The sequence below is a fragment of the Muscardinus avellanarius genome (assembly GCF_963383645.1).
Source record: "Muscardinus avellanarius genome assembly, chromosome: X".
Classification (NCBI taxonomy): domain Eukaryota; kingdom Metazoa; phylum Chordata; class Mammalia; order Rodentia; family Gliridae; genus Muscardinus; species Muscardinus avellanarius.
Genome location: NC_137792.1, coordinates 66,837,879 through 66,982,057, shown reverse-complemented (window position 1 = coordinate 66,982,057; position 144,179 = coordinate 66,837,879). Strand labels below are relative to the sequence as shown.

The window sequence follows — 144,179 nt, the reverse complement described above, 5'->3', positions numbered from 1 at the left end:
GAAAGAAATTGATGAAGACCTTGGAAGATGGAAAGTTCTCCCTTGCTCATGGATAGGCAGACTAAATATCATCAAAATGGCCATTCTGTCAAAACTGATCTATAGATTCAATGCAATTGCTATAAAAATACCAATGATATTCTTCATAGAACTAGAAAATTCAGTCATTAATTTTACATGGAAAAAGAAAAGACCAAGAATAGCCAAAGCAATCCTCAGCAATAAAAACTAGGCAGGAGGCATCACAATTCCAGACTTCAAATTGCACTATAGAACAATAGTAGTAAAGACACCATGGTATTGGCACAACAACAGGCAGACTGGCCAATGGAATAGAATAGAAGGTACAGAAACAAATCCACACACCTATCATCAATTGATCTTTGACAAAATGGACAAATTTGTACGTTGGAGAAAAGACAGCCTTTTCAACAAATGGTGCTGGGAGAACTGGCTATTCATTTGTAGAAAGATGGAACTAAATCCTTACCTCTCACCATGTACAGGAATCAACTTGAGATGGATCAAAGACTTAGAAATTAGACCAGAGACTGTGAAGTTATTAGAGGAGAGAATAGGCTCAACATATAGGCACAGGCAGTAACTTTCTCAACAAGACCTCCAAAGCACAGGAAATTAAAGCAAGAATTAACAAGTGGGATGGCATCAAACTAAAAAGTTTCTTCTCATCAAAGGAAATCATCAAGAACCTAAAGAAGAAGCCTACAGAATGGGAGAAGATCTTTACTAACACCACTCAGATAGAGGACTAATATCCAGAATATACAAAGAGCTCAAAAGACTCTACACTAGTAAAACAAATAACCCAATCAAGAAATGGACCACTGAACTGAATAGACACTTCACAAAAGAAGAAACACAAATGGTCAATAGATACATGAAAAGATGTTCAACATCACTAGCCATCAGGGAGATGCAAATCAAAACTACACTGAGATTCCGTCTAACCCCAATCAGAGTGGCAAGCATAAAGAAATAAAACAACAATAAATGCTGGCTAGGATGTGGGTGAAGAGGAACTCTTTTACACTGTTGATGGAAGTGTAAACTACTTCAGCCGCTATGGAGATCAGTTTGGAGATTCCTTAGAAAACTGGGAATGGATCCACCATATGATCCAGCTTTACCACTCCTTGGTATCTTTCCAAAGGGGTTGAAACCAGAGAACTACAGTAATATATGCATACCCATGTTCATATCAGCACAATTCATAATAGCCAAAATATGGAACCAACCTAGGTCTCTATCAACAGATGAATAGTTTGCAAAATTATGGGAAACACACGCAATGGAATTCTACTCAGCTATAAAAAAAAACAAAGTCATGTCATTTGCAAGAAGATGGAAAGACTTGGAGAACATTATGTTAACTGAGATCAGCCAAGCACAGAAAGAGAAGGGACTTATGTTTTCTATAATATGTTCAAACTAGGGAGTATGAGGGATACCAGAGGGACTCTAGACAATGGAAGAGAAAGCTCATCAAAGATAGAATGGAAGGATAGGGGAGGAAGAAGGCTGAGCTTGATTAATGAAGGAGTTAAATCTGAATTTGTGTAAAAATATAAATATAGCATGGTTAACCTGGTCACTCATTGTTGGGAGGGGGGAAGGGGAAGGTGAGGAGGGTGCCAAGCACAGTTCGAATGTATCCCATTTTCAATATGTTCCACATAAAAAAATAAATTAAATATATATATATATATATATATATATATATATATATATATATAATTTTTAAAAGAATATTTACTGCCTTCTCATCAGAAAAGGGAATTGGGGAAGGGCTAAATGAATGATGTGTACATGTATGTCTCTACCATCTTGTACTCCATTAAGATGTATGACTACAATGCACCTATAAAAATAAATTTAAAAAAGAAATTACCCATGCCAGAAGAAAATGGTATAATAGTTCACAAGCTGAGAAAATGTATCACAGAATCTATACTATCAAAATTGTTAATGGGCTGGGCATGGTGGTACACTCATGTAATCCCTATATTTGGGAGGCTAAGACAGAAGGATCACAGGTTCTAGGCCAGCCTCAGCTAATTCATGATGCCCTCTGCAACTTACTGAGTCCCTGTTTAAATTTTTTAAAAATAGGGCTGGAGGTTGTTGAGGTAAATGAGAGCAAAGGAAACATGACCTGATAGCAAAGAATGTGTTTTATTTAGGAATAAAACCTGGAAGGAGGCATTGGACCAATGAGAGAGGCCATGAGAGTCAGAATGGAATGTCTGCCTCTTTACAAGCTAGGAGCTTTTTATGGAGCAAGGAGGGGGAGTACAGGATTAGTCATGTAAGCCACTGGTTGGTGTGCCAGTGACAGTTTTCAAGGGTGATTTTCTTTTCCTTTTGTTCTTGGTTCTCCTCTGGCATGACTTCATGGCCATAACTCACAGTCAGACCTCAGGGGTGTAGCTTGGACGTAGAATGCCCCTGGGTTCCAACCTCAGTTAAAAAAAATTGTTACTGGAATTACTTCAGTGATGAAAATACTATAAGAGATTGAAACTTGGATAATATAAAAAGAAAATTAATATCAGAATAGTAAATGTGTGTCTAAATATAGATGTTTCCTCATCTTAAAATTTCTTTGAAAAATTAATGATTAAAGCAAAAGTAATAACAATATAATATAGAATTTATAACATGTGGAAGTAAAATATATCAAAATATTTTCACAAAGAATAGTAGATAAATAAATGGGAGTATACACTATGGGTTTTTGATAATATATGTATAGTGGTATAACATCATATATTATTATTTATACTATACATACACTATATGTTATATTATTATTATTTTGTGTGTGGTGCTAGGGATGGAACCCAGGGGCCTTCTACCTCCAAGCCACACCTCCAGACCTATTTTATATTTTATTTGGAAATAGGGTCTAAGTTGCTGAAAGCCTCACTAAGCTGCTGAGGCTGACTGACAGCCTGCAATCCTCCTGTCTCTGCCTCCCAAGTACTCGGATTACAAGTGTGTGCCACCATACCCAGCTCCACCATATATTATATATCATATATTGCATATTGCATATTATATGTTATATAGTATATGTTATACATTATACCACATGATATTCTGAAATTTACTTATATATAGTATATGTATGTATATGAATGTTTATATATATGGATATGTGCACTCATGTACATAATACCTATGTACACACAGATGTATATTTTATATATATATATATATATATATATATATATATATATGCATACATATGTTCTGAGACAGGGTCCATATGTTTTTCGATATAGGTACATTGCACAACAAAGTTTATAAACTCCTAATTATGAGGAAGAGCATGAAGGATCCATCAGGTAGCTCAGAGTATATAGGCTTTTTTAAAGTATATGATTTTGTTTTTTCATCTTTTTACCTTCAAACTGTATATCACTGCTATCTAACAAATATTGAATGGGTCACACTGATAAATTTTACTCCCATGACAAACATAGTCATTACACCTGTCCCCATTCTGACATCATGTCCTTTCCTGGTTCACCTCAATTCAACCACAGTGACAGAAGCCATGAAATCAGAGGCAAATGTTAATGATGACCAACATCCATTCTCTTTACTTGACCCAAGAGGCCACTGGAAAAAGCCCAAAGACACACTGAGGGAAATGAACATTATTTCCCAGAAGTAAATACAGCTCAGCTTGTACTTTGGAACAATCGATCAACCTTGTACTTGCACAATCCCCTATCAAAGGTTAAGCAGTGCCTGAACACAATCATGGCAGATTCACCGGGTTTCATTGCTGTCTGTCTTTTTGGATATCTACTCAGTGCTGAAAGTACAGGTTTGTTTCCTTTTAAAAATACATTGGGTATGCTTGTATTTTGGATATAGAAATGTCGGGTGCTGTTTTCTTCAGTAAATAATGATGACATGATTTGACAGAAATATTTAACAGTCTAGTAGCCAGTGTATGTGTTCTTAAGTAATGGCACTCTGGAACCTGGGTATTTTTCATGTTTAAATATAAATAGATTTACAATGGTTATAGTGTACTTTTACCTAATGGACACTATTGAGCTAATGATTCAACAAGGAAATTGCTTTCAGAAAACACATATCTCCATATATCTTTCATGATTTATGAAAAATTGAAAGTAAGAAAAATGTTTAAACAAGAAAACATCAAAATATACAAAAAATTGGTTGGTTTTGGTTTTTGAGTGTCACCACTTTAAAATCAAAACAAACAATGGTCTTATTGACAAAAACATTTTTTTCCTGCAGTACTGGGGATTGAACCCAGGTGTATTTTACCTGTGAGCTACACCCCCAGCCCTATTTTTTTTTTATTCTTGATTTTGAAACAGGGTCTTACTAAGTTGTGGAGGGCCTCACTAAGTAGCTGAGACTGGCCATGAACTGTGATTCTTCTGTCTCAGGCTCCCAAATACTGGGATTAACAAGCATTAGCCAACACACCTGGCTCAATATAAACTCATTTAAAGAGGCAATGTGTGTTTCAAAATTTTTGATTTATGTAATGAAGAATGTCACTATCTTTTGAAATTATATACCTTCAACTTAAAGTTTTAGTAAATACAGAATGATTAACTTTTCATTAGCAAACTGTTATTTATCATCAAAGTTTTGTTAATAGACTGGGAATAAACTATTTTGTCTGGTTCCACGATGTCTCAGAGTTGATATTTGGGGAAAGTCAATACTCCATTGAGCTCACTAGGGAACAAAAACAAATCAGTGTAAAGAGTAAGAATCTAGTTAATACAATGTATATCACTTTATTTTTTCACAACTATAGTGACTTTATATATTTCCCAGAGGAAGTCACACAGGGAAGAATGTATTCCATTTAGATAAATAGCATGTTCTCGCAGAAAGCATTTATCATGCTTACTTTTCAACCTACTAAAATCCACACCAGTAGCTGACAGTACCAGGATCAGGGGTTCCAACCCTAAGCATCCCCAGAAAGCAAACTGGTCCTGTGGCTCCCACTCCAGACATGATGTCAGCCATGGAATCAGAGTGCAGTACTGAAATAATGATGTAAGAATGCAAAGGTTAAAATAAACTAGCCAAGTGAGTATAGTTGAATCAAGAAATATGTTGGAAAACTCACAAAGCAGGACATAAAGCCAGGTCATTAGATATATCTTCTCAATGTGACATATAGACAGACAAAGGATCTAAACCCTTTTTTTGAAATAAGTGGTGAGATGGTGGCAGTTTTAAGAGGGCTTCTGTCACCTGCCCCCCAGACCTCAGATGTTAGAAAGAAAGTAGAAATTAGAAGCAGACTTTCAGAGAAGGGGAAATAGTGACGAGATAATCCTGAAAAGAGCTTACACATAAGATCCACAGATAATACTGAAGAGAAAGGTAGTGGAATTCTGGAGCCACTGTAGTCAGAGATAATAGATCACTAAGGAGAGGTCTAGGTGAATTTTAATATATGATGACATCATGTGGAATTTAGTGATCCAGATTCCCAAGTGCTCAGTTGTCTCAAAAGAGAAACAAGAAAGACAGTGGCTGTGCCTTCCTAGGGCTTGGGATTGCAAAGGTAGTGTGGCACTGACAAGGGGTGAAGGGAATTAAGAAAGTTGGTAAGTGAAGAGTGGAGGAGAAAAACCAAGGTAAAATCAGAAAGAGTGAGCCCAAAGGGATTGGCAGAATAAGTATATCAAGACACTAGGGTGTTCCATAAAGTGAATAACACCAAAGAAAACAAAGTAGCAAAGTTCCTTCCTTCCTTCTTTCCTTTTCTCCTTTCTCCTTTTTTTCAATCTTGAATTAATGAGATAGTAGCCCCAAATGCCCTGAAAAGTTCAATGTATAAGTTAGTGCTGTTCAAATGGTATCAGATATATGGCAATTCTCTTAATGAAAGGAACAACTCCAGGCAATTTCTTGATCTACTATCATTAATTACACACACACACACACACACACACACACACACACACACACACACACGAGAGAGAGAGAGAGAGAGAGAGAGAGAGAGAGAGTTAAAAAAACACAGAGATGGAGAGATGGGCGAGGGAGGGAAACAGGGAGAGAATTCATATAGAGACCTCAACCCTCAAGAGTTCAAACCAGGCTAAAATAAACTACATTCTGGAATTTTTATGATGGCATGTGTTATAAATTTTTATAACAGCATGTGTCTATTTAAGCCAAGTGTGGTGGTGCATGCTTGCAATCCTAGTTACAAATTAACTGAAGGAGTTGTGAATCTCAAGATTAAAAATTATGCAGTGGTTTAATTTAGCATCTATTAAAAGGCACTGGGGTCACTTTTGCAGCTGGGCCACAATTAGGCGTCTGCTCCTCAAGATACATTTGTTGCAAAGTCATTGGGTCACTATATCCTGAAAATACAGCCCAACCAGTGTGATGGATCACCTTGCAAGGATCTGTAATAAGATAGTTTTAAGCAATGACAAAATGAAGTCAACTGCTTATTTGAAAAACTTTCTTTTATATCCTGAATAAATTCAAATATGAATGTAAATTTGATCTTTAATTATTGGAGCTCTCCTAACTAAATGTAAAATTGATTTAATCCTCAATTCTCCATGTTTACATAGTACTGTGGGAGCATCACAGATTTTGACTCCATGCCTCAAAGATAAACTGGCTTTGGGATTGCATGGATTAAAAACAAAGCCTTTCTTAAGAGATGTATTCAACTTTCATGGTGTTTTCTCTTTTTTTTAAAGCTAAAAGATAGTTCTTTTATATTTCAGTTTTTCTTGATCACAAAAATGCTACCAAAATTCTGAGCCGATCAAAGAGGTATAATTCAGGGAAATTGGAAGAATTTGTTCGAGGGAACCTTGAGAGAGAATGTATTGAAGAAAGGTGTAGTTTTGAAGAAGCACGAGAAGTTTTTGAAAACACTGAAAGAACTGTGAGTATTTCTTCTTATCCTTTAGAAGCAGAGGAAAGGATAAAAAATGATACTTTGAAAGGACAAAAAATATTTTGGCAAATTAAAAATTGCTCTCTCTCTCTCCTGTGTGTGTGTGTGTGTGTGTGCGTGTGTGTGTGCGCGCACGCGTGCGAGAGAGAGAGAGAGAGAGAGAGAGAGAGAGAGAGAGACGCCTCTTTTACAATATTTGTTACAAATGTTATAAAAGAGAGGTAATCAATGTCAACATATTTTTAGTACTACCCTTAGGTATGGTGGTGGATGCCTGTAATACCAGGACTTGGAAGGCTGAGACAGATAGAATTATCACAGGTACAATACTAGTCTCAGAAATTTAGCAAGGCCCACAGCAACTTAGCAGGACCCTATTTAAAATAAAAAATCAGATAGGGCTGGGGTATAGGTTGGAAGTAGAGTACCCTTGGGTTCAATCCTCCAAAAAATTATTAATAATGTGACATCTTTTTGTAATTTATAGACTGAATTTTGGAAGCAGTATGTTGGTAAGTAATTAATTTTATCTTCAATTAAATTATGTACTTGTTATTTCTATATGAATATATTTTATATAATTATATATAAATATATAATTGCATGCATATATATATATATATATATATATATATATATATATATATATAGTTTTTGTAGTACTGGGGATTGAACCCAGGGGTATTCTACCTCAAGCTACACCCCTAGCCATATATTTTATTCTTTTTATTTTGAAATACAGTGTCACTAAATTGCAGAGGGCCTCACTAAGTAGCTAAGGCTGGCTGCAAACATGGATGCTCCTGTCTCAGCCTCCCAAGTACTGGGATTACAAGTATGTACCACAACACCCAGCATATATTATCTATTTAAGGCAGATGTGGTGGTGCACGCTTATAATCCTAGTACTTGGGAGGCTGAGACAGGAGGATCGGTTCACAGCTACTTAGTGAGACCCTCCGCAACTTAGTGAAACCCTGTTTCAAGATAAAGAATAAAAAATAGGACTGGGAGTGTAGCTCAGAGGTATAATGCCCATGATACAATACCTAGTACAGCAAAATAAATAAATACGTTAGATACATTAAAATTTGTCAAAAACAGAAAAATCATTCCAACTCTTTGACCAAGATCAAATAGTGATATCATACAGGTCTATGCCAGCCTGGAAGGTACCATCTGGCAGATGAGTTAACTCTGCTAGAAGACTTTAAAGAAACATCTTTCATCGAGTGTGATGAGAATCACAGGTTTTCAGCCAGCCTCAGCAACTTAGGCCCTCCACAACTTAGTGAGACTCTCTTTCAAAATAAAGAAGAAAATAGGGCTAGGAGTATAGCTCAGAGGTAAAATGCCCCTGGGTTGAATCCCCAGTACCTCAGGGGAAAAAAAATCCTTCCACCACAAAAAGCCATAAGGAAGAAACCCAAATTATTGTAATTGAGACTAAACAAGAATTTGCAATCCTCAGTAGAGAGTCAGAGGATGCTGACTGACTACTGTTTTTGCTTAAAAATCATCCTAGTTGTGATGGCCTACAGATCCCTCCATGGTCATGCTTTCTTCTCTGGTTGCTTTCTTCCTTATACAAAGGGCTCCTTGCACACTCTTGGAATGTGACACATTAAAGGCATTATCTAGCTATTTTAGCTGGCTTTGCCCAGTTACCCCAGGCTCACTTCCTAACCTCTTTAAAGTTTTTGTCTAAATGTCACCATCTCACTGAGGCCTACCTTGATTATCTATTAATTCTTCAACCTTCCTTCCAGTAACCCCCCAATGAAAATGCCCATATCCAGCTTTCTATTTTGTACTAAAGGTTGAATAACCCTTATTAGAAGTGCCTGTTTCAGATTTGGGGGATTTTTTCAAGATTTTGGAGCATATATGTAATGAAATATCGTGGGGATGGGACCTAAATCTAAAGTACAGGATTTGCTTATGTTTCATGTATACCTTATTCACATAGCTTAAAGGTAATTTCATATAGCCTTTTTAATAATTTTGTGTGAAACAAAGTTGTGTGGTGTATAATTTTCCACTTGTGGGATCATATTAATGCCCAAAACGTTTTGGATTTAGGATCAATTTGGATTTGGGACATTCAGATTAGGGATATTTAATCAGTAGCACTTTTTACCATCTAATGTATCATAGAATTTTCCTGTTTACACTATCTAGTCTTGATTTTCTTCCCACCCTACAAGAATGCAAGCTTCTGCTTGGCAGAGAATTAATTATTTTGTTTATTGATAGATTTCTAATGCCTATAACAATATCCAAAACAGAGGCACTCCGTATATATTTGTCCAATGCATTGACCAAAGGGGAAAATATCACATTTTAATGACAACTTCTTTTAAAACTAAAAGATTTTGGTAAATGTTTGAGGGAAGAGAAATTTTTACAGGTTGACTTCCCTAAGACCAGTTGCATGGATGGATAGAAACAAATTAACCTGGACACCAAATTCACTGAGTTCCATCAATTTGAGTTTCAATTCTATTAGCCACAGTTCCTGGCCATAGTTTTTATATCCTCAGAACTCATAATCTCTCCACATCCATTTGTAAGTCATGAGAGAAAAGAGGTTTACTCTATTATATTTACCTTTTACCTTTTTTATTGTATTGTATTGTATTGTATTTACCTTTCTTTGTTCTTAATGATGAGGGCTACCATGTCCATTTCTACTGAGTTATTCCCATTATAGTTCAACCAATTAAGTCTTCTTTTTAATTCCCTTTCTACTAAATTTAAAATTTTGAATTTTATGATATATTTTTAAAACAAATTAATACCTACTTTTCCAAAAACAGTCATGCCTATATTTAAATTCCCATGCTCCTTTCATTGCCCACTCCCACACATTCCAGGCCACCACAACTCCAGTAATGTGTGTTTGCAGCTGGGTCCCTGTATTCTAGATAGCATAAGTGTATTGTTTGCTATACCTCAGGTATAGGTAGATACCTGACAAACATCAAGAATGTACTTCTCTCACTAATTATTTGTCTAAGAAAATAAGAAAAAATAAACAAACTCCATGCATGTTCTCACTTTACAGATCCCAAATCACCACAAAAGTAGCATATCCTACTTCTGGTATATAACAGATACTCAGGCTTCTCCTGTTGTCCTATTCTCTGCCATTAACTTGACAAACAAAGAGCCTGGTTGAAGAGAAATCACACCTGACCATAGTAACTAACATCTGGTGGGCACTTCACAGAATCAGTGTACAGAAGCATTTCATAGAATCCCTGTCTCATTTAACCATCACACCATCCTTGAAAACAAAGTATTATAAATTCCATTTGGCAGAGAGGCTTAGAAAGGTTAAAGATTTGCCAGAGGTCATCCAGCTTGAAGTCCAGAAGAGAATTTAAGTTCTCTACTGCTCAACCCCTTGCTCTAATATCATATCTCATGGCCTTCAGATCTAAACATGTTTATTCATAAACAGGAACCCAGTAGTCTTAAACAGGAATATTACACTTGGCAAGGTCATGTCTCTTGTCTTGATTCCTACTGACCAAGGCTTTGTCTGGGCCCAAAGTACACACAAACAAGAACCCAAAGGAAGACTGAATGCAGGATAAAATGGCACTTGTTTTAAAGGTATGCCTCAGCAAATGAGTGTGTAGCTGGATTCAAGGCCAGATCCTCTCAGTGAAACATCCTAAATAATTCAGATTTGTTGGTCTATAATATAAAGTACAATGTAACTCATTTTAGAGCAGTTTTGAACATCAATAATAATAAACCAGAGGTAAAATATTTTGTTTTCATAGAGTTGGAACAAACTGAAGTTTCTGTGCAAAGCACACTGGATCAAGGGGCAAAGGGGACAAGGTCTAATTTTTGTAGCAAACAAATTTTCCAGAGTGACTATTTCTAATAAAGAGACACTAGTCCCTTAGTTAATGGAACCTGGATACATGTCAAAAACAAGGAGAATGGCAAGAATCTATACATTTGATGTCAGAAAATTCTGCGTTGAAGTAAGACTAATATTTAGACATCTTTTTTTATTTTCACCTTTTATTCTTTCATCGACTCTTAATGTCATCTTAATCTCTTATCCTTTTCTTACTCATATATCATTTTACTGATCTACCTCCTGTTTTTCTTCAGGGCTATTTTTCTTAACTTTAAGTGAGAATCACTCTCCCTTCTGGTTGTATTAATTCTTTTTGAAGTATGAATTGAAGCAGATCTCTAAGAAACCAGACTTAGGATTTCCTTCTCATTCTGACCTTCCCTTTTTGTCCATTCCTTCCTCACACTTTCAGACTAAAATAATCTTCAAATGATTTCAAAACATCTGCAAATGTAGAAACTTCAGAAAAGGTAGAATGAAAATAGCCAATCTATGCAGAAATATAGTGCACTGCATATTTTTTTTTAAAAAATATGAAGCTAGCCTAGATGGCCATTAACAGAAGTTAACAATTTCTTATGGTACATTGAACTCTGTTTCTCACTTTACCTAGATGATTTGGAACCTAACTTATAAACAGTAAATAATATTTAAGCAGTATCAGATGCTTTGGCATATTTTCCATTGTCTTGAATCCTCACTGTTCATGATGCTTAAAAATCAAATAACATTACATGAGAATAGATGCATTTGCTTCATGCATAGGCTTCCAGTTCCTTCAACTGAAGCAACATTTATTATCTAGCTCAGCTTGCTCAGCAAGACCTGTAATAAATCAGGCCTCATATGATATATAGGTAGTATTTGGGGAAATTATTTGATTTGATTTGATTTGATTTAGAATTAACTCCCATGTAATTCTATAAGGAATGTTTTTAAATCCTTCTCACCTTATGCTTATATCACCTATTTTTATACAAAGACATTCTTCCCCTTCTTTCTTTGGATTGTGTAAGCTATGTACATGCCTTACTTGAGGCAATTTCCTAAGATGATGTTAGCCTGGAAACCTTTGCTAGGCTGGAATTATAAACTCAGGAAGACAGGAGATCACTGGCCTGTAGGCAGCTGGCTTCCAGGTCAGTAGTTCTTATTGGAATCTAAAATTGAACTCTAATACCATAAGTCTATGCAGGGGAAGACTGGGGATTCTAAATAATTTATCTAATTATTCCATTTCTTTTTTTTTTTTTTTTTGCGGGTCTGGGGATGGAACCTAGGGGCATTCGATCTCCGAGCTACACTCCCTGACCTATATTTTATTCTTTATTTTTTTAAACAGGGTCTCACTAAGTTGCAGAGGGCCTCATTAAGTAGCTCAAGCTGTCCACAAACCACAATCCTCTGGTCTCAGCCTCCCAAATGCAAGGATTACAAGCGTGCACCACCACATGTGGTTTAATCAATCCATTTCTTAACCTGTCTTAAAGATGGAGATCAGTGTGAGTCTAATCCATGTTTAAACGGTGGCAGTTGCAAAGACGACATTAATTCCTATGAATGCTGGTGTCGATATGGATTTGAGGGAAAGAACTGTGAATTAGGTAAGTAACTATCTTTTTGTCATTCATGATTCAAAAGCTTCCTTTTGAAATCAAACAAAAGCAGAATATACAATATTAATGAGTCATAAGCTTCTTTTAAAATACACATTCAAAGCTTATAGTCACTTCTGCAGCAGTTACAGTTTTCTTTCTGGGGGTGATTAGACACAGAGGCATTCTACCTCCAAGTTATACCCACCATACCAATTTTATTTCTTATTTGGAAACAGGTTCTCACTAAGTTGCCAAGGCTGTCTTTATACCTATGATCCTCCTGTATCAGTCTCCCAAGTTCTAGGATTACAAGCATGTACCAACATGCCTGGCTGTAGTTAAAATATAGATAAACATTCTGCCGGGCATAGTGGCACACTTGTAATCCCCGCACTTGGGAGGCAGAGACAGGAGGATCACGCAGGTTCAAAGCCAGCTGCGTTGGCTTAAGAGACCCTGTTTCCAAATAAAAATATAAAAAATAGGTGTCTGGGAGTGTAGCCTGGAGGTAGAAGGGTTTCCAGGAACCCCAGTACTGCAAAAAAATTTGTAGATGTACATTCAAGAAACTATATTAAAGAACAGCAACGATATTTGATAGCTGACATGAGGTAGTAATGTTATTCCACTCATTTTACTTATTAATCCTTAAAGCAACCATATGTGGTCAGTACCATTATCATTCCCATTGTATGCACAAGGCAAAGTACAGCTCCAATAACTCAATATCAAAGAGGAATAAAAAGTTGAGCCAGGACTTGAACTTCAGTTAGACTAAAACCCACGCTTTTAAGGACTACATTTAAAACTCAGGAAAAAAAAAAACCCTGAACATATGCAATTGATGAACTCATGACTGAATTGCTATCAACCTAGAGAATGGAAGTCAGTTACATATAGAAGCAGGATATGAAGGACCAGTTAACCCATGTAATAGAAACTGCTCCACACATACTAACCACTTCACATGTCAGTTTTTTTTAATGGAAGCAAGTCTTTGTTAAGTAACTTTTAATAGCAGAAAAATAAAACTTATAATTCTCTTTACAGCAAATATATAATGTCAGTACTTGGGCCATCTTAAGTTAAAGGCCTTTTACCATAAAATATGTTATTTGGTTTTTGGTTTTTTGGGGAGTTTTTTTTTTTTGCAGGTCTGGGGATGGAACCCAGGGGCATTTGACCTCCGAGCCACACCACCTGCCCTATTATTTTTTTTTTAGTCTTTATTTTGAAACAGGGCCTCACTGAGTTGCAAAGGGCCTCACTAAGTAGCTGAGGCTGTCCTCAAACCGTGATCCTCCAGTATCTATCCATCACCTGAATGCTGGGATTACAAGCATGCATCACCACGCCTGGCAAAAATATATGCTTTTAAACTTTACTCAAATTGAATTTAAACTTCCCTATATATATAACAAAAGAGTGTAGTAAAATTAGCAAATACTAAACTATGCTGATAATTTGTCATTCTTAGTTTGTAGTTTTTAGAAACAGTACATGCACCTAATATATGTTGACTCCTTGGCTTATTAGTTGCAGTGTACACTGCAACAAAATACAAAATACATGCTTGATGAACATTTATTCATACCTATAAGACAGCAACTAGAAATTAGGTTTCAATATTGATAATAATCAGAGGTCATTCCTGATTTTGACTATATTGGTTACAAAAAGAAGTAATATAACAAATGTAGGATTTTTGTATACTTACACCTTATAGCCTAGGAAGTTTTTGGGGTTTGGTCATTGTAGCACTAAATGCCATAGTCCTTCACCTATTTGATTGCTAACTCTAAATTCAATACTAATGACATTATGCCTGTGAAGAGAACACAGTGCTAAGAAGGGATATTTCTACTCTGAAAGTTTCTAAGAACAGAGATGCAGTCCTGCAGAAAGAATTTGACATCACAGGCTATATGACTAGAATAAATAGTAGAAAATTAACAGGACACTATTAAGGTATTATAGCCTTCCACCTGACAAATGAAAAAGGAACAAAATGAAATATAGCAGCTACACTTGTCTTACTGAGAAAAGAAAAAAGTCACCAGTAATGTTGTTCAAAAATCCTTTAAATACTAAGAAAAATTCATTGATCATCTTCCTTTGAGATCTAAAAGATATAAGAAGAAAAGAAAAATATGACAGGGAAAATGCATGTAAAAGAATAGAAAAAAGAAATAAGTGAATATAGGTGAGTGAACTTGTATACATGGGTGGGACTCCCATTCACTTAGATTTCCCAGTGTGGGGCTAAACCAATATTTGGGTTATCTTTCCTGTGGGTATATTAATTGGTTTAGCATAACTAAAGTGCTATTTTGTTTGAAAGGTTATAATTTGGAGCCAGGCATGGTGGTGCATGCTTATAATCCCAGCATTCGGGAGGCTGAGACTGGAGGATAGCGGTTCGCAGACAGCCTCAGCTACTTAGTGAGGCCCTCTGCAACTTAATGAGACCCTGTTTAAAATTAAACTAGGGCAGGGGGTGCATCTCGGAGGTCAAATGCCCCTGGTTTCCATCCCCAGACCCGCAGAGAAAAAAATGCTAAGTCTACAACTCACACCAACTCAACACTCAAGTTGAAGTAGCAATAAGGACTATGAGCTAATCCTTAAATTAGCCCATGCTAGCATATATGGAACAGAGTTTTAAATTTTAGATTTGTTACTAAAAAGTTCATGATATCCTTCAAAAGTTCATAGTCAATTGCCTAGCCTAGCTTGAATTCCCCCATAAAAAGATCCTGCTGATGAAAACTTATTTATTAGGGTATATAGTTATAAAAGGCAAGAATAAGAGATAGAAGAGTATGGAAATGAGAAAAAACTGATAAGAGAATCCTTTCTCCAACTACTTGCCTGTTACTGCACTGATTACTTGAACTTCTAGTACTCTCTCCAAAAAGCCAGATAATTTATCTCAGGATCGTTTACCTGAGAAACAAAAAGAGGTGAATAAATTGGTCTATCAGCATCTGCCTGCAATTGGTGAAAAGTTAAGCCTATGGGGCATTCACACTCCACTATTTCCCAGTTGGGTATGTTTGGGCATCTAGAGAGTTCTGAAGCATCAGGTGCCTGAACATCAACAGACAAACCCCAAGACAAGAAGAAAAGGGTACAAAATACATATAAAGACCAAGGCAATTGGGCTTCACTTGAGTGTGAGGTCAGTTGAAGTTCATAGAGAACTGGTCACTACAGGACCAGCAAAAGATACAGGTGAGCTGGGAACACCTATAATCCCAATAATTAGTAAGCTGAAACGAGAGTATTGGAGGTTCCAGAACAGTTTCTGCAACTTAGTGAAACTTTCAGCAACCTAGTGAGACCCTGTTTCAAAAACAAAACAAAAAAAAGTAGGCCTGAGGGTATAGTTTGGAGGTAGAATGCCCAATACCTCCATATGGGTTCAATCCCCAATATCACACACAAAAAAGACATAAGTGAGGCTGAGCAGAAGGAAGGTGGTGCATAGGGGGTTATTTAATACACTCATTTTCAAACCATCCATATTATAACTACACTAACAAGTGAGAATTTTCATTGAAATGTTCAATGTAATTGAACATGTAAATAAGTAAATGAGAAGTGTTAGAAGGGTGTAGTGGCACACACTTTTAATCCCAGCATTTGGGAGTTTGAGACAAGAGGATTGCAGTTTGAGTACAGGCTCGTCTACTTAATGAGGCCTTCTGCAACTTACTGAGACCTTGTTTCAAAATAAAGAATAAAAAAAATTAGGGCTGGGGGTATAGCTCGGAGGTAGAATGCCCCTGGGTTCCATCCCCAGTACTACAAAAAAGAAAGTGTCCCACATTCATTGTGTTTCTGTGCTAAGTGTTCCAGTGGCCTCTTTTCTTACTCTCTCATACTCTCTCTATAGACCTAAATAGGCACAAGGGCAGAGCCTATTTCTCTTAAACTGACAGGTCTCAGCCAACAAGCCCAGAACCACGCTATTTCCTGTTATTGGGATTGCATAGGGAAAACAAAGAGGAAGCATGTTAATAAAATGGCAAGAATAAGCCAACTACACCACAAATCACAATTAATATGAGTTGGGGTTAAACTAATCTATTAATGACAACTTTCAGTTTGGAGTTAACATCTAATTGCATCTTTTAACAAAAGAGACTTAAAATGACACTAGGAGGCTAAACGAAAGAGATATAAAAAGCAGTATCAGGTAAATGCTAACAGAAGGAAACCAGCAAAATGATCTCTGCATCAGACAAAATAGAATTCAAGACAAAAAACTTTACAAGAGACAAAAAAGATATTTTATATTAATAAGAGAAACTTAAGAGAGAGTAAGAAAACAGGCCACTGGAACACTTAGCACTACGAAAAATAATGTTTTCAGCATTTGGCAATTAAAGGACCCCATCTCTTTCTCCTCTTTTGACACATATCTACCTCTTTCAGTTTCAAGTTGTTTTATACCATTATGAACTCCCCATGTCTGTAATTCCCAGGAATTTCCAGATTCTACTTCTAGAAGTAACTTCTTGATCTCTCTAGCTCTGGAAGGCAAAGAACTTGTAGAATAAATAAATAACAGGGAATACACTTCAGGGCAGAGATATAGCATCTACTTGAAATTATCTATTGCTTTTCTTATTGTATGAAAGAAATAAGTAAAAGTGTAATTTTCAAAAAAAACATGTATAGAAAACACAAAGTGCCTAAACAACTAAAATAAATAAATATATAAATTCTACTAGGTACAGTCAAAAAACAAATATCAAAGTATGTATCTATATGGCAACAACAAGTAGAAAATAAATTTTATAGCAAAACAAAATAATTAATGCTTAGGAATAAAAGTAAGAAATATGTGAAGAACTCTACCCAAAATTTTATGAAACATTATTGAGAAAAATATCAGAGTCCTAAATAATGAATACATAGGCTATGTTCACTGATTAATAAATACAGAATTGTAAACATATCAATTTGCTTATACTGGATTCAATGTGATGCCAATCAAAAACCCCACAGGCTTTTTTGGGGGAGAGTAATATTGACAAGATAATTTTAAAATGTACATACATGGCAATGCAAAGGGCCAAGGATAGGCAAGACAATTTTTGAGGAAAAATAAAATTGGAATACTTACACTATTCAATTTCAAGAATTACAAAGATATATTAATTAAGATAATATGGTATTGAAACAAGGATAAATAAACAGACCAATGGAACAGAGAGAGTCAAGAAACATACTTGCACATGTATGAAAACTTGATATATGACAGAGGTGCCAGTAGGAAATAATTGGAATTTACAATAAGTATCAATGGATCAATTATATATTCACATGAGGGAAAATTCACCTGTATCTCCACCTCACACTATGTACCATAATCAACTCCAAAGTGGACTAATCCAAATGGAAGTGGACTAGATCTAAATATGAAATATAAAACAATAAAGTTTTATATTCATGAACTTATGGTAGGAAAATTTCTCTTAAATATAACATAAAATGTACTTACCACAAAGGAAAATTTTATAAAAGGGCTGCATTAAAACTAAAATTGTATGTATGTATGTATTTCACTATTACTCTTAACTACATTATGATGTAAAACTATAATGCATCAACAAAAGTATTTTTTAAAAAGAAAGAAAAATAGATAAATAAAAAATAAAACTAAGAGCTTCTATCAAATAACGTTATGTTCATACAAGAATTTCACTACCCATCTCACTAGAATGTATGGAGAAGGAGGAAAGGGGAGTGTGGGAGGGGGCATATGAAGGGAAATACAACAAACGATGTAAGCATTGTATGTTTGCACCACTTTGAATTTCACTATGATATATAATTACATTGCACCAATAAAGTAATATATAAATAAAGAAAAGAAAAAACTCAAAACTTCTGTTCAAGCCAGGCATGGTGGTGTGCACTTGTAATCCCTGCACTTGGGAGGCGGAGACAGGAGGATTGTGCAGGTTCGAAGCCAGCCTTGCTGGCTTAAGAGACCCTGTTTCCAAATAAAAATAGGTCTGAGAGTGTAGCCTGGAGGCAGAAGGATTCCATCTCCAGTAGCACCAAAAAAAAAAAAAAAAAAAGAACTTCTGTTCAGCCAGCAAAAACACTATTTAGAGAAAAGCCAAGTCACTGAATGGAAGAAGAAATCTGTAATGCATATATCTAATAACTGGAACTTGTATATATTGATAGTGGGAATTAAATTTATACTATCATTTCAGAAAATTGTTTATCATGATCTACTGGATGATCGAATAATTCAATCCACAGGTATAAATTTTGTAAAAATGCATGCTTATGTTACCAAATAGATACACAGGATGTTTGTTAAAGCATTATACATACAAGTCAAAAACTCAAAAGGTCAGATTATTTACCCTTATATATGAAACCTAGGGAGAACCTGGAATACAAAAGAGACTCTAGTCAAAGGAAGAGAAGCCCTAGTAGAATGATGAAGGGGGCCTAATGGAGGGATCTGGGTGAGGGGAGGGAGACTCAATGAAGGAAACACTTCAATGGACATGATGTACATATACAAAATTACTGTCATTCTCAGTGCATGGGTAGGGTAAACGGATGCAGTAAGAATTTGGATTTGGCTCATCGAATGCTTTGTGCATGTATGTCTCTATCACTCTGAATTTCATCATGTGTATGATTACAATGCACAAATTTAAAAAAATGAGCCTGGCATGGTGGTGCACACGTCTAATCTTAGTACTTGGGAGGCTAAAACAGGAGTATTGCAGGTTCAAAGCCAGCCTTAGCTACTTAGTGAGTCACTCTGCAACTTGTTTCAAAATAAAGAATAAAATGTAAGGCTGGGGATGTAGCTCAGAAGTAGAATGACCCTGGGTTCAATTCCCCGCACCACAAAAAAAGAAGAAAAAAAATGGAAACAGTTCAAATATATAGTAATAGTAACATAGCTGAATAAAAATTGGGATACTGATACAATATCACAGCAATACTACACAGCAATGTAAATGAACTACAGCTATACAAAGCCACATATAAATAAATCACAGATAAAATATTAAATGGGCCAGGCATGGTAGCACATGCTTGTAATTTCAGTACTTGGAAGGCAGAGACAGGAAGATCACAGGTTCATGTCAATCCTCACCTACTTAGTGAGGCCCTCTACAACCTAGTGAGACCCTGTTTCAAAATAAAAAATAATGTTCATCATCATTAGCCATCAGGGAGATGCAAATCAAAACTACACTGAGATTCCATCTAACCCCAGTCAGAGTGGCAAGCATAAAGAAATCAAACAATAATAAATGCTGGCGAGGATGTGGGGAAAGAGGAACTCTTTTACATTGTTGGTGGGAGTGCAAACTAGTTCAGCCACTATGGAGATCTGTGTGGAGATTCCTTAGAAAACTGGGAATATATCCATCATACGATCCAGCTTTACCACGCCTGGGTATTTTTCCAAAGGTGTTGAAAACAGAGAACTACAGCAACATATGCATACCTATGTTCATAGCAGCACAATTTGTAATAGCCAAAATTTGGAAACAACCTAGGCCCCCATCAACAGCTGAATGGTTTACAAAGTTATGGGAAATACACACAATGGAATTCTATTCAGCTATAAAGAAGAACAAAATCACGTCATTCGTAAGAAGATGGAAAGGGCTGGAAAGCATTATGTTAAGTGAGATCAGCCAAACACAGAAGGGAAATATATTTCCTCTAATATATTAGAGAAGGGACATATGTTTCCTCTAATATGCCCAAACGAGTGAGCATTGGGGATACCAGAGGAACTCCAGATAATGGAAGGGAAATCTCAGCAAAGTTTGAATGGAAAACTAAGAGAGGAAGGAGGCTGAATTTGATTGATGAGTGACTATTTCCAAATAGGTGTAAAATATAGCAAGGTTAGCCTGGGTATTAAGTATCGGGAGGGGGAAGGGAAACAAGGGGGGGGAGAGGGCACCAAATACAGATTAAATGTATAACATTTACTTTCAATTTAAAAAAAAGGCTGGGGGTATACCTCAGAGGGAAAATGCCCCGGGGTTCAGTCCCCAGTACTCCCCCTTCCCACACACATACAGCCCACATCCAGAAGAAAGGAACTAATAAACCATTCCCAGAGCAAGCAAGAATGACTATGTCCTGCTAAGAGCCTTAGATTTAACAAAGCAGGGAAGGGTCTGTGTGCAATAAGGATGCACAGAGATACTGGGAAGAGCCCCAGGGAAGCAGCCGACAGACATTCCAAGCCGAGGTGCAGGATACATAGAGGCAGAAACACACGCAATGGCCCTAACTACCAACAGCTGAGTGCACAGAAGAAGGTCCAGGAAGAAGGCAGGGGAAAAAAATAAAATAAAAAAATAAGGCTTGGGTGTAGCTGAGAGGTAGAATGTCCCTGGAGTCAATCCCTAGTACCACAAAAAATACAAAACAAAAAAATAAAAAAATGTTAAATGAGAGCTACACATGATGGTGCATGCCTGTAATCCCAGCACTTGGGAGGCTGAGACAGGAGGATCACAGGTTTGAGGTCACTTTCAACAACTTAAAAATGCCTTCAACAACTTCCCAAAACCCTTCTTCAAAATCAAAAGAGGGCTGAGGCATATAGCTCAGAAGTAGAATGCCCAAGTTCACTCCCTACTTCCAAAAATAAATGAAAGACACAGAAAAGTACATATTGCAAGCTTAAACTTGTATGAAGCTCATAAGCTTGCTAGCAAAACTGTTCACTGTTTTAGAAATGCAGGTTATGGTAACTTGAAAAGAAGTAAGGGTAGAATGATCAAGAGGCAGCATTAGGAAACCTTCTGGGGTTTTGATACTGTACTATGTATTGATCTGTGAGGTGTTTAAGTGCATTTGCTTTGTAAAAATGTACAAAAGTTTCATATGCTTTTTCATTTCTATTATACTCCAACAGGTTTTTATTGCAATGCATGATTTATTGAAAGTAGAATATGCAATCCTTTAGTTTAACAAGAAGTCAAAATCTTGCTGCCACAATTTTATTCTTATTTGTGCGTGTGCGTGTGCGTGTGTGTGTGTGTGTGTGTGGTACTGGGGGTGGAACCCGGGGGCATTCTACACCCCCAGCTCAATTTTTTTGTTGGTACTGGGGTTCCTGGAAGCCCTTCTACCTCCGGGCTACACTCCCAGACCTATTTTTACATTTTTATTTGGAAACAGGCTCTCCTAAGCCAGCGCGCACGGCTGGCTTCGAACCTGCGCGATCCTCCTGTCTCTGCCTCCCAAGCACGGGGATTACAAGCGTGCGCCACCACACCCGGCTCCAGCCCAATTTTTTATTCTTTTTTTTATTTTATTGGTACACTGTATTAATACATCATAGTGGGACTTAAAATAAACTTGTGTAGACATACACGCACACATCATCCAGTCAGCCTCCATCTAATCCCCACCTCTTTCCCTCCCCAACCCTCCCTCCCATGCGTGAAATGGGTCAAAAGAGGAGCTCCAGGTAAAAAAGGAGATCCTATAGAAGAGCAAATAAGGCAACCTAACTGAGGGGATGGTGGGGGAGAGAGCTCTCTAAGGCACATGATGTATTTAGACAAAAGTATGGATAGCAATCATTATTCTTTATTTTGAAACAAGGTCTCACTAAGTTGCAAAAGGCCTCACTAAGTAGCTGAGGTTGGCCGAAAACCCAGGATCCTCCTGTCTCAGCTTCCCAAGAACTAGGATTACAAGCATGCACCACCACACCTGGCTTGTTTTATGCTTTACTGAGAATTTTATTTTACTTTTCTTTCCACTGTTAGTTCAAAACTTTCAAGTTTCTCACCGTGAATTTCCTCAGCTTATATTTGACCTATGACTGAATCAGTAGTTGCATGCACTTTTTGGAAATAGATGTTAAATATTACAATTCCTATTGATTTTGCTCTATTTCAGATGCAACATGCAACATCAAGAATGGCAGGTGCAAGCAGTTTTGTAAAAAGAGTGCTGATAACAAGGTGGTTTGCTCCTGTACTGAAGGATACCGCCTTGCAGAAAACCAGAAGTCCTGTGAACCAGCAGGTCAAAATCTAAATCTTTTCAATCAAACCTATATTTGAACCATTATAATTTTAACTGCTAATTTTAATCCTTCCTTGCATCTGCTTCCTTTTGGCATCAAAAAATCAGTACCATGAAACTGATAAATTAATTTTCCAAATCATTTAAAATATAAATTCTATAATTACTTACAGCTTGAATTATTTCTATGTCCAGCATTTTCTTCTGGCATTTGAATCATAATATAATTGATTGGTGTGATTTATGTATACAAATAGCTGTGATTCATCAAGTCAAATTAAAGTGGTAATACAGTATTGTACCATAAAAAGACAAATAATTGACTGAGTGATAGGCTGCTAGTACAAGGATGGTGTATTTTAAGCACAAGTCTGTCAGGACCAGTCTAGTTTACTCTTAGAAAGTTATTTCCTGACTTTTGGCCTCAAGCTGTTTGCATGCTTGGTGTCAAAATGGTTCCAGCAAGTAACAGTTTTGAGTTCTGCTAGGATGAGCATCACAATATATACCAAAAAAAAACAAAGCAATGTTCCCTAATCGTGTTGACCATGCCACCGTGTTGATAATTGATTGGTGTATTCAGAACATCTCCACTCCATACTTATATTGCTCTTCTCTGAAGACAAAAGCAGTAGAAATTCTGCTTCTTCAGAATATTAGGCTCTGAAAGATCAATTGTACTTGATAAATGAGAGACATTTTTAAGCAAACTAGATATAAGTTCTTATGCATTTCCAAAGTCTAATATTTTATTAAATTTGTATATTAAACCATGCCCCATTCCTCTGTAACTTGTTCAATACCTATCTCAACAATGCACCAGTGAAGAAATTAAAGAAAGGAACAAAATCAAGAAATATGCATACCCCAACTAAACGGAAAATTATCTAATACTTCAGAGCTTTGTCCATCTATCTTTCTGCCTGGCTCTTCACATACACAGCCTTAAAGCTAGCCTACCTTAGGAGTAGTGCCTTTGTGTGCATATATGTGTGTATTTAACTTTAAAAAGCTGAATTCCAAAGCCAAGTATGGTAATGCATGCCTGTAACACTAGCATTTGGGAGACTGAGATGAGGATCGCAGGTTCGCAGCCAGCCTCAACAACTTAGCCAGACCTCCAACAATTTAGCAAGACACTATTTCAAAAGAAAATATCTATGAGTGTAGCTTAGAGGTAGAATGCCCACAAGTTCAGCCCCCAGTAAAAGGGAAGAAAGTTAACTTACAGTGTAGAGAGCATAGTAACTGAACCCTTTTAAGCTCCTCTATGTTGTAAGAGACAAATAGAATTTAGAACCGCCTCCAACTATTAAGCTATATTTGAATATAGCCTTAACTTTAGCACAATAAGTAGGCCAAACCTAAAATAAGCTTTTGTGCCTTTTCGAAGATAATGGTCCCTTTTCTTTAGCCACCATTGATCATGTATATTTATACATAAGTATTTTGGACTAATTTCCTGTTTTCTCAATTGCACACTGTCTTCATGATACTTTGCCATAGCTGGTTGCTATAGAAATGTCTGTTATAAGGAACTGTGGCTAGGAGAAAAATGAGAAATGAAAATGAAGTATGAAAATGAAGGTGATTTTGTTTGACTAAAATTTTCTATTTTAATGTTCCCCAATATATTCCATAGATGATATTTTTTAATGAAATTGACCAACTCAAGAATAAAAGGTGCTCAGATCTTGTGGAAATATAGCTGTGATAGCACATTAGTAAGCTATTTTTGTTCATATATGAAATCCAGGTAATTGAATCATAATGATCTCTCCTTAACAAATACCTAAAATCCACCTTAGAATCTAGAGGACATGCTAGTTGACAAAAATCTTGTTAATAATAAACAAAAGGCTTCCATTCAAGGACTGCTCTTGGAAATAAGACTTTAGTAAAGAGATAAACAGAAAGTCATTAAACTCTATAAAATTCTTAACAAAACTGATTCCGAAAACCAATCCCATTTTTGCAGAGATGATGGATCCCTGAGCCAAATACTCTTTCCATGAAGGCTTCGAAATTTTTCCATGAAAATAATGCAATCAACCTTTTATTTTGAGATGATATTCATTGATTATTGTTTTTTGTGGGGACTGGGCATTCTACCTCCAAGCCACACTGCCAGCCTTTTTTTTTATTTTTATTTTAAAACTAAATTGCTGTGGCTCTGGCTAAATTGCAAAGTCTGGCCTTGTACCTGTGATCCTTCTGTCTCAGCCTCCTAAATACTGGGATTATAGATGTGTACCAACCATTCCTATCTGATTAGTTTTTTTTTATTTTTTATTGGTGCATTGTAGTCATACATCTTAATGGAATAAAAAACTTGTGGAGACATACACGCACAAATCACCCAATTAGCCCTTATTCAATTCCCTCCTCCTCCCTCCCATGCTTGGCTTAGTGATTGACTTTGATATGTTTGTTCAAGTACATCATGTGTTTTATTTTGAAAATGTTGATGGGCATCTGGGCCTGGTTCTTGGCCTGCCTCAACAACTTAGCAAGCCCCCCCACCAGCAACTTATGGAGACTATGTTCAAAAATAAAAAATAAATAGAACAGGGGTACAGCTTAGGAACAGAATGTTCCTTTGTTTAATCCCTAGCACCACAAAAAATGCTGATGGGCTTACTTCTCAGAAGTGACAGGGATGGGCCTTGTTCTCAATCTTCATAATACCCGTTCCCATAAGAAATATCGGAATACTATTTGTTTTCTATTTCTCTAGTGCCATTTCCATGTGGAAGAGTTTCTGTTTCATACACTTCTGAGAAGCTCACCCGTGCTGAAACAATCTTTTCTAATATGGACTATGAAAATTCTACTGAAGCTGAAACCATTTGGGAAAATATGACTCAAAGTACCCAACCAATTAATGACTTCACTCGGGTTGTTGGTGGAGAAAATGCCAAACCAGGTCAATTCCCTTGGCAGGTACTCTATACTGTTACTGTGTCAAAAGAGAAGCTGATAGAAGACAGACCAAGTGTAAGATAGAAGCTAGAACCGTGAAGATCTATTGGGGTGAGGGATGCATTTAAGTAAATGCAGCACTATTCAATATGAGAAACCCACATAGGGGAGCTTCTGGTCAAAGGGAAGTCCAGGGACAGATGCTATACAATGTCAAGAAGAATTTGGTATTGAGGAAAGAACACAGCAGGATTGGAGATGAGCAATAGAGAGGTCTGGGAGTGAGGTCACAATGGAGTTCAGGTCTCCCTTCACTTCATCTTCAGTCCCTAGGAAGATTGGTGAGAGTCAGAAAGTCTCTTGGCCCAGAGAAACTGGATTATCTTGAAGGTAGTAAAAAAAAAAAAAAAAAAAAAAAAAAAACTCATGTAGGAAAGATTAAGGCAAGAAAAGAACTAGGTTCCTGGAAGCAAGTCATGAGCTAGCAAAAACCAACTAATTACAGAAGCCAGCATTCAAAACACTAAATGATGCTTTGGATGCTACCCAGTACTTCTAGCATGTTCTGTAAACAACCTACATATACATAATTGCCTAAACACATTTTATGTAACTACCAAGAGCTATATTTGTAGTAAAACCTGGGTTGTGACTGAATCTTAGGTGCTTCCAAGAGTGAGAAGGAATAGGCCACCTCATTCCCACCTGTTCCTTGTGCAAAGTTGTTCTGTCTAAAAGGTAACTACTAGCCGGGCATGGGGGCGCACGCTTGTAATCCCAGCATTCAGGAGACTGAGACCTGGAGGATCGCAGTTCGCGGACAGCCTCAGCTACTTAGTGAGGCCCTCTGCAACTCAGTGAAACCCTGTTTCAAAAAAAAGAATAAAAAATAGGGCAGGGGCTGTAGCTTGTAGGTCAAATGCCCCTGGGTTCCATCCCCAGACCCACACACAAAATAAAATAAAATAAAATAAAAGGTAACTACTAGCCACATGTGGTTACTTAAGTTAATTGCAAGTAAATAAAACTTTAAATTCAACCCCTTAAGCATGCCTACTACATTTCCAGTGCATAATAGTGACATGTGGTTAATGGCTACTATACTGGACAGGGCAGTTGTAAATAGAACACTTTCATCACTGCAGAAATGTCTATTGGATATTATATATATAATAATTTATTCTAATTCAAAACTCCCTTTCAGTCACAATTGTATCTGTAGTTAGTTCAAGGATGCTTCACTCCAAAACATTTTCTCTACATAAATCTGAATTTCTACCATCAGAAACATTCAAGACTTTGCAGTCAGTAACTGAGTAACAATTTAAGCAAAGATCAGGTAAATGTCTCTGGGTTTAACACCATTGGAATATTCTAAGATTGGTTATGTGTCTGTCCAGTATTCTTCAGAATGTGTTCCACTTTTACATTTTCCACTATAATGGATGTAAGATACTGAATATATATCTGGAGATTAAGGGAGATTCACAGAGACAATGTGGAGCACTGAACTGAAGTAAGGCAGGACATCAAAACCAAGACTTCATAGTCTTTTTTCTTTTATCTTTGCTTTTATTTTAATATTTGTTGGACCTGATCTTTTAGCCAACAAACACACTGTGTGTCTTTTTCACACCCTCTGTCCCTCATTAAACATACCCTCTCGGGGCTGCTTCCTTCATCTGCCATTCCCCTTCCTTCACTCATCTATATCTTTGCCAATCTTCACTTTTCCTAAGAATGACCTTCTCCATTTACCTTTCTTTGAATGGTCTCTCAATTATATTCTATGCTTTCATGTTATTCGACTTCCATGTATCTAATTCTAATTTTGTTATTTGTGTTCTCAAGCACTTCCATTCATTATATATAGGACTTCCATGGATAAGATAATTGGAACAAAATATCTTATTTTATTACAATTATCCTCTTTGGGCTTGTGGGACATAAAGCAGTATCATGGTGGAGTTTCCAGGAAGATGCAGGTATATTATTAGCTAAAAATATCACTTCCCTTTTTAGAAACTCCAAGAATTAAAAAAGTCCCAAAATGCATACAGTATGCATTTAATATTGCCTTTTGTCTTTCCAGAAATGAAATGGCAAATACAGTTAAATGAGAAACTAAAACAGGAGGAGGAGTGGATAAAGTCTCAATTTAATTACAATATGATTTCCACCCAACCCATTTTAAGCCATATGCTTGGCAGTGTGAGCAATGTATGCTTTTCCTGAAAGAAATGTTAGTAATTCTGGCAGATATTTTGTTTTCTTTTCTAACAGAAGAGACAATTAGATGGTGATTGCACTTCTGTGAGGAAGGAAATAAGTGATATGCATGATTTCAAATATTTTTATGTCCTTCTTCCCGCACACTTATTATTGGGCCTGTGGTCTTTTTCTTTTCAAGCCTAGCTAAGATCATTTGGAAGGGTCCACATTACTCACAAATATATGTACAAATACACATTTACTCCTTATTCATTCATATGTATTAGAATGATTGACTATAAAGATACAAAGCACTAGATTTTTCTCTTTTCCAAAGGTGAGGTGCTTAGCAACTTTCTAGTGTACTTTTTTGTGTGTATAGTACTGGGAATTTGAATCCAGGGGCATTTTATCTCTGAACTATACCCCAGTCTTATTTTGTATGTGTGTGTGTGTGTGGTATTGAGGATGGAACCCAGGGGCATTCTACCTCAGAGCTACACACTCAGCCCTATTTTTTTTATTATTTATGTTAAGACAGGGTCTCACTTAGTTGCAAAGGGCCTCACTAAGTAGCTGAAGCTGTCCATGAACCATGATCCTCCTGTCTCAGCCTCCCAGTTACTGGCCAGTGTTATTTATTTTATTTTATTTTTTCCGGGTCTGGGGGTGGAACCCAGGGGCATTCGACCTCTGAGCTACACCTCCTGCCCTATTTTTTTTTTATTCTTTATTTTGAAACCGGGTCTCACTGAGTTGCAGAGGGCCTCACTAAGTAGCTGAGGCTGTCCACGAACCATGATCCTCCGGTCTCAGACCCCCGAATGCTGGGATTACAAGCGTGCGCCATCACGCCCGGCTCAGTGTTATTTTTTTAAAATAGGTTCTGAATAAATTGCTGTGGCTCTTGCTAAGTTGATAAAGCTGACCTCAAACCTGCTGTCTCAGTCTCTCAAATACTGAGCTTACAGATGTGTGCCGCCACATCTGGTTCTACTTTCTAGTATACTTGAGAAAGCTCCTATATTATTTCCTTCCTTTCCAGAGAATGGTCTTCCCATACCTGCCTCTACTTAGTTCCTCAGTAAAGGTCACTGGTTTTCAAATTTTGGAGATATGCTGAGTGTACAAAAGGTACTTTTTTGCAGAACTGGGGATGGAACCCAGGGGCATTCTACCTCTGAGTGACATGCTCAGCCCTATTTTTTATTCTTAATTTTTAGACAGGGTCTCACTGAGTTGCAGAGGGTCTCACTAAGTAGCTGAGGCTGTCCACAAACCACAATCCTCCTGTCTCAGGCTCCAAAATGCTGGGATTACAAGCATGCGCCACCACCCTGGCTCAAAAGTTACTTTTAGACAAAGAAGAAACAGGAAATTAATTAAACCAGACTACCTCTTCATTTGTGGAAAAGTCAGCTCTACTGCATCATGGCTAATTGGTAGGGTGGAAATATTAGTTTTCATTGCAAACAAGATGGCAGCCAGCCTGCTGCAGCCTCAAGAGAAAGCAAGCAACTTCTGAGGTTTCAGTAGCTCTGAAATAGGAAATACTATTTAGAAATGTCACCTAGAAAAGAGCATTTCAAAATGTCGCTGCTGCATAAAAGTCTTTCTATTCAGAAGTGATTCTTTTATCTTTCCTGTGGTGGGAGCAAGGGATAAAGTGTTCACTCAGGTAAAGAAATCCTACATAGAATTCACTTTCGTCTAGAGTAATGAACAGTTTGAGTGAACTGGAGTTTATTTTAGTCTCTTAAAGAAAAGGTGTAGGTGAGATGTCTGTGACAGTCACAAGGAAAGGGGGAGGACTATTGTTTTCTTTGTGGTCTTACAGGTAAAACTTGAAGGCAGGCTGGTACATTCTGGCCTCAGTTAAGAAACCCCTTTTTTGCTGTTATGGTGGCACACACCTGAGGCTAAGACCGGAGAATAGCAGATTCGAGGCCAGCACCTGCTAATTAAGCAAGATCCTGTTTCAAATTAGAAAATGAATAGGGCTGAGGATGTAGTTTAGAAGTACAACCCTCCTACCCCTACCAAACACACACACACACACACACACACACACACACACACACACACACGTTGCAATCCCTAGTACCACTAAAAAATAAAAAAAATAAAAGCAGAAACCCCTTTCTAACCACTGGGTTGGTTACTCTGCTGGGCATCCTTGGGAGAAATGCTGAATGAATATTTCAAATATTCCTTTATCAGGTGAGAAATTAGGACAGGCCTGGGGACCAGAGGGATTCTGCCTGGCTTTGAATCCTTCAACATAGCCCATCCATGGTCACACTCATTTTTTTTCCTTATTCCAGGGCATCCATTTTGGCCTGCGGTGCTGGAGGCAAGGCCAACACAGCCTCGCCTGGCTTTTGACATTCACTTCCCAGGAGCCCCCTACGGTTCCAGAGCAGCACAGCCCACCCAATAGGTGATCAGCTGTACATGGGCAAAAGTGCAAGCATGCCTGTCCTGCCTCTAACCTCTCAGGGGTTATTAAGCCCAGCTGGGCCAATCAGAGGAGCAGTTTTTTCCTATTTCCCTTCAGAAGCCCATCAGTGGGCTCAGAACTGCTTGGGAACACAGGAAAAGTATTCAAGGACTCTGAAGGGACACTTCAAGAGAAAAGACAGGAATTTAGAAAGTGAACTATAAGGAAACAGAAAGGATATTTTCTTAGAGTTATTGTATCTGGTGGAGTGGAAAACTAAAACGAGAACCAAATTTCATATACTAGATAGGAAAGAAAATAAAATGTTAAAGATTAAAGAAAATAGGGAAATTATAACACTTATATTACCAGATCACTTTCATCAACAGCTCAAAAGTGAGAGGTTTGATGCAGTTCAGTAGTGAAGTGCTTGCATAGCATGTAGTATGGGTTCCATCCCCAGCACCACAAGAAAAAAAGAAAGCGAGAGGTTTGAGGAAGAAACACTGAGTTTCAGCTGTCTGAGGTTTTAATTTGATGCCAGCTCATTATTGTGCCAGACTCATTATTGTGCCAGCTGACAATTCTGTGCATGCATAAACAACTCAAGAATTCACCTTTTCTGCTTTGGGTTAAGATTTGTCTATCTCTGTATGTAAAGTATCTAATTGTTCTATTTTCCCTTTGACCATGGGCCTCATTTCTGTATAAGGCATATCTATTCCACATTTAATAATCTGAAGAGCATTCTTTCAGACTGAAATAAGGAAGACAATGGAAGCCTTCCTCATCCTTACATTAGATTGTAGCATATGCATTTGCAAATATCTAACCATTTTAGCTTACATAAAATGTCATGAGAAGCAATTTGTCCATTCCCTATTCTATTCTTGGCCTAAATCTTTAAAGTTTCATAATATTTTCCTCAATCTCAGCTTCCCTCAGCTTTGGTTCAAAGCTATCTTTAAATGTACCTGAGCTCTTTCCCTGCCTGCACTGCTAACTACACAGACCCAGTCCTTTTAATAAGATTAGGACACAGCCAGTGACAGGCAGCCTGCTAAATTAACCACATGTATTAATCAGAGTCCTCTTTGATGGGGGAAGTCTGTTAAATGAAGATCTTAAGACTATAGAAACATCTTCACTCAAAAAAGTTAACACTCCATTATTTCTATCCTAAATGATAAAATTTCAATTAAGAGAGATAAGAGCATGACATATATAATCTCACCTGGCCACACAAAGCTAATTTGGATGGAACATTTAAGCTATTATCATTTCAAATTTGTCAGTGAAATATATGTCAACGATTATGTCAAGAGCAAAACTGAGTACCTCCTCTATGCTCATCTAAATCACCTGGGGCGATGGGCAGGGTGAACCACACCAGGTGGCCACAGCAAGCTATTTGCCATGAAGAAATGGCTTTACTATATAGAAGAGGGCAAAAACACACCGAAAAAGTGACATGGAAAGCTGGAGTGGGAAATGGAGGGACAGTAAGTGTTTTACTAAAATCACAGGGAAAGGCTAAGAAGGAGTTAATGGCTAGAAAGAATGACAGGGCAATAGCTATTACTCTGGGCTGACAAAACTATGAAGAAAATAAATACAGATGTGTGTGATCATTTATTTTGTAGATGCATGTAGGTATAGGTGATGTGTATATATGTATATGTATATATATATATATATACATAGATACATACATACACACACATATATATACATATATGTGTATGTGTATGTGTGTGTGTCCAAAAGAGGTAAAACATGTTTCTATCAGGCTGTGGCAATTGTGAAAGTATTTAACAGATCAGAACTCAGATGCCTTGTTTACGATATATTTTCTCATTTCCTCCATCATTCTCTGAATTGATGTCTTACAAGAACTTTTCCTTAGCCAAGCAGATGGCTCATCTCCCAACTGCTAATATTTAGATAGCTGTGATCCTGGGGTGGCCAAAGAAACATTCCCAAACCATGCCATTTATAATATATTTCAGTGCAAATATTTTGGGGGCTTTTTTCTTGGCAACCATATTTGCTAAAATTTATAATACCAATCAGGGATTGCCAAAGAATAGTCTTTGAGTTTAAAAGAACACAACCATAATTTTTCAGCCATCCACTAAAAGCAGTAGAAGCTCCAGGCAGCAAGTCTTTGGCAGGAGTCAGACAAACTGCAGTCTACTCTTTGTGTCCAGGGGCTGTGAATATAATTCAGTCTGGCCTAACTAGCCCACTAAGCTGAGACATGTTCAATCCTCCTAAATAGTGGATAGAGGAGGTACAACTTGGTATCATTGCATGTGAATGTTTAATTCTACCTATTAAACAGATGCAATCATCATCCAGTAGAGACTCATGTGGCCCAGATTTGCTTAATGATAAAAATCACTTGAGGTCAGGGTTATCCACTTGATCTTGTGACCAGTACCCTTGAGCAGGGCTCTGTACTGAGAAAGGTCCCATGTCTGGAGTTCAATGTTTTGCATTTGTGTTCTGTAACTTGAGCCTGATGAGGCAACAGAGCATGTGCCAAGCACTTGGAATATTGGATTACTGCAATCCCATCTCTCACCACCTCCCTGGATGGTTTCTTGACCTCCCACTCCCTACGCCTGGTACCTCAGCAGCCCTGCCTCTCCCTCCCACACCTCCCCAGTACCTACTGATGCCTCCATCCCATGGGACCCAGGTAACCCCCCCTTGTTTTTCCTACCCAGCTATCTTTGCAACCCTCCTCCTAGCAGGGGCCTGGTTTGGAAAAGCACAAGGAAAACTGAGGTCAGGTGCACATGGTCTATACTATTTGAGGAAGGGGCATGATCATGTGGCATTTTTGGACCAGGAATGGACTACTATACAAATGGAAGGTAAACAGTGGGGATGATCCTCTTGTCAACCTCCCTTCCTGGTACTGAGCACATCCTGACGTGTAAGTTGCAATCTCAGGGGAATTTCTACCTTGATTGCTGCTATACTTGGGCCAGTAGGATGGTAGAAAGTGGATATGGACTTACCCTTCCCTGTTGGGGATCAGTGACTTGTGGCTGTCTGGCAGGCAAGGGATCCAAACAGTGGACATGCACCAGGTATGGAGATACATACCCTATAATCCCAGTAGTTGAGAGATTGAGACATGAATATTGCAGGTTTAAAGTCAGCCTCAACAATTTAGTGAGGCCCTCAACAACTTAATGAAACCCTGTTTCAAAATAAAAAATAAAATAAGGGGTATAGATCATAGATATAATGCCCCTGATTTCAATCCTCAATACTACAAAACAAAATATAAAAATAAAAGAGTGAGAATGCTGAGCTGCAGAGTTCTTTGCAGTTTATCTCTTTGAGTATTTTCTCTAGTGCTGGTTTGGAAGACATAAATTCCTTCAGCTTCTGTTTGTCATGGAAGATTTTTATTTCCCTGTGTAATTTGAGAGGTAGTTTTGATGGGTAGGAAATTTTTGTCTGCAGGTTGTTTTCATTCAGAGTTTGGAATTTGTTATTCCAGGCCCTCATAGTTTTCATTACTTGGTTAGGGAAGTCTGAAGTGATTTTAATTGGTTTCTCTCTGACTGTCACTTGGTCCTTTGTTTTTGTTGCCTTTAAGATTTCCCCCTTGGCTTCAACATTTGTCAGTTTGACTATTATATGGTGAGGTGAAGATTTTCTCTGATCTTTTCTAAAGGGGGTTCTATAAATTTCCTGTACCTGTGTATCAACCTCTTGTTCTATGTTTGAAAAATTTTCTGATATTACTTCTTTGGAAAGATTGTTGATACCTTTGTTTTCACCTTCATTCTCTCTTCTATGACAGTTATTCTTAGGTTAGTTCTTTTAAAATGGGTCCATATTTCTTCAATGTCCAATTCATGCTGTTGAATTATATTTTCTAAGCTATGTATTTCATTCATTTTTGGAGTGATCATTTATAGGAGCAAATTCTATTCTCCATGTGGTCTAGTTGACTGTTAATAGTTTGAATTGACACCTTCACTTCAATTATTGCATTCTTTATTTCTTTCAGATTCTCTTTAAATTATTTTTGAAAGTCCTGTATTATTTTTATAGTTACATTCCTGATTTGACCTTCTGGAGATCTCTACAATTCTATGTTGTCAGGATCCATTATTGTGATGTTGTTGGAACTCATTGCTTCCTTGTTATTACTCCTCATAATTTCAGAGATTTGTATCTGTTGCTTTTGGTAGATTTCTCCCAGTCTCTAGCTGTCAGCTGGTATATCCAAGAGTATATTGTGTTGTATTCAACAGTGAAATTTGAGTGAGAAGGGAAGTGAAGTCATAAATGCAAGAATAGAGGAAAACCACAGATAGGATCAAATAGAATGAGAGTATGAGTTTGGTAAGGTAGTATACAGTAGACATTAGAGATGATTTATATTTAGTAGTATTCTAGTAACCAGTGTAGAATTTTAGTATATTAATATAAAATGGATTTAATACAAGAAAAGAAAGAGAAAAGAAGATAGAAAAAAGAAAGAAAATAGAAGAGAATAAGTATGTACAAGGAAAGAAGCTTGGGAGAGGGGTTGGGAATAGAGCAATCAAACAAGCATACACACACATAGAAACAAACAAAACAAAAACAAAATAATGCAACCCTACAAATACATGAATATTCATCAGACTGGGCCTCTGTAGTCTCTCTCTGTGCAGAGACTGAGTGCTACTGGCACCTTTCCTACTACAAGCCTGGTTCTCTCATTCTTTCTCAGTTTATGCAGATGGCTGGTATCAGTGGGGCTGAATATAGTGAGTTTGGATGCCACCACTGCAAGTTGTAGCCAGTGTTTGCACATGAGGAATTGATGGCTTACAATTCTGATGATCTGCAGCCACTTACTTCAGGTCCTTGATTGTTTTCCTGTTCCTCTCTGGAGTCAGGTGCAGTGGGGCAAGATGGCACTGCTGTGGCACCCATGGCCACAAGATGGGTGGGTTTCTTTTCTGGTGTTGTTGAGTGCTGCTCTGCATCTCTGGAAGTCATGGTGAGTTCAGCCACTACCGATGCAAATTGTAGCTGGTGTTTGCACAGGGGAGACTGATAACTTACAATTTCAATGATCTGCAGCCATGTACGTCAGGTCCTTGGTTGTTTTCCTGTTTCTTTCTGGAGTCAGGTGTAGTGAGGCAAGATGGTGTCACTGTGGCAGGTGGGTTTCTTTTCTGCTCTCTGATTGGTCTTCTAGCCTTTCTTTTTAAAGTTGTGGTGTTAGCCGGGCTTGTAATCACCGCGCTTGGGAGGCATAGACAGTAGGATAGTGCAGGTTTGAAGCCAGCCTCACTGGCTTAAGAGACCCTGTTTCCAAATAAAACATAAAAATTGGGTGTCTGGGAGTGTATCCTGGAGGTAGAAGGGTTTCCAGGAACCCAGTACCACAAAAAAAACCCAAACAAAATAAAGTTGTGGTATTTATGGCTTTTGTAAGAATGCTGTTTTTTAACCCAATGGAGATCAGGTGTCAGCAGGACTGGTATGTACTGCTTCCCTCAGTTGCCATCTTCCTGGAAGTTGTTCATTATATTAATATGTGACTTTTCCCACACTTTTTTGACATTTAAAAATAAAAATCAATCATTGGAAAGAGATAGAGAGCCAAAGTTTGGAAAAGGTTAAAGTTCTATAATGAGATACCCCTAAAAATCTTGAAGGAGGCTAGTGCTTCAGTAAGTTAAATTCAAGACCAGAAGAACTTTCAAAAAACATTCCCAAAAATAATCGCTGGCCGACACTTAAAGGGACTGACCACTACTTCCCCTCTTTATGGCTTTGAGTGCCTTAATGAACATGTCAGAAAGATCTAGTGGGCTCCTGAAGCCTTTACTGAATGTTGAGTGTGCCCTCTAGTGTTCACGTCTAAGCTTTCTTCTAAAACTTCAGATCAAGGAAGAGGCTCTGCTTCCATTAGAGCAGAAATTCACTAAATTGATCTAGACATTAAGGTAATGAAAATACTCATTATTCTCCACAATTTTGCAATGAATATCCAGATGAATTAATAGATGTGCCTCTAAGCAGACTCAACACACCACTGAAATACCTTTGTCCACTTTACCTGAAAATCAAGTACAACTACATAGAACTTTTAAGATGAAGGCACCTTACACGTTCAGACAGAGGAAGTGAAATATGGTTAGGGAAGAATAGGAGAAACATTTAAGTCCTGCTATAAGTCACTCCCGGGGGCTCTATGCAGGCCTTAAGTCTTGTTTCATAATACTCCAGTTTGGAAAGGGACTGAAATGATACCTGGAAAAACACATCGTTTTTCTTTCTCAAATGATCATTAGCAAAGAGACCTCTTCATGCAGGGACAGAAAACTCAATAATAATAATTCATCTCAAAAAGTTGAGTCAGTGTGTTTCCTAAAATAGCTGCTATATGTCCAGTGAGTAATCTGTGCCAACTAAAGGTCTGACTCACCTGGGAAAGGAAACTAAGGGCCCTAAATCACCAAAATAAACCATTCCTCATATTTGCCTCAGCTAGAGTACCTCTGTCCCACAGTGTGCATTATCTTCAAGATAGTTATAGAAATGTTTTTTGTGCTCCAGAAATACTAATTCATCTGCAAAGTGGACACTTTCCAGAAATCCTCCATTTCTGCCAGCATTTGGAAGGCAACTTTCTATCCACTCCTATAAATAGTACATGCAATTCTTTTGTTTTTGGATCAACTATATTATGCAGTAAGATTCCTAATTTGTTTCCACAGGTCCTTCTGAATGGTAAAGTGGATGCATTTTGTGGAGGTTCAATCGTTAATGAAAAATGGGTTGTAACTGCTGCCCACTGTATTGAGCCTGGTGTTGAAATTGAGGTTGTTGCAGGTAAATGAACATGAAATATAAAAATTTGCACCATCACTAGGTCTTCTATGATATCCATATCATACTTTACTAGAGTCCAATAGGATTGTTAATAAACAAGTTGGGCTAGTTGTAGAGGGGCCATAATTCAAATCTCTCTCTCTCTCTCTCTCTCTCTCTCTCTCTCTCTCTCTCTCTCAATTTTTTTTTGGAACTGGGCATGGTGGTACATGCCTGTAATTCCAGTGCTAGAGGAGCAGAGACAGGAAGATTGCAGGTTCTCAGCCAGCCTCAGCAACTTAGTAAGCTCATTCACAACTTATACGAACCTGTTTCAAAATAAAAAGTAAAACAGGCCTGGGGGGTTAGCTTGAAGGTATAATGCCCCAGGTTCCAATCCCCCATACTACAAAGTACTATGCCACTACACCCAGCTAAAACATAACTTCCCTATCCTTCAAAGCCATAATTCTTTTGGTGACTCCATAAAGCACTCATCTCAATGGAATACAGTTATGTATTAATTTTTCCACCAGACAAGATTATGATCTTTAGAGACTTGGCTGTCAGTTGTCACTGATATCAAGTAGCAATATGGACAATCTATTTATGTGAAATACTGACTGAAAATGAAATTTATTCTTAATAGGTGAATATGATATTCAAAAAAAAGAAGATACAGAGCAAAAGCGAAAAGTGATTCGAATAATTCCTCACCACAACTACAATGCAACTATTAATAAGTACAACCATGACATTGCCCTTCTGGAACTGGATAAACCCTTGACGCTAAACAGCTATGTAACGCCTATTTGCATTGCCAACAGGGAATACACAAACATCTTCCTCAAATTTGGATCTGGTTATGTGAGTGGCTGGGGAAGGGTCTTCAACAGAGGGCCATCCGCTTTGGTTCTCCAGTACCTTAAAGTTCCACTTGTTGACCGAGCTACATGTCTTCGGTCCACAAAGTTTACCATCTATAATAACATGTTCTGTGCTGGATACCATGAGGGAGGTAGAGATTCGTGTCAAGGAGATAGTGGTGGGCCTCATGTTACTGAAGTGGAAGGGACCAGTTTCTTAACTGGAATTATTAGCTGGGGAGAAGAGTGTGCAATGAAAGGCAAATATGGAATATATACCAAGGTTTCCCGATATGTCAACTGGATTAAGGAAAAAACAAAGCTCACTTAATATTTTTCCAAGGTTCATTCATTGGAATTGAAACTGGATCAATTCCTTTAACTAGTCACTTTGCCATTTCTTGTTAAATTTGAAGAGATATGCTCTATAAATACTGCCTTCTTTCAGGAGAAAACTCCATCTAGACTGTGTATTATATAGAGATAGTAGATTAGAAAATGTCATCAGTTGAGAAATATAATTTGGTAGGAAACCATGATCATTTGTATGGGCCAAACCCTGGACAAAATTGTGAAGTGATCCCTGTCCATCAGGTGCTATGGTTATCCACTGTGGTAACTCACCTGATTCTTCCTCCTTAGCAATATAGTCCATGTTCCAAATCCTTCTTGCTCTCTTACTAAAACATGGATTAGGGGCTCTATCTAAGATCTTTAGTCTAATCCATCTCAAGGTCAGCATCATACTCATAGAAAAAGAAAACAGGAGCAGTTGACAAATTAAAATTCATTAGAAGCACTACTTCCTTTCCTTTATCCTTATTCCTGAATCCTTTATCTCTTTCAACTCCCAATTACTAAATCAGTTTTTCTCTTTCTCACTCTCTGTCTCCCTCTTTCCTTCCATAGTCATTAACTGAGGGAAGGGGAATATTCTATTGTTTTGCCACTGTACACCATGCTTATCCCATATAGGATTGATGTGTGTAACACATCAAGCCTAGATTCAAGCCCCTTAGGATTATATATCCTAAAAGCTTAAAACTCAGTGATTATGAAGGTTTCTCTAGGAATGGTTCCATGAAGCCAAGGCAGGCATGTCATCAAAATAAGGAGGCTGACATCAACAAAGGTATATTGTTCCCCATTTGAAAAAAATACTAACAGAAATAACACCAGTTTGAAACCCAGGACTATCAGAGTCTTCCAGGAAGAATTTCACCGTGTGTCTCCAGCATCATCCAGGGCCAAGCAAGAAGTTGCCAAGATCAAGAACATGAACATCATGCCTCTTTAACTAATACATCCCTGATGCAGAGAAAAGTGCAGCAGGCTCAAAGACAGGAGCCATTGCAATCAACTAACTCCCCCTCTCTGATTTAATGTTCACTGAAGAGCTTTTTAAAATTGTTTTCCTCTGTATTGAATTTCCTAGAGGGTTGCTGGCCAGTACCCAAATTTTTTCCATTTGTGAACTAATAAACTGACATTCTAGTTTGTACCTGAGATTTTTGTGAATTTTAGTGAATTACTATGAATAATCTACCACCCTGTATTTGATTAAGCATGAGACTACTGACAAAATCATGTCTGGAACACTTTTACTCTACCCTCTGTCCCCACCATACACCAAGCAGACCTCACCCTTATTGGTTTCCTTAAAGGTTCTTTTTTAGTTATTACTTACTTTATTTAGTCATGCAAACATAAATATCAATAAATATATTTTCACATTTCTCCAAGGGCTTCTTATTAAAATAGTTCACATAGAGGTATCCCAAACATTACATTCAGCAAACCACTCTGAAAAAAATGTGTCCAAATGCAACACAACAGATTTGATGCTCTGTTACCACCTTTCTTACAAGGCAGTGTGGGCTATGAACCAACAGAACAGTGGTCTGGATCCACCTGTGACAGAATTGGGTTTAACTAGCTATAAATATGGCCTTGTATAAGTCACTCACTCTCCCTTTGTGGACTTGATGGACAGGATGGTCTCCAAAAGTCTTTGTGAATCTGTATTTATCAAATAGTAGCAATGAATATTGCACTAAGTACCATAAAAGAAGACCATACTTAAATGAAAATAATGTGTGAGATTTAGGTTTCATGAAGAAACAAAATAAATCAGTTCTGTTATTATTATACAAAAAATAGACACTAAAATTGTCAAACTTGTGTTTAAGGAGGATGCTAGTACATGCATGAACCAGTTTTCTTCAAATTTGATTAATGAAAGTTCTATAACCCCAGTTCTTTGCAACTGGGAAAAGAGAGAAGCACTAGCCTTGTTGCCATGGAGACCACCCCTTACAGAGACAACAATGGGAAACTGACCTCACCTCCTGTGTTTGGCCTTCTGTGTAGCAGAGGTAGGAACTTCTAGGACAATATATCACTGAGTCACACTTACCCTTTTCCCATGAGCTTGAAAATGACTGAATACATCATGAGCTGCCTGCAGCATGTTACCACCACTAACTGTGCAGGGCCTGTATATCCACCCAATAGCCAGTAGTCTTAGATCCAGGAGCTAGCTGGATTCTGTCTAGGACATTTGAAGCACTATACAAGAATCATTAGTGCTTTCAAAATCACTGTTACTATTGAAATTAAATGGGCTGAAACATGTTGCTATAATATTTGAAGTGAAAGATTAAAATAGAACTTTTGCTGAGTGGAGAAAAGTATATTAAGATGGTGCAGTCATTTTACCTTGCTGCTAAAGTATGATTGTTTTCTGTTCTTTTAAATATGAGCTGCTTTATGGTTCACTCTGATTTTCCCTTTTAAGGGAAAAAAGATACAATCACAAACATCTATATGTTCTGCAAATCATGGAGGTTGTTGAAGGAGTCACAGCAGGCAAAGGGCTCTTTTCAATGGATCCAGATCCACATCTCATTATTCTCCTTTGTTCCTATAGTAGTTTCAGGGGAGAACTTTTTTGTACTATCTTTGTACAGGGGTAAATTAATCTCAACTTCTAATAGGGGTAAAGGTACCAAAGTGAAAGAATAGCAGGCAAACTGTTTCTTATATTTATAAACAGGCAGTCAGGCATAGTGGTATATGCCTCTAATCTCAGTACTTGGGAGGCTGAGATAGGAGGATCACAGTTTTGAGGATATCCTTGGAAAATATAACAAGACTCTCAGCAACCTAGTGAGACTCTATTTCAAAACAAAAAGTTTAAAAAAAGAACCGGAGTGTAGCTTGGAGGCAGAGTGCCTCTGGGTTCACTCCCTAGTACCATACAAAAAAAAAAATGAGGCAAAGTCTTCTGAAACAGAGCCAAGACATTTTCTCCACACCTTCACAAACTATGACAACAATTTTAAACTCCTTGGCAGACTGCTTGATTTCAAACTCTTGACAAGATTATTTCAGTCTAGTAGGAGAACTCCCCTTTGGGGCAAGAGAACTCCCCTTTGGGGAAAGCCCCTTTTTGGGCTTAAGAGAAGGCAGGAGACATGAACAGGGATATTTCTTTTTTTTTCTTTTTTTCTTTTTTTTGGTAGTACTGGGGTTCCTGGAGGCCCTTCTACATTTGGGCTACACTCCCAGACATACATACATATATATATATATATATATATATATATATATATATATATATATATATATTGGAAACAGGGATATTTCTAATTATAAAGACTTCCATTCAAAATGTTGCTTCATTGCTGTAACTGTTTGCAATGTCTTAGCTAGTTTAGAAAAAAATAGAACGATACTGCTGCAAGCTTAAGCAAGTTTTATTATAACAAAAGTAGAAAGAAGGAACAGAATAATAAAGCACTGCATCAGAGGGACACAGTGGAGTGCCTTGAAAATAAGACATTGAAGTTTTGAACATAGAAGATTTTTATAAGGATTTATTATCTTCCATCTTGCTTAACAATAGTCTTTCTCATGCCTCCTGACCTAATGCAGGTGCAGGCCCACCCATTATCTCTGGGTACAAGCCTTTGTTATGACTAAGAACTTATTATCTCCCACCCTACTTGACCAATACCCCTTTTACCACCCCTGGCCTAATGCAGGTACGGGCCCACCCATTATCTCTGAGGTGCACGCCTTTGTTATGACCAAGATGTCTTACTTGGTTAACAAAGTCAGAGGTCACTTAGTATATATCCTCTTTGATGAAGGCCTGTACTATTCTCTTGCATCCTTTGAGGAGTTTTAGCCTTTTTTATCTTTATCTGCTAGAAGTTATTTATTATGTAAATTCATCTTTTTTTAGAATATGGAGGCCCTGAACTAGAACTCTTTTGTGTACATGGTAATCATTATGGAGTTCTCTTAACAATTTTAATCTAACATTCCATGTTTAGCTGAGCTAACAGCTAACTTTTAGCTGACCAAGGTCAATATTGGCTGCAGCTCTTGCCTGACAGCTTAGAGGCACAGAAAAAATTTTTATTGTTTTACCTAAGTATGAAAGCCTATTCTTATTAATCATTAATACAACTCTTATTAACAATCAATATATGATCAATCCCCATCATTTTACATGTTTTAAATTAATACCAAAGCATGCCGGGAGTGGTGGCGCATGTTTGTAATCCCCACGCTTGGGAGGCGGAGACAGGAGGATCATGCAGGTTAGAAGCCAGCCACTCTGGCTTAAGAGACCCTGTTTCCAAATAAAAGAATATAAAATAGGTCTAGAAGTATAGCCCTAAGATAGAAGGGCTTCCAGGAACCCCAGTACAACAAAAAATACATTAATTAATTAATTAATTAATTCCAGAACAATTTTTCAGTACAGGCACAACTGCAATGTTAAATATAAGATTATAGCCGGGTGTGGTGGCGCATGCTTGTAATCCCCACACTTGGGAGGCAGAGACAGGAGGATCGCGCAGGTTCAAAGTCAGCTTTGTTGGCTTAAGAGACCTGTTTCCAAATAAAAATAATATAAAATAGATCTGGGAGTGTAGCGCGGAGGTAGAAGGGTTTACTGGAACCCCAGTACCAACAACAACAAAAAAATTATGAGATTATAATAGGTAAAAAATGAGTAACAGAGTAAAGCCTCCAAAATTCAGTCATTCTTAAACTTTTAAAACAGTTGTAATATACAGCATCTCTAGATCAGTATTTCTGACATTAAGCAATCAAGAATTAGGATTCTATTTGAATGAGCCTTATGCCATTTAGAAATCTCTATGAATTTGGGCGTGGTGGTATAAGCTTATAATCCCAGTACTTGGGAGGCTGAGACAGGAGAATTGCAGATTCAAAGCCAGCCTCAGCTTCTTAGTGAGACCTATTTCAAAATAAAGAATAAAAAATAGGACTGGGAGTGTAACTCAGAGGTAGAATACTCCTGGGTTCAATCTCAGTACTGCAAAAAAAATAATAATAATAAAGATCTCAGGATGATGGAGGCTGTTGAAGGAGTCACAACAGGCAAAAGACTATTGAAGTCCACTCTTTTCAGTGAATCTAGGTCATGGTTAGTGGACATGGTGATGGCTTCATATACTTACCTCATAAACTAGTCACATGATTTACTTACTACATGTTACATGCTTTGGTTAAGATCTCTATATAAAGCATATTATCTTCTTAGGACTATATTACAAAATAAGCATGCATTTGTATAAGATGATTTATAGAATGCCTCTAGAAGAAGTAAAATTAAGGCTGTGGTAACTCTCTGAGAAACTTGGTGCAAGTTATATGAGTGAACCAATATATGAATGAAATGGAAGAAGAAGAAAACTCTATCAGCAACCAGAATACTGCGCAAAGTTCCAAGCCATCCACAGGAAGGATATTTATCTTGAATGCATAAAGGAATGTGCCATAGAAAAAATGACAAATACAAAAAGGCCTTTTACATTCACTTTCTTCCCAGGATGTAAGAAGTTATCACTGATTCACAGGAAATATAAAACAAATTAGCCTAGGAGACTGTGGCTACTGGCCAGGCTTTTTTCTTTTTCTTTTTTTCATTCTTTTTTTTTTTTTTTTTTTTTTTTTTTGGTGGTACTGGGTTTCCTAGAAATCCTTCTACCTCCGGGCTACACTCCCAGACCTATTTTATACTTTTTGTTTGAAAACAGGGTCTCTTAAGCCAGTGCAGCTGGCTCTGAACCTACGCAATCCTCCTATCTCTGCCTCCCAAGCACGGGAATTACTAGCTTGTGCCACCATGCCCGCTGGCCAGGCTTTTTAATATCCTGTTATCATATCCTGGTTTTGTGTTTGTGATCTCCAGAAACTGTATTTACCTCTATTACCTGTGCTTTATATCTTCATCCAATAGCTATTTTGTTGTTCTATCATATTTTTATGGATCTGGCTCTTAGCTTTCTTTTAGATTTCATTCACTCTAGAGTTATTACCCAACAAATAACCTTGTCATAAAGTTTGATTCTCAGTCGAATGCTTGTTCTTGGCCACAGGGATTAATTTCTCCCACTACAATTCCCATGGTTTCATTATTCATGCTCTTACGTATACTCTGTTTCCAGATGATCATGTTTAAGATTAGAATCTTAGCCAGGCGTGGTGGAACATGTCTGTAATCCCAGTACTTGCGAGGGTGAGATAGGTAGTGCATAGGTTCAAAGTAAGCCTCAGCAACTTAGAGTGGCCCTCAAAAACTTACTGAGACCTAGTTTAAAAATAAAATAGGAGCTGGATGTGGTGACGCACACTTGTAATCCCAGTATTTGGGAGACTGAGAAAGGAGGATCTAGGTTCACAGCCAGCCTCAGCTACTTAGGCACTCCACAACTTAGTGAGACCCTGTTTCAAAATTAAAAAATAAAAATTAGGGCTTGGGGTGTAGCTCAGAGGTATAATGCTCCTGATTCAACACCTAATACTGTAAAATAAAATAAAATAGCGCTGGAGTTTAACTGGGAGGTAGAATACCTCTGGGTTCAATCGTCAGTATCACAAAAGAAAAAGATTAAAATCTCTACTTCCTTAGTTTAAAAATGTAATTTTAGAGCTAGGTGTGGTGGTGAACACATGTAATCCTAGTACTTGGAAGGCTGAGACAGGTGGAATACAGGTTCGAGGACAGCCTCAGCAAGACCCTGTTTTAAATAAGAAATAAAATCATGCTGGAGTATAGCTCAAATGTAGAATGCCTCTGGGTTCAATCCCCAGTACAACCAAAAAAGAAGTAATTTGGGGTAACACATATTCTACAGGTATAGCTACACATTGCCTAATGGTGAGTGTTTTAGCTTTGTATCACTCTTACTAAAAAAAGCCTGACAAGGACAACTTAAAGAAGGAAGAAGTTTAGTTTGGCTCATGGTTTCAGACATCTCATGGGCAGCTAGATTCATTCCTCTGGGCCTGAGGTGAGCATAAGTTCATGGCAAAAAGGCATGGTGTAGGGAATCTGCTCAGCTCATGGCAACCAAGAGACAGAGAAAGGAGGTGGAGAGAGAGAGGAAGAGATGGAGGGAGGGAGGAAGGAAAGAAGGAAGGGAGGGGAAGAGTGGCCTAGGACGAGATAAATCCTCTGAAACACGCCCTCAGTGACCTACATTCTCCAACTACATCCACTTCCCAGTACATTTTATTCAGTTATCAATTAATTAATTATAGGTCAGAACCCTTATGATCCATTCATTTCCTAAAAGTCCCACTTCTGAACCCTGCTACAATGAGGACCAGGCTTTATACACATGAGCTTTTGGGCAAAATTCAGGTCCAAACCATAACAATGTAATTGTTATCATTCAGAAATCACCACACACTTTAAAAATGGATTTTACTAAACACTTACTATGGTCCTACTAGCACTATATACACTTCACAAAAACCAACATTAAAAGAAAAACTTCAGCCAGGCGTGGTGGCGCACGCTTGTAATCCCCGCACTTGGGAGGCGGAGACAGGAGGATCGCGCATGTTTGAAGTCAGCCGCGCTGGCTTAAGAGACCCTGTTTCCAAATAAAAAGTATAAAATAGGTGTGGGAGTGTAGCCCTGAGGTAGAAGAATTTCCAGGAACCCCAGTACCACCAAAAAAAAAAAAAAAAAAAAAGAAAAAAAAGAAGAAGAAGAAGAAGAAGAAAAACGAAAACCTTCAGGCAAAATAAATTTAACAAAGCTTATTTGAGGAAAAAATGATGAATGAATTGGGAAGTGCCCTACAACAGAAGGCTTGAGAGCCCCACTATGGCAGTGTAGGTAGGGAGGTTTTACAGACTGGCACAAAAGGAAGATAACAAAATATATATGGCACTAGTTAGAGTGAAAGAACCTAGTTAATTGTTTTTTGATGGTTCTGATGGGTAAAGTCTCCAATTTTATTTTACTATTTACATTGGGATTTAGTTACCTTATGAAGGAACAAAAGATCTAAAACACCCTAGCCTACTGCCCCCCATTACATTTTTAATCCCAATTTTGTATATCTCTTCCCACTCCCAATCCAGCAACTTCATTTTAATAGCTTGAAATTCACCATGGTATTTTTACTGTGGAAATCAACAAATGCTACAAATAAAGTTAGGGAGTGTTTTCAGAAGTCTCTATTGCTTAAATATTTATCAACACACCATTGGGCACAATGTAATTATTTGACTAAGAACTCATCATTTTGCAGTCCAGCTACCAAGTTATATTGCTATGACTGAGCACTAAATGAATATTACAAATTAAAATACAATATTTAAGAAGTAGGATGTTTCTAAAGTAGAAATATTGAGATACCAGGGCTTCAAAGATGCTCTCAGATGGCAACATGTAGTCAGTTTGTTGTAGAAAAAAGTGTGACATATCTTAAGTGCAAATATTTCTCCTGTACAACATGCTCATCCATTATAAGTTCATGAAGGTTTATTTTATGGTACTTCTCTGCTATGCCAGGATGTTTGTTTATAGTTATTTGTAAATATTTATACAAACTGTGGAAAATAGTTTTTGACTTATTTTCAGTCAGTATGTAAAATAACTTAGAAAAAAAACCCACAGGGAAGGTATGTTTGATACAATTTCACTACATTTTTATCACTAGGGAATAAGGCATTTTATTCCGCTTTTCCAGGACTGAATTAAAAACAAGCAGAATGTTTTGCAGTCTGAAATATTACAAACATAAAAATAACATAACAATATAACATCATGAACTTTCTTTTTGTTTTTTGGTGATACTGGGATTCCTGGAAATCCTTCTACTTCCGGGCTACACTCCCAGACCTATTTTTATACATTTTTATTTGGAAACAGGGTCTCTTAAGCAAGCCAGCCTGGCTGGCTTCAAACCTGCTTGATCCTCCTGTCTCTGCCTCCCAAGTGCGGGGATTACAAGTGTGCACCACCACGCCCGCTAACATCATGAACTTTCAAGTACTAACATCAACAGGTTAGTGAATGCCTTAGCAACAGAGCAAGACCCTCTTTCAAAATTAAAATTAAAATTGAGCTGGAGATGTAACTTGGAGGTAGAATTTCCCTGTTCTCAATCCGTGTGTCTGTCTGTCTCTCTCTCTCTCTGTTTCTCTTTCACAAACACAAACACACACACACACATACACCACCACCACCATCACCAACAACAATAACAACAAGGTCCATATCTTTTTGCTCTAAATTAGCTATTAAAGTGTGTACTTGCTTTGTGTAATTTATAACTTTATACATAGGCTAAGCACATCATTACTCTCCTGAAATTTTGCCTTGTGGGATTAATTGATGTGCAGGTCTAGGCCATTCATTTTCATTTCTACATAGATTTTATGACATTCTAAAAACTAGTTACCTAATTTTCTGCTCATGATCATTCAGTAGGTTTCCAAATATTTTACTCTCCCTAACAATGCTGCAATAACTATTCTTGCATCCCTGGGACTGCTTATGGCACATACTTAGGAGTGGAATTGTTAAGCGATATTCATTCAACTTTATTTGGTATAGCAAACAGCTTACCAGATGGTTGTAGCAATTTATGTTCCCAGTACTAGTGTATGAGAATTTTTCCTTAACATATTTCCCCCAAACTTGGTATTTTTAGAAATATATGTAGACATTTAAGCTACTAATGCTCTATATATATAATGCCTGTTTTTTTTTTTTTACTGAATCCCAACATTTTGAAACTACTATAGTTGTTAAAGTATAGTCCTATGCCCTTCCTGAGTTCCATAAAGAAATTATCTTGATTTCTAATATTATAATCAAAATGTCATTAAGATTTTCCTTTTAAGCCATACATATTTATTTGGCTGTTGGCACATTTTTAAATTTTTAATTCTTTAATGATGCATTATAGTTCTATACCATGATGGAATTCAAAGTGATACATTAATACATGAATCAAGATAACTCAGCCCATTGTGTTCTTATCATGTTTCAGATCTGACTTTCTCTTCTCCTTTCTTCTGCTACACTATGATGTATGATATACTTCTGAGCTCAGAAGTAGAATGCCCTGAATTCCATCCCCAGAACGACACACAGAAAAATAATGATAGTGCTTAGTTCATATGTAAAGGTATCACTACCAATCTCACTTAATATACATGGGGAAGAGTGGGTACTTAGGCTTTGTGAAGATAAGTTCCTTAAACTAAATGAAACTGTCCTGAATTCCACATAAAACAAACATAAACCATTAGAAAGGTAAATTTCACCCAAGTATTTATGAGAGATTTTACTAACTTGATTACTACCAAAATATAGAAACAAATACAACCAGTCTGGAAAAGAAGTTGAAGCAGATATGTAGGTTCTTTCCAGAGTTCCTTGGGCTTCATTTTATGGCCTTTTCATTATGTAAAAATACCCACTCAGCCAGGCGTGGTGGCGCATGCTTATAATCCCAGCATTCGGGAGGCTGAGGCCTGGAGGATCACGGTTCGGCGACAGCCTCAGCTATTTAGTGAGGCCCTCTGCAACTCAGTGAGACCCGGTTTCAAAATAAAGAATAAAAAATAGGGCAGGGGGTGTAGCTCAGAGGTCAAATGCCCCTGGGTTCCATCCCCAGACCCGCAAAAAAAAAAAAAAATACCCACTCATACATACGGATAACTCCTGATTGGTTTTATTGCAATCTTATAGATTTGGGTAAAAACCTTCTGAGCAAAACATCTTATTCTGGCTCTGATCATCTCTCTCTCTCTCTCTCTCTCTCTCTCTCTCTCTCTCTCTCTCTCCCTCTCCCTCTCCCTCTCCCTCTCCCTCTCATTATCATGCAGCAAGACTGAATGTAAACATTTACTCAGTGAGACCCTGTTTCAAAATAAAGAATAAAAAATAGGGCAGGGGGTATAGCTCGGAGGTCGAATGGCCCTGGGTTCCATCCCCAAACCCGAAAAAGAAAGAAAGGAAGAAAAGAAAGAAAGAAAGAAAGAAAGAAAGAAAGAAAGAAAGAAAGAAAGAAAGAAAGAAAGAACAAGGCAAGACTTATGTCCCTTCGGGAGAACATAATAAATGAGAAGAAAGGTATTTTCAACTATAAATGATAATAAACTGAGAAAAATACATAAAGGAATTTAAGACTGGATATTCTAAATGTGAAAGAACACAACTACATTTATAATGTAACTATATTTAAAATATAAAATTTGAAGATTTAAGGGGAATCGCTGCTATGTTTTATAGTAATGCACATTCACAGCCTAATAAAAATTAATATAGAGCAGGTTAATTTGTAAATATATACAAATATAGCATTCACTGTAGTGATTAAAACATTTAAGGCAATAACTATACATTAAGATCTACAGAAGTCAGTATTGTTTGAAGTGATTAAATTCTGTAGTTTAATACCATAGAATTAAAATATTTTGTGCATGGGGCACCATTGTTTAAAAATCATATCTCCTAATTCAGCTTTATAATCACAGCATCAGTACATAAAAGACATGTACTTTAATTTTGTTGTTGCAGAAGCATTAAGTGAATATAAAAAATAGACATTTTATGAACGACTTATTAATTCACTATCATAAATTCCAGCAATTGGACACAAGAAGACATCATTTGTAGGTGTCTTTGAATGAAATACAATTGACTTGTCCCACAAAATATTACAAAAAATGACACCACTGGCCTAATCTATGACCTTGATAAAAATACATAAACCTTTTTGGAAGACAAATTGTGTAGTTACTATTTATTGTTCCTCATAAAACAAATCACAGAAAAACACACACCTAATGTGCCAATTTGAAAATCCAACTGAGAAATCATGATTCAAAAGGCAGAAATTTCAAACTGTTGTTTTCAGTGGCTTATAAATATTGCAAGCATAAATTCAAAAAGAGAGATTTTTGTTATGGGAATACCTCTATTGCAAATATTAATATTTGACTCAATGGTATGATGTGTTATCTAAATTTTAATGCATAAAACATAAACTTCAACAAATCAAAACTACAGAAATTTTTACTTTAGATCTTTTTAGAAACATAAAACAGCTCTAGGGACCATAAATGTCGGTGTCCAAAACATTCCTTTAGAATGCACATTGTAGTAATATAGCTAACAGAATTAAATAATAAACTATCAATAAAAGTTTAATAATCTCTGATTATGTCTCCTCTCTCTTTGAAGATTTATTCCATTTTGTACTGAAATCATACAAAGAATACAGGTAAACTTCATATCAATAAATGTTCAAGATTTGATTTTAGATTTTTAGATGGAATCTCAATAGATGGTGAAGTAAGAAACTATACTAGGAAACAAAATAATTCTGCTCTTTCACCTGGGGGTAATAGGTTTGAAGGTGGTTTCTTGCAAAATTCACAGCTGTAAATGATGAAGTCCTCCTCTGTGTAGCAAAAATTCTGTGAATGTCATGGGAAGTGCAGGATATGCCTGAATATGTTACTGTTAATCTGTAACATACTTATGAAATATAATCTAGTTCACACCTCCAAAGGAAATCTTAGCCGGGCATGGTAGCACATGCTTGTAATCTCAGCATTTGGGAGACTGAGACAGGAGGATCGTGCAGGTTCAAAGCCAGCCTCAGCTATTTAGTGAGGCCCTTTGCAACTCAATGTGACCCTGTTTCAAAATAAAGAATAAAAAGTAGGGCTGGGGATATGGCTATGAGTTAGAATGCTCTTGGGTTTCATCACCAGTACCAAAAAAATAAGGAAATCTCATTTTTTAAAAATCTTTTCAATTTTGAAATAGGATCTTGCTAAGTTCCTGAGGGCCTAAGTTGCTTAGGCTGGCCCCGAACCTGCAATCCTCTTGCCTCAGGCTCCTAAGTATTGGAATTTCAGGCATGCACCACTGTGTCTGGTAAAAAATATATATATTTTCTTTCTAAAAATAATGAAAAATGATAGTAAGACTCAAGTGACTTTGGGGGATACTAGGAATTGAATCCAAGAGGATTCTACCTCTAAGATATACCTCCAACCCTACTTTTTAAATTTATTTTTTATTGGTGCAATGTATTCAAACATCATAATGGTATAAAGAAAATACTTTTGTAGACATACATGCACACATCGCCCAGTTAGCCCTTACCCGATCCCCACCCCATTCCCTCCCCATCCCTTCTTCCCATGCTTGGCTTAGTGGTTGACATCTAGTTTTATAGCAATATTAACGATGATAATCTCACATAACAGTTTCATTTGTCTGATACCAAGCTTTTGATGACTCAAAGATAACATTTCAATATTTCTTTTTGCTTTCTTTCTTACCAGAGAATATTTTTTCTTTTTTTTTTAGGTGAAACTATCATACACTTATTTATTTATTTTTCAGGAAAAAAATCTATCCTGATATGGAATATGGACCCTAGATACCCAAAACAATCTCGAAGAAGAACAAAGCTGGAAAATGTATATTTTCTGATTTCAAACCATATAAAGCTACAATAATTGAAACAGTGTAGTACTGTTCTAAAGGCAGATATATAAACCACTGGAGTTAAATAAAAGCCTAGAGATAAATTCTTCCATATATTGTCAAGTTATTTTTGACAAGGTTTCCATGAACATTTGGTGGAGGAAATACTAATCTTTTAAATAAATATTGTTGAAAAATAATAATTACATGAAAATATAAAATTGGGCCCTTACCTAACACACATACAAATATTAACTCAAAATAGATAAAAGACCTAAATATAAATCTTAAGACTATAAACTTTTAGAAGAAAATCTGGGTCATAAAACCTCACAACATTGAAATTGGCAGTGATTTCTTGGATATGATTTCAATTACACAGGCAACAAAAGGGTAATTAAACTCCCTAAAAAATAAAAAAGATATTGTATATCCAAAGACAATGTAAACTAAGTTAAAAGTTACTAATAGAATTGGATAAAATATTTCCAAATGCTATATCTGAAGGTATATTAATATTCCAACTAGAAATCCTAAAAATTAGCAACAATAAAAGCAAACAATACAATTTAGAGATAGGTAAAAGACTAACATAAATAATGAATCTCCACAGATAACCACTCTTAGTTGTCTGTTAGATGGAAAATCTTGTTTCTCTGGTTCTGGTGTGTGTTACCTATTTCTTCTTTGTAGTTAATCTCTTTGAGTATTTTCTGTAGCGCTGGTTTTGAAGACATAAATTCCTTCAGTTTCTGTTTGTTGTGGAAGCTTATATTTCCCCATCTAATTTGATAGAAAGTTTTGCTGGGTAGGAAATTTTTGGCTGGAAGTTGTTTTCTTTCAGAGTTTGGAATATGTTACTCCAAGCCCTTCTGGCTCTCATGACTTGGTTTGGGAAGTCTGGAGTGATTCTAATTGGTTTACCTCTGAATGTCACTTGGCCCTTTGTTTTTGTTGCCTTTAAGATTCTCTGCTTGGCTTCTACATTGGTCATTTTGACTATTATGTGGCATGGGGATCCTCTTCTCTGATCCTCTCTAAAGGGAGTTCTATAAGTTTCCTGGACCTGTGTATCGACCTCTTGCTCTACGTTTGGAAAATTTTCTGCTGTTACTTCTTTGAAAAGATTGTTGATCCCTTTGGTTTCACCTTCTTTTCCCTCCTCTATTCCAATTATTCTTAGGTTAGCTCTCTTAAAATGGGCCCATATTTCTTCAATGTCAGATTCCTGCTGTCAGATTTTTTTTTTCTAAATTAGAAACTATGTGTTCATTTTTGGAGTGATCATCTTCTAGGAGCGAGATTCTATTCTCCATGTGGTCTAATCGGTTGTTTGTACTTTGAATTGAGGCCTTTACTTCATTAATTGCATCCTTTATCTCTCTTTGGCTCTCTCTGAATTCTTTTCGAAACACCTCTATTATTTCTACAGTTATTTTCCTGATTTGATCTTCTAGAAATCTCTGAATTTCTGTTTTATCAGGTTCTGATGTTGTTGGGTTGTGGGCATTCATTGCTCCAGTATTATTCCTCTTCCCCATGATTTCAGAAGTTTGTGCTTTCTCTGGGTTCTTCCCTGGGTCACTACGACTTCACTTAAGGTGCTCTGGATCTCAAGTCTGTGGTATCTCAGTCTCACCACTACTCCTATACTGGGTTGTATCACAGAGTCTCAGACCCTGGGAGTCAATCAAGGCTGCTTTAGACCATGGGGGGGTGCCAGGTTGGGCGTTCTCCTATGGTGTGATATCTCTGCCACCGCCAGTTCCCCACTGGGTCACGTGCCTGGGAGTACAGTACTGGGATTTCTCCTCTAGGGGCCACAATTGGACTCACTGTTGTTGAGTGCGCAGATGGAGCTGTCGTGAACTCAGTGAATTCACTGCTGCTGCCACCCGTGGCAATATAGCGCCGCTGCAGCGCCCTCGGCTGTGAGACTGGCGTATTTCTTTTCTGTTTTTGAATTCCGCTCTGAGTCCCTGCAGGGTGTGCTGAGCCCAGCCTCTGGGAGCTTTAGATGCTCCCTGCACCGAGAAATCTGCCGAATTCCGCAGAATTTGGCTGATCCGTAGCGGCTCACCTCGGCTCGCTGTCCGCCGCTCCTCTCTGGAGCCTGGTGGGCTGTTGAGTGCATTGGTCTGGTGCCGTCCGGTGAGCTCGCTGCTGCTGCCGGCAGTAAGGCACTGCTGCCGCGTCCTCGTGCGTGAGGCCAGCGTATCTCCTCTCTGGTTCTGAGCTCCGTTATGAGTTCCCCTCCTCTCTGGAGCCTGGTGCTGCAAGGGAAAATGGCGCCCACCGCTTCGCACTGCGGCTCCGGCTACAGCACTGTGGTCTGGTTTCTGGTGTGTCATTTTTCCAGCCCTCTTTTGCTCTGTCCCTTGAAATTACATTTTTTTGTTTCTCTGCTGATGGTGTTTTCTGGCTATGAAAGACAATGATTTTGTGGTAATAGAGATTGGTTGTTAGCGGGGCTCGTAAGCCCCGCTTTTCTCCGTCGCCATCTTCCCAGTAGTCCCCCAACCCTATTTTTTATTCTTTATTTTGAAACAGGATTTAAGTAAGTGGCAGAGGGACATTGTTGAGTCGGGTCATGAACCACAATCCTCCTGTTTTAGCCTCCCAAGTACTGGGATTACAAACATGCATGTATTACTACCAGCCTCAAGAGACTTTTAAGGCCAAAAATGTTATCTGTGCTATAACTAAATGTGAGGATTAAAAAGGTCCAAAATTAATCCAAAATGATATTTTCTGGTTGCTTATTTTAATCTGAGTCATCCATTTAACAATTATGTATTAAAGTCATCCATAGTATAAAGGAAAGAACTTCTCTGGGAGCAAAATAAAATAAATTTGCATTTATAATCAGATTCCATAATTATTATATGAATTATTCCTTGTGCATGAAGATAACATGAGACATATTTTGTACATAAGTATCAGAGACCTTTATATTCTATTTTGCCCAGTTACAAACTGGGCAAACATTATTGTTCAAAGCTAAGTGCTATTGTCAGTTGCATGTGTAGTCACATGTAATTTTCTAATCTACAAAATGACAAACATTGCAATATATTTTGTAAACCATAATATACTATTTTGTTCTGTACAAAACAATGTAATACTAAGACCACCTGACATTAAAGGATTCCACCAAATTCTATTATGAAGTATGAATTTATCATTTCAACATGTTTAATGCATTTATATAAATGTATATTTTAAGTATATCTTAAGTTGGAAGCTTCTAAAGATTAAGAACCAATGAGATCTGACCTCTTATATAGTAAGCATGCCACAATGAGAAAATAAATGCTTTAAGTGCTGATGATGTACCAATACATTGCACAAGCCAGGCATGGTAGTGTACACTTGGAATCCCAGTACTTAAGAGACTGAAACAGGAGGATCACAGGGTTTTGGCCAGCCTGAGCAATTTGATGAGGCTCTCTACAACTTAGGGGGACTCTGTTTCAAAATATGCAATAAAATAGAGTTGGGGGTGTAGCTCAGAGGTAGAAGGCTCATGGGTTCAATCTCCAGTGTCACAACAAATATATATTACATTTCAACTTTCCCAAATCGATGCAAAAATGAATATTGAAGAGTACATTTACTATAGAAAACCTAAGCAATAATGTGATTTTCCAGAAGTATATGTATGTTGACAAATATATAAATTAAATCTACACTGCCTGAAAATGTGCAGAGCCCCAAAAGTAGACTGAACTTGTTTTGTCATTTACTTTTCAAAAGATGCTAATATACCCAAAGTCTACTGGGGTTACAGTAATAAAGTCATTTCAAATTAAAACTAATCAGATATGTAATTTTATATGTCCTGCATTAGTTAGCTAAAATTAATATAATTAACTTTGTCCTAAATTAAGTATGATAACATCTAGCTCTGTATTTAAAATGGTGATAATGAAAATTACAAAAAAACCAAACCAATAGTGAATATAAATGTCAGTGCTATATGAATGTTAGATACATATGCTTGGTGATTTCACTTTGTGTGTGTGTGTGTGTGTGTGTGTGTGTGTGTGTGTGTGTGTGAGGGGGTACTGGGGATTGACCCAGAGACATTTTATCTCCAAGTTACAGCCTGAGCCCTATTTTTTTTTAAAAGAAAAACAGGGTCTCACTAGGTTGATAAGAGTCTCACTAGTTTCTGAGTCTATCCTTGAACCTGTTATTCTTCTATATCAGCCTCCCAAGTACTGGGATTACAGGCATGTGCCACCATGCCCAGCTATAATTTTACTTCTTAATCTTGGAGATATGAGCACAAGGTCATTATTTTCTAGCAAATACTTTATACTATTATTTATGATTTTATTGGGCTTTATTTTTTTTTGCAGGTCTGGTGATGGACCCAGGGACATTTGACCTCCGAGCTACACCCCCTGCCCTGTTTTTTATTCTTTATTTTGAAACAGGGTTTCACTAAGTTGTAGACAGCCCCACTCAGTAGCTGAGGCTCTCCATGAACCTCAATCCTCCGGTCTCAGGCCCCCAAATGCTGCGTTTACAAGCGTGCGCCACCATGCCTGGCTTTATTGGGCTTTTTAATTGCTTGTAAAAGTTGATTCATTAAAAGGATGTATTAATTTAAACAGCTCTTTAAGCACATTTTTATTGATACACTACATTTTCACATCACAATGTGGATCATATTGACAATGACATACATTCACAGTGCTTGGTGCTCCCACTTCCCCTTTTCCCCCTCCCAACAATGAGTGTCCAGATTGACCATCCTACATTTACACTTACACACATATTTGAATGTAGCTCCTCCGTTAATCAACCTCAGCCTTCTTCCTCTCCTACCCTTCCTCCTCTCCTACCCTTCCTTTCTAGCTTTGCTGAGGTTTCCCCTCCATTATCTGGAGTCCCTCGGGTATCCCTAATACTCCCTAATTTGAGCATATTAGGGAAAACATAAGTCCCTTTTATTTCTGTGCTTGGCTGATCTCACATAACATAATGTTCTCCAGGACTTTCCATCTTCTTGCAAATGACATGATTCTGTTCTTCTTTATAGCTGAGTAGAATTCCATTGTGTGTATTTCCCATAATTTTGAAATACATTCATCTCTTGATGGAGACCTAGGTTGGTTCCATATTTGGGCTATTATGAATTGTGCTGCTATGAACATGGGTATGCATATGTTGCTGTAGTTCTCGGATCAAATGGTGGATCTATTTCAGTTTTCTAAGGAATCTCCACACTGATCTCCAAAGTGGCTGAACTAGTTTGCACTCCCACCAACAGTGTAAAAGAGTTCCTCTTTCCCCCCACATCCTTGCCAGCATTTGTTGTTGCACATATTTGAAGTGAGCCATGTTTCTTCATCTCTCTCATTAACCACTTAAGTCAGCAGAAGCGCTGGCACAATGCTGGCCATATTTATTTTTAGACTTAACTCTTCAATGTGTTAACATGCAATCAGTTAAGTTAGAAGAAATGTGATTCATTAGAATCTATTGGCTTTTGAAAGCATTCAAAATGATACTTAGATTTCATCCCATTCTATCAGGTATGAATGTTTTTTAAATTTCTTTATTGGTGCATTGTAGTCATACATCTTAACGGGATAAAAGATGGTGGATACATACATGCACACATCATCCAATTTTTTTTTTTTTTTTGGTACTGGGGTTCCTGGAAACCCTTCTAGCTCCAGGCTACACTCCCAGACCTACTTTATATTTTTATTTGGAAACAGGTTCTCTTAAGCGAGAGCAGCTGGCTTGGAGCCTGCGCGATCCTCCTGTCTCGGCCTCCCAAGTGCGGGGATTACAAGCATGCACCACCACGCCCGGATCATCATCTAATTTTTAACATTGCAAAGTGCTCAATTTATGCATGTAATAATATTATTTTGTAATTTCCTTTTATGGTTGGTCTTTTTTGTCTTGTATCAGAAATTATTAGTTTGGGCATGGTGGCACACATCTGTAATCCCAGTACTTCAGAGGCTGAGACAGGAGGATTGATTGTAAGTTGGGTGACAGCCTCAGCATCTTAAAGAGATGGTGTCTCAAAAATTAAAAACAACAGAGGGCTGAGAGGGTAGCTTATAGGTAGACTGTCCCTGGGCTCAATCCCCAGTATCACACATACATACACACACACACACACACATACACAAAATTATCAACTACCAAATGTCAAACATGTGTCCTGTGTTTAAAAAACTTTAGTATTCTGACCTTTATGTTTAGATCTATGATTCAACTCAAATGCATGTATGGTGTGAGGTATGAGGTGAAGGGAGGCTCATTTATTTTTGCATATGTATCCCAGTTGCCTAGGATCATTTGTTAAAATTGCCTTCTTTCCGGATTCAATTGAACTGACACCTGGATTAAAATTTAATTTTTATATTTCACATATGTTTGAGATTATGTGGGATTTTATTTCTGTGTCTAGTTACCAGGTACTGATGCAAATTAGGGGTTGGTGTAGTGTTTGTCAAAGGCTATAAAATTCCAGTTAGATTGAATAAATATATTTAAGAGATCTATTGTTACACATGGGAGACTACAAATAGCAGCAATATACTGTATTCTTTAAAATTGCTGAAAGTGGATGCTAAGTATTCTCATCATGAAAATGATAGCTATGTTAGGTGATAATTTTGTTAGTCATATTTCATCATTCTATAAACTTTAAATCGTATTACTTGTAATATAAAAACAAAGAACACCTTAAAATTATACGTGTTGACTTCTGAAATCTCTATTTTTGAAACATATATCAATGAAATATTATATTGATTACTGTAGTTTATATTAAGTCTTGAAATCAAGTAAGTTCTCTAAATTTTCACAACTCGTGTGTGTGTGTGTGTGTGTGTGTGTGTGTGTGTGTGTGTTTGTGTGTGTGTGGTACTGGGGATGGACCCAGGAGCATTCTACCTCCGAGTTACACCCCCAGCCCTATTTTTTTATTCTTTATTTTGCAACAGGATCTCACTGAGTTGCAAAGAGCCTCACTAAGTAGCTGAAGCTGTACGAAAACTGCAATCCACCGGTCTCAGCCTCCCGAATGCTGGAATAACAAGTGTTCACCACCACACCCAGCTCTTCTTCTGTCTTTAATTATTTCTCTTTCTATATAATTTTAGAATAAATTTATATTTTTAAAAATACTTGCTGAGATTTTTTTATCTTGATTGCATTGAATCCACATATCAATTTATGGAAAATAGAATTTTTAACATTGAGATTTCCAACCTCTGAACATGGTATATCTCTCCATTTTTTAGGTCATCTTAAATATATATAATTAAAAGTCTACAGTTATCATTACAGGCACCTTGCCCATCTGTAGTAAGATATATTCCTATTTGTTTCTAAAAATGTTTTTTGAAATTTCATTTTTTGCAAATCCTTGCTGCTAGAATATAGAATTATAATTTATTTTGCATAATTATTCTATATACTACTGCTGTGCAAAATACACTTATTAGTTCTATTAGAGTCTTTCTTATATGTAGATTTCATGTGGTTTTATACATACATATAATCTGCTAATCATGGTAGTGTGTCTTTTTATCTTTTCCTTGAGTTATGACACTGGCTAGGAATTCCTGTATAATGGTGTATGAAAATGATGAGTAAATATTTGTGACTTGTTTTCAACTGTAGAAGAAAACTTCCAATATTTCTCTATTAAGTAAGAAAGATGTTAGCTGTTGTTATTTTTATAAATATGTCTTATCAAATTGAGGAAATTCCCTTTATTTCTAGTTTGCTGTGAGTTTTTATGAGTATGGGGGTCTTGTCAATTGCTTTTCTGCATCTACTGTACTGATTATATGTAATTTCCCCTTCATTATGTTAATGTGCTGAATTATACTGATCTTAAGTGTCTAATACAGGTACTTAAAGCTATACATTTCCTTCTATTTCCCTCCTTCTTTAGCTACAGCCACAAATTTGGTATGCTACATTTTTTCTTTCATTCAACTTGGGATAACTCTAATTTCTTTTGTTTTTCTTTATCCTATGTGCTTTTTAGATGTATATTATTTAATATTAAAATACTTGAAGTTATTGATTTGTGACATAATACCTTTATATCTCATATGGTTCCTATCTTTTGAAATTCATTAAGATTTGTTTTATGAACTAGCATATGATCTTAGTGAAGATCATATCTTGGTAAATGTTCCTTATAGCCTTAAAAATAATGGTGTTCCTATATCCTTAAAAGTAATGGTGTGTTCTAGAGTTGTTGGGAAAATATTTGAAATACATATAATAGGTATATATACATAAATCAGTTTTGATTGGAAGTATTACAGATTTTTCAGATTACTAAAGCCAATACTAAAGCCAATAGTTATCTAAATAACCTAACTCTTAGTACAGAAAACCTTTCAGAGGTAACCCAGATTAGAGTACCTAGATTTCCTATGTTATCCACTATTTACATTGAGCCCTATTATCCTTACATTAAGATTCATGTCATAGATGAAATCTGGAAGCAAATAAATTACTCCTGGTCTATTTGACTCATTTCCATTCAGTGTACTGCCAGGCATGGTGGCAGACACCTGAAAACCCAGTACTTGGGAAAATGTGATGGGTAGATCGCACGTTACAGGCCAGCCTCAGCAACTTAGTAAAATCCTCAACAACTTAATGAGACCCTGCTTTAAAAGTAAAAAATAAAGTACAGCTTGGGATGTAGCTAAGAGGTAGAATGCCCCTGGTTTCAATTCCCAGTACCATACATACATACACATAGTAACCATTACCATTCAAACACAGAGCCCAAACCTGCATTTCAGAAAAATTATGTACAGAAACAATAATAATCCTTTATTTTCCTGTGCAATTATTATGATTTGTGTCATTTAGAAAAATCTTTAATAATACTGGCTTGTATAGAAAAATTTCTGTACTAGTGGGTTAATAAACATTAAGTCACTTCTCATTGCTTCATGCCACCTCCACACATAAATCTCAGTTGCAAACACAGGTATATAGCAAACACAGGTAATATATGAATGTATGTGCATGTATTAACGTGCATGCATGACTGTAGCAAAAACAGACCATACAGAAATAACATGCTCCTGGGACAATACAAAAACTTGCGTTCTTGGACAATAAGGTTGGTACCTTAAAAGCATATCCTCAATATTTAAATCTGAAGGAAGTTTTACAAGACATTACAGCATCTGCTACCTTTTTAAAGCCTATCAATTTTGTAGGGAAGAGTATAATGCATTTAAAAACACTATAGACACAAATATAAATCTACTGAAGAAAAAATTAAATTCTTGGTAAAAAATACATTAGTAGCTTTATTTCTATGTACAGAGAGGTTCTTACTCTGTCAGTATCATGTTAATAAAATAGTAATCAACAATGGTAGTCTACTAAAAATAAACAGATTGCATTATAGTTCAAATTTTCACAAAACTATCACATTATGTTCAAAAAGACTTTCATGATGCTATGCTTGAGTTTCTTGAGAAAAGTAAAACAGACTTGGGTTACTAGAGGAAAGGGTTAGTACCCTGGTGCACATACTTTCTGCCTTTTGTGTCAGAGTATACAGTCTTTATAGCATTTCAGTTCAAGTAAGTGTCACAATGAAGACAGAATTGTTTCATTTAAAATTGTTGGAAGAATTATAGAAGCTTCATTCAGTCCCCTTCTGAACAAAATTCCCTTCCTGCTTTTGAAAACTCACAATTAAACAGTACATTTGGCAGACCATCTTTGCAAATTGGTGCTATGTAAGTTCAAATGCATAAGAAGAGAATGATAAAACTAAAAAGTCAACCTTTGAACCAATAAGGAGAATTGAGGCTATGTTGTAAAGTAGCACAGCATGGTCCCTGGCTTGTGTGGACTTTCATTATAGATGTTATTATGAATAATTTAGGTAACCAAATAGAATGTGATATGTAACCATTGTGAAGGCCAAATGAATAAGCAAAAACATCTGAGGCAAAGGTAAATCACAACAGAACATGCAGACTCTTTTGTTTCTTTCAAATCATCTTTCCCTCACCAAAATTCCACGTTCCTTTCAGTGAGCTGTAGAGGCATGACTGAAGCAATCAATGTGTGACATTTCTGATGCTTAGACTGTATAACATATATACAGATAAAGAAGAGCATTTGATTAGCTACCACAGTGTACTCGAAAGAAGTCATTACAGGGATTACAAATGCATCTACCTTTTACCCTCAGCACCTTTATGGAGAAACTGAATGACATCTCCATTTCTAATCAGAACCTCTCTTCTTTCAGTCTGACAAGGCTTTATGTTTGCCTGTAAAGTTGTTTTGAAAAATTACATTACAAACTTGATTGGAAAACTACTTGCATAACTGCCTCCCTCTGTGACATAAAAATTCACTATGTTCTTTAAGGGTAAATATGGGAGCTGTAGTAGCTTTATAGGAACAAGTTTGTTATTGAATAAAAGAAGCAGCCTTCTTCTCCTGGAAAACACCAAATGGTGGATGACGCTGGTGCATCGGAAAGGTCCGGAGGCCTCTGGGGCCCAGTCATGGGAGGCCCCGGTGGCTTCTATAGAGGCTTCAATAGTGGCCTCCCAGGTCGCGGTTGCAGCCAGGGTCACGGTCGGGGCCGTGGCCTGGGAGCTTGTGGAGCCAAGGATAAGGACAAGGAGTGGATGCCTGTCACCAAGCTGGTTCATCTGGTTAAGGATATGAATATCAAGTACCTGGAGGAAATTTCTCTCTTCTCCCTACTCATCAAGGAGTCTGAGATCATTGATTTTTCTTAGGTGCATCAGTCAAGGATGAAGTTCTGAAGATCGTGCCTGTGCAGAAGAAACCCGTACTGGCCAGCAGACCAGGTTCAAGGCATTTGTCACTATTGGGGACTACAATGGTCATGTTGGCCTGAGTGTCAAGTGCTCTAAGGAGGTAGCCACTGCTATCCGAGGGGCCATCATCTTGGCCAAGCTCTCCATGTCCCTGTGTGAAGAGGCTACTGGGGAACAAGATCAGCAGCCCCACATGGTCCCTTGCAAGGTGACAGGACTCTGTGGTTCTGTGCCAGTGCACCTCATCACTGCACTCAGGGGCACTGGTATCATGTTAGCCCCTGTGCCCAAGAAGCTGCTGCTGATGGCTGGGATTGATGACTGATAGACCTCTGCCAGGGGCTGCACTGCCACTTTGGGCAACTTTGCCAAGGACATCTTTGATGCCATCTCAAAGACCTACAGCTACCTGAACCCCAACCTCTGAAAAGAGACTGTGTTTACCAAATCTCCCTATCAGGAGTTTACTGACCATCCTGTAAAAATCCATACCAGAGACTCTGTGCAGAGGACCCAGGCTCCAGCTCTGGCTACAACATAGGGTTTTTATACTACAAAAATAAAGTGAATGGAACCTGAAAAAAAAAGAAAGAAGGAGAACGTGTGTTTATATAACCTGAAGACTTCAATTTTATTTGGAAAAAGAATTACAGCATGAAATGTACAGAAAATAAAGTACAACTAATTTGTTACATGAAGTATAAGCAAAAACTCAGAAAAGAAAGCAATCATGAAAATATTAAATTTTAAATATAATTATTTGTAAACTGCTGTCATGAAAATTTCATCTTGGCACATACAAAAGGCAATAGCCCTGAACAAAATTTACTAATGTCCCCAAAAGGATTTCTGGGCTCTGTATCAACTTTGCACAGGTTAAAATAATGGGCACAAAAGCTCTAGGTCCAATAAGAGCATATTAAAATCATAGTTTTGTGCTTTGCTTGACCGTAATCATTTTGCAGCCATAATTTTAACTTAATACAGAATAAGCTAACTAATCCAAGGCACACTGATTGCATTTGGTTACAAAGTAGATAAAGAAATAATTTTCAAGTCCAAAAGTGTAGTGAGATGAGAATTATTCCAGCACAGTATCTTACACATTGAATGTATGATTTTTCAAATAAAGAGTACCATAATTAAAGCTTTTTAATGAAAAAAATAATTATATGCTGTTGAGTCTTTGCACATCCAAAGAAATTAACCTGAAAACAACATCCACATCATTTGGGCTCAATGTCTTTTGAGCATTGAATGTCTTTTGAGCAGTGCATTTCCCAAATGAGCCAAGGAGCAGACAGGAAAGAGTTACTTGCCATTTGATATAGTAGTTTCATCAAAATAGGAGAGCCATCTTCGACATGGGTCTCTACAAGAGAAGTGTAATCCATTATTTCTCTGGTTTTCACTTGATAAAGTGAAGTCAAAAGTGCAGCTTATTCCAACTTCCTTTGTGGAGGATGGAACACATTTTTGTATGTTCTTCTGTATGTTCTCCTTAGTGCATCTCAGAAAATTATTGGGAGAAGAGAAGAAAACCAATAGGCTTTTTTCCTGTATTCTCATGCAATGTGATTAAAGAATTAATCAATTTGCACATTTACTTTATTTTCCGAAACCATAGCTGGAAAAATGCTTCCTTAAGACTTAAAACAATTCCTTCATAGATCATCTGTAACAAATGTTCAAACACAAATTGGCTTTTTTGAAAGGAAGATGCCTCACACATCTGAACTACCATGATGCATTTAATTCTCAGATAATATTAAGAAAATTATTTTATTAGTAGTCTAAACAAGTGGTTCCAAAAGTGTGGGAGGCAGATTACTAGGGGTTCCTGAACCCTTTTTCAAAGAGTGTGAAAGGTCAAGCATACATGAAAATATGATTTACCCTTTTCCTCTCATAGTTTCAAGTATACAGTGGAGATTTTTTACAGGTTACTTCAGGTGTAATAGCACAACAGATTGAATGCAAAAGCAGGTGTGAGAATCCAGCTGACTTTTACTAAGCCAGGTGTGAGAGAAATTTACAAAAGTATTTAAAATGCCACTCCTTTCATTTTCGAAATAAAAGTGATTTTTAATTAAAATTGTGCTGATACAAATTTACAATGGGCTTATTAATAATTTGAAATAAAATTTATAGTTATCTGTTTTAATTTATAATAAGGTGAATATCAATAGATGCATTCTACATAAATAAGAATGCATTGTAGTTCTCCAGTTTTAAGAATGTAAAAAGTTCCTTCAGTTACAATTTGAGTATCACTGATCTAGACAATGTACTTTAGACAAATCTTTTACTAGCCTCAGCTTCATCCTGTGTAAATAGTTAGCCTTTCCCACACTAATACTGGTAATTTAATTGAGAAATCATTTACAGAACTCTAAGCTACCATACAAATATGTATTATAGTCATCATATTATTAGAAAAATATGTATTACTTTTTTAAAGAAAGTATTTTAGAGCCAATTCTGTGCAGCTTTGCATTTATCCATGCCCTTACTCTCATATCAACATTAAGCCTTCCAAAATGAATTGGTTTCTCTGAAGGGCACCAAGAAGCAGTCCAGTGCAAAGCATCATGTCTACCCTATCCACATTGCTTACTTCAGAAAAACAGGGATTATCATAAACGAAACTAACTCTCCTTTCATAACTCAGAATGATCCTAACAACCTGGAAATTATTTTTTCTATGGAACACTTAATTTTACCTTAAAGCAACCTCCTTTAATTTCTTAGGGTGCTCCTTTGCTCTACTTTGCCAAGGTTTGGTATCATAGCATGTGTTTGAGAATCTGTTAAAAACATATTCCCCAGATGCTATCAAAAAGTTTTTAACATGTCATTTTTATTTTCCTATATTTTCTGATATGAAATATAAACTGATTTCTGAAGTATAGTCGAAGCTCCTTTATATTCTGTCTTACATGCCTAGTTAGGAAACACAGAAGTAGAAAAGTTATACAGAGCTATAAATATATACATAAATTAGAGCATGGAAAACTAGTAAAATGTGAATAAGGTCTATGGATAGTACCCATGTCCACTTCCAGATTTTGACATTTAACTATGATTATCTAAGATGTTACCACTTTGAAACATGGATGAAGTGTATGCAGGAAATTTCTGTGCTATTTTTATTAATTTCCTGTGGGTTTATGATTATTTTGAAATAAAACTTCCTATATAAATAAAGAGAGGAATAATGAAATAAACACCCTCTATTTTAAAAAATTAAACCAGTCAATTTACAAAGATTTAGAAAGACTATTTTATCAACTTCAATAGGAGTTCTATGTAAAGTACAAGAATTTGACATAGAGACACACTTACTGTTTATGAGATTTGCTTCAAATTTTGGCTATGGACAGCCTAATGACCTAAAGGATGCTAACAAAAGATTATCCTTATGTGCCCTATCTATTTCTTCAGTAAAACTGTCTGGAGAATCTTAATTTAATATGGCATTACTAAGTATAGGGGGCCTATCTTTTCTTCATGGTCACCATAAATACAGAAGATATAGTTGTTTGACCATGCCTTAGGCTCTTCAGAAATTTCTTCTGATTGTGACATCTCAATCAAAACTATAAGAAAAATGCTCAGCATAGCAGTTACTTAAGAATGCCTGTTCAAGCTGGGTGTGGTGGTGTATGCTTGTAATCCCCATTCTTGGGAGGCTGAGACAGGAGGATCACACGGGTTTGAAGCCAGCCTCAGCTATTTAGTGAAGCTCTCAGCAACTTAGTGAGACCCTGTTTAAAAAATAAAATATAAAATAGGTCTGGGAATGTAACCTGGAAGTAGAAAGCCTCTGGGTTCCATCCCCAGTACCACCAAAAAAAAAAAAAAAAGAATGCCTATTCACCATGAGGTGAGTAGTATACTAAGTGTAATACTCATTCACCATGAGGTGAGAAGTATACTAAATACTCAAGGCTCTAATCTTCAACAATGGACCAAGATTATTATCTTGTTCTACATACTAAAACTGCCAATTAAAGTGTACTATTTTAGCATTTCTAACATTTCAGAAAGAGGCCAGATGGTTATATATTACTTTTAGGTTTTATCATAGTTGCAAATTGGGTTTGGTCAGAGACTTGTTAAAAGTGATATATTATTTTAAATACTGTTTTAGAAAATCAACTGTTCCTTAAATCTCTTCTAAGATGTTTTTTATTGGTTCTATTTAATGATTAGTTATTAGATTATATACTGTATTATAATTATGGTGGTTACTGGGCAGAAACCAGGTGTGAAGAAGGTTTTAATTTCTTAAAATTGAGTTGATTTAGATTCAGTAATCTAAGTCTCATATTAAACAAGTTTCATCTTGGGCCACATTAAACTATTCACATGACATTGGAAAAACAAATAAATTTTTTCTGACTTGGTTTCCTCGCCTGTCAAGTGAAGGCACTGGTACTAGGATCCCTCTTTAATACACTGAGTGCTCACCTGAGTTAAGTCACTTAAATGGATAACTGGAAACTGAATAAGGTTATCATTACTTGTTTTTCCTCATTTACTAGAAAACCTTTCCACATAACAGGCCATCATATTGAAGTGCTGAGTATCAGGCACTCTACTTGGCACTCCTCCAGAGGAGTCTATGCTGTGGTAGGCTGCCCAGCTACATTGGAGATTCTTATTCTAACACTTTCTGCATTTAATTGTAATTGCTTGTTGATGTATCTTTCTACTCTCCAAACTCCATGAGGATGGCCACTGATTGTGTTTTAACTAGACTTTATGCCCAGTATTTTGCATAATATCTGGCACACAGATTGTGTTATGTTAGCATTTACCAAACTAAGTAAATTCCATAAAATCACTAAAAATAGCATAAATCTAATACAAACAAATTTTCCAAATTGTAAATGACCCTTCTCAATTCATTAAGTGAAGGGTAAGTAAGGAAAGGATTCCTTGAAGCCAATAGATATGTTTTATTCATCACTACAGCCTCTTATGCAGGGGTTTCCAAACTTGAATGTGGATCAGAAACATTGAGAGCTGTTCAAAATTCAAGTGGCTGGACCTTACACTCAGAGTTTCTGATTCAAAAACATCTGGGGCAGAGAGAGCCAAAGAATAGGCCTTGCACACAGCAAGTTCCCAGGTGATGCTAATGCTGCTGGTCCAGGGACCACGCTTTGACAACCACTGTTTTGAAGTGCCCACCAGAGTGTTCTACATATTTGAGACAGAAAAGCCATATAAACACGGGTTAGCTTTATTTTCCCAAATTAAAAATGAGAGATAACAACTTGCACAGCCACAAATCTCGTCTTGGGATGACTATGACACATACCTGCACTTGCTTCTGCCTGAGCTGACACGACTGTCTAACTGACCTCCACCAAAGCACGGGTGTTTTCCAGTTCCAATTGTTCACCACTTATAAAATCTCCCTGTGGCTTGCTGCAATTGTAATGCATACTGAGTGAGCCTTCCTATAGTCTAAGACTAATATTAAAAATGGTACTTCTTCCATGGATACCATGTGTTCAGAGCAAGCTCTGAGAAGCCATTCGAACAGCTGAAATTCCCCTATAAGTTCTGTGCTACAATAGTTTGTAATATGCAGAACCCTAAACCCTGAGACCCAGGATTTAGGTTCTCTGTTAGGTAAAGGAAAAACTTCTGTCTAGATCTAAGGCGTGTATATGGTATACAATCCCTGTTCTATGTACTTTCAACCTTCATTAATTAGGTAAGGTGTATAGAGATTAAGATGAAACCTTAATTCATACTGTTGAATTTGTGCCAACTACTATTAAGTCAACTATGCAACCTAAACTCTTCACTTCTATATTATATGATAAAATCCTGAGTATTATGAACCCTGGAAAATAAAGATGGTCACAATGATATGTTCTCCTAAAGTCCAAGATGAAACACCATACATTGCCTCCTCTGATTTTTGAAAGATATGAACAAGAAAGGAAAAATAAATTTTAATAAGCCATTCAATGATCCCACCATCATTCAGGTACTGCATGGTAAATCTTTGTGCCAGAGCTTTGGAATCAATATGAGAAATCTTTCCACATGTAAGTAAATATAAGTAGAATTCCTAGAGGCAGAACACAAAAGCCCTCTCTAAACCAGGAGCAGTATGCTATCATATATCACATATATATATCACACCTTCCTTATAAAGTTCCTGATTATGTCCAGGATCCACACCTCCTCCCTGAAAGAAAGGCTAAATCACCAGCAAGTGGTCTACATGTAGGGACAGCTATAAGCCAGTCCTCCCTCTGGCCCAATCCCATATGCTTACAACTTTCTCCAATTAGACTGAAAATGACCAAAATATTTGGTAGAGTAAGCCATGGGTGCAGCCTATTTTACTGTTACCTACATGCAACTCTTCCCATGATATATCAAGAATAAAGTATTTGAATCATGTTTAAAAGCCAGACTGAGGGATGATGCTTAGGAACAATCAAACTCCAATATGGCCCTAGAACTGAGAAAACAATGTGAATTTGATGACTTATTGCTAAAATGGAGGGTTGGTTTTTATCTGAGATGTTTTCATTGCATTTTTTTCATGTTATCTATGAAAAATAGAAGATTACAGGGTTGATTTTTATTAAAGAATTATCACTTACTCATTGTGCTGCTGAGGAGAAAGCTGATCCTGTTGTGTCAACTGATCCTGTTGTTTCCGTTTTTTAGCTGTGAAATAAAATCAAGGTTAACATGAGCATGATTCTGAAGTCAACTTCCTACTTTCTTGAAGGCCACAAACACAAATGCACACATGCGCAAAACTTTTATGGACTTTAAATAACCAGAGGGGAGGCCAGTCTGATGTTAGAATTTGAAAAGGTCCAAACTACATAATATTTTATCAAGGAGTTTAAGTTTAGAACTGGAACGTGCTCCCAATCCTGACCTATCCCAACTCATTACTTAAGGTCATTAGGAATTAACAATTAGACCTCTGCTTTGCTCACAACTGCTTCTCAAGCACTACGGTTCACTTTGTAGTACAAAGTGGCTTAAATAACCCTGAGTCTCAGTTTCCCACTTAGTAGTTTAAAAATCCCTTACACTTTAAGTAGAATAAAGTAAATACTAGCCCCACTCTCTGCAAATGATTCCCAAAATCTGAGCCAATGAGATCATGAGTTATCACTGTGTTTGTTCTAAAGATTACATGCTTTAATTTACCTGTCATAAGTTCCTGTTGCTTCAATAATATATTTCTTATTTCTTTTAGCCATAACATCTTCACATCCACATTTGGAGCCTAAGGATTGAAAAGGGTGGAGAGGATGTTTTCTTTTTAAAAATAATCAATTAAATAATATAATTGAAACCATTCTGAAATTGCCTTAAATAATGGAATAACAACAACTAGAAAAAATGCAAAGTATAATTTCAGTTATTTTCTCTTTGCATGAGGTTATTTGAAAGATATCAATACTATAATGTTTAATTTTGGTAAAATAAAGCAAGCTCTAATTCTGAAAATAAAATTGATTACGGAATAATCCTAGTGACTGATAACCTGAAAGCTTCCCTAAATATTCTCCCATTGCATAGAAAATACATTTCTTAAATTATAACAAGTGTTATGACTTAAAGCAAACCAAGATAAAGTATTTTTATCAACTCAATCACTTAGTATAGAATTTACTGAAACAAAACCACTGAGCATTTGCAATATGACAGCTCATGGACTAGTCCCAAATCATGATACAAATACTTAATTATTGAATGTTTGGTGAAGCCTCTTCTTGAAATGTTCTATTTCCTTTCTCCTTCCCTAAAAAAAAGTGGACCTTACAACACATCTGGCCAAGACTTTTACCATGTTCTGTAGAAGCAGGGAGGAAATCTGAACTGCGAAATCCCCATTTCTTTTAATCAAGTACACACTGAATACTGAGGACAAAAGTAACTCAAAACTATTACAATTCTGTAACTCTCTAAATTTGATTAGGCAGGACAGCATCTACCAAGCTGTCAACTATAGCTAACAAGTCTCCTAGTATAGTTGTGATTTGTAGTCCTACAGAAAATGATAGGCATAGATCATTTTAATGAAATAATGTGATAATTAAAAACATGTCTAAATGCACAAGAAGTATATGTGTGTGTGTGTGTGTGTGTGTGTGTGTGTGTGTGTGTACACATTGTATTAGAGCTTGAACCCAGGTACATTCTACCTCTGAGCTCCATCCCCAGTCCTATTTTATTTTCTATCTGAAAGAAGATCTCCCTAAGTTGCTTTGGGTCTCACTGAGCTGCTGAAAATGGTCTCAAACCTGTAATTCTCCTGTCTCAGCTTCCTAATCACTAGATTACAGACATGCATCACTTTGCCCATCTTAATAATATTTAAATAACATTTAAATGACCATCATATAAAGAGTGGGAGCTTTTGAAATGTGTCCAAGTTTATTTTTGCCAGCTCATATTTTATACCTTTTTTTTTAAGACAAGGTTCTTGCTATATTGTTCAGGCTGGACTTGAACTTGTGATCCTCCTGCCTTTTGAATAGCTGGGATTATATGCATGTGCCACTACTCAGACTTTTATATCTTAATAGAGATTAGAGTTTCTAGAATAAATTTTAAATGACCAACCTGTACAATATAAATTTCTTCCTTCCCACCATACCAGATTTCAAATTTGCGATTGTCACCTTTTACATATTCTGTGATTCCAACTTCATCCATCTATAAGAAATGTCAAAATTTTTCATGAGCAGTTATTTTGAATATTAAATTACATTAAGCACATCCCAACATATTCTAAACGAAACAGAACTTTTCATTGGGGCAAAATAGACACTCTGTATTTGCTGACTATGAAATAAAAAGTACAATAATATGATGAGTATTTGTTTTCAAGGAGTATACACTTTATAGTTCACATTGCCTCCTTCATTCCAGCAAGTGGCATAAATATTGTGAATATGAACACTCAAGTAGTCCTTCTAAGATTGAATTGTTATAAATGATCTATGCACTATTCAGAGAGATAAGGTCAAATGGAGAACTAAGAAGCATCAGTGAGGAAATGTATCTGAAATTAATTTAAGTGGTTATTTCAAATAACTGTCAGATCTATCCTATATTTACTTATCTCTTTAGAATCACTATAATTTATAAACATCTAATTCATTAGGACAAGGAAAAAACATCAAGGCATATAAGAAAACAAACTTCTTTTAACAAACCCTCCATCCCTATAGAAACTGAACTAGCTGTCCTGAAACAGTGATATATCCTCATAGCTAGAAAACCTTTTGCACACAGTATCTCTTCCTTCCTATAGTTTTCTTCTCCTCCACGTTTGTACTTTGCACAATTTTCTTTCATTATTGCTACTAATTCCTTAGTTAATTGCATTTGGGCCAGTTTCACTACCTTGTATACAAATTCTCTTTTCATTTCTGCCTTTCCTCTTTTAATTCCTAAGTAATTATCTGAAAGACTATCTCAATCTGTTCCACTTGTGAGCCCCACAAACATCCCTAGTTAAAACTAGTAAGCATTTAGGGTAGTGCTATTGAGATTCCCCTATCAAAATAAAGGAAAGCAATTCTGTTTAGAATGAAACATAATATGTTAATCAAAGCCTCTGACCTCCACCCTGGATGTGGTCAGAAGTTACTTTCAAAATGGCCCAAAATATCCCATGCATGGTGGCGCAGGCTTGTAATCCCCCTGCTTGGGAGGCTGAGACAGGAGGATCACTCAGGTTCAAAGCCAGCCTCAGCTACTTAGTGAGGCTCTCAGCAATGAAGTGAGACCCTGTTTCTAAATAAAGTATAAAATAGGTCCCTGAGTTCCACCCCCAGTACTACCCCCAAAAAATGGCCCAAAATATATTTGTGTTTTTATTATATACATCAATATATTCTACTTCTGCTCAAATACTAAGATATAAGATGAACAATAATTTCATATTAAGTCAAACATTAATTTTAATTAATCACATGGGTTTGCCTTACTAGCATGATTGGAAAGCACATAGGCTTTGAAATTAGAGAGGTCTTGGATGGAACCCCCTCTCTACTATTCATTAGCTATGTATCTTGGTGCGAGTTGCTCAACTTTTCTGAAATCCCATTTCCTCAACTATGGAATAGGATGGATACCTATTTCATAGATTTGACATATCGATTAAATAGCATGCTTATATTGTACGATGAGCTTTTCAAAATATAAATTTACTTTCTACTTTTTCACTTATTTGAATTGAAATATTTTTATTTTCCATTGCTAACATATAGTATACCATTATTGACTGCATGAATTTTGGAGTGGACTTGGAAATCTAACCATTAATATCAAACACAAAGCACAATATGTTTGTGTATTAAACTAAAAGAACAGGGAAAGCCAGGAACAGTGGCACACTCCTGTAATCCCAGTCACTCAGGAGGCTAAGGCAGAAGGATATCAAGTTCAAGATCATCCTGGGCAACTTAGTAAGGCTGCATCAAAATACTGAAAAAAAGAACTATTATTGCATCTCAGTGGTAGAACATCCTAGGTTCAATGCCAAGTAACAACAATAAAAATAATAGGTAATAATATTAAACACATGAGCTGAGGAATCTGGAGAACTCAAATCTCTCCATCTGATAACTGTGACCTTACAAAGTGATTTTCTTCTATATAAATATCTGAATTAAAATATAGCAAGTAGTCATTAGAAAGACATGGTCAGGCCTTAGGATTCCAGCTTGGTATGATGCAAGCAAGACAAGCATCCATCAGTAAAGTTTCTGCACTGGAAGTCTACAAATAGTCTATTAATAGCCTTGATTATTTAATTAGCACAATAACTAGTCATACTAGCAACTGCTTAATACTGGAATTCCACAATAGGGAAGAAAGAGGAAGTTAGCATAATGAGACCTAAGGAATATCGTAATTTCTCAATTTGAAGCATCATTTCCCAAAAATTCTAGTCTAAAACCTTGCAGGCATCATTGATTCATTTCACTAAAATACTAGATAGTGTTGGGGAAACAAAGAATCAGATTATCTTCCATCAAACATCAAGTATTATTTATTTCCCAGCCCATAGGTCTATCTTCCATTGAAATGTTTCCTGCATCTCTCCTACCCTATTTTCCCATTATAACTACTGTATTTTCAATCCTCCTATCAGTTTCTTCTTACTTTACTATATTCAAGAAACATTCCATTGTTATGGCCGTCATTGTATCAAATTAAAAGTAAAATAGAAAATCAAGTCGAATCAAAAATAATATAGACAGTAAGAAGGACACCTCACAAATAAAACATGAATCAAATGAATCTGTGTCAAACATGTCTATGAAAGGAAAGTACCTTCACAAGAAATAGGAACATAGACGGCGAAAGATCTAAACGCTGTCTAAAATGGATTATGTCTTTCTTTTCAGTCAATGCATATGAGAGTCACGAAAGGCCCTTAGAGATTTGGGGCCTTAGAGGAGAATTGCTAGTATCAAAGGAGCAACTGGATATTTGTGATAAAGATAGTTGGAATTCTAAAGAAGCTCTCAAGCTGCTGCGAGTTCTGAAGTCAGGCAGGGAAAACAGATGGTAGGGAGGGCTCAGGACATGACTCTGGGTAGAAATCTTGTTAGGAATAGCTAGAGGAAGCTGACCCTATGGGAGAATAAAAAAGCAAGGTCTGCTTATCTGGTAGCCCCCTTACACTCCTACCTGAGACCTATGGCAGGACATTGCCTGTCCTCTTCACGACTGCTGAAGGAAATGTCGTCAGTTCTCACATACACTGGTAATGACAACTATGGAAGAACATGCTCATCAAAAACAACTAAAATGATAATGATTGGCAAAACCAAGAGGAACAGGGTAATACTTTTTTTCAATTTCTCAACTGTTCTATAATAAATGCTTTACTATTGAGCTGGCCATGGTGGCACATGCTTGTAATCCAAGTACTTGGGAGGCTAAGACAGGAGGATCTGGGTTTGTGGCCAGCCTCAGCTATTTAGTGAGGCCCTCCACAACTTAGTGAGACCCTGTTTAAAAATAAGGAATAAAAATTAGGGCTGAGGGTGTAGTTCGGAGGTAGAATGCCCCTGGGTTCAATGCTTAGCACCACAAAAAATGTTATTTTAGAATTTAAAACTTGAAACATAACATTTATTAGGCATAAAAGATTCAAATCCACCCATTATGGACTTGTGTGAATTGTCTGATGCCTCTTATCTGATGGCAAAAATGAGGTATTATTGAGGTGTCAGTGATTTATTCAAATAAAACTGCTCTCATTTTACTACCACACCAATATTAAGACTGAATGGTAAACTAGACATAGTGGTGCATGGCTATAATCCCAGTACTTGCAAGGCTTAAAATAGGAGGATCACAAGGTTTGAGGCCAGTAAGTAGCAACTTAGGTGTTTCAAAATAAAAGTATAAAAGAAAGATTGAGGATACAGTTCAGTTGTACAGCACTCCTAAGTTCAATCCTCAGTCCTACAAACAAAATATACAATGGCATTTGTGCTAAGAAGAAAGTAAAATAATTTCAAAGGAGCTGGGCGTGGTGGCGCACACTTGTAATCCCCACGCTTGGGAGGCAGAGACAGGAGGATCGCGCAGGTTCGAAGCCAGCCGCACTCGCTGGCTTAGGAGACCCTGTTTCCAAATAAAAAATGTAAAAATAGGTCTGGGAGTGTAGCCCGGAGGTAGAAGGGCTTCCAGGAACCCCAGTACCACCAAAATAACAATAATAATAATAATAATAATAATAATAATAATAATTATTATTATTATTATTATTATTATTATTATTTCAAAGGATAAAGGCAGGTAATAAATTCAGCTGTAGGTGGCTTTGGACATTCAGTAAGCCTGGTGCTAAGGAATGGAAGAGGGAAATAGAAAGTATGGAATATGGTAAGCACAAAAGTCCTCCAATTTTACATTACATTGAGGAAAAGGACAAAATCTTTTCCTCATTGTCTGTCTTATAACATAAAGGCCCCTCACTAGCAAGTCCAATAATTCTACCCAGTAAGAATGCTCATGACTGAACAGTTATAGGTCCCTCACTATAATTTATTTTTGTGTGGTAATGGGGATTGACCCTAGAGGAATTTTACCTCTGAGCTATATTCCCAGGCTTATTTTATGTATTTTTAAAGTTTTTATTGGTGCATTGTAATCATACATCTTAATGGGATACAAGATGGTAAAAACATACATGTACACATCACCCAATTAGCCCTTATTGAATCCCCACCCCATTCCTTCCCCCTCCCTTCTTCTCATGTTTGGCTTGGTGACTGACATTGATATGTTTGTTAATGTACTTCATGTGCATTAGAGAAATTCCCTCTTCCTCCCACCCATCCCCTCAGTTAGGTCACCTTATTTGCTCATCTACAGAATCTCCTTTGTCTAGAGTTCCTCCTATGACCCATTTTCTCCCTAGTTTCCACATATTAGGGAGAGCATCCAATTTCTTATTATTTTGTGACTGAGTAATCTCCCTTAGCATAATATCCTCCAGTTCCATCCACTTTCCTGTAAATGACATAATTGTATTTTTCTTTATGGCTGAGTAAAATTCCATTGTGTGCATATCCCATAGTTTTGTAATCCATTCATTTGTTGATGGACATCATGGCTGGTTCCATACTTTGGCAATGATGAATTGTGCAGCTATGAACATAGATAAGTACGCATTAGTTTGGTAGTTTGCTTTCCTTTCTTTTGGATATATACTCATAGATAGTATTGCTGGATCATACGGTAAGTTCGTTCCCATTCTTCTGATGATCTTCCACAATGTTTTCCAATGTGATCACATTAATTTGTAATCCCACCAACAATGTATTAGATTTCCCACTTCTTCACATCCTCACCAGCATTGTTTCTGCTTGTGTTTTGAATGATTGACATTCTAGTTGGAGTTAGGTGAAATTTCAGGGTAGTTTTGATTTTCATCTCTCTGATTGCTAATAATGTTGAGCATTTTTTCATACATGTATTGGCCATTTGAATTTCTTCCTTCATGAAGTATCTATTTAGTTCATTTGCCCATATTTTGATTGAGATTTATGTATTTTTTATTTTGAAACAGCGTCTTACTAAGTTGTAGAGGGCCTCATTAAATTGGTGAGACAATTTAAGGAACTGAATTTGTAAAATTGAATCCTAAATCCTGGAATCCTCCTGTCTCAGCTTCCCAAGTACTGGAATTACAGGAATATGCCACCATGTCCAGTCTCCTCCCTATAATTCAAACTATGTTCTGCAAAATGCTAGGGAGCCCCTTGGAGAATACCTAGGACTGCAGTGAGGAAGAGAACTGAAGAAGAAATCAAATCTCTACACTCCCTCACTCACATTTTGAGTATAGAAGTTCTGCTTTGCTTATTTTCCATATAGCACTTCTACTTAAGATTTCTTTTATACAAAAGAGTATGCAAGAATAAAACCCACCCATTTGAACTATAAATGTAGAAAAATAAAATATATAATGAAATAAATCACATTATGAAATATATATTACATTATGAAATTCAAATTGTCTTACTTTTAAACAGTGCTTAAAACTATATGACGGGTATCTATCAGATCCTTCTCCAGTTTCAACACGTCTTTTGCAAAAAACAACAGCTTTTTCATATAAGAAAAGGTGCCGCTGCATTGGTTTGAATCTAGCAAAATCCTTCATTTTTGTAGCACCTTTCTTGTGTCCTATCCACACGCTGAATCCACCTTGCATTATCATCTTGCCAAGGTCATTTAAGTTTCCCTATAATGGAAAATCAAAACCCGTTAGGAGAAGGCAAAGCTACATTCAGATCTCCAAAATCAGCATTTCAGTGTTCAGCTTGACTTACTAAAGGCTTAAAGCCTAAAGCATCATTTGTGCATTTTGTAAAATGCATTTATTATAACTTTTTACATTATAAAGTGTTATGCATCACATCTCTACAAAATTACTGTGGGGGTGGAAGATAAAAAAAAAACTTTATTTTCCTTGGCCACATATCATCTCCATGTAGAGATATTTCAGCTAGGACTCTCCCCATCTCTCCTCAGTCCCCATCATTTTATGACATATACCAGCCCAAGTTTCCCCACTGGGTGGAGTTAATCTATTAAAAGGCTGCAAGTTCCAAAGATGTGATTATTTTCTTCCCTATCTATCCTAGACTAGGGAAAGCAGCAATTCGGGAATAATACGTCTCCCTTTTTGACCTAAACATTCTTCCAAGCAAGTCCTCCTTAGATCTGAACTTGGGGGAAGGCTCTTGAGGACAAGGAGAATTTCACAGAATCCATTTTGCTGCTGATCTGAAGCCAGATCTCCATTTAGCATCATCAATAATAATGGTAATTATTTTGTCTCCATTTATCTGCCTTTTATATGTTATTTTTCAATTGATACCAGAGGTATAAGAAAGGGATAGTGACATGATTACCCACTAGAATTTCAAAAATTATTAAAATGTACTTACAATATAGCCATTTATTGCAATCTGATGCATAGAGTCATTAACTGACTTTAGTAAATCCAGCATTGTGTCAACTGCCTCCTTTAATTGAGTAAATCCTTCACAGTCTTTGCTATATTTTAATAGCTCCTATAAATAGAAGTCAGAAAATAAGCTTAATATTAGACACATATTAAAACAGCTGGAGAAAATGAATAAATTTTTGGCTAACAGGCTTTCAAGCAGAAATCCAAAATCCAAAAGTAGTATCACCTTTTTGGAGTAATTTCTATTATCTGCTCTTTGTCACATTAACCTTATATTTAATAACAATATTAAAATTGGGAAAGTAGAATAGTGACTGAAAAGGATAAAATAAAGGGTGTTTTATGCTTTTGGAACTGAAAAACAGTATCTATTAAGTCACATCAGGGATTAGTTTTTAAAGCAATTATACATGTGGGTTTTTTATCCTGATACTACATACAATAAGTTGGTTTATCCATGAGCATAGAATATTATGAAAATACATTTAAAAACAAGCTCTGTTTTACTTAACATTATTTTCTTAATCCTTTCATGTTACACTGGGGAGGTGGCATTTGCATTTTTCACTGAGAAGGCCAATAAAAAAAATCATAGCGTGGGTTCGAAACCAGCCTCAGCTACTTAGTGAGGCTTTCAGCAACTTAGTGAGACCCTGTTTCCAAATAAAATATATTAAAAAAAAGGTTTGGGAGTATAGCCCAGAGGTAGAAAGCCTCTGGGTTCCACCACCAGAACCACCAAAAAAAATCATAACTATAAGAAATATTTGTTTAAATCTTCTTAACAGTAGCTAAAGTACTTTAGTAAAACATTATGCACAAATCAATGTGCCTAGTACAGAGAATTAATAGCTAATATTTTCTGGTATATATGCTTGGCATTTGCACAGCCACAGCATGAAAGGAGCACACTATACTAATCCTACTACTAACTCCAGACTTCCCATTCACTGAATTATTTCTAGTGCTATTTCTAGTGCTTCCTAGTCAGAGACTTCCTTATAATGGCTTTGCCATATCTGACCAAAAAAGTAAATAAAGAAAAAAAGTTTCATGGAATTACCTTTAATAGTAACTGATACTTCGTGATTCGTTGTACTGGCTTGAGTAAATAGGAATCCAGACCAAGTCTGTGTTTTAATTTTCTTTGACATTCCTGTCATTAAAGAACAATTATCATCAACAAATTAAAATAACACATATACCTACAAAAATGCCAGTGTCCTTTGATTAGACCCAATAAATGAATGTATCCTATATCTCAAAGAACATTCATCATAAAAAACACTGTTACATAAGGTACAGAAAATTTAAGACACTATATCTGAGAAACTACAGTAAATAATAGTTCAAGGATTTCGGAGGGAGAAATTTTAACATTTCGAAGACTAAAAAATTTTCATATATAAATTCATATTGATTTAGAATGCTTAGAAGTTGAGAAAGGAAGGAATGGCAGTAGATTAGCACGAATAAAAAGTTCTTAAATATATTTATAACAAAAGAGCTCCACGGGCAAAGTCTTGAAAGAAATAGGTTGTGCTAAATATAAATCAGACTGGGTATGAGAATGATTTTTTTTAAGATCACAAGAAAAATATAGCCCTCATCAACTGGTGATATATTTTATCAAGTAAATGGCTCATGGCCACTAAAAATATAAAGAATCACAACACTGGGTACTGGGAACAGCATAGGGCTGTTAATTAGGGCAAGATGGAGCTGGTTAGGAAGAAATATGCATATTGAAAATACAAAACACAAATAATCTGAGGGAGGATATATCTGAATAAGCTCCAAGACCCTCTACTGATTAAATCTTAATAAAACTCAACATAAAATCTAATGCAAATAAGAATCATTAATTCATGGTTAAAGATGGTAGAGTGATACATACATGACTCATCTAAAATGACAAAAAATATTTTTTACAAGCAAAACCAAAACGATGCAAAAGTAGAAAATACTAGCAAATATGGAAACTGAAAACTAAACAATTGAGCATGCATGAGAAAAGTGAATATCAAGATAAAAGATATGGGATATATCTCAGAGTATATCTCAGTGGCAGAGCACACCTGAGATTAATTCTCTCTATATATCTCTCTTTCACACACACACACACACACACACACACACACACACACACACACACACAATGTTGAACCTAGCAATTTTACTCCCAGGTATAGACCCAAGAGAAATAAAAACACATGTTTACACAAAAACTTGTACAAAAATTTTTATAGCAGCTGGACATGGTGACACACACTTGTAATCCTAGTACTTGGGAGGCTGAGGACGGAGGATCTGGGTTTTTGGCCAGCCTTAGTTACTTAGTGCGGCCCTCTGCAACTTAGTGAGAACCTGTTTCAAAAATAAAGAATAAAAAAATTGTATAGCTCCGAGGTAGAATGCCCCTGGGTTCAAACACACACACACACACACACACACACACACACACACACACACACACACACACACTCCATAGCAGAACTACTAATCAAAATGTAGAAAACAGCTTGGCATGGTGGTGCATAATTGCTAGCCCAATATTTGGGAGGGTGAAACAGGAAAATCACAAGTTTGAGGCCAGCCTCAGCAATGAAGTAAGACTCTCAACACCCTAGTAAGAACTTGCTTCAAACTAAAAAATAAAAATAGGGCTGGAGTGTAGCTCAGGTGTAGTCCAGAGGTAGAATACCCCTGGTTTCAATCCATAGTACCACACACCAACAAAGTAGAGAACAACCCAGATATCCACCAACTGATTATCAGATAAATTAAATGCAAAACATCCATTCAATGAAATATAATTCCACCAATAAAAAGAATGAATAACATACATACTGCAAGGTAGATGAACCTTGCAAACATGCTAAATGAAAGAAGCCAAACGTGATACCATTTATTTGAAATGTCCAGAATAAGCAAATCTATGAAGACAGAAAGCAGATTAGGGTTTGCCTAGGGCTACAGGGATTGAGAGGAAAAGATTTCAAGTTAATGCTAAAAGGTTCAAGGTATTTTTTCTTTTTTCTTTTGTTACTAGAGAAACTCAGAGGCATTCTACCTCTGAGCTATAATCCCAGCTCTTTTTTTAATTTTGAAACAAGGTCTTAGTAAATTGCTGAGGTGAGCTTTGAACCTGTGATTATCCTGTCTTAGCCTCCAAGTGTTTTTTCCTCATAGTAAAAATGCATTTAAATTTATTGTGGCAATGGTTTACAACCTTGTAAATATATTAAAACCAATGAACTGTAAGGAGATTGTTATACTATTTTAATTACATTATGAGCCAGGTGTGATGGTGCATGCTCATAATCTCAGTGCTTGGGAGGTGAAGACAGGAGGATTGAATGTTCACGGCCAGCCTCAGCTATGTAGCGAGGCCCTCTGCATTTTATTGAGACCCTGTTTCAAAATAAAGATAAAAATGTGGTTGGGGGTATAGCTCAAACATAGAATGCCCCTGAGTTCAATCACTGGTAACATAAAAATAGTTTCAGAAAAACCGTTACCAATATATTTAAATGGACATGAAAATCTAAAATAAATGTAAAAATAAAAATCTCAGGTGGGCAACATGGCACATACCTGCTATCCCAGTACTTGGGAGGGTGAGACAGGATGATCACAGGTTTGAGGTCAGTATACAATAACAGCAAGACACTATTTCATTTTTTTTTATTAAAGGCTGGGATATGGCTCTGTGGTAGAACCTCCCTGGGTTCAACCCCCAATATCACCAAAATATATAAGTAAATAAACAAACAAACATCTCTCAGATAACCATTTTACTATGCACAATTAGGTAGCTGCCTTTCCCTCCCCTGGCAGAAGAACAGATGTTTATTTAGGAAGAATAACCCTCTGGAATAAAGGATACAAGGTTCAGTCAAGAACAGAATACTACAGTGAAATCAAGGAGAGTAATTCAGTATGTATTTACCAAGTTAGACACAACATTTTCCCCCAAATGGCTACAACAACACTGATTAACAGATCCTTATACATTAGGTAGCAGTCTGAGAAATCTAAACAGCTCAATAAAAGGTACATAATGATATTGAGGAATTTCTACCAATAAAACTGAAACAATTTGCCCAACAATAAGGATTATGATAAAACACACACACACACACACACACACACACACACACACACAAACATGGGATATGGGATATTTCAAATGAGTTTTTTAGTGCTTACTCTCAAAACAGGTGAACAGACAATTATCAGACATTTGAGGAAAGCATTTAAGGTAAGTGGCAGGCACAAAGAGAAGAAAAGGAAAAAAGAAAAGCAATTTGAAGACAACAGGACCTAGGCAGGGAGAAAAATCATTTTTAAAGTAGTATCTATTATCTTCATACCAATAAATGAAAATACTAAATTTAGGGAATAAAATAGGATTATATTAAAAGGAATAGAGATCCAGGCATGGTAACACATGCTTATAATCCTAGAACTTGGGAGACTGAGCCATGAGGATCACAGGTTCACAGCCAGGATCAGCAACTAAGGAAGGCCCTCCACAACTTATTACAAATTTGTTTCAAAATAAAAAATAAGAGCTGGGACTGGTGATGTACGTTTGTATTCCCAGCGCTTGGGAGACTAAGACAGGAGGATCACACAGGTTCAAAGCCAGCCTCAGCTACTGAGTGAGGCTCTCAGCAACTTAGCAAGACCCTGTTTACAAATAAAATATAAAAGTAGGTCTGGGAGTATAGCCCGAAAGGAGAAAAGCTCCTGGGTTCCACCCACAGGACCACAAAAAAGTAAATTAAATTAAAATGATAAAATATAATAGGACTGGGGGTATAGCCGATAGGAAGAATGCCCATGAATCCCATTCCCAGTAGCATAAAAATAAATATGTAAATGAATAAATAAATAGATAAATAAATGGAACCAAGAGAGAATAGAACTGTGGTCTTTATAAATTAAAAATAACAAGAAAGATGGTGGCTTGGAGGGAGACCAGCAAGTTTCAGGTACTGTGAAACTTGGAAGTAACCAGCAAGAGAATTGGCTCTTGACAAGGGAAGAAAATCCAGGCAAAACTCAACAACAACAACAACAACAACAACAACAAAAAGGAGGTCAAAACATGGCAGAATTGGAGGCAGAAGAGAGAGGAGAGGTCTGTAAAGAGCTCCCTTCATCTCACCTGAAAAGCAGAGAGCAGCAGTAGTGCCATTGTGGCCAAGCCATACTGGCACCTGATGTTCCCAAAGGCATCCAGAGAAGAAGCAGATTCTTGTGAAGCCAGCAACTACAGACCATCATCAAAAACAGTCAACTTTTCTCTCCATTGCCAACAAAGATCTGACTACCCAGATGGCCTACATAGACCCTGCAGCTGTAGCTGCCCATAGAGAGCCAAGCAGCACTCAAGACCATAAGTTAATAAGCCGTCTCAGTGGGAGACTGCCCTGTGTGGCCACAGAGACTTATGTGGAAAAGAATAAAGTCACTGGGTTTGTGTATTTGCAAATCACCCCTGTAGAAGTGGAGGTAGGGCTATAGTTAGGCACAGGAGAATGTGAATTAGCAGACAGTCCCTAGGAACATTCATGTAGGAGGAACCTAAAGTTGCAGTTCATCGCACCCTTCCAGGGTATTCAGTCAGTCATGGTGTCTATGGGGTGAAATGACTCAGCCCACTGAATTGCAGGCTTGGAAAGCTATAAACTCGCACCTGCCCATGTTTGGGTGCTACAGGCACCAATGCCAGAAAAGAAAAAGGGATAACATGATTATAGCTGCCCAAGACAACAGTGATGTCCCTGGGCTAAATAACTGAGGCACCTCAGCCCCAGGCTTAAAACTGTACAATTTCTCTCTGCCAGAGCTTGGACCCTGAAAGCAGGGAGGATAGGGGCAAGCATGGCTCATGTGATCAGTTATAGGCTGGGAACTCAAAACAGTCTCTGGGAGCAGAGTTTGTGCCTGGCAGGCATGCATACCAGTGATCACAACCAGCAGATCAGGATCAGAGTCCCATGGACCATCAAAACTCAGTGAGCTAGGCTACAACTTAGGAACAGCAACTGCTGGCCCTGCTGAGCTTAAGCGCACTGGCCACAGAAAGCAGAGGTCAACACTCTGCAGTTTCAAGGGGCTCATGATCAGCAGAACAGCAGTGGGTTTGGGACAGGAGGGGGGTATTAAATTGCAAGCAGTAGATTGAAGACTCTGAACAGAAAATCATAGTCTCTGGCCCTATGGTGTTTGTGCCTGAAGGGCATAGCAGCCTATAGCCAATCAGAGATGTCTGTTTGCCTGCACTTAGAATTATATCTAGTTGAAGAGGCTTTTGGGGACAAACTCAAAAGTTTAATTATATGAGACAGATTGGTAGAGGCAAATATATATCCCCAACATGGGCCTTATTATAAAGGGATAACAAATAGACACTTGACTGACACACAAAGAAAAAAAAGATACCAAGACAACATCAATGCAAACTTGAGAACTCTTAAAATATGAGAATGAAAAACAACAAAGAAACAATAAACTTCTACAAGTCAAAAAGGGAGATCACTGATACTGATATTCAGGAAATGCTACAAGGAGAATTACAATTTTTGATCTTCATTATGATGAAAGCCCACAAAGAAAGTGCAAAGGAAATGATAGATATCATTATATAAATTATATCAATAGAGATATTGAGCCTCTAAAGAAGAACCAAGAACAGGCTTTGAAATAAATGAAGGAGTCAATAAATGAATAAAACACAACAATAGAAACCACTGCTGGCAGGCTAGACCACATAAAAAACAGAGCATCTCTCTTGAAACACAATTCATTCAGACCTAAAAACACAGTCAACAATATGGAGAAGACAGTAGAACCAAACCTGAACATCCAAAAAATATGTAAGTATATGAAACGTCCTAATTTGTGGGTAATAGGCATTAAAGAAAGTCTAAAAGCACAAACCAAGACTATTAGAATCCTCTTCAGAGAAATAATTGGAGAGAATTTAGAAACTTTATAGAAAAAGACTTGGACATTCAAGTACAGGAGACATTCAGAACACCATCAAAATGAGATAAAAGATAGACTTTTCCACACCATAATATTCAAAATGACTAAGACAGAGGCCAAGAAAAGTATATTCAAAACAGCTAGAACAAGAGAACAGGTGACATCCAGGGGCAAAACAATAAAAAGCACACTAGACTTCTCAACTCAAGTCATAAAATGCCAAGAAGGGCTGGTATGATGTGCTCCAAACTCTGGAGAAAAAAAAATCTTCCAATTTAGAATGCTATATCTAGCAAAGATATTATTCAAAATTAATGGAGAAATAACATAGAGAAAATATTTAAAGAAATAAAGCATAAAAAAGAAGCACATTCCAGAACTAGAGAAGAGCCAAATTCTATCTGGAGATCAAAAGGAGAAAGAGAAATAACACTACATCAAACAGAAAACAGAACTTAAAATGAAAAGAAACAAAAATCTTATCTCAAAAATAACACTGAATGCCAAAGGTCTTAACTCCCTGATGAAAAGATATAGACTGGCAATGTGGATCAAAACAAATAATCCAACTACATGCTGCTTGCCAGAAACTCACCTTACATAGATATCCATATGCTAAAAGAAAGAGGATGGAAAAAGATATACCATGCAAATGGAGACCAAAATCAAACAGAGGAAGCAACACTGTGTGTGTGTGTGTGTGTGTGTGTGTGAGAGAGAGAGAGAGAGAGAGAGAGAGAGAGAGAGAGAGAGTGAGTGAGTTTGGGGATGGAACCCAGGGGCATTCTACCTCCAAGCTACTACCACTGCCCTATTTTTTTGTTCTTTATTTTGAAACAGGGTCTCACTAAGTTGCAGAGGGTCTCACTAAGTAGCTGAGGCTATCTGCGAACTGCGATCCTCAGGTCTCAGCCTCCCAAATGCTGGGATTACAAGTGTGGGCCACCACGCCCAGCTAGCAACACTCTTATTCAATAAAAAAGCATCATAAGAGTCAAAGTGAGTCACTTCTTAATAAAAAGAACAATCCAACAAGAAAATATAATGATAGTAAACATTTATTCCCCAAATGTGAGGTGCACCCAATTTTGTAAAACAAACTCTTCGGGACATTAGGTCTCCAAAAGACCCAAATACAATATTACTGGGAGATTTCAACACATCACTCACACCATTAAATCGATCTTCCAAGCAAAAGATGTATGAAGAATGTTCAGACCTAAAGACTACTATAAACCAAATAAACCTAATAGATATATATATAGAATATGTGAATTAACAAGTGAATACATATTCTTTTCAGCTACTAATGAAACCTTCCCCAAAACAGACCACATCCTGGGCCAAAATGCAGTACCAGCAAATTTAAAAAATGTACTATAATTTCCTGCATCTTCTCAGATCACAATGGAATGAAGGTAGATATCAACAACAGGAAGACCAAAATAAATTACATAAATACATGGAGAACGAATGATAGAGTCCTGAATGAGGATTCTATCAGAGAAGACATGAGGGAAGAAATTAAGTTTCCTAGAATTAAATTAAAATAGAGAAATGATGTACCAAAATCAATGGGACACTGTTTTTGTTTTTTTGTTTTGTTTTGTTTTGTTTTGTTTTTTTTTGTTGGTGGTACTGGAGGTGGAAAGCAGGGGCTTTCTACATCCAGGCTATATTCCCAGACCCGCTTTTTATATTTTATTTGGAAGCAGGGTCTCACTAAGTTGCTGAGAGCCTCACTAAGTAGCTGAGGCTGGCTTCGAACCTGTGCGATCCTTCTGTCCCAGCCTCCCAAGCATTGGGATTACAAGCATGCGCCACCACGCCCAACTCTATGGAATACTTTGAAGGCAGTCTTAAGAGGAAAATTTAGAGTACTGAGTATCCATGTAAGAAAAACAGAAAGTCACCAAATAAACAACCTAATGACATACCTCAAGGACAGAAAAAAACAAGAAAAATCTAATCCCAAAGACAGTAGAAGGCAGGATACAATTAAGATAAGAGCATACATCAATGAATTAGAGAACAAAAAATACAAAGTATCAACAAAACAAAAAGCTGGTTCTTTAAAAAAACAAGATTGACAAACTTCTACCCAACCTAACCAAAAGAAAGACTCAAACCAAATTCTTAAAATCAGAAATGAAAAAGGAGACATTACCACAGACAGTGGGGAAATCTAGAGAATCATCAAAAACTATTTTAAAATTATATATTCAAGTAAAATGGAAAACATGGAAGAAATTGACCAATTTCTAGACACATACAATCTACATAAATTGAACCAAGAAGATATAGAAAATCTAAACTGACCAATAACAAGCAAAGAAGTAGAAATGTCAATAAACAGCCTTCCATCAAAGAAAAGCCCAGGTCCAGATGGATTTCCAGCTGAATTCTACAAAACCTTTACAGAATAACTAAACCCAATATGTCATAAGTTATTCTGTGAAATCAAAATAGATGGAATTCTTCCAAATTCCTTCTATGAGGCTAGAATCACCTTAATACCAAAACCAAATAAATATACCTCAAGAAAATGAAAGCTAAGGAGAAATGGGTCACAGGAGGAACTCTAGATGAAAAAGGAGATCCTATAGAGGAACAAACAAGACAACCTAAATGAGGGGATGGGAGGGGGTAAGAAGGAAATTCTCTAAAACACACAATGTACTTAAACATATCGAAGTCAACCACTAAGCCAAGCAAGGGAAAAAGGGATGGGAAGGGAATTGGGTGGGAACTGAGTAGGGGTTAAATCGGTGATGTGTACATGTATGTCCACACAAGTATTTTTACCCCAATATGATGTATGAATATAATGCACCAATAAAAATTTAAAAAAGAAATTTCAGACCAATATCACTGATGAACATAGACACAAATATTCTAAAAATACTAGTCACTGATTAACACAGATACAAATATTCTAAAACAAAGTACACATCATGTGCATATACAACCACATCAATAAAATTTTACACCATGATCAAGTTGGTTTCATCCCAGGAATGCAAGGCTGGTTCAACCTATGCTAATGAATACATGTTAATCACCACATTTTTAAAAAATCACATTGATCACATCTCAACAAATGCTGAAAAAGCATTTGAAAAAAATCCAGCATCCATTCATGTTAAAAAAAAAAAACACTGCAGAAAATCAGAGTAGAAGGAATGTACCTCAACATCATTAAGGCAATATACAATAAACCCATCATATTAAATAGGGAAAAATGCAGAATTTCACTTTAAAATCAGGAACAAGACAAGAATACACACTATCAACACTCCTTTTCAATATAATACTCAAGATCTTGCCAGAGAAATAAGACAAGGAAAAAAAATGAAAGAAATTAAAATAAGAAAAGTAGAATTAAAATTAACTCTATTTGCAGTTAACATGATCCTATATTTAGAAGACCCTAGAAACTCAGCCAAAACACTAAAAGAGTTGATTAACAAATGTAGCAAAATAGCAGGATACAAAATCAACCTAAAAATATCAGTATATGCCAACCATGAATCCACTGAGAAAGAAATCCAGGAAGCAATTTCATTCATAATAACTTTAAAACCAATAAAATGCCTAAGAATAAACCTAATTAAGGGAGCAAAAGACCTTTATAATAAAATTATGAATTATTAAAGAAAGAAATTGAAGAAGATCTTAGAAGATGGAAAGATCTCCCTTGATCTTGGAAAAGCAAAATAAATATTATCAAAATGGCCATTCTATCAAAAACTATATACAGATTCAATGATATCCCTATCAAAATACCAATATCATTCTTAACAGAATTAGAAAAATATATCATAAATTTCATATGAATAAACAAAATACCCAGCATGGTCAAAGTAATTTTCAGCAATAAGAACCATACAGGAGACATCACAATTCCTGACTTCAATTATACTACAGAGATACAGTAATAAAAACAGCATGGTTCCTGACTTCACATAATACTATAGAGATATAGTAATAAAAACAGCATGGTATTGGCAAAAAAACAGACATAGAAACCAACAGAACAGAATAGAAGATACATAAATAAATCCATATAATAATAGTCAACTGATTTTCAACAAAGGTTCCAGGCACATACATTAGAGAAAAGACAGCCTTTTCAATAAATGGTGTTGGGAAAACTGGTTATCCAGTTATAGAAAAATAGACCTAAATCCTTTACCTCTCACTATGCACATGATTTAACTTAAGATGGATCAAAGACCTGAAATTTATTTATTTATTTATTTAATTTTGTGGTACTGGGGATGAAACCCAGGGGCACTCTACCTAAGAGCTACACTTTTTTGTGTCATTTATTTTGAAACAAGTTCTCACTAAATTGCAGATGGCCTCACTAAGTAGCTGAGGCTAGCCTTGAATGGGGATCCTCCTCTCTCAACCTCCCAAGTCCTAGGATTATAAGCGTACATCACCAAACCCAGCTAAGACCATAAATTTAGACCAGAGACTTTGAAGCTACTAGAGAAAGTCATCAGTTCAACACTCCAACATATAGGCACAGATAGTAACTTCTTCGACAAGACCCCCAAAGCTTAGGAAGTTAAAACAATAATTAATAAATGAGATGACATTAAATTAAAAATAAGTTTGTGCTCATCAAAAGAAACAATCAAGAGTCTAAAGAGAAAGTCTACAGAATGGGAGAAGATCTTTGCCAGTTATCCCTGATAGAGGAGTAATATCTAGAATATACAGAGAACTTAAAAGACTTTACACTGAAAAGCATATAACCCAATTAAAAATGAGCAAATTAATACACACTATACAAAAGAAGAAATACAAATTTCCAATAAATATATACAACAGATGAGAAAATAGGGCGACCTGAGGGTATAGGAGGGGGAAGAACGAAATCTCTAAAGTCCATGATGTACATTAACAAACATATCAAAGTCAAACATGAGAAGGAGGGAGGGGGAGGAAATGAAGCGGGAATTGGGTAAGGGCTAATTGGGTGATATGGGCATGTATGCTTCCACCATCTTGTACTCCATTAAGATGTATGACTATAATGCACCAATACAAAGTTAAACAAAGATAAAGGACTAGTTTGAAATATCCCGTATCTATATGATAACAGGAAAATGGGTAATATTGGGTGGAAGTAATCAAAGAAAAAATCAGTTAATTTAGACTTAGAATTCCAAATTCAAAGTAATCCCCCAAGACCAACATAATGAATAAAAATAGTGTCAATATTCAAATCATGAGTTTATTTTTTTGTTTTTTGTTTTTTTTTGGGGGGGTCTGGGGATGGAACTCAGGGGCATTTGACCTCTGAGCTGCGCCCCTAACTTATTTTTTATTCTTTATTTTGAAACCAGGTCTCACTGAGTTGCAGAGGCCTCACTAAGTAGCTGAGGCTGTCCGCGAACCGCGATCCTCCAGGTCTCAGCCTCCCGAATGCTGGGATTACAAGTGTGCGCCACCAAGCCCAGTCAAACCATGAGTTTAAAATAAATTCTGACAAGTTTTCAGAGGATAAAATTTAGGCTTCCTGCAATGGAAAAAAATCAATCGGGCATCAGAAATCTGAAATATATGCTGGAAGTTTACAATACAATGGAGCAGCCTGGTATGGTGATACAAACCTATAATCCCAATACTTGGACGACTGAGATAGGAGGATTATAGGTTTGAGAATAGCCTTAGTAACCTAATAAGATACTGTATAACCCAGATGGACATGGTGATACACACTTGTAATCCTAGCATGTGTGAGGCTGAGATAGGAGGATCATGGTTCACGGACAGCCTCTGCTACTTGGTGAGGTCCTCTGCAACTCAGTGAGACCCTGTTTCAAAATAAAGAATAAAAAATAGGGCTGGGGTGTAGCTTGCAGGCAGAATGCCCCTGGATTATATTCTTAGTAACACACACACACACACACACACACACACACACACACACACACACAAAAACAAGATACTTCACAACCTAGTGAGATCCTATTTCAAAATAAAAGCTAAAGTGGGGCTGGAGGTGTAGCTCAGAGGTAGAATACCCCTGGGTTTAATAATCAGTACCAAAAAATATAAACAATATATTCTAATTTCTTAGGATAATTATTAATTTTTTGTGGTACTGGGAATGGAATCCAGGGGCTTTCTACCTCTGGTCTACACCCCCAGACCTATTTTACATTCTATTTTGAAACAGGGTCTCACTAAGCTGCTGAGAGCCTCACTAAGTAGCTGAGGCTGGCTTCGAACCTGCATGATCCTCCTGTCTCAGCCTCCCAAGCACTGGGATTACAAGTGTGCACCACCACACCCAGTAAGAATAATTATTAATTTTAATTCTTTATCTACCCATGTTAACAATCAGTGTTAGGATAGAATGAAGATGTTTACAAATTCTATAAGCTTTTAGAAACTTTTATCTACCCTACACATTTTCTTAATAAACTACTAGAGGATGTGTTCCAGGAAACAAGAAATTAAAACAAGAATGATGAAAAATGGCACCCAGAATCAGAAGAGTCTATTCAACAGACAAGTAAAGGGTATCCCCAAAATGTTATTCACCAAGATCTTGAGATGAAAGTTGTGCAGCAGGCCACATGAGTCAATTGGAACTTGTCAAAAAACATGTCTTTGAGAAGATAAAATTTAGAGCAAATCAGTGACTACAAATACAGTGAGAATAAATTATATTTATACCTCCTAAAACTCAAAGATGTTGGAGTAGCAATCAGGACAAGTATCTAAAAAATTAAATGAGCAAAAAAAGACTATTGCAAGAAAAACAAAAGGGAAGGTAAAACATCCACATGTTACTAGAGATTCATCTAAGCAAAGAAATTACCATAGTCTTAGTAAGTAAATATAGTATATCAACCTAACCCAAATTGAAATATAACTAGTTGAATTTTGAAAGGAAATAGAACCACATGTGTATGTGGTCATGGGGCAACAGAACGTGAAGAGCTGAGTCCTTGTCTCCTATGGTGAGGAGGAGAGAGATAAATATATTATTTGGAGATATGGAGGTAAATAGCAAAAGAAGGAACTTAAAAGCAATGAAAATGGTTGCTTGTGGGAAAGAAAGATAGTGTTTTAGAGAGAATATTAACTTATATACATATATAATTTACTCAAAACAGAAAGAAAATTGAATTGGTAAATAAGAAATATCCCAATATTTTCCATAAAAAATTCAATATGTAAATAATTACTATACCTGAAAAAAGGCACATTCTGAATACTTTCTCCAAATCAACTCTGATCTGGGCTTATTCTGACAGTATTTTGCATATATCTGAAAATCATCCTTCTGTGATAAAGAACAAATTCAAACACATTACCAATTTACAAATACATAAAAGTTGTTATCAAGAATGACTACAATGAACCAATAAAAATAAATAAATATGTAAGAGTGATTGAGCAAGAATGAATGTAGCCAAGCTTTGTGGGGAATATAAAAATAAAGGAGCATTCTTAATATTTCAGGAATTACATGTCGATTGGACCTGGTGGCAGTACACATAATTATTCAAGTAATTTCAGAAAACCCACTTGAAATGCTTGAGAGGGGAAAAAGCCTTCTCTGAATTATAAAAACAACCCTGACCATAAGCCATTTGGGTATCAAAAAATGTATCTTCCATGACATTAGTTTCTCGGTTTCCTAACAAATGTACTTATAACTTACTTCCAAGTTTGGGCCTGTGATCCTTAGTTTATCATGGGGATATCATTATTGCAACACAGCTACCTAGGCATCTGGGATGCAATGTTCTCTCCCTGGAATCATCTTTTCCTAATCCTCATCTACGGGGCTCTGTCTCCTACTTGTTCTTTAACATTCGTATAATGGGTCATACCTCCAAGTCTATGTAAGATGCCGGCCTGTTTTGGTTTGTAAGTGGAATGACCCCAAAGTAGCAGTGCTCAGAGGTGGGGCTCCTGGGAAGTAATTGTTTTTCTCAATTTCTCTACAAAAATGGTCTTTCACTTGGTATTCACACAGCTTATCACAATACCTGGCACATACAAAGTATGTCATCAAAGAGTATTGGTACACATGAGTAATCCCAGTACTTAGGAGACAGATACAGAAGGAAAGCAGGTTTGTGTCCAGCCTTAGCTACTTAGTGAGACCCTCCACAACTTAGTAAAACCCTATTTCAAAATAAAGAATAAAAAATATAGCTGGGGATATAGCTCAGAGTTAAAATGCCCCTGGGTTTAATCCCCAGTACCACACGAAAAAAGTATTTATTAAAATACTACTAGTTACCAAGAACACTGCTAACCTAGCTGGGTATGGTGGTGTATGCTTGTCATCCCAGTAGGTGGGAGGCGGAGACAAGAAGATCTCTCTGAGGTCAGCCTTAGCAATTTAGTGAGACCCTCAGCAACCTAGCAAGACCCTGTTTCAAAACAAAATTGAAAATAGGAGAATGTAGCTCATAAGTAGAATGCACATGATTTTAATCCCTAGTACTATGCATGTACACACGTATACGCATACACACACACACAAAAAAAAAACTCTGTTAACCTTATGAGAGATACAAATATATAGAGTATGGACCCTGTCTCAAAGACGTTTTCGTCTAGTTATCAAGGGAAACCATGTAGACATATGACAAAATGGTTAATATAAAATCTCTGATGAGTAGCACAGACTTTACATAGAGAAATCCAAAGGGTCTTCCTCTGCTATTCCTTGAGGAACTTGAGGAACAATCTGTCCATGGTTCAAATGTGCTTAAAGTTAGAACATGTTTTTTTTAATAGTAAGGATACAGAGTTCTTTAGCATATTCTTTTCCTTCTTTATAAAAGACTTTCTGATAAAAAAAATACCTGTTTTAAAGTTTGCAACAATTACATCTATCAAATTGTGTCCAAAAGCAGTGTAAAACTGATCTTTCAAGAAGAACTAGCTAGGTATGGTGGCTCACACTTGTAATCCCTGCATTCAGGAGGCTAAGTCAGAAGGATCTCAGTTCGAGGACAGCTTCAGCTACTCAGCGAGGCCCTTCACAACTCCACAACTCAGTGAGGCCCTGTTTCAAAATAGAGAATAAAAAATAGGGTTGGGGGTATAGCTCAGAGGTAGAATGCCTCTGGGTTCCATTCCCAGTACCACAAATTCAAAAAAAAATGAAAGAAGAAGAAGAAGAAGAAGAAGAAGAAGAAGAAGAAGAAGAAGAGGAGGAGGAGGAGGAGGAGGAGGAGGAGGAGGAGGAGGAGGAGGAGGAGGAGGAGGAGGAGGAGGAAGAGGAGGAGGAGGAGGAGGAGGAGGAGGAGGAGGAGGAAGAGGAGGAGGAGGAGGAGGAGGTGGAGGAGGAGGAGGAGGAGGAGGAGGAGGAACAACTACTACTACTACTACTACTACTACTACTACTACTACTACTACTAGATAAGGAGAAGAGGGTAGAAGAAACCATTCTGAGAGAAGCTGGGCGTGATGGCACACCAAGCTTGTAATTCCAGCATTTGGGAGGCTGAGAGAGGAGGATTGCAGTTTAAGGACAGCCTCAACTATGTAGTGAGACCCTTTGCAACTCAATGACATCCTGTTTCCAAATAAAGAATAAACAATAGGGCTGGGCATGTGGGGTGTAGCTTGGAGGTAGAATGCCTCTGGGTTCTTATAAGAAAAGTAGAAAAGAAAAGAAAAGAAAAGAAAAGAAAAGAAAAGAAAAGAAAAGAAAAGAAAAGAAAAGAAAAGAAAAGAGAAGAGAAGAGAAGAGAAGAAAAAGAAACTATCCTGAGAGCACGGAAATGGAGGTGAGAACAACCATTACCTAGGAAATAGAGTTTCCTAAGCACATTCTTGGGTCATAGAATAATGAACTTGCCTGAAAGATTTTGTTAAATACAAAGAACAGATAACTTTCTGCCATGTGAAGTTCAGCCTTGGTGGCTGAAAATTCTGCTACATTTGATTTTAAGATTTACAAATATTAGAAAGGAATACCAAGGCATCTTTTTAGCTAAAAATTAACCAGGAGTAGTTTTTCTCAGATGATCCTTACTCTCGGGTCTTTATAGCCAGAGTAGTTTCTAGATTCATAGGAACATGATTTCTAGGATCTAACCCATCAATGCATCTGATGCCAAAGAATGTCCAATACATGTTCTGGTACCCCACTGCATCAGTTTCTGCAACAAAACTTGTTTTATCAGGAAGTACTTACTGAAATTGATGTCTCTTCTACAAAAGCATAAAGAGATTTCAAATGATCTTTTTCCAAATATAGTCTTATAAAATAAGTTACTATTTCAGAGTCCAATATTTATATAATTTAAAAAATGAGACTAACCCTTTCCAGGAAACAAGGTCCCACTTTTTCTGGAGCATCAGAGCAATTTTCCAGGCTGCTCATGAAAATGCTGTAAAATTTTCAGAGAAAAAAGGATTTGTGTGAAATATAAATAACTGGTCAAGTGCCCTCTTATAAATATCATGAAAAATAATTCAATTCAGCAACTACATACTTGTTATGGAATTCATATATTTCTGCCATATTTCCAAAGAGAACATCCTTTTTAGTTCTCAGGAGAGGTGGCATAAGATCAAACATCTCTGGATTATCCATCTCTGCTCTATAGCCCTACATAAAATAAGTACATTTATGCATTTGAAAAATGTTTAAATAGCATTTAACTGGACCACCAAAGATGTAAGTATAGTAGAATATGTGGGGAATTTGTAGGTGAAGCTGTCTGAATTTTAACATTCAAATATTCTAATTCCAGCTGGGCACGGTGGCACACGCCTAGAATCTCAGTACTTTCGAGGCTAAGATAGGAGGATCACAGGTTCAAGGACAGCCTCAGCAAGTAGTGAGACTCTCAACAACTTAGCAAGACCCTGTTTCTAAATAAAACTAAAATAGGGCTCGGAGTGTAGCTCAGAGGTAGAATGAGCCTGGGTTCAATCCCCAGTACCAAAACAAAAATTCTAGTTTCCAAATTTATGTATGAGATTGTTTTTTAGGAAGCAGGATAAGAAAGTCAAGATTTTCCACTCAGTGTTCAGAATCAAATGGCAGCTCTTTGGCTTTCAAGGTAGCTTGTGGTGTTGGAAACAAAATAGAAATTAATTATGAAAAATTATAGTACAGATCCATCAGGTCCATCAACTTCTTAAAATGTTACTAAGCCTTTAGTTTTTTTCAGACCAAATTAATATCATGGCATTCATGTGAAAAGAGTATTTTTATTCCATTTTCATTTCTTTATACCACAATCTCTAAATGGCACCTTGGGATAAATTATAACAATTCACTGTATCCCTAAGAGACCAGCTTCTCTCTTCTGTAATAAATTCTGAATCAACCATTGCCAATACTAAGAGAAAACATAAACATACATATTTGAATAATCTGTAGCCTCAAACAATAGGTGAGATGCCCACTGCTGCTCTCTGAAAACTGAGGAAGGAGACAAAAATTAAAAATTATCTCAAAGGCCTCCTAATGAATGTAGCAAGGGACCATTCAGGAAAATGGGGAAAATACCATTAGAGTAACTTACCAACAAAACAGTAAACAATTCTCGAACGTAAACCCTCTCAGTCTGTATCAGCTCATTTAAGACGTGACTAAAATGAAAAGACCATATTTATCACTTACTCTATTACTTGAAAATTATATTACAACATTTCAATGATTATCATTATAAACTGTCTAAGGTAAAAGTAATAAATGCACAGGAACTCTCAATGGTTGTGGTTTTAGCATCAAAATATGAAACTAATTTTATGGTTCTTAGAGTAAGTACCACCCATGAGACTCTTTAAAATATATTCAATAGAAAGTGGGTGATCAAAGCTTATTATTATAAAAATTACTTACAAAATTTATTTCTGCTTCACTAAGATTAAGAATAAATTTACTAAAACTCACAAAATCTATTTCTAAATGCCTAGTATATTTTATTTTATTTTATTTTGTCTTATCTTATTGTGGGAGGACAGAATTTTTTGAGCTTTAGTGCTCTCTCTCAAATAAAGAGGAGTAAAGGTTTAAGCCAGGTATAGTGGTACAGGATTATATTCCAGTACTTGAGAAGCTAAGACAGGAGACTCCCCAGTTGCCTCAACAACTTAACAAGATCCTCAACAACCTAGAGAGACCCTGTTCCAAAGCAAAAATAAAATAGGGCTGGAGGCGTTGCTTGGAGGTAGAACACCCCTGTGTTCAATTCCTATAGGATTATATATACATACACACAACACAGATATATTAGCATTTTAGGCAACATATTTTCCTGTTCTCAGTGATTTTCTAATTTTTGGATACACAATTTTAGATACACAATAAATCTATTAAAATGGTAACCTAAATATAAACTATACATAAGCTTTTGTAGTAATTTGTCTACTCTCTCTGTGGTTTCCAATTGACTTATATTTAAAATTTATTTTCATCTCCCCAATATAAGTAAATCATTAATTTTTTTATCTTTGGTCCTTTTCTTGCTATCTTTTAAAAATACAAACCAATTAGCCAGCATGGTGGTGCACGCTTGTGATCCCTGCACTTGGGAGGCAAAGACAGAAGGATCGAGCTGGTTCGAAGCCAGCCTCGCTGGCTTAAGAGACCCTGTTTCCAAATAAAAACATAAAATAGGTCTGAGAGTGTAGCCCAGAGGTAGAAGGGTTTCCAGGAACCCCAGTACCACCAAAAAAAATACAAAGCAATTAATACTTCAAAATTATTGAATACATATATAACTTGCTGCAAAATACTGGCTACTTATAATTCTGTAATAAATATCAATATAATACTGTAAATGTCAGCAAAGCAATGTTTATTGGTGAAATGGTTTTATTTTTCTTTTTTATTTGTGGTACTAGAAATTGAACCTAGGGACATTCTACCCCAAAACTATACCCCATCCCTTTTTTATTTTTTTGCTTTGAAACAGGGTCTCTAGGTTCCTGAAAGTTTCACTAAATTTGCTGAGGCTATTCTCAACCTTGCAATCTCCCTGTCTCCGCCTCCCAAGTACTGGGATTACAGGTTTGTGGCACCATGCCTGGCAACTCTTGCTCTTTTTATCATGGGTATGGAGCCCCAATATATGCATTCAAAATTCTAAGCACTGTGAACACTGAACCAGAGACTCCTACTAGAAGATGTACATGCGAGTATAAGTTAATAAATAAAGTATACTTTTTTAAAATATCCAAGCTATTGTCACTGTCCAAACTGGAAGATTGTCCAGAACTTCTCTTATCTCGACAATCATGTATCACTTCAATCTGAAATAAGGAATAGTTAAATTAGCATATTTTTAGGTATAGTTCTTCAAGGAAACAAAATAAACCTGTATAGAGGAATATTAAGATTTCGTGAGTTGATACAAGAATAGAAAGACATGTAAGACTGTGGAATTTGGCATTTGTCTCTTTTCCTTCTTGAAAAACAGACTTATGGTTTTACAATATGATAACAAGGTCATTTACTAGCCTTCTAATAGTCTAAGAAAAATCTTAGTATATTACTATATGCTACACATTGTACAAGGAATCTATAATACTATTTTACCTTTACAGTAAGCTTATGATGTAGATGTTCTATTATTATCCTCATTTTATAAATAAGAACGCTGAGATCCAGAGTACATACCCAAGGTTATTGAACCAGTTCAGTGACAGAAATGGGATTAAGAGCCTGGCAATTTGGTTAAGTGACAGAAATAGGATTAAGAGCCAGGCAATTTGGTTTTATATTTTTTGCCACTATGCTGTACTGTACTGCCTCTGGGAGAAGAATTCTTGACTTTATTTACCATCAAGGACACTCAAAGAAAATTCAGCATCTTATAAATATGATGAGGCCACTATCTGAAGGTACCAGCCACTTATGGATAACTTAGAAGCAAGGAATCTCATTCAATAGACCTCCATACTTTTCCACAAAGGATAATTCCAGGAGCCCCCAGAGGATGCCTGAAACACATTATTTGATTTTTCTGGTACATATGTGCCTATGATAAACTTTATATTATAAATTAGGCACAATAAGATATTAACAACAACTGTGTAGCCAGGGGTGATGGTACACACTTGTAATCCCAGTACTTGGGAGATTGAGACAGGAGGCTCACAGGTTCAGGGTCAGTCTTAGCAACTTAACAAGGCCCTCAGCAACTTAGTGAGACCCTGTTTCAAAATAAAAATAGTAAAATAAAAAAGGGCTGGGGATAGCTCAGAGGTAGAATGCCCATGGGTTCAATTACTAGTACCACCAAACAAACAAAAAGAATGAATCTCAATGAAGGAAACACCCAAGAACAGTGGTTGTGCTTGCTTTCCCCCACCTCAGATATCCCACTTAATATTTCTGAAGCACAGCTAACTACAGGTAACAGAAACTGTGGAAAGCAAAGCCAATAATAAGGTGGACTACTGCATATAGCAATAAATGAGAGGATATATTTTCTGAGCTCACAGTTGGCCTCTGCATGGCCCATTAGAACCTGGTCTCTGTCTGCTTCATACTTGAGGAACTGGAATATTTCATGCAAGAAAACTCCTTCTGTATAAAGGTATGACATTATGTAGGGTTTTTTTATGGAGGGGTAAGGAGAAACTGGAACTCATTAATGCAATGTTCTACAAAAACGATTCTGGAATTGAGCCAGGACTTGAGAGATTGTTCATACATCTCTGCAGCTATGCCAGTACTGCAATTAGACACAATTCAATAGCAGTTTCTTATTGGATGAAATAGTCTTTCAAATGCAAATATCAGTCTAGTGAATGAAAATTATGGTCTATGCCCCATGTCAAATCTGCAACTACAGCATTAAAGTGAGTTTTTAATTAATTAATGATATTTACTTTTAAGTTGCTCTGATTTTGTCTCCAAGTCTTCTTCCCTGTTTAAAAAAATGTAAAAAGAAGAAGTTCAAACCAAAATGAAAGCCAGCACTTTTACTGAGAGCACATGCAAATTTACTAAATAATTAGAAAGTTAATATGCTAATACAGTTATATTTAAATCACACCATAGAAGATGGTGATTGGTTAGAATTAGCTATGCAATTCCAATTTCTTATGAGCATTACTTTGCAGTGTACTCACCCATTCTCTCACTCATCAAACATTCACTTGCTAAGCACGGAGCTAGGTGTTAGTCCTCCTAAATTTATAGATTTCTGATTATTTGTAGATTCAGTGTTTATTCTGATATGTAAACATTTAATTAGATTATAGGTCACTGATCAGATGGATCAAAAATACTTTTAAAAATCCAAATTTAAGCAGTAATTAGAGAATCTAACATTTACTTACTACACACTACATACTAGACACTGACCTAAGCCCTAAGGATGCATTTTTCTTATTAATATGCAAATCCACCCAAGGAGGTACGTAGTAATGACTTCTGTCCCCAATAATTAGATAAGGATCTACAGGTAGTATTTTGTCACAAAAAAAAGGTATTATTTAAATTCATGTAATCTATAATTAGGGTACATTTTTCTAACAACTATTTACAACAGCATTTCCAAAACATGTTAAAATGCTTTTAAAAACTTCCATCAAAATTCAAGGTTTTAATCTTTATGTTTAAACAATTTCAGTACAAAGGGTGAGTCCCTGTATTACTAACCAAGGAGTCATATATTTCTAAAATGTTCAATCAAAGCCTAGATTAAATTCCTAATTCTTAGAGATGTTTTCACCAATATTGGGTACATGGATCCCCTCTCTGCATGGAAGGATCCCCTCCTGACTTGGCAGGAGCCAGTGTCAGGAGCTCTCAGGAAAAAGATGTACAGTTACAATCTCTTTACTGTGTACTTAACTTTTCATTTACCAAAATATTTATTCTATACATGTATATATGTTTTTATGTCCATACAATCACATATACATATATATTAGACATAGTGGGAATTACTATATTAAATCCATTTCTCAATAAATATTGATGTGCCAAACTTTAAGGAAGCCTGATCTACAGAGGTTCAAGCTTATTTCTAAAGAAAACCTAAGGTATAATTATTCATTTTACTGATTTAATTCTTTATAAAAATTAAGAGATGCAAAGGGAAAACAGATTCAGCTTATAAAGAACATATCTTTTGTGAAAAGCAAGGTAGAAATATTCATTCGTTCAATATAAATATACACAAAATGATTGAGTACCTATGCAATATGCTAAGCTCCATGTTTAGAGATACCAGGAATTGAAGTGCAGTCAAACCTTAGTCTAGCAAGTGAGATGGAAAGCAGACAGCTACACTGAAGCTGAGAAAAAACTGGGAGGCTTGTCATCACACAGCATGAACTTCTCACTGACATGGGGTACAAGGGAAATGCAGCAGAGGGGAAGGAAAGCTTATCTGAAAGAAGTGGCCTAGAGATAGGAAATCTGATGAAGAAGCTAGCAATGGGGCAAGTGACTGGAAGGCAAGTGTATTCCAGAGACAGAACAGTAAGTAAGTGGCAAGTCCACAAGATGAGTATACAGAGGAAAGGCAAGGAGAGCAGGGAAACTGCTGCTAATGTTGAGGCCACAGAGATGATGCTAGCTCAGACTGGAAAAGCAAACAGCAAAAAGAAAAGAAATGGGACTGAAAAGAAATGGATGAATATGAGAGGTATTGGGGAAGCAAAAATCTATAGTACATAGGAATTTTTTGACCAATTTGAAGTAGGACTGGAAAGAGAAAAGTTAGGTCCTAATCTGGGGCAACTGAGGGAATCACCATGTCTGTCACTAAAATGAGGAAAGGAAGGTTTATAAGGAGATGCATTCATTTAGAGTATGCTGAATCTGAGCTTCCTATGGGAAATTCAAGGAGGTAAATGATAAGCCCATGCCTGAAGCTTAAGACAAAAACTAGACTCAAGGTACAGATTTAGGAACTGAAACCACATCGGTCATTTGATCTCTCACTGGCGATATCCTGCCATAATTCTTCCCTGTACTAAATATTAATTCAACAAATATGTATTGTATCCTACTAGTTGCCAGGCACTGTGCTGGGTGCAGGATTCTTTTCAATGCAAAAATAAATAAATAAATAAACGCACAAAATAAAAGAACCAAAAAAAGTTTGACTCATTTTTATAAAAAATTAACATATTTTGATTTTGTCATATTATATGTATTTGGATTAGCAAACAAAAGTCTTAAAGGATTACCTAGAATGAGTTGTTGTAATCCCCATTCCTCACAGAGCAATGAAGTATGATGAATGACGTTTGTAGCATAATTAATGCTTTCATTTCATTTGAGAACAATGATGGATGAAGAATAACACATCTATTGGTCCATGTCATTTATTCATTAAGCTGCCTTATTCCTCAGAAATATATTAGGTAGTCTTAAACTGAGGCAAATCAAAGCTACTTCCAAGACAAAGAGCTGGATTGGCAATGGCAAATGAAAGAAAGCCCAATTCGCCTTAACATCAGTAATTGTTTTTTCATTTTGTCTCATTTGTGTGTCTATTTCATGAAAGATGCTGATTTGAGAAGCATAAGCTACTTTTAACATAATCCTTTTCCAAAGTAAGGGTGGTGGTTATGAAAAGAAAGAAAAGGTTCTTGGCATGTAGAACTCGAGAACGAACTGCTACTATTTTTAAAGGCCAAACTGGTTTCTCATGAGTACCCAAACTCAAAAAATGGGTTGATGACAAGTAATATAATAAAGTTGGGTACCTTTTGAAAAAAGTTTACATGCTTGAAAAAAGTATCCAAGTCCCACTGCAGAAAGAAAGTGTAATACCATTAAATAGGAATATGAAAAAGGAAATGAGATGATACCAAAAATTTTTTTCTTTGAGTACCTAATGATTTGAGTGGGTTTTAGACAGTCATTTCACCACCCTGATCTTCAATCCAAGATGTACCATGTCAGGAGATCAGCTTTTAAAGGACAATTAAGCAAGGAGCCTATCACAGGAGAGGAATAGCCCAGTGTTTTTAATCCTTTTTATAATCTGCCCCTTTTTTGCATTTTGTCTTCATAACAACCCTTTGAGTCAGTAGCTATTATGTCCCTATTTTACAGACAGGGAAATTAAAATGAAGGAAGGTAAGTAAACTGCCTAAGGTTAGAAAGCCAATGAAGCCAGAAATCTAACTGAAATCTGTCTTTTGCTTAAGAATATCACCTATTCTTATAGCTAGTCTTGAAGGTAGTCCCTTACTTTTGTCATTGTCATTATTCTTTTAACTCTTCCAGTATATTTGAAATTCCCACGATTTTTTTTTTTTTTTTGGTGATGGTGGTACTGGGGTTCCTGGAACCCCTTCTACCTCAGGGCTACACTCCCAGACCTATTTTATATTTTTATTTGGAAACAGGGTCTCTTAAGCCAGTAAGGCTGGCTTCAAACCTGAGCGATCCTTCTGTCTCTGCCTCCCAAGCATGGGGATTACAAGCATGAGCCACCATGCCTGGCGAAATTCCCAGGATTTTTTAATATAGTCAATGTTATTCATTTAGGGCATGGTTTATAGTTTTGAGTGATTTATATATTTACAACTATTAAGTATATAACTTTCATTGTCTTAACCTGTTTTCATCATCTCTTTATCTTCACCTGCTTTTATTACCTCATTTTAATCTGATCCATGCTGGAGATGTACCATATTTTCATGTTCATTATACCTTGCTTAAGTATTTCTGAATTTTCAAGCAGTTCCCTATACTAGTGAAGTCCCTGCTTCTACTTAGAGGAGAGAGACCAAATTTAGTTTCATAGCCACCCATTATATTAATTTAGAAACCTGAAGACCATTTAATATCTTTTCCCTCAGAGGTTCTAAAGGCAGCTCAAGGAAAACCCTTGGGGCAATAGGTCCATATTATTTTCAGAATAAACACCATTATGAGGATAATTATTTTCCCACAGAACCTAGAAAAGAAGTGTCAATTCCACTGCTGAAATAGACTATAAAGATTAAAACTAGGAAGCTGGGTGTGGTGGCGCACGCTTGTAATCCCAGCATTCTGAAGGCTGAGACCCGGAGAATCCCGGTTTGTGGACAGCCTCAGCTATTTAGTGAGGCCCTCTGCAACTCAATCAGACCGAGTTTCAAAGTAAAAAATAAAAAGTAGAGCAGTGGGTGTAGGTCGGAGTTCGAATGCCCCTGGGTTCCATCCAAAAAAAAAAAAAAAAGGATTAAAACTAGAAAAGAGACTATAATGGGATATTACCAAAAAAGTTTATTCTGTTTACCAGCACCTACTTAGAAAAATTACATCTTATTATCCAGGCCACTAGTATACTAGAAACACATAAGAAAAAAATAGCGTAATAGAGTATTGAATAGAGTATTGAATATATGCATAGATATGCACACATATGCATATAACAATTCATATCCTTTCTGCCACCTGTAGAAGAAAAGTATGAGTTTGAAGATAGTAAAATTTTCATACTCATTTCTAAGGCTAGAATACTCAGTGCTGAGATGTGCACTATTTCCTTACTACATTTTATAACTGCATAATATTCTCGATCTTACTCTTGCCTTTTGCAGTCATTTAAATATGAACAAAGATGCTAAGATAAATTTCAATTTATTAAGACTGAAGAAAGAATTCAGCATTTATACCAATAGTAACAAAGTAAACATTACTAGCAAGACAAGAGGAACTAGAAAAGGCGAATGTGATGTTTTACCATGTTTAGTTGAAAAAAATGGTGCTCTGGATCTGATCAAATTTTCAGATGGAGGTACCACAAATTGGATTGGCCTCACACGCTTATCTGTCAGGTTCCTGAAACCAGCCTGTTGGTTTTCAAATATGCTTCTAATATTTTCAAGCTTGAGTTGTACAGTCTTTATTTGAACCTGTAGGTTGCATTAGGAGATATATTCTGAAATAGGGTCATAACAAATCCTATTACATTTCTCAGATCTAGATGTTTAAAAAATAAGAGTCTAAAATATAACCAGAAAAAAACAGAAAAGTAACAGAAAGCAGATTAATGCATTTTCTTTACATGGACATAAAACCAAGATCTCAACCAAAACATCCAGAGGAAGAAATTTATCGAGCAGCATGAAAATGGTCATGGCAGAGAGTGATTTGCCCTCTTTGGCTAGAAAGGATGTTAGCTAAAAAAGACATATTACTTTTTCCCTATTTAGCATGAGAAGGCCACCAAGTTACAAAAACAATCAAATGAACAAGATTGTAGTAGTACCCTGTTACATTATAGTAGCTTTCCCTATGTCTTAACAGTCTCCTCAGAGCCACCAATGAATAAAACATCCTTCTGCCTCTAGGAAGATGCTTTGAGACAGCCAGAGAATCAGCTATTTGTTGTGACACCATTATTTCTGATTTCCTAGCTAAGCATAAATTTAGATATTAATCCAAACTTAGGGTCAATTATAAGTTATGTTTTTTTCTGGTACTAGGGATGGAACTCAGTAGATTTCTACCTTTGAGCTACAATTCAAGCTCTTTGTATTTTTTTATTTTGGATACAGGATCTCAGTAAGTAGTTGAGGTCCTCACTAAATTGCTGAGGCTGGCGTCAAATCTGTGATCCTACTATCTCAGCCTCTCAAGTGTGGGAATCATAGGCATTCACTATCATACCCAGCCCAATTATATATTTTCTTAGTAAATAGCATTACAAATGCACTTAACTTATACTGGGGATAGAGTCATTCATGGCATTTCCAAGGGGATGTACCAGACTAAGCCATAGGTCTCTACCTTTCTCATACCAACATTCTACCTGTTCCCCCTTCCCCAAGAAGACCCAGGTCCTTTTCTTTACCCCTTTATTTTCAAACAGAGTAAGAAAGTCAGATCTAGGTCCAACAAAAATTTATGGGTGGCCACTGCAGCACAAAAGAAAGATGAAATATGTGTGAGGTAGAGTACTGTTGACAAGGGTCCAATAATCTTGAGCAGCTTTGGCCCTTGCTTCAAGGATACACAAGGAAATTTAAGAGAGTTTAAATACGGAGTCAGAGCTCATAAGGGAAACTACTCTTCGTTATATAGCAAGCATATGCCTTTGGATTCTTTGACTCTTGAAAGCAGCACTATTCTCAACTCTAATCTGTAACCAGGTCTGTGTATGTGCAAGTTGTCAGAAAGTTAGCTGGGAGATGGTAAAACTCTTATACTACTCTAATTAGCTTTTATATTTGCTCTCTTAAAAATATCTCTTACCTTGAGTTCAGGAGATAAAACAACATCAAATTCATACTGTAGAGTGTCGGGATCATAATTTATAAATGGCAGAGCCATTTCAAGAAAATTTTCAATGTCTTGAAGGGCTTTCTGGGCATCTTCTTTAGATTGAAACTTGTCTGTTTCCTGATTAGCTAGAAGGCATTCTCCTTCATCACAGCACTGACGGGCCTAGTGAGAAAAATCAAGAAAAAATATAAATGAATAAAGAGGAAATATGTTTGCCATAAAGAAAGCCTCCATCCACCCTACTATTCAAAAATAAAGATATCTGGGTCCTGCTCCCAGAAATTCTGATTTAGCAGCTCTGGGCCATAAGCCAGACATTTATACTTTACAGAGCTCCACAGGTATTGCTGATGCTCAGCCAAAGTTGGGAAGCATTGCATTTATTTCATAACAAGTAATTTATTCCTCAACAGGAATCTGGCCATTTTCTCAACAATAACACTTACGTTGCAAGTTATTTTCCCAACCTCAATAACTGAAATATAAAACTCCTAGCAAAATGTAAAACATAAGATAAATTCATATTGATTGCCAAGAATACATATAAATGTTTCTATCAGAAAAGATATACAGACCAAAATATTTATGTTCAGATATACTATCTATAAGTCATACTCCTAGTTTCTTTCCCATTGCCAAGACTAGATCTATAGGATGATCATTCAGTCACTGTCTAATGAAAAAAGGAGCCAGACTGCCAAGACATGGAAGAATATTTTTCTGCTCAATGTTTATTAGTGCTGTATTATAAGATGTAGAAGGGATTTCAAGCATCAGAAAAATGTCCCCAAGGCTTTTAGGGTTCTGAGTGCAAACTATCACCAGTAGAGGCTTTAGAGACACAATTAAAATAGAATGGAAGCCATCACCACCATGATTTCAAGATTCAAAACAGAGGGCAAAATTTGTATTGTACTGAATCTGCTATCATTACTGCATGTGTAGATAAATTGAAAACTACAATCAAACTCATCTCTTAAGACTTCTTACAGACTTAAATCCAATGCTTTACCAGATTCAGAACCTATAACCCTAAGAAAATAAAAAAATTGTTTCATAAAGCATTAGGACAAAGTATGTCAGGCCAGAAGAACCCAGGAAAAATGCATACTGTTATTCAGAAATGGATCATTTTCCATAATGCTACCTGTTGTAGGAGTTTATGCATTTTGAAGGTCCTGCTGAGCTGTATCCGCTTTGCTTTGATCTCATTAACTAAAATATCAGAAAGGTAACGGAGCTCATTGCATCTCTGGCAGATTAAATCAAGTGCATAATGGTGATTTGCTGCAAGCCTGTGTCCATGTAATATCACAAACCGGGCCTTTGCTAATAGATCCTGATTTTAAGAAAGAAAGAAAACAATGTGTAATGTATGTACATAAAGAAAATAATTAAAGCCAGGCATGGTGGCACATGTCTGTAATTTCAGCCCTTGGGAAGCTGAGATAGGAGGATATCTGGTTTGTGGCCAGCCTGAGCAACATAGCAAGACTTTCAGCAACCTAGTGAGACAGTTTCAAAACAAAAACTAAAATAGGGCTTGGAGTATAGCTCTGAGGTAGAATGTCCCTGGGCTCAATCCCCAGTATCACACACACAAAAAAAAAAAAAAAAAAAAAAAAAAAATTACACCATAATCAAGTTGGTTTCTATCCAGGGATGCAAGAATGGTTCAATACAAGCAAGTCAATAAATATAATAAGGCACATAAATAGAATCAAAGATAAAAATCATAGATCATCTCAATAGACATAGAAGAAATCTTTCATAAAATTCAACATCATTTTCATGATAAAAATCCCAGAATAAATTAGATACAGAAGGATCATATAATAAAAGCTTTGCACAACAAGCCTATAGCCAATATCATATTGAATAGGGAAAAATTGAAAGCATTTCCTCTAAAATCAGAAATGAGTCAAGGCTGCCCACTCTCACGATTCTTATTCAATATAATTTGAAATTTTAACCAGGGTAATCAGTCAAGGAAAAGAAATAAAATGGATATGAATGAGAAAGGAATAAGTAAAAAATCCCTATTTGTAGATCATAAATAAGATTTTATAACTAGAAAACAATAAAGACTCCACCAAAAGATTCTTAGAGCTGGGCGTGGTGGTGCACGCTTGTAATCCCTGTGCTTGGGAGTCTGATACAGGAGGATCACGGGTTCGCAGACAGCCTCAGCTACTTAGTGAGGCCCTCTTTAACTCCGTGAGACCCGGTTTCAAAATAAAGAATAAAAAAAAATGCCCCTGAGGTCCATCCCCAGACCCGCAAAAAAAATTATTCTTAGAACTGATAAACAAATTTAGTGAAGAGTAGGCTACAAAATTAACAAAAAAATCAGTAGATTTTCCTATAAATCAATAATGAAACTTCTGAGAAAAAAATCACTAAAGCATTCTCACTCATAATAACCTAAAAATGTTTTAAATGAAATATGTAGGAATAAAGCTAACCAAGGTGGTGAATGAACTCTAAGATAAAAGTTATGAAGAAATACAGACGAAATGAACTGAAGATGACACTAGAAAAATTAAAAACCACCTATGTAAATGGATTAGGAGAATTAATAGTGTTTAAACAACCATACTATCAAAAGCAATCTGTAGATTCAATGCAATCCCCATGAAAATACCAATGGCATTTTTCACAAAACCATTAGAAAAAAGTCTAAAATTCATATTGAAACACATAAGACCCCGAAATAGCAAACAATTGTGAGCAAAAAGAGCAGTGCTGAAGGCCTGATAATACCTGACTTCAAAATCTACTACAGAGCTTTAGTTACAAAAGCAGAAAGGCACCTACATAAAAGCAGACATGTGGACCAATGGAATAAAGAACCCATAAATAAACCCATGCACCTACAGTCAGTGATTCTCAACAAAGCTGCCCAAAACACACACTGGAGAAAGGAAATCCTCTTTAGCATATGATGCTGAGAAAAAAATCCACATATCAAAGTTTGAAACTAGACCTTTATTCCCCCCAAAATCAACTAAAAGTGGAACGAATAATTGAAGACCTTAATGTAAAAACTGGAATACTGAACCTACTAGAAGAAAACATAGGGGAAACATTCCAAGATACTGGCACAGAAAATTATTTTGTGAATAGCACTCCAAAAGCCCAAGGAAAAAAAAGCAAGAATCAACAAATGGGAGTAAATTAAATTAGAAAGCTTTTGCCCAGAAAAAGAGTCAACAGAGTGAAGAGACAACCTATAAAGTAAGAGAAAATCCTTGCCAGCTATTCATCTGACAAAGGATTAGTATCCAAAATATGCAGGGAACTCAAAAACTTAACAAAATAATAAATAATCCAACCCACATGGGCAAATGCCTGAACAAATACATTTCAAAAGAAGACGTATAAATGGCTAATACATTAAAAATCCTCAACATCTTTTACTTATCAGGGAAATCCAAGTCAAAACCACACTGAAGCCGGAGCAGTATTGCATTCCTGTAACTCCTGTACTCAGACCCTTATAATTTTAGTATTAGGAAGATTGTAAGTTGGAGGTCAGCCTTGCCAGCTTAATGAAACCCTGTTTCAAGTCTTTTATTGGTGCATTGTAGTCATGCATCTTAATAGGGTATAAGATGATAGAGGCATATATGCAAATATCTCTCATTTAGCCCTTCCCCAATTTCCCAGTTTCAGAATTAAAAAAAAAAAAAACTGGGCATGGTGGCACATGCTTGTAATCTCAGTATGGGCAGCTGAGACAGGTAGATCACAGGTTTGAAGGCAGACTCAGCTACTTATTAAGGCCCTCTGCAACTTAGTAAGACCCTGTTTCAAAATAAAGAATAAAAGAAAAAAATAGGGATGGGGATGTAGCTTAGAGGTAGAATGCCCCTTAATTTAATTCCCAGTTATTGCAAAAAATATTTTAATTAAAAGGATATAGCTCAAAGTTAGGATGTCCCTGGATTCAGTCCCCAGAACAAAATAAAAAAAAAAATACATCTTAAAAAGTATGGCCTTGCTTTCACAAACAAGACAAGGAAGCAAAGACAGAGCTTGTTAAGTAGTAAAGCCATCAGCTTCAGCTACTTAGTGGGGCCCTATGCAACTTAGTGAGACCCTGTTTCAAAGTAAAGAATAAAAAAAATAGGCCTGGGGGTACAGCTCAGAGGTAGAATGCTCCAGGTTTAATCCTCAGTGACTGCAAAAAAATTTTAAATAAAAAGATGTAGCTCAGAGGTAGGATTCCCCTGGTTCAATCCCCAGTACAAAATAAAAAGAATACATCTTTAAAAGTATGGCCTTGCTTTCACATAAGAGACAAGGAGGCAAAGATAGAGCTTGTTAAGGAGTAAAGCCATCAGTCCAAGCTTTTAATATAGTAGAAACAATGCCTCATTTGAGTGCTTAACATGTATCTCAAGTGCTATGCAAGTTACTACATATATGCATATATATGTATATGTGTATATATACATATATATCCATCACCACAATCACTATGCAAAGTAGGTCATTTTATTCACAATTTATAGATGAGAACACTGAGACTTAGGAATCAATTTACTCACTGTCACTCAGCTAGAAAGACTAAGTAGACCTGTCTGTGTCGGTGTTTTATTTCAACTGTATATATCATACAGTGGGTATTTAAGGAATTATATTCCTGTATGTTCCCATCACTTCCAAGCACCAAATGACATTCATGATGGACATTTTTCTAGCTTCTCTCAAATGATTTATAATCTTGTTCCAACTGGTGGACTTAAAATCTTTAACAATGCCGGGCATGGTGGCGCACACTAGTAATCCCCCGCGCTTGGGAGGCGGAGACAGGAATATCGCACAGGTTGGAAGCCAGCCTCTCTGCCTTAAGAGACCCTGTTTCCAAATAAAATATCAAAAAGGTCTGGTAGTGAAGCCCAGAGGTAGAAGGGTTCCATCCCCAGTAACACCAAAAAAAAATTCCTAACATTATTCTTGAGGATAAAACTTTGTCATGCCAGGTGTGGTGGCACACACTTGTAACCCCAGAATTTTGAGAGGATGAGACAGGAGGGTTTCAGTTTGTGGACAGTCTCACCTACTTAGGAAGGCCCTCTGTAACTTAATGAGACCCTATTTCAAACTAAAGTATAAAAATAGGGCTGGGCATGTAGCTCAGAAGTAGAATGCCCCTGGGTTACATCCCCAGCACTGCAAAACAAAACAAACAAACAAAATATTTGTCACAATGTGCAGTATCACCTTAGGGCTCCACTGAACAAAACATAAGTTTAAGACCATTATCACTGGGCCATAACAGAATATTGTTATGAAAGATTAAGCATAACAAAGGCTTGTATTATTTAATACCACTGAAACACAAGTGTTAAGCCAGGTGTGGTTGGGTATACCTATGATCCCAGTATTTGGGAAGCTAAGACAGGAGGATCACAGGTTTGAGGTCAGACTCAGCAAGTAGTAAGACTCTCATCAATCTAACCAGACACTGTTTCAAAACAAAAGAATAAAATACCTCAGAGGTAGAATTTCCCTGGGTTCTATATCCAGTATCACACACACACACACACACACACACACACACACACACACACACAAAACCAACATAAACACAGCAAATGTCTGAAACACAATCTTACCTGGGAATTTTCATCTAAGATTTCCAATTTTTTAATTTTCTGTTTTACTTGAGTTATATTCCCTGTTACATCACCCAGCTCTGCTTGTTTATTTAATAGAAGTTCAACTTCACCCACGAGCTAAACACAGAAATAAAAATATTTTTATTAACCATAAAATTTATTAAGTATTCTCCCTTTATGATAAAATTTGGTAGAAAATGCTTTTAACAATGGATACTCAGTATTGGGAGGGAGGAAAAAGGGGAAGGGGGAGCACCAAGTACTGTGTGAAAATATGCCATTGTTAACATGATCCATATTATGATGTGTGACTATAGTGTACCAATAAAAATAAAAATAAAAAAATTTTAAAAGAAAATGCTTTTAAACAGGACTACAACATGGAAAATTACACAGATGGAAAATATTTTGTTTCACTGACAAACATAATCTATTAAAATTGAACCTAGATCATTGGTGTATATCAATGATTTATACAAGGTCATTGTGTGTATATGCAGCCAAACATATGAACATGTATTTGCAAATATGTGTGCATGTACATATGCATATGTGTATGTACATATGCATATGTGTATAAACATACACATATTAACCAGCTCTCTGGTAAATGAATGGTCCTGGAAACAAAGACCATCCTATAGCAATAAATATACTTGGCAACTATATTACTTTTAAATTTTATTAGAGCATTATAATTATATATAACGGCCAGGTGTGGTGGCACAAACCTCTAATCCCAGTACTTGGGAGGCTGAGACTAGATCGCAGGTTTGAGAACAGACTCAGCAACTTAGTGTGACTCTCATCAAACCTAGTGAGACCCCATTTCCAAATAAAAATAAAAATAGGGATGGGGTGTGGCTCAGAGGTAAAATGCCGTTGGAATCTATTCCCAGCACCAAAAATAATAATAATCATTATTATACATAATAGTGGGATTTACTGTTTATACATATTACATATTTATACATATTACACATTTATACATGTATGTAACATAATTTGGTCAATTTGATTCCCCATGGCAAATAGAACTTAATCATTAGCCATTGTTCCTCAGGAAAATGACAGTTTCCAGGGCTGAGGCAGAAAGGTGAAGATAAATTTGGAATATCTCTTCATGCCAGAAAGTTAGGAGGTAATTTTTAAAAAATATCTTGGGACATATATCCGGGTGTGGTGGCATATACATGTAATTGCTGTACTTGGGAGTCTGAGACAAGAGAATCACAGGTTTGCAGCCAACCTCAGCAATTTAGCTAGGCCCTCTGCAACTTAGTAAGACCCTGTTATAAAATAAAAAAATAAAATGGAGCTGCGGGTATAGTTCAGAGGTAGAATGCTCTTGGGTTCTATCCCTAGTACACCCCAAAAATGGGGAGGCATGTCAGAAAATGTAACCAGTTTGAAACACCAAAATAGTTAAGAACAGCAATAGAAACTGGGGATGGTGGCATGCACCTAATCCCAACTACTTAGGAGGCTGAGGCCGAAGAATCATAGGTTCAAGGCCAACCTACACGACTCAGTAAGACCCAGTATCAAAATAAGATAAAAAGGGCTAGGGTGTAGCTCAGTGCTTGTATCATTTGCCTAGCATGTACAAGGCCCTGAGTCAAACCTCTGATGCCACAAAAGAAATTTTAAAAACAAAAACAATAATATATTATAAACCATGAAAACTCTAGGAATCTATGAATCTAATAAATAAAAGTCAAAAATAAGCGCTCTTGCTTCAGCACAAGGCCTATTGTGGATTGGTAAGAGTTAAAAACATCATCATTATGCAGCCACCATAGTAAAGATTAATTCAGGAAAGCATCATCAATTCATACTAAATCTATGGAAAATCCTGATGAGTAGCAAGACAACTGTATCACCTCAAATTTTCTCCCAATATGTTTTCCACTACCAACAGGTGTGGAAACTACCTATACAGTGCAGAAATTCAACACTCTCATTAGTTCACCAAAGTCCACATCAACAATGAGAGGCAGGTAAGTTCATTCACCCCCAGATGTGATACCCTGAAAAGGGCACATCATTTATATAGTATTCTAGTTGGTCAAATGTAGACTAAATATAATCATAAGCAAATTTCAGACAATTTCTAAAAAAAAGAAATTTCATTTCAGAATAAACTACATTCTTCACCATAAGGCAAAGGTTAGCAAGTGTTCTAGATTCAAAGAGACTAAAGAGGCATGACAAGAGCTGAGCATGTTAGCCAGGTGTGATGTGCACACCTGTAATCCCAGTTCTTGAGAGTCTGAAAGAGGAGGACTGTGGATTCAATGACAGCCTTAGCAACTTGGCGAGACTCTCAGAAACCTAAAGACCCTGTTTCAAGTCAAAACAGTAAAAGAAAAAAGGGCTGAGGCTGTAGCTCAGAGGTAGAATTCCCCTGGGTTCAATTCCCATTACCACCAAAAAAAAAAAAATTATGTAACACTGAACCCTAGGTTAGATCCTATATGTAAAAAAATGAAATAAAGAACATTATTGGGTCAATTGACAAAATGAGGATATTGCTGATGAATTGCATTGTCCTTAAATACACTGAATTTTATAAATGCATGATGGATATGTAAGAGAATACTATTATTATTAGAAAAACTGAAGTATTTATGAGGAAAGGGATATAATGTATGCAACTTATTCCCAAATAGATCAGAAAAATGTTGTCAGAAAATGCATTATACACTATATATACATATATACATATATATATGAACAAAGGTATAGAAAAATAAAGCAAATAGGACAAAAATATTATTAATAATTTAATCAGGAGAAAAAATATATGGGTATTCTTACATTTTTTTACGTTTGCAACTTTTCTGTCAGTTTGAATTTCCAAGTAAGTTTTATTAAAAAATAGTCTCTTGCTGGGAATGGTGTGTAAGCTTGTAATCCCAGTACTTGGGAGGCTGAGACAGGAGGATCACAGGTTTGTAGCCAGCCTCAGCAACTTAGTGAGGCCCTTCAAAACTCAGTGAGACCCTACTTCAAACTAAATAATAAAATAGGACTGGGGGTATTTCTTGGATGTAGAATGCCCCTGGGTTCAAGCCCCAGTACCACACACAAAAAGGTAGCCTTTTAAATACATAAAATTTATCTGCATGTCACTATTAGATACAGACTATGTCAATAAGATGTAATATAAGGCAAACAAGAATGACTAGACTACTTAGGTGAAGAAACAACATAGCCATGGAACAAGAATTTAGTATGGATGCAAATTCACATATAAGAAGATGTGTGATTTATATGTTCAGGAAAGTGCTATTTTGTGAGGATTGAATTGAGAAAGGAAGAAAGAAACAAACACTTGGAAGGATCAAGAGCTATTTGTTTTTTCTTTATTTTACTTTGTTTTGTTGTGGCAAAGTAGATTGAACCCAGCAGCATTCTACCTCTGAACTACATCCCAGACCTATTTTACTTTCTTTTATTATTTTATTTCACTTCATTTAATTTCATGTATTTTGAAACAGAGTCGTGTTAAGTTGCTGAGAGCCTCACTAAGTTACTGAGACTGATTGTGAACCTGTGATCCTAATGTCTTAACCTCCCAACTTACTAGAATTTCAATTGTGCTCTATCATGCCCAGCTGACCAAGAGCAATTTGAACTATTCTTTCCTTAAGGAAGGTCTCCTGGAGAACATAGCAACACTGTTTGAGGAAAAGGAGGAAAAAGGCTGGTAGGAATGAGCCCTGTGTCCAAAATGTTGTGCTCCTCTAAAAATCCTAATTGATATAAAACAGGTAAATACCAAGCAAGTAAGACATTCATGGGGAGAAAACAAACTGGACACAGGAAAAGGAGAAAATAAATTATTTTCCTTAGTACACCAGTTTGAGTACTATGCCCATGAGGAGCTTTGGCAGGACTGCAACCAAAATGGCAGAAACAAAAGCCATGTGCATTGACCACCTGTAATGGACTACCCAGAAGGGTCAACCTGGAATATACTTCTAACCTTTTAAATAATGTATTACTCAACATGATTTATTTTAACTGTCAGGTTTCTCATAGAAATGAATTTATTTACATTCCTAGATCTGAAAAAATATTAGATCATAAGGTCAACATAGAGTTATAGTATTTAAAGACGAAGAAGGAAGCAGGCATTATATCCTTGGAAAGCTATCCTATAGCCTGAAGTAGTTTATATTTAAAACAACTTTGAATAACAAACCTCAAAGTGGAGGGAAACTTTGTTCTTGTTGTACATGTTGGCACCTAAGGGGTTTTTTGTTGGAAGTGAAGGAGAAGTCTTAGAATTTTAGTAGTTATTAGAATTTACTAGAATTGAAATCAAAGCTAGCTGGGCGTGGTGGCGCATGTTTGTAATCCCAGTATTTGGGAAGCTGAGACAGAAGGATTGCAGGTTCGCTACCATCCTCAGCTATTTAATGAGGCACTCCACAACTTGGTGAGACCTTGTTTCCAAATAAAGAATAAAAAATAGGGCTGAAGTATACCTTGTAGGTAGAATGTCTCTGGGCTCAATCCCCCAGTACTGTATTAAAAGAAAAAGCTCACTTAGACATGCCTCATGTTTTCTTCTCTTTCTAGATAGATCTGGACATTTTGCAAGACTGGATTTCTGATGCTCAAGAAGAAACTCTAGTATAACAAAAATGAATGTGTTAAATATTTTAGCTAACCTCTTGAAAATCTTGCTCAAACTTCCATAGTTGCAGATACTGCTCCATCTTTAACTGGTGTTTTTCCCAAAATCCATCAAAAGCTGTTTCCATATCATGTACTTGAGCCAGCAATCTAAACAAAGAAAAGTCAAAGAAATCCTTTAAAACAACCACCCGTGTTTCAGATATGTAAAGAAAACTAATCTCCCCATCCAGAATTGCAGGTATATTTGGGAGGCTGAGAAGAGAGGATCAGATTCAAGATCAGTCTCAGCAACTTGTAGAGACTCTCAATAGCCTAATAAGATCGTTTCAAAAAATAAAAGTTAAAAAGGGCTAGGAGTGTGGCTGGTATGTAGAATGTTCCTAGTCCAATCCCCAGTAGCATAAGAGGCATGGCAGTACATGCCTGTGATTCCAATACTTGGGTAGCTGAGACAGGAAGACTGCAGGTTCAAGGTCAGCCTCAAGAATGTAACAAGACTGTTTCAAAACCAAAAAAAAGCAGAGGAGACTAGAGGAATAGCTAAGAGGTAGAATGCTCCTGGATTCAATCCCCAGTACCAAAACAAAAAATAATTACAGGCAAATCCATAGTCTGTGGCACTTGGTTCAGGTAGAGACAACCAATTCCCACAGAACTTAATTCTGCAATCAAAACAACCTCTGTGGGACACCCCTGGCAAGAAGTTCTTAGATTTCCAGAAATACCTGCACAGTTAACAAACTGCAGCAAAAATGTAGAATTCATTTTGGAAAGCATAACACAAGTAAACTCTAAATCAAAAAGGGAGTACTCACTTATTAATAGTTTGCCAGTCGCCACTTATTTGGTGCCGACATTCAAGACTTGAACTGACAGTTTCTCCGGTTTCAGGCACTTCAAGATTTGTTAGCAGAATTTTTCCTTCTTTGGTTACTGCAGTAATATCATTCTGTACAAAGGTACAACAGCATGCACCAACCAATTAGTAATCTACCTTGAGGAACCCAAAGAAATGATAGTACATACCTATGGCACGCAGAATGGAGAGGCCAGCACTAGCACAGCTTTTGCTAGCACAGCTGTATAAAAAAAAAAGGAATATTTCAAGCTGGGTGAGGCAGCACATGTCTGTAATTTCAGGACTTGGGAAGCTGAGACAGGAGGATCGCGGGTTCAGGGAAAACCTCAGCAACATGATGAATTTTCAGCAATTTAGTGAGGCCCTATTTCAAAATTAAAAATAGAAAGGCCTGAGGCTGAAGCTCAGAGGTAGAATATCCCTGAGTCTAATCCCCAGGATCACAAAAAATTAAGGAATATTTCAATACCAAAGAATCCCAAAGTGCTGATTATCCAAGAAGCCCCTGTCTTAGAGAATGATGTTGCAATTACTGTTCTATGAAATCATCATAGGCAGATATGGCCATATGATATGTTACTGGTAGCATTTTTTTTTCTATTCCATTCTATAATGTGATTATAAAGCAGCAATGGCACAATAAAGCCTACCACGCTAGAGAGTATTGTTACAAATAATAATTAATGTATGCTCAGAGACAATTGTGTAATACCTTTCTTATAAAACTTTAATTATTATCAATTACTTCCTGCATTAACTCTTCTTTGACTTCACATTTGAAAATTAGTCTAAAAACATAGATTTTCTTTAGACATCTAAGAATGACCTAGCATGCATTGGGCCCTGGACTGAATCCCTAGCATAGCAAAGAAAAATGCTACTAATATTTATGAAGTGCCAACTATATACCCAGCACTGGTATACATATATCACATATTTTACCACATTTCATCTTCAAAACAGCCGTGCACAAGACATGCATGAATGCATCCTCATCATTATGATCATCAAATTATACATATTAGGGATCTGAAATCCAAAGAGGAGAGTATGCCAATGACCTAATATCACACAGTTTGAGAAATAGTTGAACACTATTGGCCTGTTGGGCATGGTGGTGCATGCCTATAATCTCATTACTTGGGAAGCTGAGATGGAAAGGTTACAGGTTTGAGGCCAGCCCCAACAATTTAGTGAGACCCTGTTTCCAAATAAAAAATAAAATAGGGCTGGGATAAGCTTAAAGTTAGAATGCCCCTGGGTTCACTCTCTAGTACCATACTCACACAAAAAAAAGATTCCTTTCCTTGGACAGAATTTTAGATCATGTTTCAAACATTCACAGTCTCTCTCCCCTCTTCTTAATTGAAACATATGACCTCCAAGTGGAGTTCGAGTCTGTCAGTGCCCTCAGCATTACTGTTATCATTTGATGGAAATGAATAAGACATAAGTGCTTGGTTCTTGTTAAGATTTCTCTTTAACTATTTGAGGTAAATGACTCTACAAATACTTTCTTATTATTAAAATTGCACTTCCTAATCCTTCACAATCCAACATTCCAGACGCAAAAGGACCACTCCGGGTCTAGTATACAGGGAATATCAAGCCATGGGACTCTGGAAAATAGAGTTTGTCATCCGCTGAGCACTGCTGGCCTTGGTCACAAGACTCAGTCATGGCAGAGATGGAATAAAAAAAATCAAGCTTCTTGACTTCTCCTGTGTTCTTTTTTCCATTTCACACTGTATCTGTGGTGGGGGTTTAAACAGAACACCTTTCCAACTTTTTACTCTTGCCCTTGCTTTCTAAATGAGAGGGCCTTTCCACAAAATAAAAAGTATGATTACAAAATGGCACATTTCTTATACTGGAGGATTTATAAGATACTCTATTTTCAAATAACTAGTTTCTCAAGACAATGTAGCATTTACAAAAGAGACTCTTAGATATGACATAACTGGTATATTCTTTTTCTGAAAAATACTACTCTTTATACATTTTAATATAATATAAAAATATCATTTATCCTTATTTATTTTTGCTATACTAGAAACTGAACCCAGAAGCATTCTACCTCCAGGCTACACCCCAGCCCTATTTTATTCTTTGTTTTGAAGCAGGGTCTCACTAAGTTGTGGAGGGCTTCACTAAGTAGCTGAGGCTGGCCATAAACCTGATATCCTTCTGTTTCAGCCTCCCAAGTACTGGGGTTCCAAGCATGCACCACCTCACGGGTTTATCCTCTTTTACAAACCACTTTCTTGAAAAAAGAAAGACTATACAAAACTTTTGTTTGTCCACTCTATCAGACATACCTTCAACAAATGATACCTTTCAGTACGAATTGCCAGAATTTCTTCTATTGAAGAAATATCATCTGGTAGTTCTGTCTCAGCCAGTTCAGTTCCAAAGGACTGTAACATCTGAGCCATTTCTTTCACTGTCAGGGCAAAATTTTCGATAGCCTGCAAAGAGCCAGTGATTCTTTTATGGAAATTCTGTTGACATATTAAAACCTGGATTAGTAATTATATTTTACTTTTTTGGGTGTAACAGCAAATATATATGAAATAGAACTCTCTTCTGATATGGAAACTTCACATTACCCTTGACAATCAATTCTAACTTTGTGTCTAAGCCTCTAAGAAACTAAAAAAAGGTTAAGATTCTTCTGAATGTCTTTTATCTAAATTTCTGGACTTTTTTCTAAAACAGTAATGAAAACTATTTCTTGGGGCTAAAGACTAACTCAGAAGCAGAGCACATGTCTGGCAGCATGTAGCCCTCGTTCCATCATGAGCGCCAGCAATAAAAAAAAAAAAACTCTTAAGGATGGTATATACTAAATAATTTCTTTGATGCCTTTGGAAATCACAGTGCTTTCCTTGTTCTATCAAACTGTGCAGTAGATAAAAGTGCTTTATAACAATTTACTTCTGAGGAGAGATGAGAATAGCAAAGCCACTTTATATTTGTGTATTATCATTTATAAAAACAAGGTAATGGCCTTAGGAAATGGGGAAACAATTTATCACATTTCAAGTACTGTTGAAGATCTGAAATTGTCATTGAAAAGGTTCTATTGCCCTAAAATGGCAGGTAAAGTTGTGTGATTTTGTTTCTAAAATCAGTTCCTCATAGAAAAATGAACAAACTGTAGAGATCATGTGAACCATCTGTTTACCATGCAGCTCAAAGTATCAATTCTTTTATTTGGTAAAGGCTTGACTGATATTGTTGTTTTGACAATACACTTTCATATGAATGAATGGGTGAAAAAAATGTTAAATGAATTGTTGGATGAAGAATAGGGATGAAGAAGATGCAACCCTGATTTAATGAAACATCATTATTTCTTCAGAAGAATTCCCATATCTCTGGTATATTGTCAATTTATTAAAACACAGACTCCCACATGGCAGGCACAGGGCCCTTACCTATTTGTAAATCTAAAATAGGACTTTGCTACAAATCTAATTACCTCAGGAGCATCACTAGTATAATGAGATTAATAATATATCTTGTACCTACTGAGGGTTTGTCATGTGGTAGGCACTAAGCCAATCATTTTGCATTAGTTGTGCCATTTATTCTTCCCCAAGAGCCCTAGGAATTTTGGTATTATTGTTTCCATTTTATAGTTGGAAAAACTAAGACTCAGAGAAGTTATGTATATTGTCCGATGCCTTACATCTAAAAGGTAGTAGTGCCAAGATTTAAACCCAAACCCTTTGTTTCTTCAAGTTATTACATGGCCAGAGGAAAGGATGAGCAGAGTATGCTCTCCTTATTCCATAGGCCTCTCCTCCAACTGCCATCCTCAGTGACTCTTCATTATTTCTAGATATTTCCTAAGAAAGAAAATCAAGATGTTGAAATATATATATATATATATATATATATATATATATATATATATATATATATATAGTAGGAGCCCAAAAATCTGTTTTTCCCAAATTGGAAAAATCTCTAGAACTAGGTTTAAAGGCTAAAATAAACTATAGGCTCTACAGTAATGGCAAAAGCAACATACATTTCTGAAGATGATCCATTCACTGTGGCAGTACTGCAAGGTGCCGCCTAACTCAGGGGTTAATTGCTTGTCATCAATGTATGTCAGCAAATCACTAACTGAGCTCAGCATAACAACCTATATAAATAAGCAAGAAAGATACTGTTAACTGTCCTTCATGACATCCCTGCAGGAAACTATAAAATTAACTTTAGCACACATTTAGCACAAAGTTATCTTATATAAATGGTTCTAACAGTCCTCTCTTACACATGTCCACACTGGTATGCATTACCTTCTTCAGGTAATAACAATTTTTATTTTAAAAACATTTCTTGGCAAAGCAAAATTAACCTCCACAGAAACCAACACACCTAAATTTCCTACATCTAAAAATTTTAATTTGTAATGACTGAGCTTGTGAAAAAAAATGCTATGTGAACAACAAAGTAAAAAGTATGTTGTAAGTTATAATTTATAGGGGGGAATGATCTTTCCTAAAGTTGCATCAAAATTTATGAGCACTCAATTCCAAACAATAAAAACTCATAAAATATCTTTTCAAAATAAAGAAAATGGTACTCTGAACTAGTTCAGAATGTGAGTTCATGAGAGTTCAAATACATAAAACACACACTTATTTTTACTAAAAAGAAAAGTTCCTGATTATACACACACGTACATTCATACATTCATATACATACACATTTATAACATATAACATATATTTTCAAAGGAAATTTTTTATATAAATTGCATTTTCTTTTTTTCTTTTTTTCTTTTTTTTTTTTTTTTGGTGATACTGGGGTTCCTGGAAGCCCTTCTACTTCTGGGCTTCTCTCCCAGACCTATTTTATACTATTTTTTATTTTTTGGAAACAGGGTCTCTTTAGCCAGCGCGGCTAGCTTCGAACCTGCACGATCCTCCTGTCTCTGCCTCCCAAGCGCGGGGATTACAAGCGTGCGCCACCACGCCCAGCAACATTTTCTATTCCTTCTTTTTCACAGTAGAAGCAGGAAAGCTTCTCGGCACTTCAAACTGACATTTTTTTAAAGAAAAATTTTTTTCTTTTATTGGAAATGCTATGCGAGCACATGTAAAACAGACAGCATGGTTCAAAGTCTTCATGAGAATTAAAGGGACAAAACAATCAATAGAGTCTTACTGGTAATTTGAGCATGAAATCCTCCTGACTAAATCGAAATCCAATGTCTGTGAAAGTTCGTTGAAGAAAACTCGTAGGACGTAAAACCAAAACTAAGTGTAAGCTCCCAGGGAAAGAAGCCTGCAGAAAGAAGGGGCAAAACAAAGAGAAAATTGGCAGAATGAGCATTCAACTGAGCACGTCAGAAAAGATGTACTAGAGGAAAATAAACTTTAAAGTCATAAAACAAGTTAAAGGCCAACACTTAAAAAAGAGATATGATAAAATCTAAAATCACGAAAATAGAAATAAAAATAATGTAAGGTTATCAGTCCAGATCCTTGTAATGTTCCTGGTAGGGAATTTTCTCACACTAGAGAAGTAGATCACAGTAACACAATTTTAGTCTCTCAAGCTTCATTTTGAAGTTAGTTTCATTATTACTTATTTATTTATTTATTTATTTATTTATTTATTTATTTGGTGGTACTGGGGTTCCTGGAAGCCCTTCTACCTCTGGGCTACACTCCTGGACATATTTTATATTTTTGAAACAGGGTCTCTTAAACCAGCGTGGCTGGCTACAAACCTGCGCCATCCTCCTGTCTCCGCCTCCCAAGCGCGGGTATTACAAGCGTGCGCCACCACGCCCGGCTCATTTTTATTTTTATTTTTTTTCCCATGGATATTTATTTATTTATTTATTTATTTTATTTTTTATTGGTGCAATGTATTCATACATCACAGTGGTATAAAGAAAATACTTTTGTAGACATACATGCACATATCGCCCAGTTAGCCCCTACCCAATCCCCACCCCATTCCCTCCCCATCCCTCCTTCCCATGCTTGGCTTAGTGGTTGACATCTAGTATTATAGCAATTTATCCAATATTAACATTGATAATCTCACATAACAGTTTCATTTGTCTGGTACCAAGCTTTTGATGACTTAAGGATAACATTTCAATATTTCTTTTTGCTTTTTTTCTTACCAGAGAATATTTTTTCTTTTTTTTTTTTAGGTGAAACTATCATACATTTATTTATTTATTTTTCAGAAAAAATCTATCCTGATATGGAATATGAACTCTAGATACCCAAAACAATCTCGAAGAAGAACAAAGCTAGAAGATGTATATTTTCTGATTTCAAACCATATAAAGCTACAATAATTGAAACAGTGTAGTACTGTTCTAAAGGCAGATATATAAACCATTTGAGTTAAGAAAAAGCCTAGAGATAAATTCTTCCATACATTGTCAAGTTATTTTTGACAAGGTTTCCATGAACCTTTGGTGGAGGAAATACTAGTCTTTTAACTAAATATTGTTGAAAAATAATAATACATGAAAAAGAATAGAATTGAACCCTTACCTAACACATATACAAATATTAACTCAAAATAGATAAAAGACCTAAATATAAATCTTAATACTATAAACTTTTAGAAGAAAATCTGGGTCATAAAACCTCCCAACATTGAAATTGGCAATGATTTTTTGGATATGATTTCAATGGCACAGGCAACAAAAGGGTAAATAAACTCCCTAAAAAATAAAAAAAAATATTGTATATCCAAAGACAATGTAAACAGATTTAAAAGTTACTGATCCTCTTCTAAGAGTTCTTCCTATGACCCATTTCTCCCTAGCTCTCACATATTAGGGAAAGCATCTGATTTCTTATTTTTTGTGACTGATTATTTTTATTTTTAATTGACACACAGACTTTGTACTTACTTATATGGTTCAGTATTATAATTTGATAAATGTATACAATATATAATGATCAAATAGGGTAATTATCAATTCCATCTCTTCAAATACTACCATTGCTATATGTTAGAAACCTTTAAACTCCTCTTTTTAGTTATTTTGAAATGCACAATAAATTAGTGTAGATTGTAGTTACCTTACTGTGCTATAAAAATCAGACCTATTTTCCCTTCTCTAACTATATTTTGATACTATTCAACCTCCCTGTATTCCTCTTTCTTCCTCCTATTCCAAGCCTTTAGTGACCTCTATTCTATTTTCTATTTCTATCTGATCAACTCTTCTAGTTTCCACCAATGTTAGAATATATAGTATTGAATTTTCTGTGCCTGGCTTATTTAAATTACAATCATGTCCTCTACTTTTATCTATATTGATGAAAATGACAGGATTTCATCTTCCTATGGCAGGATGATTTGCCACTGTGTATATATACATTTTTTCAATTCAACCATTGATGGACATCTTATTTGATTCTATATCTTGGTTACTGTTGATATTGCTGAGAAAACATGGACATGCAGGTTATCTCTTTGATATGATCATTTTAATTCCTTTGGCAATATATGCAGAAGTAAAATTTGTGGATCATATGATAGTTCTGTTTTCATATTGTTTTCCATAATAGCTGTACTAATTTACATCCCCACTAAAAGTACATGAGCTCCTTTTTAGCTGGGCGTGATGGTGCTGGCTTTTTTGTTTTCAGTACTGAAGATGGAACCCAGGGGCATTCTACCTCTGAGCAACACTCCCAGCCCTAATTTTTTATTCTTTGAAACAGGGTCTCACTGAGTTGCAAGGGGCTCACTAAGTAGCTGAGGCTGTCTGCAAACCATGATCCTCCAGTCTCTGCCTCCCGAATGCTGGGATTAAGAGTGTGGACCACCACACCCCGCACTAACATTGTTTTAAAAGCTGAGGAATCACTGGTGAACTAGAATGTGATTCTGATCCAGGTAATTTTTCTTTCTACATCAAGACCATTTTGACCTTCCTATCCCTATGAAATTTTGTGAAACCATTTCCTCTTGTATATTATTAGCTTATTTTTGGTGCTAGAAATTGAACCTAGGGATATTCTTAGTCCGAGCTACACCCCGAATTGATTTAACTGTTTTTATTTTGACATAGGGTCTCATTAATTGCTGAGGATCTCACTCAGTTGCTGAGGGTGGCCTCAAACCTGTGATCTTCCTATCTTAGCCTCTCAAATACTGGGATTATAGATCTGTGCCAGCACACCAAGCTTGTATATTATTTTAGTTCATTTTTCATTCATTAACTTCATACTATGAGTTACCAATTACTAATGGACTATGCTATTAGACTCATTTTCTCACAAGTTGAATAGAAATATTTGTGTCCCTTCAATGCTTAGCAGTGCTTGGTAATATTTCATTTAAGTACATGAAATGGACACATAGTAGATGTTAAGTTAGTGTTCCTTGGATGAAAATAAAAATATGACTCTATTAATTTACTTTTCTTCCATTGTTTAATGTAGCTACACAGTATTTCAGGTCTCTGCTGAGAACTTCTCTAAGTTGCTGAGGCTAGCCATGAAACTATGATCCTCCTGTCTCAGTCTCCCAAGTATTGGGATGACAGGAACGCATCACCAAGCCTGACATAAATTTCTACTTGATGCAAAGTATTTTGCCATCATTATCATAATCAGGTCTTACTCTTTTCCAAATAAAATAAAGCTCAGATATTTTAAGCATAACTTCCCGTAGCTGTAGTAGTCTTAAATTGCACCTAAGTCTCTGATCTTAATGACTTAACCACCCCACCCCTTTCTTTTTTCAACAAAGAGTTTTTATTCAAATCAGGCATTCCAACAAACATTCTTACCGTGCACCCCTTGCAGTATAAAAAAATAGGCTCGCCTTGAACTGGCGATTCTCTTGTCTCAGCCTCCCAAGTACTGTTAGTACAAGTACATGCCACCATCGTGGCTCTGAAACTATTTAAAATAATTTAAAATCACCAAGTCTGGTGGCACACTTCCCTGCTAAAAACACCTTTTTTTGGTGGTGGTGGTGGTGGTACTGGAGATTGAGCCCAGGGACATTCTACCTCCAACCTATACCCCCAGCCCTTTTATTTATTTATTTATTTATTTATTTATTTATTTACTTATTTTTGCAGTACTGGGGATGGAACCCAGGGGCATTCTACTTTGAGTTACACCCCCAGCCCTATATTTTATTCTTTATTTTGAAGCAGGGTCTCGCTGAGTTGCAAAGGGACTCACTACGTAGCTGAGGCTTTCCGCAAACTGCAATCCTCTGGTCTCAGCCTCCCAAATGCGGGATTAAGAGTGTGTGCCACCACACCCAGCTCTTTTTTTTTAAATAAATTTTAATTGGTGCATTGTAGACATACATCTTAATGGGATTTAAAAAAAAAAAACTTGTGGAGATATACACGCACACATCACCCAATTAACCCCTACCCAATCCCTAACCCTTCCCTCCCCCTCCCTCCTTCCCATGCTTGGTTTTCTGATTAACTTTGATATTTTTTTTTCTTCCATATATGGTCAAGTTATTTTTGACAGGTTTCCAAGAACATTTGGTGAAGAAAATAATAATCTTTTCACTAAATATTGTTGAAAAATAACTACATGAAAAAGAATAAAATTGGGCCCTTACCTAACACCATATACAAATATTAACTCAAAATAGATAAAAGACCTAAATGTTAATCTTAAGACTATAAACTTTTAGAAGAAAACCTGGGTCATAAACCTTTACAACATTGAAATTGGCAGTGATTTCTTGGATATGATTCCAAAGGCACAGGCAACAAAAGAATAAACAAACTTCATAAAAATAGAAAAATATTGTACATCCAAAGATGATGTAAACAGAATTAAAAGTTACTAACAGAATGGGATAAAATATTTCCAAATACTATATCTGAAAGTATATTAACTACCCCACCTCTTGTACACATTCCAGACAAGAAATCTGGAGGAAAGTGATGCTGAGAGATAAAGGAAGATGGTGTTGAAAAGATACCCAGGAACCAGGAAAGAGCCTGAACTTTTGCCTAGAGGTGAAGGGAGTCCCTAGGAGGATTGTAGCAGAACAAAATGGTCAGATTTCCAATTTATTTTATTTTATTGAAGTTCTGGGGCATGGACCCAGAACCCTGGGCAAACATTCTACCACTGAGCTATATCCACAGCCTGCTCCAATTTGTACTTTAGAAAGATCACTTTGACTTTTGAGTAAAGACTGGATTTGGATGAGAGAAGAAGCAGACAGATGAACCAGGAGACTGGTACAAGGATTCTGGGCCAGAGCAAAAAGAACAGAAATACGGGTAGTATTTAGAAGGTACAATCAATAAGACATAATGATTAGATGTGTTTGATAAGAAAGAAGGGACTCAACCAAATCAATATTGAGATTTAAGGCTTGAGTTAATGGGTGAATGGTACAACCCCCACTGATAGGAAACATAAGTAGGTCTTAAGGAGGAAAACAACATTTTGGTTCCCCTTATGTGTTGCGTTGGAAGAGTCAGCAGGATATCCATCACACAGCTGTATGTGCAAGTAAGTCAGAAATGAAGTCTAAGCTGAAAATGTAGTAAGGAGTCATAAGCTCCAAAAGAAAATATTAAAGCATAAAAAGTAAAATATGCCAGGCATGGTGGCACACACTTGTAAATCCTTGCACTTGGGAGGCGGAGACAGGAGGATCGCGCAGGTTCCAACCCAGCCATCCTGGCTTAAGAGACTCTGTTTCCAAATAAAAAATACAAAAATGGGTCTGGGAGTATAGCCTAGAGGTAGAAGGGTTCCATCCCCAGTACCATCAAAAAAAAAAAAAAAGCAAAATCTATTCAGCCATAGTGGTGCATGTCAATAATCTTAGTATTGGGGAAGCTGAGACAAGAGGATCACAGGTTTGAGACCAGATTCAGAAACTTAGCAAAATGCTCAACCACCTGGAAAGACTCTGTTTCAAAACAGAAAATAAAAAGTGTAGGGTGTATTATAACACGAATAGAGAAAAAGCTATCAAAAATGTGTTTCACACACTCAAATTCAGGCATGCTGCAATACTAGCAATTGAACAAAGCTATAAAACAAAATTAATAAGATATTATAAGGAAAAAGAGTTTATGGAAACTCTTTGTATTTCCTGCTCAATTTTGTTGTGAACTTAAAACTACTCTAAAAATAGTCTGTTAAAAGGAAAGAATAACTTGTATTGAAATGTAAAAAGACCTAGACTCTTGGAGAAACCTAGATTTTGACTGAGGATTTGAAAATTTCAGTTTGAGATGGGAATTAGAGCTAGTTGTCAAAAGTGAACTGAATGTGATGGTTATACGTAGATAAATGAAGTGAGCATAAAATTATAAATTAAACATTGGGACAGTTGTGCAAGCCACAATTCCCCTAGATGGCCATGTCTCTCCCTTCATTTGAGAAGCTACTCCCCCACCTATTTTCTAAACTTTGACTCCAAATGAGAATGTTCTTCTACACAACACAACCCTTCCAGCACACAATGAAAATTGGATATAAGCAGGAGCACATCCTGTCGAGGACTTTTCAAACTAATGCTAATGTAAGGGAACATGGACAACATCCTTTCAGAACCATTACCCATTCTGCTGGAGGGAACTCATTTCAAGGCAACATTTATATGGAAGCAGAGGTAAGTGAGGTTTCCAGTAATGTAAACCCTGTACTCAATTACATACAAAAGTTCTATTTTATGTTAAGCATAATATATATCTCCCACAGTAATTGTAGGAATAAAAAATGAATAGAAAGGCACTTTGTAAACACTAAGAAATACATGAGATAGTTTTTTGCTGTTGTTTCATTAGGGGTTAAACCCAGGGGCATTCTACCTCTGAGCTATACCCCAGCCCTTTTGTTTTTGTTTTTGAAACAGGGTCATGCTAAGTTGTCAAGGGTCTTACTAAGTTGTCAAGGCTGGCCTGGAACCTGCAATGCATTTGTTTCAGCTTCCCAATTACTGGGCTTACAGGTGCGCACCATGTCACCCAGCCAACTTTTTAAAAATTTACCTTGTTGTCTTGGACCTAAAGTCAAGCAAGCTTTGGTAGGAGACTTCAGAATATGGACAAAGGCTTGCTGAGTAGGAGAACCTGGCAAAGAATTGTGGGAACTCTGGGTCTATTTTTAGGTTGAAAGCACTGATTCTATTTCTAGTTCATTCATTCTGGGTGTGTTAAGCCTTTCCTTTTCCCTCTCTTGGCTATATATAAATTATCAGTATACTTATACTTACCTACCTTAAAAAACAGCTTATTGTTCACTTTTATTATTTATTTATTTTTGTGGTACTGGGGGTGGAACCCAGAGGCTTTCTACCTCCGGGTTATACTCCCAGCCCTATTTTATGTTTTATTTTGAAACAGGGTCTCACTAAGTTGCTGAGAGCCTCACTAAGTAGCTGAGGCTGGCTTCAAATCTGCGTGATCCTCCTGTCTCAGCCTCCCAAGCGCAGGGATTACAAGCATGCGTCACCACGCCCGGCTATTGTTCACTTTTAAATGAACTTGAAAGCAGCATATGTTTGCCAATATTGAAAGCAAAATTACTTTTATTCTTTCAGGGATTCTAGGTTGATCTGGTTTCACTGTCTTTTTCTCTTTTTCACCTTCCTTAATTTCATATTCTCTGATATTATACTTTAGGGATTCTCAGAAGCAAGATCCTAAGGCTGACCAACATCAAGCCCATTATACTCATCCACTACAAAACTGTGGGGTAGGACAGGAGGGAGAGAATACTTTGGGAATAGTGAAGGCTGTGTGGCAATTATTTCCTGAGGAAGATCCTGGCATTATCCTGCCATTCCTAGGAAAACAAGTCTGTCCTGGGACCAAGATCCAAGAACAGCTGATCACACAACAAGAAACAAAATATAAAGGAAAGACAAGCAAAAGCACTGTCCATAATATCAACTGAGAAGTAATTTTAGGTAGAGGTCAGGAGATTTTAGCTTCAAGTTTGTGATAGATGTTTATCAAATCAGGAATTGCTATATTTTCTAGAGTGACTTATCCCAAACATTGGCAACTATGTAAACTGCTTCGAAAAGTAATTCTACATTCTAATCAGATCATTCCTCAGTAAACCTTCTGATTATTTTGCAATGTATTTTCTTTCCTTAATTTCTTTTTTTTTCTCTTTTTTTTTATTGGTGCACTGTATTCATACATCATAGTGGGATGCAAACTTTTGTGACATACATGAACACATCGCCCAGTCAGCCCCCACCCGAACCACACCCCATTCTCTCCCCATCCCTCCCTCCCATGCTTGGCTTAGTGGTTGACATCTAGTATTATAGCAATTTATCCAAAATTAAAAATGATAATCTCACATAACAGTTTCATTTGTTTTTTTTGTTTTTTTTTTAAATTGGTGCACTGTATTCATACATCATAGTGGGATACATACTTTTGTAGACAGACATGCACACATTGCCCAGTCAGCCCCCACCCGATCCCCACCCCATTCTCTCCCTATCCCTCCCTCCCATGCTTGGCTTAGTGATTGACATCTAGTATTATAGCAATTTATCAAAAATTTTAAATGATAATCTCACATAACAGTTTCATTTGTCTGATACCAAGCTTTGATGACTTAAAGATAACATTTCAATATTTCTTTTTGCTTTCTTTCTTACCAGAGAATATATTTTTTCTATTTTTAGGTGAAACTATCATATATTTATATATTTATTTTTCAGAAAAAAAATCTATCCTAATATGGAATATGGACTCTAGGTACCCACAACGTTCTTGAAAAAGAACAAAGCTAGAAGATGTATATTTTCTGATTTCAAACCATATAAAGCTATAATAATTGAAACAGTGTAGTACTATTCTAAAGGCAGATATATAAACCATTGGAGTTAAATAAAAGCCTAGAGCTAAATTCTTCCCTATATTGTCAAGTTATTTTTGACAAGGTTTCCACGAACATTTGGTGGTGGGAATAATAATCTTTTAACTAAATATTGTTGAAACATAATAATTACATGGAAAAGAATAAAGTTGGACCCTTACCTAATCCCATATACAAATATTAACTCAAAATAGATAAAAGACCTAAATATAAATCTTAAGACTATAAACTTTTAGGAGAAAATATGGGTCATAAAACCTCACAATATTGAAATTGGCAGTGATTTCTTGGATATGATTTCAATGGCACAGGCAACAGAAGAGTATACAAACTCCCTAAAAAATAAAAAAAATATTGTATATCCAAAGACAATGTAAACAGAGTTAACAGTTACTAATAGAATGGGATAAAATCTAAATGCTATATCTGAAGGTATATTAATATTCCAACTAGAAATCCTAAAAATTAACAACAATAAAGGCAAACAATACCATTTAGAGATAGGTAAAAGACTAACATAAATAATGAATCTCCACAGATAACCAGTCTTAGTTGTCTGTTGGATGGAAACTCTTGTTTCTCTGGTTCTGGTGTGTGTTACCCTATTTCTCCTTTGTAGTTAATCTCTTTTGAGTATTTTCTGTAGCGCTGGTTTTGAAGACATAAATTCCTTCAGTTTCTGTTTGTCATGGAAGCTTCTTATTTTTCCATCTAATTTGATAGAAAGTTTTGCTGGGTAGGACATTTTTGGCTAGAAGTTGTTTTCTTTCAGAGTTTGGAATATGTTATTCCAAGCCCTTCTGGCTCTCATGACTTGGTTTGGGAAGTCTGGAGTGATTCTAATTGTTTTGCCTCTGAATGTCACTTGGGCCTTTGTTTTTGTTGCCTTTAAGATTCTCTGCTTGGCTTCCACATTGGTCATTTTGACAATTATGTGGCGTGGGGATCCTCTTCTCCGATCCTGTCTAAAGGGAGTTCTATAAGTTTCCTGGACCTGTGTATCAACCTCTTGCTCTATGTTTTGAAAATTTTCTGCTATTACTTCCTTGAAGAGATTGTTGATCCCTTTGGTTTCACTTTCTTTTCCCTCCTCTATTCCAATTATTCTTAGGTTAGCTCTCTTAAAATGGGCCCATATTTCTTTAATATCAGATTCCTGCTGTCGGATATTTTTTCCTAGATTAGAAACTATGCGTTCATTTTTGGAATGATCATCTTCTAAGAGCGAGATTCTGTTCTCCATGTGGTCTAATCGGTTGTTTGTGCTTTGAATTGAGGCCTTTACTTCATTAATTGTATCCTTTATCTCTTTTTGGCTCTGAGTTCTTTTCGAAGCACCTCTATTATTTCTACAGTTATTTTCCTGATTTGATCTTCTAGAAATCTCTGATTTTTTGTTTTATCGGGTTCTGATGTTGTGGGGTTGTGGGCATTCATTGCTCCAGTATTATTCCTCTTTCCCATGATTTCGGAAGTTTGTGCCTTCTCTGGGTTTTTCCCTTGGGTCACTATGACTTCACTTAAGGTGTTCTGGAACTCGAGTCTGTAATATCTCAGACCCCACTACTCCTTTACTGGGTTGTATCACAGAGTCTCCGACCCAGAGAGTCGATAGAGGCTGCTTTAGACTGTGGGGTGTGCCAGGTTGCACGTTCTCCTATGGTGTGATATCTCTGCCACCGCCCCTCCCCCACTGGGTCAAGTCCCAGGGAGTACAGTACTGGGATTTCTCCTTTGTGGCCCGCAATTTGACTCACTGTTCTTGAGTACGCAGATGTAGCTGTACTGGATTCGGTGAATTCTCTGCTGCTGCCGCCGGTGGCAATATGGCGCTCCTGCCACACCCTCGGCCGTGAGACTGGCGAATTTTTTTCTTTTCTGGTTTTGAATTCCACTCTGAGTCCCTGCAACGTGTGCTGAGCTCAGCCACTGGGAGCTTTAGATGCTCCCTGTGCCGAAAGATCCCGCCTGGCTGTCCTGCAGCAGCTCACCTCGGCTTGCTGTAGCCGCCAGTTGAACTCGCCGCTGCCGCCGGCAGTATGGCGCTGCTGCTGCGGTCGGGCGTGAGGTCGGTGTATCTCCTCTGTGGCTCTGAGCTCTGTTTTCAGTCCGCTTTCTCTCTGGAGCCTGATGATTTTTTTGTTTCTCTGGTGATGGTGTTTTCTGGCTATAAAAGGTGCTGATTTTGTGGTAATGGAGATTAGTTGTTAGCGGGGCTCTTAAGCCCTGCTTTTCTCAGTCGCCATCTTCCCGGAAGTCCCCTTAATTTCTTCAAAATGCTAAATGATTCACTTGTTACACAAAGCCCACAAAATTTGCATATTTAAATAAAATGAACTATCAAAGGATAAAAGTTTCATTTACAACCTGTATAATTACACTTAAAATGTTTTCATTTTAGAATAGCTTAAGAATTATATTCCTAGATAATCTGCTAACGCAACAGCTATTCTCAAATTTAGTAGCCAGTTGGTGGCCAAAGCTATAGAGGTACTAAATGATTGAGTGACAAATAATTCATTTAAGAAGCTAAATCATACAATTCAGACCAAATATACAGTTTTTATCCTTCCTGCCCACAATGTGAATCACATGTACTCGATTTTTCTTTTTTTTTCTTTGGTACTGGGGATGGAACCCAGGAGCATTCTATATCCAAGTTATACCACCAGCCCAATTTTTTTTTTTATTCTGTATTTTGAAACAGAGTCTCAATAAGTTGCAGAGGGTCTCACTAGGTAACTGAGGCTGTCTGCAAACCAGGATCCTCCTGTCCCAGCCTCTCAAATGCTGGGATTACAAGCATGTGCCACTATGCCCAGATTTAATTTTTCAATATTAGTCCTATTCACCCATCTCAGATATTAACAGGTGTTTGTCAAACTGTCATAGTAAAAGTGAATCTAAAACCTCCCATGAGCCGGGCATGGTGGTGCACACTTGTAATCCCCGCGCTTGGGAGCTGGAGACAGGAGGATCGCGCAGGTTCAAAGCCAGCTGTGCTGACTTAAGAGAAACCTGTTTCCAAAAATAAAAAAGTATAAGATAGGTCAGGTCTGGGAGTGTAGCCTGGAGGTAGAAGGGCTTCCAGGAACACCAGTACCACCAAAAAATAAAAAAATAAAAAATAAAAATAAAATGAAAAAATAAAACCTCCCATGAATGACTACGTCTTAATAGCCTCTCTTTAACAGGATATACGTATCCTGAGTGTGTGTATATACATACACACATGTGTGTATAATATATAATACATAATGTATATACATATATATGTGTATATATGTCAACACACACACACACACACACACACACACACACACACACAAACAACTTCCCAAAGCCTTAAAGCTTAAAGCAGGGAAAGGAAGCCGGATGTGGTGGTGCATGCTTGTAATACCAGTGCTTGGGAAGCTGAGACAGGAGGATCACACAGGTTCGAAGCCAGCCTCAGCTACTTAGTGAGGCTCTCTGCAACTTAGTGAGACCCTGTTTCCAAATAAAGTATAAAATAGGTCTGAGAGTATAACCCAGAGGTAGAAAAGTCCCTGGGTTCCACCCCTAGTACCATAAAAGAAAAAGAAAAAAAAAGGTAGGGAAAAGAAAATGAATAATATCACAACGTGAGTGTCACTATGCATTGAATGGTTATCCCGAGAATTATGCTCATAATAAACATTACTGTGAAATGGTACTAAGCACTTGTATGCAGTAGGTTTTATTTGGGGGGATGTACTGGGGATTGAACCCAGGGACAGTCTATCTCTGAACCACACCCCCAGCTCTTTTTATTTTTTATTTTGAAACAAGGCCTCGCTAAATTATTGAGGGACTTGCTAATTTGCTGAGGCTGACCTCCTGTCTCAGCCTCCCAAATAGTAGGATTAAGGGCATGTATCCCCATACCTGCCTTTGTAGATTGTATTCTTTAATCTTTATTTCAAACCTGGAGAAACAGAGTGTGATGAGCAGAATAATAATTCCCCAAGATATCCATGGTCTAATCCCTAGAAGCCTATGAATATCTCAACTTATATGTAAAAGGAGCTATATAAATGTGATAAAGGTTAAGTAACTTTTCAAGATTTTCTAACTTGTATGAGATTAGCCAAGCATAGAAAGAAAAGGGACATATGTTTTCTCTCTAATAATGGTTGAGCTAGGGAATATCTGGGAAACAAGAAGGACTCCAGATACTGGAGAAGATCTTCAGTACAACCAGGGAGGAGAGGAACGGTAAGGAAAGAGGAAGACTGAAGTTCATTAATGGAAATACTACCATCGAATATATATATATATATATATATATATATATATATATATATATATATATATATATATATATTACATTATAAATCTGGACACTTGGTATTGGGAGGGAGGGAAATAAGGAGGTGGAGAGGGGCCACTAACTACTGTGTGAATGTATGCCATTGTAAAAAATAAAAAAAGGCAAAATCCAGGCTCACCCAACTGCAGAACCAGACTTTGTAACAAGAGGAGAAACTTGAAGAAAAATGATGGGGATGATACAAAAATCAGGTTCAAGGTTGAAACTGAAAGCCTAAAATCTAAACTAAAGACAAATCTGAATGCTCACCATGTGTTAGGGAAACAATGTACACATGAAACAGGCAGACTTTTATTAAAGCACAACCAAAATGAGGGAATAAATGGCAACTAACAGTTTCCTATATGGTGAAGAGCAATTGGAAGTGGTGAAGTTGAAAGCATCCAAAGGATTAGGGTGCTCACTAGTCAACTCCAGCTAAATATTGTCATGTTGGTTTCCCAAGAGAAGCCAGAAATCCTGATTTCTATGTTAAACTCATGTTTTAAAAATGGAAAACAAATAGAAAATATGCTTAAAATTGTATGGCATTAACAAAATATATCTGTGAGCTGCCAATTCACAATTTCTGAGCAAAAATACTTCATATATCTGAACATGGGCCAATATATGAATAATACATTCAGGTTCCTTTCTGTGGTTGCTGGCTGTGAGATCTGGATAGGATACAGAATTTTTTAGATAATTTAACCTGATAGGCCATAGGATTTAAGAGAAACTTACATGCCTGGAAAACTGAGAAAGGAGGATCACAGGTTCAAGGCCAGCTTGGGTGATATAACAAGACACTGTCTAAAAAATAAAAAATGAAAAGGGCTAGGGGTCTGGGCATGGTGGTACACACCTGTAAACCTAGTACATGGGAGGTTCATAGGTTTGAGACCAGACTCAGCAATTTAGTGAGATTCTGTTTCAAAATGAAAAATATAAAAAGGTATAAGGATGTAGCTTAAAAATAGACTATCCGTGGATTATAACCTCAGTACTTCCCCTAAAAGGGCTGGGTATATAGTCAGTGATAGAATGCCCCGGTTTCAATGTGCAGTACCACAAATATTAGTTTCTGCACATCTCTGTGCGTATACATGTAGGTATATAGAGAACATGGTTTTTGGCTATATATCAAATATTCATATAACTGAAAATATGAAGACAATCCAATTTAAAGCTAGCATTTAAATGAACAATCAAATAGCATTATGGTATCAGATGCACATTATCCACAGCAAATATGGATCAAGGCAAATGAGCTTTCCCATATTGGTTTGGGAATATTATAATTCTAAATGCTTTGGTATACTGCTTTAAGAATCTCTAATGTGTATGGTTATATAAACATGAAAAAGCACAAATGCTATTTTTCCAAAAATCAAACTTCAGATTCTAAAACCATAAATCTTCTTTTAAGAAATTGTCAAAAAACAAAGGGATGTGGCCAAGGGTTATCTTTATTTTATTTTGTTGGATGCTTTTTTTCTTTTTTTTTTTTAAAAAAAGAGAGAAACTGCATGAGAGAGGAAGCTGTGTTGGTTACAGCTTCCTGCATGCATTTTTATTTTAGAGTTCAACTGCTTAAAGGCACATAACTAAAAAGGCAAATGTTGCTTATCATCATAGGGCTGAGAGCCATGTGTCTAATCACTGTACAGGGCCCTGCCCCAGCCCTCTGCAGCCGCTATTACTGGATCTTCAAAGTAACAGGCACAAAACAAGCTTCCTATCACCTTTTCCTCCATCCAAGAGAACCAGTTTCCTCCCTTTCACTCATACCTAGCCCCTAATTCCTCAGGTTACATGGTCTTTTAGCAATAAAAACCAGAGGAGGCATACAACCTGATATATCATCTCACTATTAAAGTTCAAAAAGCAATCTTGCTCAGTATTCTTTTGTTAGTTTAAAAGGGAAATAAACATTAAAAATTCTTAAAGCAGCATACCAAAACATTTAGAGATATATTATTCCCAATTCATCCACCCTATTCACAATTTCAAATTTTTCCAGCTATTCCTTCAAAAGATGTTTAAAGTGCCTTACACAACATGAAATTATTTTTACTTACTATAAATGCAGTTTATATTGTCATAGCTTTTCCTTTTTAATCTTTAGGGCAAAGAAAGGCAGTAACAGTAAGAGGGACCTGTTACATATATGACAGCCTTATTATATTCTATATAGCTTTCATAACATTGCAACTAAGTGCCTTTTTCACAAATGAACAAACTAAAAGTTGGTATGCTGTGGCACAAGACCTATCTGGATACTAAGGGTAAGTTCTTTGCAGACACTCTAACACTCTATACACTGAATGCATGCAGATGTACTGTTTTTCATTTAAGAATGACTTGACCTGGACTGTACAATAGGAACGATAATAACATTAGAACCAAGCCATGAGGAACAAGTAAGCATAATGCTGCCCAATGTATGTAAACTATTCTATTATTATGATGATAAAATATAATGTGGAGATGCTGCCATATGATTGACCTTGATAAGGTCTGAACCATTTCTCCAGAATACACTGGAAGTGGAGGTGGGATCTCATGCCCTCAAGCTGTACAGAACACTTTTTAATGGCATGAGTCACTTCCACATTCTGTCTCTGGACCCTCAACCTTAAAGAAGACTGAAAAATGATGAGCTACCCACATGTCACCAACCAAGCAACTCGCCAAGTGACCTCAGGATCCAAAGCAATGGTCCCAAGCAATATTCCTACCTAGTGATTTGTTCTTTTGGTCACATATCTGTTTCTTCTCATACCCTCCCCTCATTCAGATATAGCAATTATAATTTCCACCAAGCAACCAGTTCAATTATCCCATTAGACTTTTAATGTCATTGTACCATCCTTCTTGGCCTATAATAGCCTCCAGGATGAGTCCAAATCCAGAGATCCTTCAAGGTCAAACCATTCTGTCACCAGTTGGGGTTCAGATTTTTCATTCTGGTCAAGTCCTATCCATGTGATCAAAATAAATTTGCCTGCCAGTATAGTTCTGACCTTCAAAATCTATCTAATCAATTTCATTTCAATATATATGTTCCTATGGCCCACTTAAATAATTCACTTCTGAGAGAAGAAAACAAAAAAGAATCAAGAAAAAGGAATAGAAATATATGTTCTTATTTAAGGTCCAAACATCATCTCCAATATAAGGCCTTCCCCACCAGCTGGAAGTTCTTTTGAAATACTTATTTATGAACATACCCGAACATTTCTACTGTATTGAGAGCTCCTTCAACCCAGTAGTCATTCTTTATTTACCACTGAAACCTACAGTATGCTAGATATGTCTATCAATGAGTGCTTGTATGATATATTTGTGTGTTTATTAATGTGTATATATACAAAACTAAGTTTGGCACTGAGAAAACATCTATGTAAAGAAAGGAACCCATAACTTTCTAAAAACTGAGTACCAGCCGGGTGTGGTGGCGCATGCTTGCAATCTCCACGCTTGGGAGGCTGAGACAGGTGGATCACACAGGTTCGAAGCCAGCCTCAGCTACTTAGTGAGGCTCTCAGCAATTTAGTGAGACCCTGGTTCCAAATAAAATTTACAAAAAAGGTTTGGGAGTATAGCCCGGAGGTAGAAAGCCCCTGGGTTCTACCCCCAGTACCACCAAAAATAAAAAAATAAAATAAATAAAAATAAAAATAAATAAATAAAATAAAAACTTAGTTACCTTTAATAACAAAAGTGCTAATGTCAGTTCTACACAACACAGCAAAATACACATACATCCATTTCCTATCCAGCATAAATTATCTGTTAAATGACTAATGTTATTATTTTCATAATACAAAATCATTGGTAGAGCTGAATACATAATTTGATCAAAATAAAGAATCACATCCTACCTGCAATTTTTAAGGCAGTGTTTTTTGCTGACTTATTATAAAATAAACCATTTACTCATCCATTGATGTTCACTATCATTCAACAACAATGTAATTCTTGCTTCCCTAATCTTACTTTTGATTCAAAATGCCATTTTTATATGACAAATTTTTGCCTTCTTACTTTTTTATGTGTGCTACCCTGATTATTTTTAGTGAGCAAGTTCATATTTTAAACCATGACATCAACAACATTATCTTAAGTATCAAAAGAAAAGAGTGGTATTTAAAGCCTTGCTGTTGATCAGTTTACTATTAAATTAGCTAGTGTCACTTCAACATTTCTCCAAAATATATACTAAAGATCATGTTAGAAATTTTCTAGGTAATTTAGTATACAAATGAATTAATGAAAAGAAAATTTAGGTAGAAGAGTGTTTGAAACATCTGCGAGTAGAGATTACCAAATTTTAGAATATACTGAAAATAGAGTCAAAAGGAAAAGTTGTCAACAGGCTGAAATTTTATATTTGGAGAATGGCAACCATAAAGACTTCAAATCATTATAGACTTTCACATTTTTTCTCACTTGCACAATAACAAGCAAGAAGGGCTGCCGTTTTCAATGATGATGAAATCATCTCCGACCCTGTTTATGATATCATACTCTACTTGAGCATGGACAAAAAATGAATTCTTTCATCAGATATTATTTTAACTCGTGATTTAAAGCTACACTGCCAAACACATTAACACTGTTCATACACTCCAATAAATAGCATGACTAACAATGCTCCCTCCTAAACTTGATTTCATTTAGATCTTGCAATCCTATTCCACCTCCTCTGCTTCCTTAAATCACCTTCCAGTTTCACCATAATCACATCAACACAGTCCATGCAAATTTTAGACTCCATTCCCTCCAACTATCTTTAAAACCCCCACTCAGCAGTTTGTGCTATAACACCATGCTGCAGCATCCTTGCACTTGAACATGGGAATAGGCTTTCCAGGACTGCAGGCAGAGCCCTTACCGCATTCCTTCTGAACCTCATCTTGCCTCTCGGGGGATTTGCTTCTGCCATTTCGCCTATACACAATTACACTCTTCTTTTGCAATTGTCAGTGAAACATTGATGAAATATGAGCTGCTCCTTGGGTAGCATTTAAAAACGGCAGCCAAAAATCTCTATCAAACAAAGCTACCGAACAATGCTTCCATTACCACCGTGGCAGCGCTGCAAAAAAAAAAATCCACTATCTCTGATAAGTCAGCTGACAGATCCGTCCCTGCTGCTCATTGTAATTCAGAGTTGAAACGTTCCCCCAATTACTTAGCCTGATTGAACCTTGTGGATTAGCTTGTGCAGAACTGCTCAAGAAGATCAGGCATGTCCTAAGTGTGGAGGAAGGAAAACGATTCTTCTCCTAGAGCAGCCTGATGGGACTGGCTTTCTCATCTGCGCAATTGAATTTTTAAGGTGGAATGCTAAGAATCTTTGTGAAGGTAGTATTAACTGATATATCTCACTCTTGTCCTACCCTGGTCTTTGACATTAATAACAATGCTATATTATTTTGCATTTTATTATATTCTGTTCTGGGTTTAAGTACTAGGAAAGGTTACAGTTTGTGAAATTTTAGCCTGACAAATAATCTTAAAAAGCAGAACATGTAAACTTTCTACCATGGATGGGATTCTCTTCCAAATTAACTTTCCCCCAGAACAACCAGAAGAGAGAATTTTGAATGCTCTCACCACAAAGAAATGATTCCTGTTTAGAGTGAAGGATATACTAATTACCCTGATTTGATCATCACACAGTATATATATATATATATATATATATATATATATATATATATATATATATATAAATACAAACATCACATTGTGCCCCATTATAAGCAGGGCATGGTGGCGCACACTTCTAATCCCAGTAGTTGGGAGGCTGAGACAAGGGGACCATGCAATTTGAAAGCCAGCCTCAGCAACTTAGTGAGGCTCTCAGCAACTTACCCCACTTCCAATTAAAATATAAAATAGGTCTGTGAGTATAGTCCAGAGGTAGAAAGCCCCTGGGTTCCATCCCCAGTACCACAAAAAAATCATGTGCATTATGTCAATCAACAATAATTTTAACGTCTCCTCTTGCTAATTATGAAGTATAACCTAACTGCTTTCATTTCATTTGGAATTTTTAAGTTAAGGTCTTCCAACTGGATTGTATGATCATTTCACAGACACTCTTATAAAGTAATACACCAGCTGGAGAATGCCTGTAAGACATTCTTAAGAGGCTGATACAAGAGGATCACAGATTCTAGGACAGCCTCAGCAAGTAGTGAGATTATCAGCAACATAGTGAGACCCTGTTCAAAAAAAAATCGGGCAGAGAAGATGTAGCTCAAAGGTATAATTTTCCCCAGGAAAACAAACAAATAAATAAAAGTGATACATCACAAAAAGTTACATTTTTCTACACAATGATAACTTTCACCAGAAGCTTTCCAAATGCCAACTTATTCCCTTGAAATTACCTTGTATTCAATAATTATCTTTATTAAAAAAAATATCCAACAGCTATTGATAATTGAGAAATAATTAATATGCTATTGAGGATACCAAAAGTAGAGACATTTAAAATGATAAATAGAACAACCGATTGCCATTTATATGCCACACACACCTCTACCCTTGTCCTACCCAGCACCATCAATTTGGCTGTTAGAAGAACAAGATCTTGAGCTTGATATTCCTTACAGAGAATGGTCAGACCTCCCCATTAAGAGAACAGCACTGAGAAAAAAAAAAAAGAGAAGACTCATTCCCTGATAATCAAATATTATACCTCTACTGTCCTTAAATGGATAAGATGAAGACCTAAACTCTTACTTCCCTCCTAATCAAAATTAAACCACTCTTTCAAGCAATCTGTTTGATTGATAAAAGTAAAACTTTGCTGGGTGTGGTGGTGCACATTGTAATTCTAGTACTTGGGAGGTGGAGACAGGAGGATCTGGGTTCCTGGCCAGCCTCAGATACTTAGTGAAGCCCTCCATAGCTTTGTGAGATCCTGTTTCAAAATAAAGACTAAAATCAGACTGGGGATGTAGCTCAGAGGTAATATGCCCCTGGGTTCAATCTTTAGTACCAAAAAAAAAAAAAAGAAATTCATTTAAAAAAAAAGCCAGGTGTACGCTTGTAATCCTAGCATTCGGGGGGCTGAGGCCCTCCAGAACTTAGTGAGACCCTATTTTAAAACAAAGAATAAAAAAATAGGGCAGGGGGTGTAGCTTGGAGGTCAAATGCCCCTGGGATCCATCCCCAGACCCGCAAAAAAAGGAAGACAAGTAACAATAAATGTTGTGGGATTACAAACTAGTCCATCTGCTATGAAGAGTCCTTAGAAAACTTGGAATGGATCCATCATATAATCCGGCTATACCACTACTGGGTATCTTTCTAAAGAGGATGAAACCAGAGAACAACAGTAATATATACATACTCATGTTCATAGCAGCACAAGTCACAATAGCCGAATTATGGGACAAACCTAATGACACATCTCAAGGACCTAGAAAAACTGCAAGTCTAATCTCAAAGCTAGTAGAAGGGCCGGGCGTGGTGGCACATGCTTGTAATTCCCGCGCTTGGGAGGCGAAGACAGGAGGATGGCGCAGGTTCGAAGCCAGCCGCGCGCTGGCATAAGAGACCCTGTTTCAAAAATATAGGCCTGGGAGTGGAGCCTGGAGGTAGAAGGGCTTCCAGGAACCCCAGTACCACCAAAAAAAAAAATCTAGTAGAAGGCAGAAAATAATTAAATCAGAGTAAAAATAAATGAAATAGAAAATAAAAAAGAATTCAAAGAATCAACAAAATTAAAAGCTTTATTTGAAAACATTAATCAGATTGACAAACCCTTGGCCAACCTAACCAAAAGAAAGAGAGAATCAACTAAAATCATTAAATTCAGAAAATAGGAGACACCACCACAGACAGTGGGGAAATTCACAGGATTATCAAAAACTACTTTGAAAACTTACACTCCAATAGACTGCAAAACATGAAAGATCAATAGATTTCTAAGCACATATAACCTACCTAAATTGAACCAAAAGGATATAGCAAGCCTAAACCAACCAATAGCAAGCAAAGAAATAAAAGCGGCAATAAAAATTCTGCCATCAAAGAAAATCCCAGGCCGAGACGGGTTTCCAGCTGAATTCTACAAAACCTTCAAGGAAGAACTAATCCCAATACTTCACAACTTGTTCCAGGAAATCAAAAGAGATGAAATTCTCCCTACTACAAGGCCAGTATCACATTAATACTAACACTAAATAAAGATACCTCAAGAAAAGAAAATTACAGGACAATATCCTTGATGAATATAGATACAAAATTCTAAACAAAATACTAGCTATACACATTCAAAACCATATCAAGCCAGGTGTGGAGGCTGAGACTGGAGGATCACAGTTCACAGACAGCCTCAGCTACTTAGTGAGGCCCTCTCCTACTTAGTGAGACCCTGTCTCAAAATCAAGTATAAAAAATAGAGGAGGGGATGTTGCTCGGAGGTAGAATACCCCTGGGTTCCATGTCCAGACCCGCAAAAAAAAAAAATACATATCAAGAGTATTCACCTCATAAATAGAACTGAAAACAAAAATCACATGATCATATTAGTAGATGATGAAAAGCATTTGACAAAATCCAATACCCATTCATGTTAAAAACACCACAGAGCCAGGCGTGGTGGCGCACTCTTGTAATCCTGGCGCTTGTAGGCGGAGACAGGAGGATCGCGCAGGTTCAAAGCCAGCCTCAGTGGTTTAAGAGACCCT

General features: G+C 36.6%; 2 protein-coding genes and 1 pseudogene across 4 annotated transcripts; 2 read left to right on the top strand and 1 right to left on the bottom strand.

The window, feature by feature from the left end:
- Positions 1-3,676: 3,676 nt before the first annotated feature.
- On the top strand, positions 3,677-38,117 carry F9 (coagulation factor IX; the record flags this gene model as incomplete). The annotated part of the gene is given in 10 exon segments (XM_080719206.1): positions 3,677-3,697; positions 3,701-3,740; positions 3,743-3,856; positions 6,789-6,952; positions 7,452-7,476; positions 12,338-12,451; positions 22,376-22,504; positions 25,242-25,447; positions 36,827-36,941; positions 37,570-38,117. Coding segments are annotated over 10 exon segments (1,476 nt in total).
- A 23,966-nt stretch (positions 38,118-62,083) lies between these two features.
- LOC308279159 (small ribosomal subunit protein uS5-like) lies at positions 62,084-62,960 on the top strand (annotated as a pseudogene). The gene has a single exon. The product of its transcript is annotated as a small ribosomal subunit protein uS5-like (transcript).
- A 770-nt stretch (positions 62,961-63,730) lies between these two features.
- MCF2 (MCF.2 cell line derived transforming sequence) lies at positions 63,731-140,413 on the bottom strand (the record flags this gene model as incomplete). Of its 2 annotated transcripts, XM_080719071.1 has the most annotated exons (23): positions 63,731-63,791; positions 69,058-69,124; positions 69,623-69,701; positions 71,045-71,137; positions 76,980-77,201; positions 77,911-78,036; positions 78,997-79,089; positions 92,155-92,247; positions 95,254-95,323; positions 95,429-95,544; positions 96,470-96,536; positions 98,113-98,201; positions 99,786-99,823; positions 104,597-104,768; positions 106,111-106,302; positions 107,288-107,479; positions 111,765-111,884; positions 116,450-116,564; positions 117,233-117,366; positions 119,595-119,744; positions 121,316-121,432; positions 122,461-122,580; positions 140,363-140,413. In XM_080719071.1, 23 exons carry the CDS (start codon positions 140,411-140,413, stop codon positions 63,731-63,733), a joined length of 2,577 nt encoding a protein of 858 aa, XP_080575197.1. The 2 variants fall into 2 exon arrangements, with proteins under 2 accessions (XP_080575197.1, XP_080575198.1); XM_080719072.1 differs by lacking the exon at positions 121,316-121,432.
- Between the last annotated feature and the right edge of the window lie 3,766 nt (positions 140,414-144,179).